This window comes from Phyllostomus discolor, chromosome 7 (assembly GCF_004126475.2).
Source record: "Phyllostomus discolor isolate MPI-MPIP mPhyDis1 chromosome 7, mPhyDis1.pri.v3, whole genome shotgun sequence".
Classification (NCBI taxonomy): Eukaryota; Metazoa; Chordata; class Mammalia; order Chiroptera; family Phyllostomidae; genus Phyllostomus; species Phyllostomus discolor.
In genome coordinates, this window is record NC_040909.2 from 5,948,130 (window position 1) to 6,052,460 (window position 104,331).

A 104,331-nucleotide genomic window follows, 5' to 3' on the forward strand; every position below is an offset into this window, starting at 1 on the left:
CGTATCCTAAGTGGACCCCACCGGTGGGCTTGACCGGAAACACCCTCTCCTCCTCCCCAGCTTCTGAGTCTTCTCCACCGGAACAGGGGCCCCACAGCCAAGGGCAGGCTGGGAGGTCAACAGACAGAACCCCAGAAGTGAGGGAGCCCAGGGCTATGCCGGCGGTTGGAAGAGCCCCTTCCAAGCTGCTGCTGGGGCTGCCCGTCCCAGCAGCTGGGACCCGAACCCCAGCCCGCTGGGGACTGCCCTGTCTGCAGGGAGCGGTGCCGCAGGGACAGTGCAGTGCTCCGGGGGGGGCGGGGCGCTGCCGTCACAGCTGTGAGGGGCTGTGCACCTCGGCTTGTCAGGCGTTAGGATGTATTTCAAAGTCAGGCATCCGGAGTTTTAAAGGTTGACGACCAATTTCTTTAAATGTGTGTAACAGGTAAGTAACCTGGCAGGTGTGGCTCAGTGGACTGAGTACTGGCCTGTGAACCAGAAGGTCGCTGGTTCAATTCCCGGCCAGGTCCCCAGTTGGACGTGTGGGAGAGGTAACCGGCAGAAGTTTCTCTCCCTCTCCCTCCCTCCCTTCTCCCCTCTCTGTTTCGAGTGGAGGTACCACCGTGGGTGCCCACCCGGACACAGGTCCCACCCAGATTGTGCACTCGGCGGAGGAACTGTTACCTACAGAACTCATATTCTGGAAGGTTTGGGATCCAACCAGAACAGCCAGCCAGAGACGGCACAGTGTCCAGGACTGTCAGAGCTGGAGGCGGTCCAGGTGGGGACACCGAGGCCCAGAGGGAAGATACCTGGCACCACACCGGCCTCCTGCCCCAGCAGCTCAGGACTCCCCCCTCACTCCTAGGCCCTGACCTGTTGCCCAAACCTGCTTGCTTTTTAGCCAATAGCATTTCGGAACATTGGCCAACAGGGTACGCCGCCGGGCAAAGGAAAGGAGAGGAAAGGAGAGGCCCCTCTCAGGAAGGCAGCAGCCCCATATGTCGCCAGAAGCCCTTGGGCAAGGCGGTCCGAGCAGCACCTAAAAGGGGCAGCAAGTGGCCGTGGGTCAGAGGAGGGACCATGGCAGGGGCCTGGAGGGCACTCCTGCTGCTGGCGGGTGGGACACTGATGGTCTGTGTGGCCCAGCGCCAGGGCTACGAGGAGGCTGTCGCCCAGGCCTTGCGGGTCTTCAACTACGGGCGACGAGGCAAACCCCTCTTCGGCTTGCTGGCAGTCAACCCGCAGCCTGACTCGGTGAGTGTCCCCCACCCCAGGCCGGGGAAGTGGGGAGCACCTGCCTGCAGCAGCCTGCGGGGCAGCGGGCGGGAGAGAATGCCGGGTGCAGCCCCAAGGGTTTGGGTGACTCCAGCTCTTGTTGTTGTTATTGTTGCAATGCTGCTCCCACCGGAAGGTAGGGAAAGAGCGTCATCTCAGGCCCAGCCGCTGGCTAGCCGGGAGACTGGGGGCTCCTCCCGGGTGTGAAGCGTGGAGTCGGGGCATCCGGCCTGCACGCAGACGCCGGGTTGAAGCCTCCGCAGGGGTTCCCGTGCCCCTTCCAGCCCAGTCACCTCTCTGGCAGCAAGCCGAGCGGGCAAGGCTGGCATTCTTGTGCTTGCTTCACGAAGCGGACACGGAGGGGCAAAGACAAGCAGTGGCGGCTCCTCCAGGTCGACAGAGATGAAGTGGCATCCCTTGGCTGGTTTCGAGCCCCTGGAGTCTCTGCTGAGGCCACTCGAGGGGGTCCCCACCCCCCACTCCCCCGGTTTTGGTGGAAAGCGCGGACCTCCGCTCAGCCCCTTCCAGCCTGTAACTGTGCCCTCTCGTCTGTAAAAGGGAGGTGACCGGTTTTCTCTCGCTCCTGTAGAACTCCACCACCTTGACGCTGCTCAGCTTCAGGGTTAAAGAGACGGTGTGCGTCTCGGGGAGGCGGAGACGGCGGCCGCCGCAGGAGTGTGCCTTCAGGGAAGGCGGGGTGAGTCCCGCAGCCTGGGGGCCGGGGGCCTCTGGTCTCCCGCACCTCAAGGGGGCTGCGTGTTGGCCTGCACGCACCTCACCTACCTGGCCGGGAGGGGTTTCACTCTAGCGGCCTTTTCCCAAAGCAGTCTTTCCCTTATGGCTGTCTCTTGCTATAAATTATTCTCAGTCCTGATTATAAAAAGCCACACCACACATGCTAAAAAGTACTAAATAGAAACAGAACAAAAGCGGGACAAAAAGCACGTGAGATAACTGCTTTTATAAAATGAGAAAAAAAAATAACATTGTATGGTAGCAAATGAACAAATCCAGGAGAAGCAAAATGAAACAAGGTAAACATCTCCCACCGCCCCACCACCCCAACTGCCCAGGGACGGTCCCCGGTCCCCATCCGTCACCATCCGTGGGTGTGTCAGGCCTCTTCTGTGTCCTTTGAGGTGCACACCCGTTTTAAACAAGCAGGGCTCCCTGGGGGCAGCAAAGTTAAGGATGGTTATTCCCACTGAGTAACTGACAAGAACTGTGCGCCTCCAGCCCTCCCCAGGCGGCGGTGCCTTTCCCTGGCCCCGGGGGTAACCTCAGCTTGCAGCTCTGGTTCGGGAAGGTGGGGGATGTGCCAGGGGGCTGGAGGGGGGCTAGGCGGGGTCAGCCGGACCTCTTCCCCCTCCTGTGCTCACTGCCCCGCAGGAGGAGAGGGACTGCAGTGGCTCCTTCTTCAGGCTGAGGCGTTTCCGAGTCCTCACGGTTGACTGCCCTCCGGGCGAAAGGCCCCCGGAGGAGGAGGTGAGCCATTGGCTTGGGCGTGTGGGGCCTCAGTTTCCTCATCGGAGGAATGGGGCCAATCAAGCCCTCCTCAGTACAGGTTGTCAGGAGGGATTCTGAGGAATGGCGGGTCGTTTGGCAGGAGGGGAGGTGGGGAAAGACTGGCAGTGGGGCTGGGGGGATGCTGGGAGGGGCCCTCTGCCGTCTCAGGCAGGACACTGGCTCTGCTCTGAGGCGCAAGACTCCTTGGCAACTGATCCTCCTCCCCATCCCACGTTTGGGAAAACGGAAACCAGAGGTGGAAGGAGGCCTCCTGGCCAGGGGGTGGAACAGCCAGGGGGGAAGTGAGTCCCAGAGCCCAGGCCTGTCGCAGCCTCTGGGCTCCGAGGGGGTGGGCCCGACGGGGGACCACCTCCAGCCCCATCGTCACTGCCCGGGCCTCAGTCTCTTCCTCACCCCGGCCTGGAGAGAGGGGCCACGGGCAGGACCGGGGAGGGGTGTGACGGATCAGTGAGGGTGACGGGAGTGACTGCCCGGCGTGACTTCTGCAGGTCTCCCGGAGGAAGCGGTCTGCCGAATCCCTGGGGCAGCCACCCCGGATTTTGACCGCTCCAAGCTGCCACCTGCGGTCAGGGACATGTATGATAAAGCCAAGTACGACATCATCACCAACATCCTGAGGAATTTCTAGGGCTGGCTGGAGAAGGAAGGGGCGGCCCTGCATCCCCACCACAACCTCCTCTTCCTCCCTGCGCACTTCCTCTGCCACCCGCAGCACCCCCTTTCCTGTGTAGGCTGAGCCCATCCACATTCTTCTGCTTTTGCACACCTGCTTCCCTCCACCTGGGCTTCTGGCCTATCCTGGGTCTGTAAATCCTACCCATCCTTCAAGGCACAGGTCCAAAGTCACCTCCTCCAGGAAGCCCCCCCCCCCCCCCCCCCCGCTCTCCCCTAGGCGAAAGTGTTTATCCCTTATCAGAGCATTCAGGATCCTCAAACCATGTGGCCAGATGGCACTGTGTGTTCTCCCAGCTGTGCCCTCCAGAGCCAGCTGCGGGTGGCAGTGGAAGGAGTTTATCAGTGAGGTGCTCCTGGGGGGGGACGTTCCTTGTGTGCAGGACCCTGAGTACCCCTGCTCCCTGCCCAGTCACTGCGACAATAAATGTCCCTTCACATGTGCAGGCACGTCCAAGGGGGTCAGCCCATCCTTGGGGAGAGGCTCAATAAAATATTTCTGAAATAAGTGATTATGTGAGCCCTGGTGGTGTGGCTCAGTGGATTGAGTGCCGGCCTGCCAACCAGAAGATTGCAGGTTCGATTCCCGGTCAGGGCACATGCCTGGGTTGCAGGCCAGGTCCCCAGTTGGGTGTGAATGAGAGGAAACCACACATTAATGTTTCTCTCCCTCTCTTTCCCCCCTTCCCCTCTGTCTAAAAACAAATAAATAAAATCTTAAAAAAAAAGAAAGAACCAAGGAGAGCTCTGCTTGGGAGAGAGGGGCTACCTGCCCCAGGCCCTCCATCACTGGGCACCACACATCTTACTCATCTCTTCGGGGAGCTGTGTCTGAAGTGCCCCCTAACCGCCACCCCCAACAGACTAGGGCCCGAGGCCCTGGGGAGCCTCTGGAAGGGGCCTGATTGACAGCCTTGCACTCTGGCGTCGGCTGACCCGCAGACCGTGGGCTGCAGGGTGTGCGCAGGCGGACGCGGGAGACCATCAGGAGGCCACAGGGGCCGGGGGTGGGGGTGGGGTGGGGGGGGGTGGGGGCAGTATCCAGGCGCGAAGGGATGCGCTGCGGTGTGCGCCGGTGCGGAAGCAGAGGACAGAACTGGACCGGAAGTAGAATCAACTCGAGCAGGTCATGGCTGGCCTGGCGAAGAAGAGGAGGATGAACGGCTGTCGTCCCTTCCCTCCTCCCAAACTCGCCCCTGGGGTCCTGAGTGAGCGACTGGGAAGACAGAATAGGTGCACTGGGAGGGTGGGCAAAGCTGGGGGGTGGCCGTGTTCGGGTTTCCATGCTGGACCTGGTCGTACTGGGTGGTACCCGGGTGGCCGTGTGCGTCTGTGCCGGAGCAGAGGTAAGACGGGGGTCCGGAGGCCCTCCCCACGTGCAGCGGAGGGAGCACTCGCTAGGGAGGGGCGTGGGATGCAGTCAGAGCTCAGCACTGGGCGCCAGGCCACTTGTAGTTGGAAGTTAGGAGGAGGAGCAGGGGGCATACGAGAGTGACGGAGATGAACTTTGAGACAAGGAGAGGTGAGCATGCCCAGACGAGACAGCAAGGGCAAATGAGGGCCCTGTAAGGAAGGAAACAGCTGTTTTTCTCTGGAAAATAAAAATAAAAATAAAAAGAGCTGTTTACTACTTTGTAGGCACCTGTCCTTCCTCCCACAGTTGAGCCCAAAGACGATCTGGCTGCCGATTTCGGCACAAAAGTGCCCACTTCTGTGACTGCACGTGGTGTCGTCTCTGCCCCATGCTGCCCGGGCTGCTTCTCCCGAGTCCGTCGCAGTGCCGGGCAGCAGACCTCCACACACGAGGCGTGCAGGCTGGATGATCAGCTGCATCCAAGGTCAAAGACACTGCTCCCCCCAGGTGAACTTGACAGCGTGGAGATCTGGTCTGGACAGCACTACCCTATAGTTGAGCCAGGTCAGTTAGTCCTCCCGAGGCGGTTTCTTCACGTTAACGTGAGCCGTGCTGCCTGCGCTGTGGGGACTCCTGTGAAGGGCAGGTGACAGTCATGTTTGTGTGTCAAGCATGTGCAGGTGGGGACGATGTAGGACTGTCATGCCCTTCCCAAAACTGATCAAAGAAAGTTGCCATCCAAGTGTAATCATTACCCAAACGGATGAACCTGACCATAAGCTAACTTTGGGAAAAGTGTGTTTTTTAAAAAAAATATTTTATTGATTATGCTATTACAGCTGTCCCATTACTCCCCTCCATCCCCCTCCACCCTGCACACTCTCCCCCACCCACATTCCCCCCTCTAGTTCATGTCCATGTGTCATAAGTTCTTTAGCTTCTACATTTCCCATACTATCCTTGCCCTCCTCCTGTCTATCTTCTACCGACCATCTATGCTACTTATTCTCTTTTACTATTCTCTCCTCCTCCCACTCCCCGGTTGCTAACCCTCCATGTGATCTCCATCTCTCTGGTTCTGTTCCTGTTCTAGTTGTTTGCTTAGTTTGTTTTTGTTTTTGTTTTAGGTGTGGTTGTTAATAATTGTGAATTTGCTGTCCTTTTACTATACATGTTTTTTATCTTCTTTTTCTTAGGTAAATCCCTTTAATATTTCATACAATAAGGGCTTTAACTTGACCTTATCTGAGAAGCACTTTATCTGCCCTTCCATTCTAAATGAAAGCTTTGCTGGATAGAGCGATCCTGGATGGAGGTCCTTGCCTTTCATGACTTGGAATACTTCTTTCCAGCCCCTTCTTGCCTGTAAGGTCTCTTTTGGGAAATCAGCTGACAGTCTGATGGGAACTCCTTTGTAGGTTACTGTCCCCTTATCTCTTGCTGCTTCTAGGATTCTCTCCTTCATTTTTACCTTGGCTAATGTAATTATGATGTGCCTTGGTGTGTTCCTCCTTGGGTCCAACTTCTTTGGGACTCTCTGAGCTTCCTGGACTTCCTGGAAGTCTATTTCCTTTGCCAGAATGGGGAAGTTCTCCTTTATTATTTGTTCAAATAACTTTTCCACTTGTTGCTCTTCCTCTTCCCCTTCTGGTACCCCTAGAATTCGGATGTTGGAATGTTTAAAGATGCCCCAGATGTTCCTAAGCCTCTCTCCATTTTTTTGAATTCTTTTTTTTTCCATTCTTTTCTGTGTGGTTTTTCTTTCTTCCTTCTGGTCCACTCCATTGATGTCAGACCCAGCTTTCTTTCCATCACTGTTGGTTGCCTGTGCATTTTCCTTCATTTCACTTATTGTAGCCTGTATTTTTTCATCTAATTTGCAACCAAAATCAACCAATTCTGTGAGCGTCCTGATCACCACTGCTCTGAACTGTGCATCTGATAGGCTGGCTATCTCTTGGTCACTTAAAAAGATGGGTTCTGAGGCTTTCATTTGTTCTGTTTGAGCCACCTTTTTTTTTTTTTTTTTGGTCTGGTCACACCTGTTACGTATGAGGGGTGGAGCCTTAGGTGTTCACCAGGGCGGGGCAACCCAGTCGCTGGGTTGTGACGCTGTATGTGGGGACGGGGGTCGAGAGGGAACAATGGCGCTTGCTCTGCTCTCTGCTGATTTCAGTCCCTTCTGCCGCTTCCCCCAAGCAAACTGGACCTTTCTGGTGCTGATTCCCGTGTGAGTGGGCTTGTGCACCCCGTGGGCCTTTCCAACGACCTCTCCTGTGAGGTTGGGAGTCTCCCGGCGCCTCAACCCCACAGGTGTTTTCAATCAGTGCCCCGAGGCTCTTATTTCCCGGCACTGGGATCCTGGGTTGCTCTGTGTCTTGCTTCACAATCGCCACCTCGCTGGGTCTGCTGGTTGCCACCCTTCAGCCAGGGTTTGCCAGCTGCCGCTTGTGCGCCCAGGGTCTACCCGCTGCGGTCTTACACACCCGGTCCCTACACTCTTTGTGCACTGCGACCCCTCTCCGCCCCTTCCTCTCGGTCTGGATGAACGTGTCTATTTTAACTCCTTGGCTGTCCGACTTCCATATAGTTCAATTTTCTGTCAGTTCTGATTGTTATTGTTTCTAAATTGTTGTTGTCCCTATCTTGGTTGTGTGAGGAGGCACAGTGTGTCTACCTATGCCTCCATCTTGGCCGGAAGTCCCCAAATGCAGCTCGAATGAAGCGTTTTGTGATACCCATTACCCAGTGACCAGGATGTGACCCCAGGAAGGCAGGTCTGGACTGCGGCCGTATTTGGAGAAGTGGAGACAAAACCCAGGAGCCTAGTTCTCACACGGATGCTTGGCCACACCAGTGTCCCCAGGGGATCGGCTCTGGGGAGGCATCTCCAACGAGTCGGTGGCTGAAGGGTTCCCCAGTGAGTCAGGGGAGGGTAAAGGGGGGACTCAGGGTGATGGAAGGAGGCTTGACTTCGGGTGGTGGACACACAATGTACAGACCATGTGTTACAGACCTGTACCCCTGACACCCATATAATTTCATTACCCAACATCACCCCAATAAATTCAATAAAAATTAAATTAAAAAAAAAAAGAAGTCCCAGTAACTCCTGTGCACCGAAGCTGAGCGCCTCTGGTCTGGAGCGAGAGGAGCTGGGCCAGGTTCTGCCTCCAGCAGGCGGCAGCCGCAGGGCACGGGGGCTGCGGCGTTTGACGGCAGAGTGAAGAAAGGGCACACCCAGGAGAAGCGGGGCCTGGACGGGAGCGAACGCCCCCACGCTGCTGAAGTCTCCCGCACGCTCCTCGCCAGGGCCTATTCCTGGAGCTCACACACGTGCCGCCGAGGACGGCTTCCGCTGTACCTGGCTCCCCCCTTGTTCTCACAGGCATGTTCTCGCCGCGTCCACTGTGTTTTCTTCACCAAATTACAATACAAATATGGTTTACTTCTAACAGGTACTTAAAAAATGAAACAGGAAAGGGCAAGGAGATAATTATAAGTGTTCTCTTTATTTCTCTTTGGTTTCTTAACACAAAAGACATGCGTTCTATAAATTAAAGGAAGGAAGATTTTCTGAGAAACAGACGGGGAAGGAGCGGAAGTTCTACCTACTCACATCTCTGCGGCCAAGGCAACAGGCTGGTCTTCAGCTCCACCTTGGCTCGAGCTCAGGTGAACCCACGTGTTACCTAAGGACAGAGGAGGTCACAGTCCTCTCAGAGCTGGGCTAGACCGAAGCCCACTGTAGCACTGTCCCGCCTCCTCGTCATATACCCTCACGGCATCCACGGGTGACGTGTTGCCTTCTCATGGCGCTACAGGAAAGCCTCCGACACCCAAGGGCCACACCGGCCTGAGCACTGACGGTGGCGAGTGTGCGAGTGCCGTCTGTGTGTGCAGTTGTGCTCAGAGCCCAGGCCCAGGCCCCGGCTTCATCTCCCTCGGAAACGCTCTCGGGTGCAGCGGCGTGACCTGCACACCTTGGGGTGGGAGTGGGCTTCGGAAGGCCGCTACAGGAGCGGCAGGTCACAGGACAGTGACCCACCGCCCCGCTGGCAGAATCTGGGCCTGCACCCCAGGGGCCCGGTAAGGCCCACTCACACCTCCCCAGTCAGGGCCAGTCCGTGCGGCTTCAGGTTCACGGAAGACGGGGAACTACAGTGAGAGGAGCCCCGGCGCACCGCCCTCTGCGGGGAACGCAGAGGCCAGCCTCTGCTGGGCCCACCTCTGCAGGCGGACTGAGGGGGGTGAGGCATGTCAGGGCCCCTCCGGGAGCTCAGGCTCAACTCTGTCCGAGTGTCCAGTCGTTAAAAACAGAAGACAGACGTCTTTTTCAAGTGCTTGCAGCAGAGGCCCAGTGCCCAAGTGGCGGGTGACAGAGGAGCTTCCCTCTGGGTACGTGGCAATGGCGCACCCTGTCACCCTCGCGGTCCTGGGGTGGAAGACATCTAGGCCCCACACCGGGCCTTTCCGAACAGGCCTCCCGCCTACTCCGGCAGGCGGCAACGGACAGACCACCCGGGGCAGACGGGGACCCTAAGACCCAGTCTTGCAATGAAACAACTGCACCCCGTCTCCCCTTCCTGGGAGCACTGGGGAACACCAGGTTTGGCAGCAGCGGTCACACGAGGCGTCCTCCCGTGCTGGTCCTGCTGTGCTGTGTGGAGGTCCCACCCAGGGAGAAGGAAGGAGCTCGGGGCGTCTTCAGAGGTCATTCGCTAGGATCAGAAGAAGAAACACGAAGTCTGTTCTTTGCAGCAGCGAGAGATTCCTCGGGCCTTCACTTCCATCTCGAAGCCCGCTGTGCTCGAGCGTGAAGGTCCAGCGTGCTGACCACCTGCCAGGGCTGCAGGGCGGCCCGGCTCCTGGAACTGACAGGTGGGCGGAGGAGCAGTGGACCGGCAGGTAGACAAGGTTGCTGGACACGCCTGCCTGTGGTGGGTGGGAGGACCAAGTCCCCGGCTGGGCTCCAGAGGTGCGAATGTGACGTGCCCGGAAGTGTCAGATGAGAACAGCTGACAAGGAATGACAGACGAGCAAGTGAGGGTCTGGCCAGACCAGCTGTTCCCTGCTGGTCGAGTGAGAAAGATGTGAAAGTGGGGGCGGGGAGCCTGAATGAAGCCTTGGTGGCAGTGGGAGGTGCCCCCGGGGCACCCGAAGCTCCCAGCAACCGACTGGGAGCCCCCCCCACCCCCGAACAGCGGCAGTAATCCAGCTGAGTCGCTAAGCCTACGATTAAAAACGTCCTCTGATGCTGGGTGTGAAGACAAGCCCGGGAGCACCTTGCTGCAGGACCAGTCGAGGGCACCGATTCCAGACGCACTGGGGCTCAGAGGGCACCCCGAGTGCTGTGCGAGGCCTCGGGACCCTGCGACCCGAATGTGGGAGTGGTCACCGCCCTTGTCGTGTTGGGTGGTCCTCTGTTTAAAACCCATTATTTCCCTTTAGTGTCTTTTTTTAAAATGTTTTCTTCTTGCAAAAAAAAATGTTCTTTAAAAAAAGTATTTTTCTTTCAAGTGTTTCTTCAAATCTCCTTCAGTTTCTTTCAAGTATCTCTTTTTCTTCTGTTTCTCCTGAATAAGATGAAGATCTCACTGGAATCCCGGCGTCAGACACGGGAGAAGCTTCTCCCTCTTCTCCCTGCTCACCCACCACCGAGGACAGCAGCGAGAGCACGTGGAGTGTGTCGTCCTCTCCCAGCCACGCCCGACTTCCAACGGTTCGGCTGCTGCAGCCGTCCCGTCACAAATTGGCCACCAAAGGCTGGAGAACAGCAGGGGAGGAGGCGTGTCAAATGGAAGGCCCTCTGCCTGGGCCGGCTCAGAGCTGTGGCAGGTGGGACCTGGGCTTGGATGGAGCCTGTGTGCCTGTGGACCATCAACGCAGTCACGTGCCACCAGCTGTGGGGCCCAGGCAGGCTTTTGTCCCATGCTGTGTGCACCCTGATGACCTAGACGTGAAGGTCACAGGGCAGCACAGTGAGGGCGGACTTAAGCACCTGGAAGAACTGTACCTCTGGCGAGCGCACATTTCACCCGGTCTTCTGGCCCGCGCCCCTCCCGAGAAGGACCGCCCTGGAAGGAAGTGCCTGCGTTTGTGCCAGATCCCTCCCCACCGCATGCCGGCCTCTGCCTTAGATGGTGAGGAGAGGAATGCAGCCCACACCGACCCCTCCCTCGTGGCACGCCATGGGGCCATGAATGTCCAGCGGTCCGTCTCTGGGTCATACATCTCCACCGAGCTGAGGTTCGACTGTCCGTCATAGCCCCCCACGGCGTACAGGCGCCCACAGCTGGCCACCAGGGAGACGCGGCTCCGGCGCGTGTGCATGGGGACGATCAGGCACCACTGGTCCGCCGCAGAGCTGTACATCTCGGCGATGCTGAGGAAGCCGGAGCCGTCGTAGCCCCCGCAGACAAACATCTTGCTGCCCAGAGAGGCGGCTCCGTGCCGGCAGCGCTTGTTGAGCATGCCGGCCGCGGGGTGCCAGGTGGCCGTGTGGTGGTTGTAGTGCTCCACCTGCAGCAGGGACAGACGCACAGGTCAGAGCCGAGGCTCAGTGCACAGGTGGCCCCGTGGGGCACAGCGGCCCACATGGTGTCGGAGCCCAGGGGCGACCCAGGGACGAGGAGCTCTGCCAGCACAGGCTGCGGCTGGGACGCCGGTTCCTCGGTTGCTCTTGGGCTTACGGGGACAGGCGAGAGAGTGCCTGCTCTGAGCCCGCCTGGTTACATCCCAGAAACCAAAGGAAGGACTAGCCCAAGGCTGCTCTGCTGTGCAGGGACAGAGCCAGGGGAAGGCGGGTCTCCCGGCACCTGTCCAGAGCGCATTCATTCCCCCGCAACGCTGAGGGACCCTCGGGAACCAACCACCAGCAAGTGGCTGTGGAGGTTTTCTTTCAAACCAATCATGCAGAAGGCTACACCTGTCTGCAGTCACACTCTGTGTATCACTGACCCTACTGTGGACAGAACTCTCAGCTCTCACGCAGCATGCGATGGAGAACTACACAGCGTGGGGTAGGGCGGAGCGGCCACACTGGTTCCCGTTCTCAGAATTCCTGAGCCGGTAGGTGATGGCCCAAACCTCACTAGACGGTGCCCGGCCCAGCAAAGGGCAGGCGGAAGCTCTCCCCAGAGAGCTGCCTTTCCAAGGAGCTCTCAGAGACGGGAGGAGGGGCCCTCGGCCCAGGGGCAGCCCCAACTCACGCTGTTGAAGATCTGCAGACCGTCGTGGCCGCCCGACACGTATATCCTGCCCTCAAAGACTGTGACGCCAGCGGCACTGCGGTTCGAGCTCATCGGGGTCACCACCGTCCACCTTCAGGAAAGAGCCACAGGAGGAGGGGAGCCATGAGACCCGGTGTCCCTGTCCCCCCGAGACAGCTCAGAAAGGCCCGGGAGCACTGTGCGGCCCTTCCTCCGGCCCCGGGCAGCCCCCCGGCCTCCTCGTCACCAGTCCCACCACCTGTCTGTGGCTTTCTCCAGCCGCTGCCTCGCGCCCACCTTTCAGACCTGCAACTGGTCTTCTCTGCTCATCTCTGAGGCGCCCTGAACAACGCCTCTTACAGAGCTGCTCCTCCCCCGTGCTCCCCAGTCTTGTTCCTTGGGCCCGCCAGCTGCCTACCTGCCATACTTGTGAACTCAGCATTTTTAGGACTTCTTCTCCGTCAACCTCGACATTCCTGTGGTCACCAGCTCCCCGCTGGTTTGCTTCCTAGCCAGTGCTCGTCCCCACCCCCTGGGGCTCTGGCCTCTCGTCTGGACCACTGCAGCAGCCCCCTTACACATGGCCTGGCATTCGGACAACTCTCCACTGGACCCTGAGCAGCACGTCCCCTGGGGGGCTCCTTACTGCGCCCTTTAAGGCGGGGTCCAAGTTCCCTAACGCAGTTCTTTACTGCTTGGTCCTGGTCGACTTGCCAGCCCCGCCCCCAACCACCTGCACCCGCTCTGTGGTCACACAGGCACTGTCTGATCTCCAAGGCTCTCTCCTCTTGCTGTCTCCCTGCCTGAATGAGCACCGCCTGCTACCCACGATGGGCCTAACCTCGCCTCCCCTCTCCCCGCGGGGAAGGTGACGGCCTTCATCAGGCTGCGCCCCCGAGCACCAGACACAGGCCCCCCAGGGGAGGACGACTGTGCCGCATCTGTGGCCCAGCAGACTGGTTGCTACTGAGCGCTCTTAGACACTCTGCTTGCTGCCTGGTATGTAAGAAATTGGTTAAACGAATGGAATATTGGCTTAAAAGCACTCTGACGGATTCATTCTACTAATGTGTGTATATGCTGTTACATAAAATGTGAAAATTCAAACACTGGAACTAAAAATTTGGGCTAACTTTGCCAGTGTTTTCCCAGAACGGTCTACAAAATCAGCCCGTAAGCTGATGCCAGGGTTACACGGGAGGAGGTCGAACAGGTCCCTCCCGCAGGACTTCCGGCTGTGCGTTACTGGAAAGACAAGGACTCTGGTGGCACGAACATCAGTGCTTCCAACTTACTGGACCGCGGAACTTTTTAAATTTTTTTTTTTCAAATCAGACCCTACCCACTTTAGAGAGTGCCGTTCATCTACTCCTTATCCTCTGTCGCCTGCACTTCCATTACACTGGGCTGATTCAGCTCAGAGGTACAGGGCATTACATCGATGTTTCCACGGTCTATACAGACCATGTGTTTCTAAAAGGTACTTAACCGCTCATTCACTTAACCAAAGGTAATAGCCTATTATGGTCATTACCCATTATTACCAAATGAACGCCTGTTACATGCAAGGTTCTACTGGGGCTAAGAAGGTAAGATTTGCTCTGTCCTCAGTTGGGAAGCCTCATTCAAAACCTGCAGTTCTGACTTGTTGTCCTCTGCTCAGCGAGCCCCAGGTGCCCGGGGGGGACGGGCCCTTACTTGTCCGTCTCGGGTGAGTAGGTCTCCACGGAGTTGAGGGAAGAGTTGCCGTCGTAGCCCCCACAGACGTAGATCTGCCCGTCCAGCACGACCGTCCCCATGGCGCTGAAACAGACAGAGCCGTCACCCCAGACGGGCCTCGGGCCTCCTGTGGCGCCGGCACGCTCCCTGAGAAGTGAACCTGCCCACCCCACTGCCTCTCTCTACAACAGACCTGAATCCCAGGTGTGTGGCTACTTACAGGTGTACAACAGAGGCCACAGGCGCTGCCCTGGACTCCCCTTGTCTCCCACCCACCCCGACTGGGGTCTCCCCCCTGCCACAGTCTTCTCAGTCCTTACTCTGTCTCACGTGCCTCTGCTCCGCCTTGCTGAGCTCACGGTCTAACTCACCTGTCAGGCCCTGGTCCAATTCCCCTCTCCTCAAAGAGCCACCCTGACCCCTCAGCATGAGCGACCCTCTGCCGACCCCACACCTCCTCAGGGTGATCCCGGGGGTGCTGTGTGACGCTCTGTACATACAGGCCCTCAACACATGCTGTCGTGTTACTGTGGCTTGCCCCTTCGATCCGCTACAAAGATCAAGTGTCTCGTTGTCATACACACGGCCCCACGTGGCCCAGCCTGCCGCAGTGGGTGACAGGACAGCTCTTCCTGCTGCGCGCGTACTGCACGTGTCGGGCACCCTATGCCTGCTACTGGCCACCAGCACCAACATGTGACGGGCGGCTCGGGGAGGCAGGGCTGCTCTCCCCGGCTGCCCCGAGACAGGCGCTCAGACTGCAACGAGAGCAGCCCCACTCCCGTGCCGTTCACCACGCCGAGCTCTCCTCATGCCGAAGACCCGGGGGTCTGGCGCAGCCTGTGATCTTCTGCTCCGAGGGGTCTCACACACGCCGTCCTCCCCCACACAGCCCCAGGGGAAGTTAAACATGAACCCCACGCTGCCTGATTCAGTTTTCAAACCTAATGCTGGAGAAGGAATTGTAAATCGATGTGGGTGTGTGACGACGGGAAAACGCACCGTGCCAGCCTTACTGCCACCTCTCAGGCGGATGTGGTGAGTCAACCTGATCCACACAACGTCCCTTTGAGGGACACGGTGACAGACCCCCTAAGGAGGAAGGACTCACCTTCAGCAAGGACGGTGGGAAGGCCACTGAGTCACTAGACCTGTGACTATCGTTTCAGAAGTGGACACAAGTAACAACATGGAAGTTCAACAAAAATATGAGAGAAAACTAAGAGGTGCCACAAAACCGTGGGCGATGAACTACCAACTAAGGCGTGAAGACGAATGTGAGGGGGGGAGGGGACATGCTGGCCGACGGGGACCAGGGTCACCCGCCAGAGGAAGCTCCCTGGAAGCCGCCTGGAGGACGGAGAGGGAAGGAATGGTGGCAGAGAGCAGCTCGTCACCAGCTGGCAGGACAGAGAGCTATGTGGGGTGTCGGGAGGGAAGCGACCGAGAACATTTTAGGGCAGCCTGTAATTTAAACGGGATGAGGTGCAGCTGGGCCCGAGCTGCTAATAACAGGGCGCTGACCGCAACGAGGGAAATGAGCGCCCGGAGGACGTGCTTCCCAGGGAACTCTCCAACCCTGTGACACGACAGCGTTGCTATCGTGACACTACAGCAGACTGACAAGGAAGGACCGACTGCAGTCAAAGCAAAAAAGGCAGCCGCCCGGAGCGGTGAGTCGGCTGAAGCCCCGGAAAGCTGCAGAGCTCTCCAAGGAGCGCAGCAGGGGAGCCCCGGGGTGGCGACGGAGGGGCCAGGAGCGTGAGAGCATCGGCTTGCGGCTGCGGGAGGAGCGTCTCACACACGCCGTCCTCCCCCACACCAGCCAGCTCGGCCCCCGTGGACCTGCTCTCAGGGCACAAGGGCAGCTTCCTCCCGGCTGGAGGCCGCGCGCCAGCACCCACGAAGGTGGGACACGTGTGTCACGGCTGTGACACTCTCACACGGCCAAGGCCTTCCACACCCACTCCTCCTCCTCACCACGCCCGCAGTCACGCCCCCTTTCTGTGTGGTCACATGACCTCACAAGTGGAGGACCCGCAGCACGGCCAAAGAGGTCGGCGAGGCAGACACTGAGCAGGGCCCTTAACGGGCGACTGGTCCGGTGGTTTTCAAACCGCCCCTTTGGGGAAAAAATTCACGGCACTTTCCCCCTACGGGTGGGCACAGGCCAGGGAGGCCCAGCACGTAAAAGCGGTCAGTGCAGAGCTGTTCTGGCCGATGGGGAGGGGCCTCGGGCTGCTTCCCTCTCCTCCGCCAGCCCTAGGAGAGAACCGCCGGGTTCCGCGTCAAACCACTGATCCGGTGCGGCCTCGAGAGGGCAGAGGCGGGAAGCACTGTCCACTCCCAGCCCCTGCTCCAAGCCTCCCCCTGCCCCATGGTGTAAAGACCCCACACAAGTCTGACAGCAAGAGAGACACTGCCTGGGGCGCCGGCACTGAAAAGCTTAAATGGGGCACCATTGGGATGTCTTGAAATCCTGACTGAGGACACGTGGGCAGGCAAGTTGTGATGGAGGGATGTGCTGAGAGACCTGTGACCGAGGGCCACCTCGCTGACACCCGTGTGCTCATGCAGGGGAACGCGGCGTGGGCCTGCCGTGAAGACCACAGCCATGGTGCTATGCGCCCAGGTAGTGAGAGCACGTACCTGGCAGGGATCCGGGGCGAAATGAAGTATAGAGAAAAACACCTCGGATTTCCTCTTACCACTGCTTACTCTTGAGTTTCAACATTAACTCCCCTCTTCTGTGCAGCCCCCCAGAGGGTCCAGCCTAGCTCCTCTCCCCCATCGAACCTTCCACATGCACACTTTCAGCTGTACTCGGGGCTTCCATAGCAACGCAACCCCCACCTACCCACAACCCGTCTCCCCGAGCTCCTCACGGGACAGGGCCGGAGTTTCACTGTGAGCAGGCGGGGGCTCGCTCCCAGCTGGGGGCCCGGCAGGGGCTGGCCCGGCTGCAGGGGGTTCCCGGGCAGAGCTCATGTGTTACTCTATTATGCGCCCCTGCCAGTCGGGGACGGCAACCCCAGATCCCAGGGTGCGCTCCCTGGACTGTGCAAAGGGCTCCCACAATACCTTCTCTTGCTGTTCATGCTCCCCACTCTGGTCCAGGTGTCCGTCTCCGGGTTGTAGACCTCCACGGTGCTCAGCCGCAGCTGGCCGTCGTAGCCCCCGATGGCGTAGAGCAGCCCGTTCACCACGGCCACGCCGACGCGGCTGCGGGCCGTCGTCATGGGCCGGCACTTCTCCCAGCGGTTGGCCACAGGGTCGAACACTTCCACCACGTTCAGGGAGTCACCTGCATAAAAATTTGCTACTCAAATTTAAACAAATGAGACCACTCGTTTAGATCACAGCGGCTGGGTACTGATTATATGGAAAGTTTAACTAGAGTCTACAGCTCTTCCCACAGGACCTCAAGCCGGAAGGGCCCACTAAGAAACTGCAGCCATAATAACCTCGAACCTAATTCCTTCCCCCACCCCTCACCTGAGGGCATTATTTTCATTGCTTTTTTTGCGAGGAAGGAAGGGAGAAAGGAAAACATCGATGTGAGAGAGAGTAGCATTGACTGGCTGCCTCCCCTGTGCAGCAGGAGTGGGAATCGCACCAGCCGGCACCCGGACTGGGGACTGAACCCACAAACAACCTTTCGGGTGTGGGATGACACTCCAACTAACTGAGCCACAAAGGCCAGGGCTCTAAACCTAAGTCTTTAAGTGAAATCACAATCAGATGGGTGACATTTACTTTCTAGAGAGGGCAATTTTAAGTTGCAATGAGGTTCTCCGTCTGCTTAAAGCCAAAGATCAAGGCAGGTAGATACACTATTTCCCCAACGCAGGAGGCATGCCCAGAGGGCAGGGTGTGCGTGCCAATGCCCACTTTCACTTGGTGGCCCTCAACCTCAGGGAAGTTGCTTTGTATCCCCAGCCTCTGCTCTTAGGGGTGAATTGAAGATAATCTCTATGCAGAGTTGCCATGAGGATTAAGTGATACATTATATAAATCACCTGGCACAGTCCTCGAATAGACTGAATGTTCAGTAAACAGTTGCCATAGCAGCAAGGAATGATAATTTCCACCCTACGTTTTCCTCAGGTTCTTGTGAGGACCAAAAACACTTCCCCTCCCTGTTCGATTCCACTCAGGGGCACTTAGTTAGCACCTGCCCCACTACAGGTTACTAGCTGAGGACTCAGGTCATTAGGTTAACGAGCAGCGGAGACTAGTACCCACCTCTCATTAGCTTTCGAGTAAAGATACAACTACCGCCCTGACCAGTGTGGCTCGGTTGGCTGGATGTTGTCCCACAGAGTGAAAAGTTGCCAGTTCAGTTCCCGGTCAGGGCACATGCCTGGGTTGTGGGTTCAGTCCCCAGTCAGGGTGTGTACGAGAGGCAACCCTTCAATGTTTCTGTCCCACATCAATGTTCTCACATTGATGTTTCTCTCTCTTTCCTTCTCCTCCCTTTCCCTCTTTCTAAAAATAAATTTTAGAAATCTTAAAAACAACAACAAAAGGACTGCCATGGCTACCCATCTATTCCCCACTGCCCACAACAGCTGAACTGACACTGTGGAAGGGCCTGGCCCCCACACTGGACATGATGTCTCCCGGAGTCACTGCACTGCTGGGACCCAGGCGTCCACACTGCCCTCTCTGCTAAGTCTCTGCTGGCCTGCAGTGGGGCCTGGCGAGGAGGGCGGCCAGGGCCCCGTGGAGCCTCCCCGAAAACTTGACCGTGTGATACAAGAGCTGCCAACAGTGCACAGACTGTAATGCGTGTGTGTATCGTGGGCGCTAAGAGGTAAAGAGTAACAAGTATTGCTGGCAGGGGCAGACACTGAGTATTTGGAGAATTATCCTTTTTTTTAAAAAAAAAAAGACTTTATTTATTTCACAGAGAAGGGAAGGGAGAAAGAGTGGGAGAGAATCATCAATGTGTGGCTGCCTCTCACACGCCCCCTACTGGGGACCTGGCCCTGCCTGCAGCCCAGGCATGTGCCCTGACAGGGAATGGAACTGGCAATCCTTTGCTTCCCAGTCCAGCGCTCAATCCACTGAGCCACACCAGCCAGCCAGGGCTGGGAATTATCCTTCTTACGGTGACATTCTCACAGTCGAACTCCCAAGGATCCTTAGGATCAAACGTGATCTGCCTGGTAACAGAACGGGGTCTCTGACTATATCCTATCCAGGGTGGAGCCCATCCGACAGTCAGTGTGATGTCAGGGAAACTGTGCTGGCCCTGGCTGCTGTGGCTCAGCGGACTGAGCACCGGCCTGTGAACCAAAAGGTCACTGGTTCGATTCCTAGTCAGGGCACATGCCTGGGTTGCAGGCCAGGTCCCCAGTTGGGGGCGTGTAAGAAGCAACTGATCGATGTATGTCTCTCACATAGCCATGTTTCGCTCTTTCTTTCTTCCTCCCTTCCCCTCTCTCTATAAAGTAAGTAAATAAACTCAAGAGTGCTGGCTCAGGAGTCCTTGCTCTGCCAAAACCAAAACCAACTCCACCCTGCTGAGCAGGGAGGAAGTTCTCTGGGCCCCGATTTCTGTAAGGGAAGGGGGCTAGACCACAAGCGTTTCTAAAGGCCCCTTTAGCTCCCACGCTGATTCAATGGTATTAACACTGACATGCTCTAACTGCAGGACAATGACATAAATGTGAGACGGGGAGGTGACACGCAAGGAGAGGACACGAAGGGCCAGGCTGGGGGTCCGGGGCTTCCTCCCCCACAGAGCCCAGGACAGCGCTCCGCAAGGGCAGAATGCAAGGTACCTGCGGAGTTGAGGCCTCCCACAGCGTAGATGAGCCCCGCGATGGACGTGCAGCAGCGTGGCCGAGTGCGGAAGGCCGGCAGGTGGGGCCGGCGCTCCGGCATGAGGTGATAGTCCTTCGCTTCGTCTACCAGGTCCCTGGAGTAGGGGACAAGATGCTAGGACAGGAGGTATCCTCCCCCTGTGGGCCACACTTACAGTTCCAAGCCTGCCCGCCCCCCCACCCCCCACCTCCAACTGCAGGGGGAACCTGGGAAGAGAAGCCTTCCAGAAGGGGTGGTCTCCAAGAACCCAGCTGAACCCAGGAGAAAGCGTACACAGCTCTTGAGACACACTCAAAACTAGGGGAGCAAGACGAGCTGAGCCCGCCCTGGCATGTGTAGTCACAATGGCTGCCTTCCAACAGGCACAGACGGGCAGGAGAAACACAGGGTGGAGGCTGAAACAGCAGGCTTGGGTAGGAGCCTGGATCCTTTCGCCCCTCTTCCTTCCCATCCCTGCAGCTCACACCCTGCCACGAACTACCTCTCACTGAACCACCTCTCACCGGGACGGTGGCGCCAGAAGCCAACTGCTGCTGGCGGATTTTCCTGCCCCCGGCCCCAGCCCCCCACTCCGCCTTCCGCACGACAGACAGTCCAGGCCCTGTTTCCAAGAGCCTTTGACGGCTACCCAGCGTCTACAGAAGGAAGTTCAAACTCCTCCACTGCACCCGTGAGGCTGTGTGCCACGGGTCCCGGCTAACTCGTCACACCTCGCCTGACCGGACACACGCCTTCATTCTGCTTGCACCGAGCCACTGACTGCCTCCGGAACCGGCTGTGCATGAGACAAGTCATTTGAAAGAGGATAAACACTTTTCTCTGTGGCTCTGCTTTTACAGTGATCCCTCTGTAGGGCTACCATCTTGGGAGCTGTCTGGCCACATCGTCACCGAGTGACTCGGGGTGTGAGTTTCACGTGCTGGTGCCCATGCCCCCCTGCCCGCCCATCACTGCCGTGGCCGGCCCACACCCGGCTGAGCACTGGGCACTGACCAGCGTTCACGGGGGAGGGCGAGGAGCCCCAGGAAGTCACCGCTAAGTCAGCGGCTGGCGTGGGCAGGGGCAGGGCAACCAGCACACACATCAGCGTGTTCATGAACAGCTTAATGGATGGAGATGCTAGAAAACCCTCAGATAACTTAGGGGAGAGAGCCCGTTCTGCCTTGGTACTCCCGTACTGCACATTTCTCTGCCCAAAGTCTGAGACCCGGCTCCTCCGGGCTCTAGATGGCAGGCAGACCGACCCGTGTGCTGTGAGTTAGGACGGACCCTCCACTCCTGCCCCTCCTGGGCAGCCAGGTTCTCTCCTTCGCCCAGACCCGCGGCAGCATCCCGCGCAGGCTCAGCCCTGCTCACCTGCATTTGTGGCAGCAGCGCACCAGGTCGTCCTGCTGCACGCGGTCCGACAGGAACTGGGGCCGGCAGAGGGGCAGACGGATGTTGGACAGCAGCTCGGGCAGGCAGGGCCCCCTCTGCTCCCGGTCGTACCTGACCCAGGCCAGCACGGCTTCGAAGACCTGCGCGGCAGAGAGTGGACGCGCTGGTGGCAACTCCCCCCAGTCAGAGGCCACGACCCCGACCCCTCCACCCAAAGCCCTCCCACCCCCTCTCTTGAGGCAGTCCCTGGGTCCCCCCATCCTTCTCTTTCGTCTCCTGAATCCATGCTTTTCTCTCCACTTCCCCAGCTACCCCGTTTGGTCCAACCTCGAAACACAAGCCCAGGCGACTGTAACAGTTCACTACGAAACCTGTTAATGGCACCTTATTCCTTTCTGCTTCACAACCAAAACCCTGTTGGCCTTCCTCCCTGCTGCTGCCGTGCCCTACTCCTAAACTCCCCCTGCTACCCTCCACCAGCCTGGCTCATTCCTCTGCTTACACTGTCCCCTTCACTTAAAATGTCCCCTCATCGCCTCTTCATCTAAACCCACCCCCTTTCTTTAAGATCTGGCTCGAGATCCATGTTCTCCAAGGAGCCTTCTTCAACGGCTCTCGTCACAGGAACATCTCTCCCCCAAACCCGCCAGCCCTTACAGATGTATCACTCCCATAGATGCGAGCTGCCTGGGCCCCATTCCTTGCGCTCAGGGAGAGCGAGCAAGGTGAAAGGGAGCCCACGCAGCGGAGCTCATGGCCTACTTTTCCACTGCCCGCTCTCGTCCAGGGGTGAGGGCTCTTTAGACACCAAGGCGAGGAGCTGAGTTGGGACTAACATGCCGACGGCTTGCCTCCTGGGGCTCCTCCCGCTGAGGCGCAGCTTCAGGACAGGCCGGGGTGACTGATCTCAAATGCCCCAAGCTGCTCTGGTCAGACTTCCCAGCCGACTGCCTGGGCACAGGCCTTGCCACGGGGGCGCTCCCGGTGCCCGCAGGGCCATGCCCGCATTTTCACCCTGCACTCGGGGCCCTTCCGTGCCCAGCCCTTGCCGCCCTCAGCTCAAAGGATTCGCCGCTCCCTTCAGACAACCGGCACGGCGTTTTTGTTGAAGAGAAAGGATCGCCCTCCGGGCCTCTCTGCTACACTCTCACTTACGCTTCTCCTAACCACCCAAGAAGATGTTCTCTCTGTCCTCAGCGGGCCCTGTGCTCGCTCCCATCTGGCTTTGCCAACAGCTTCTTCGCCTCCTCCATAATTCTAAGTGTACTAGCACCTGACCACCACCTCCAGTCCTTACAGCTCAGTGATGGATGCCAATCAGCCTTGGACATGGCTCTCCCTCCTCCAGCCTCCCTTCCAGGTTCTCCCACCCCCACCACAGCCTCTGCGCTCACCTGTCTCTCATCCATGGGCCACGTGGGGTATAAGGCAGGTGCCCTCAATTCCCACGCTATGCACTCATCTCCCTTCCTCACACCTACCAGTAAAAATAGTCCCTCTTCTGGTGAAGTCTTCCTCCCGTAACTTCACTTGTCCCTACTCTGCACCTGCCCCGCTAAGACCTGCCCACCGGCTTCAACTCTGCGAATGCTCCTCTCATCGGGCCCTGCTTCCTCTCCAGCGCACTCCGTTTCCCGGGCTTCAACTGTGTGCTCTCCCCGCCCCCGGAGGCCCAGTTCACACCTGGTCCTCTCTCCTCCATTCCTAACGCTCCTTCTCCCTCACCCTCAGCTGATGGGAATCAGACGAGAATGTGAATGGAATCCACCAGCATCTCCCTTCCCGCCCTGCTCCCTCCCCGCCCCCTGCGCGCCTATCAAATCGTTCCCCTGGCGCCGGAGATGGGCCCTTAGTCCTCCCCCAGGACATCTGTCCAGCGAGGCCGCTCCCTTTTCTCCTACGTTTGCAACTCTTCCCTCTCTTCTGGAAAATTCCCACCGGCAGCCACACTGCACTGTAATTTCTCTCATCTTAACAAAACAAGCCCCTCCTGACTTCACATTCCCCACCGGCAACTGCCCCATGGCTCTGCTCTCCTTTAGAAAAACACTCTTCCCAAAGCTATCTCTATTGATTTCTAGCTTAATGCAACGTAATTTCTAACGGTAAATGCTGGAAACAAGCCACACACCCAAGAATAAAGAAAGCAGGGTCGATAAAATCGATGGAATAATATTTAGACAATAAAACATATCGAGTTTCCATGAAAAACGCCCCTGCTATGATAAAACAAACCCGGAACAATAAACATCAACTACGTGCACATCATGCTCTTTGTTCTGTTAAAAAATAATGGAGAGCCCTGGCTGGCGTAGCTCAGTGGATTGAGCTCAGGCTGCGAACCAGTGTCGCAGGTTCGATTCCCAGTCAGGATACCTGCCTGGGTTGCAGGCCATGACCCCCAGCAACCGCACATTGACGTTTCTCTCTCTATCTCCCTCCCTTCCCTCTCTAGAAATAAATAAATAAAATCTTTAAAAAATTAAAATTATGGAGAGAAGAGAAAGCGAACACTGGAAAGAGCCGCGGCCCCCCGTGTCACCGGCGGCCCGGCCCGGCCCCGCGCCCCACAGACCTGCTCCTCGGACCTGACGTTCAGCTCGTCCCGGGACACCAGCTCCAGCACGTCCTCCGACGGCAGGGCCAGGAACTCCTCCGACACGGACACCTCCACGAAGTGCTGGTGGACGAAGCTGTTGGCCGCGTCGTACAGCACGGCGCACATCATGGTCTCCGCGAACTGCCGCACGCCCAGGCAGTTTTTGGGGTGGAGCCTTTTGCATAAGGAAGGAACGCAAAGAAAACTTCAGAGGAAGAAAAAAAGGTTATCTTCAAATCGTGGTCAGGCTGGCTCTGGGTGAAGCCACAGAACAACAACAAACCCCCCCCCCCCAACTTTGTCCTCAACTTTGGAGAAACTCCCAGTGTAAATAAGGTGCATCTCTCGGACCCCACTTGCAAGGGTAATATTTAAATGAAGACAGACGATCCTCAGAGGCTCCGCCTCCTGGGCTGGTGTCCTGGGCGGCTGGGTGGGGCAGCTCTCGGGAGGGAAGACAAGGAGGACACGCACTGAAAGCCGGTCTGCCGTCCCTTGGCTGCTGACGTTCCTGGCTGAGCGTCCACCTGCGGTCACCAGGAAGGTGCCGAAGCTGTGGAACGAGCACTCACTCCCCACAGGAGGAACGACTTCTCTAACACTGGGACCCTTACACGCGCTCTGTTCCCACACAGAGGGAGGCTCTCCAGGGGGCTGAGGCACCCAAACAACATCCAGGCAGCCACCACTTATTCTTTCCCGCAGTGCGTGGAGCGCGTCGCCAGCCTTTTACACACGTTCTCCAGAATCTCTGGAGCAACACTGTCAAGCAGCAACTGCTCTCATTTTCGGATGGAAAAGTGAGGCTCGGAGCAGCTAAGAAGGCTGTATGATCAGGGCATGACAAAACCGCACTGGTCCAAAGATCCTTTCCTAAGCACCTTTGAGGTGACACGACTTTGTAACAGAGCCTGGATCCAGCGTTGACAGTGACGACCTCCAGTGCCCCTAGGTGGCGCTATTGTCCCCTGTGAGAGTGGCCAACTTAATCCTTGCTCCATCATTCTTCAAACTCCTGGGAACACAGAGTGGAACAGCCCAGTCTGCGTCCCTAAGAAGCTCACAAATGAGTAGGTGAGGCCCTGTCCGCCCCACACTCCCAGGTGCATCCCTCCAGCTGCACCTGATGGCATCCCAGGGCAGGGTCAGGCCAGGTTGTGGGGCTATTCTATTTGCAGAATCTGGAACAGGACCACCTACCTCACGATGAAACCACTCAGCATGCACCAAGCAGAACCCGCCCCCACCCCGCACGCCAGGTGTCATTACCACAGCTACTAAGACTGGCTGCACACACAGAGGTGCCCAGTGATGCCCACGAGCTGCATACTGGCAGGACGTGGACAGCAGGCAGGGCTCAAAGAGCTGCTAAGTGAACTGGACTGGGGCAGTGAGAGGGGGAGAGGTCGGTGGCTCTAAGAGGGCACGAGGCTCAGGAGGGCAGATCTGAGGCGAGAGGAACGCCAGTCTTCCAGCGAGGGACCTGGTGGTCAGAGCACTCGGGTGGAGACCAGGACCAGGGGAGCACAGGTGCTGGCACGCTCGCTGTTCTGGTTCCTCCCTGCCTGTGCGCAGCGTGGCACTGACCCTCGTGTCTGTGTCCGAGCCTCTAGTGGTTATAAGGCAGGACTTTCCCTCAGGACTAAGAGCTCTGCTTGCCTCTTGAGGGGGAGGAAGATCCTTCTCATCTGCTTAGTTGTCAAACGTTCATTGTCAAGAGCTGGATATAGGTAGGGATAAACCCGTGGTCCCGACCCTAAAAGAGCATGCTCAGGGAGCTCAGGGGGACAGAGAATTCCAGGAGGTAAAATTTGGGTGGGCTCTTAAAGAGCTGAAGGGAAAACAAAGATCAAGAAATCCGAGGAGGGCGAAGGATCTAAACAAAGAAGAGACGTCCTCGGGGCGTTTAGGGAGCACCGACTAAATCAGCCCGGTGAGAACCGTCAGCTAAACCAGCAGCTGGTCAGCCTGGACGGAGGACCGGAGGAAGAGGGACGGGCGGGGCCGGCCAAAGGAGAGTGCGGGCAGGGCTTCGTAAGGCACGTTCCTCAGAGGTCCCACCCCAACGACTGAGTGTTGCCTGACTCTGATTTCAGGAAAGGTCATTTCTGAAACAGAGAACAGGCTGACAGTGACTGGAGAGGAGAGGGGAGGGAATTTCAGTGGAAAAGGGGAAGGGTTTGCAGGAACAAGTATGAAGGACACATGGACAAAAACAAGGAGGGGTGGAAACAGGAGGGAGGTGGGGAGGGCTGGGATGGGAGTAAAAGGCAGAAAACTGTACTTGAACAACAATTTAAAAAAAGAGAAGAAAAAGAAAGGTCATTTCTGCAGAGGACCTTCCCAGCTCCCACCCTCCATAAAACTCTGAGTGCTCTCAGGGCTCAGCAAGCTGGCGGGGACCCCGGAGATGAAATGCTCACGTCCCCCCCGGTCACAGGCCGGCCCCGCAGCTCCTCACCGCTCTCGGAGGAACGTGCAGCAGGCGTCTTTGATGCTCTGCAGCTGCAGGAAGCTCGCCCCCATCAGCAGCGACTGCACATTCTGCTGGTCGATGGCAAGGTGGCCGTTGTAGGCGAAGTTGATCAGAGCCTCCAGGGCACTGGATGGAAGAGGAAGACGCTCTTCAGAGGTGGGTGCTGGCCACGGAGGCTGGGTCAGCCTCCGTCAAAGGAGGCACCTGCAGTGTGCACAGGGACTAGCACAGCCCCCTCAGATGCAGGCCTTGGAGAGGACAGTGTGCACTGCCCTTGAGGCCCTTCCGTGTCTGTCCTTACAGCTTCCTGGCCCGGGACTTGGGCCTTGCAGCGGGTTCTGCACATCCCCTCCACGTACTGGGGCGCTCACCTTCCCAGGGGTTTTCACCACCGTGAGATTAGGCAACAAATGAGGTTACTGGCCAGTGTTTTACAGTCACTGGTTTGTTTACTGTCTCTCCACTGACGAGAATGTCACTGCCCTACGTCACCTTGTGTCATGTTTGCTGCTGCATTCCCAGACCCCAGAACAATGTCAGGCACATAGTAGGTGTGCAGGGAACTCCTGATACAGACTAGATTATAAACATAGAGCCTAATTCATAGATTTGCAGCAAAATCTTTTTTTTAAAAAATGATTTAACTTATTTTTAGACACAGGGGAAGGGAGGAAGAAAGAGAGGGAGAGAAACATCAATGTGTGGTTGCCTTTCGCTTGCCCCCTACTGGGGACCTGGCCTGCAACCCAGGTGTGTGCCCTGACTGGGAATCGAACCAGCGACCCTTTGTCCGGCACTCAGTCCACTGAGCCACACCATCCAGGGCTGTAGCAAAATCTTTTAAGTGACTGACATAAACATGCCTTTTTCCTCTCAAGACCCAAAAAGGCATACTATGGAATATGTTTCTATGAAGTCTTTAGATAGGAATCAGGAAGGTATTTTCACAGAGTGTCTAGGACTAAGTGACTCTAGATATAAGAACAACTTCAAATAGGCGCCTAAATGATGCGATTTCAGGGGTTATGGTACTGCCTCCTGCCCTGAAAATTACTCTAGGAAGGAACCCCTCAACCTTGGCATTATCGACATGTAGGCCAATGCTGTTCTTCACTATGGAGGGCTGTCTTGGTTGAAAGACAGTTAGATGGGATAGTCTTTGAGCCTGACCTCCCTGGGCTCCAGTATTCTTTTTTATTTTTATTTTTTAAATTTTATTTTTAGAGCGAAGGGAAGGGAAGGAAAAAGAAAGGGAGGGAAACATCAATGTTTGGTTGCCTCTCATGTGCCCATGGGGTCCTGGCCTGCAACCCAGGTGTGTGCCCTGACTGGGAATTGAACCAGCAACCCCTTGTTTGCAGGCCCGCACTCAATTCACTGAGCTACACCAGCCAGGGCAAGGGCTCCAGTATTCTTTTTTTTTTTTAAGATTTTTATTCATTTATTTTTAGAGAGGGAAGGGAGGGAGACAGAGAGAGAGAGAGAGAGAGAGAGAGAGAGAGAGAAACACCAATGTGCGGCCGCTGGGGGCTATAGCCTGCAACCCAGGCATGTACCCTGGCTGGGAATCGAACCTGCGACACTTTGGTTCGCAGCCCGTGCTCAATCCACTGAGCTACGCCAGCTAGGGCTGGCTCCAGTATTCTTATTCATCAAATAAGCATGGTTTTTGCTCCCTTCTAGACCCATGTCACCCCATACAACAGCCATTAGCTATTTAAAATAACATTTAAATGAACTGAACTTAAATGCAATTTAGAATTCAGTTCCTCAGCCCCACCGGTCACATCTCAAGCGTTCACGGCGACATGCAGACAGACTAGTGGCCGCCATTCTGGGGAGCAGAAAGAGACCATTTTTGTCACTACACAGCATTCTAATGGACGACTCTGCTCTGGACTGACGAGAAGATGCTTATTTGAAACGACACTTTTCCCTGGCCAAGTGGCTCAGTTGGTTGAAGCATCTTCCCATGCACCAAAAGGCTGGGGGTTTGATCCCTGGTCAGGGCACATACCTAGGTTGTGGGTTTGATCCCTGGTCAGGGGGCAGATGGGGAACAACCGATCAATGTCTCTCTCTCTCTCTCTCAAATCAATAAATATATCCCTGGACGAGGATTAAAAGAAAAAAAAAAAGTAAAAAGATTTTGCCAGCTAAAACGGCCAGCATGGAAAACTGCAGAGATTGACACGCCATCACCCTTGTACCTGTCTTAGCTAAGAATCACATCCTGAACTTCAGGTCTGACTAACGTGCACTCTAACAGAGTAAAAAAACATAACCAAACTCTCCTCATTTCATTTCAACCCTGACTCGGGCCGCCAGCCGAGGCTCTGCTGGTTCACCCATCACCACGTGCGTGGGGCTGTGCTACAGACGCCGAGTCCTGCCTCGGGCCCCGAGGGGCAGCAGACACCGGGCTGAGCGCGGGCCTAGAAGCAGCCAGTAAGCCTAATGGAGGAGTCTGTACCTGGGGTCCATTCCTTGCATTACGATCTCATCCTGCTTGCACTCCATCATGTCATTGGTAAACATGGCGTGGAAGTACGGGATGGAGGCTGCTAAGACGATCCGGTGAGCACTGAACTTGTGGTCGCCGATCTGTGGGCAAAGTAAAAGACGAAGAGAGATACTGAGAAATGCAAACACGAAGGTCCACCCTGCCCCTCCCACAGTGGGACCCATCCCCCCCTGGAGTGGTGCCCAAGACATCCCACTGTGTGACAGCTGAGGTTTCTCATGAGGTCCCTCGAGTCTGTTTGATTCCATGTACTCAGCTACAGTAGAAGGTAAACAACACGTTTTCAAGTGGTTAAAAAACGTAAGCCTGAATGTTGCGAGTGGCAGTTTTTACTTACATGGTGGTCTCCACTGCACCCCTCCCGACTCCCCCGCCAGCTCCAGGACCTGATTTCTCTAACACTGAACCCCGACCCCAGTTCCACTAGAAAGCAGATGGAACAGACAAACTGGCTGGGAACCTTGAGGCCCCTGACAGCAGGCTTCTCAAGAAGAGTAAATACACAGTGACTGAAAAAGATGAGGAGAAACGAGACCAAACTTGAAGAGGGGGCACACGTGGGGATCAAGCACAGGGCAGGCATGGTGGGCACAGAAGTTGGGGGGCCCCTGGGTACCAACCGGGCTGTGGCAGACCCCAAGGAGCCCAGAGTTCCTCTTAGGAAGATGACGGCAGTGGCAGACGGCTGGTGCCGGGGCCGGCTGTGGTCTGCACGGCCCACGGGGCACAGGCCCATGGGGCACAGGTCCATGGGTCACAGGTCCACGGGGCGCAGGCCCACGGCTCTCTCAGGGACGGGGGCAAACTCTCCAACCCGCGCCACACCCTCACCGACGCGTCCTTAGCCCAGGGAGGTCTACAAAGTCCTTTCCAACCGTCAAAAGGATATTCCCTTTATAAGCTTTGCCATTGATAGCTCCAAGCTGCATAAACATTTTCACTTAAGAACTGTCTATTCTTCAGAAAAAGCAAAACTGTCTTTTTCCCTCCTTTCACCAAATATCACCGTTTCACTGCCTGATGCTCGTCTCAAGGTCACACACGCAATCTTCCAACACCGACGGACCCGCCCCAGACTCAGACTACACGAGCACCTCGAACCACCCGCCATCCGCGTGCCCCTCGACTACTGCTGCTGGGGACATTAACCGACTGGGTGCTTGGGGGGTTCTTCACAATGAACAAAATCACAGTAACACATACGAGTGCTTCTTAAAGTTGTTCCATGAGGCTTATTATAATGAAAACCAGCGGTTTCTGGTTCCGTTTCCTGCTCCCGGGGCAACCTCTTCTGGTATTTATTTCTGTCTTTCCAAGCGATGTGCCTGTAGTATCACTTCTCAAATTTTCACTTCTAGCTGTTACTTGTGGTAGTGGGTCTCCAAACAGCCCCCAGTGACCCAGCGGCCTCCTGGTGTTCACACCCTTATGCAGTCCCCTCCCACAAGGTCTCAGGGTGGGTCTGTGCCACTGCTGGGACATAGCACTGGTGACGGTATGTCACATTCAAGGCCAGGTCTTGGAAGGCACCGTGCATTCCTCTGATGGTCTCTCCTGGATCACCTGCTCCCGGGAAAGCCAGGCACCAGCACCTTCCTGCAGCGAGGCCCATGAGAAGGGGGACTAAGGCCTCCTCCTGCAGCCACCTGGGTCAGGGGGACAGAGCTCCGCACCGCTGGCCATCAGATGACCTCGGCCTGAGGCCTGCATGCTGGACCACAACCAGCTGCGACCTCTACACTGCTTCTGATTTCCTGACCCACAGAAACTGAGGTAAGAATACATATTTGTCATTTTAAGTCACTAAGTTTTGGGGTAATTTGTTACGAAGCAAAAGATAAAATAACTATTACATTACCTATTTAATTCTTATAATGGAAGGTCAGAATTTTTTTCTCTTCCACTTTATCTTTCAATATAATTATGTCAAATTTTGGTTAAATTAATATTGAGTTACATTCTTAGGGTTACGTAAATATTATTTGTAGCCAAGCCATCATGTATGGTGACATTTCATTTCTTGTGTAGTATTTCTTTTCCCTGGAGATAATAAAACAGTTTACAACTCCCTGTATTTTTTTAACATTTTAAAAAGTATACTTTAAAGTGCACATTTTAAAGTGCACTTTAAAGTATAATAAAGTGCGCATTTTATACTTATTCTCCACAACGAGGTAAGCCTGTGGAGAAGCTGACCACGATACATAAATTACGAGATCTAAGTGTCCATCTAAATTTTCTATACGGTTCTCTTGTTTACAGACTGTTTGTTAAAGTGGTTCAGCGCACACTTTCTCGTTTGTCGTTCCGGGGGTCCTTCACTGTAAGGACTGTCCTCCTGTCTGATGACGGCCGGCAGCCAGCGCCAGTGATTCCCGCGGACCTCCGCGTTGGACACACGCGATTTCTTCTCGAGACGCAGGTTTCCTTCTGTATTTCCGAGGTCGCGTGTTCACTATTCCTGCAGCGTCTGGTGGCACCGGCGACCCACGTTCCTTAAACTGCCGTGACACGGAAGACGACTCCGAGGCGGCGGCCCTGCTCTCTCAGAGCTTCGGACACGCGGGGTTTCGGGCGGTCTCCTCGGTCAGGGAGGCTCCTCCGGGCAGTGTGTGGCTCGAGCGCCCGAACGGCCTGCTGGCAGACGCCGTCTGGCTGCCCACTGGGACCCCCGACAAGGGGCAGCTTCCTGTAACCCCCTCTAACGTGTTTAATCAGGCACCCTCTTTGTTCTCGAGAAGTTCCCCCACTGGAAATCTGTCCTTCTGGGGGTTCCTTCGCCTCCCCTACCCTGGAACCCACTTCTTGGACCCCATTTGTCCTCCTCCTCCTCGGTTATCCCGGTGGGTCTCCTGGCAGAGGGTCCTCAGGAAAAGCGTACTATAAGGTGTTTTTACTCGCACCATTTCTGGACCCGAATGTGTGGGGGTTTTTTTCCCCCCTCACACACACTAACTCTCAGTCTGCAGACACTAACCGGCATCCTACAATTTAATTCAAACCCGACGCTGACTGCCCAGTCTAGCGGAGACCCCGCAGGGTAAGGGCTCTGTCCCGCAACAATGCCCCTGCTCCAGACGCCAACTGCAAGTCTGGGCCATTCACACTTCTTCCGACCGATCGGCTATAAAGTTGGTGGCGGGGTTGCCCACAACCCACTCCTCAGGTTTAACCATTTGCTAGATGGCTCACAGAACTCGGGGAAAACAGTTTACTCGTTGTTACCGGTTTCTTGTAAAGGAGACGAAAGAACAGCCAGATGAAGAGGTAGACAGGGCGGGGTCTGGAAGGTCCCGAGCACAGGGGCCTCTGGCCCCGGGGGACCTGGGGTGCGCTGCTTCCTTGCGTGTCCACCAACCTGGAAGCCCTGTGAACCCCACTGTTTAGAAGGTTTGTGGAGGTTCCATTACTTAGGCATGACTGATTAAGTCACTGGTCACTAGTGATTAGCTCAATCTCTCTTACCCTCAAAAGGCAGAGGGGTTGCTGGGCTGCAAGTTTCAACCCTCTAAGCCCTCGGTTGGTTTCCCTGGCAACCAGCCCCCACCCATCCTGAAACTGTGCAGCTGCCCACAGTGAGCTCATTAGCACAAACTCAGCTCTGGTGGACTGTTCCCCTCACCCCGTCACTCAGAACGAAGACCAGACGTAACAAAAGATGCCCTGATTATCCCTGCCACTCAGGAGGTTACAAGAGTTTTAGGAGCTCTGGACTGGTAACGAGAGACAAAGACCAAATACTTATTTCTTATGTCACAATATCAAAGGACACATGCACAGTATGTCTGAAAATGCCTATTATCCTTCAGCTCGGGTGATAGTTTAGCTGTCTATAAAATTCTAAGTTGGGAATAAATATTTTTTATTTTGAGGGTATTGTTCCATTGTCTTCTTGTTGTGCCCCTTTGAATTCTAAATGTGTGACTGTTCTTTCTAGGAGCTTTTAGGACTTTCTCTTTATTCTTGGAGTTCTGAAATCTCACAAGGGCTGTATCTTGGTATTGGTTTCCTTCCACTGATTGTACTACATCAGTCTATAATCATTATTTTAGTTCTGGGAATGTCTTTTCATACCATTTCTTCAATAATTTCTTCCTCTCTATTGTCTGGGTTTTTTTCTGTTCCTAAATTTTCATTAGTCAGGTGCTAGACCTCTTGAGATGATCCTCTAATTTTTTTTGTTTTTTAATCAGTTCTTCCCTCTTTTTCTTTCTCATTGGGTCCGTGAATGTTCTATGTTCCGTGAATGTTCTTCCAATTTACTTTCCAGTATTTTGTGTTGTAGCTTTTTATACTGGCTATCACATTTTTAATTTTTAAGAGATCTTCTTATTTTCTGAAGGTTCCCTTCTTTAAAAAAAAAAAAAAAAGCCCTGGCTGGTGTAGCTCAGTGGATTGAGCTCGGGCTGCGAACCAAAGTGTTACAGGTTTGATTCCCAGTCAGGGTACATGCCTGGGTTGCAGGCCATGACCCCCAGCAACCGCACATTGATATTTCGCTCTCTCTCTCTCTCTTTCTACCTCCCTTCCCTCTCTAAAAATAAATGAATAAAATCTTTTAAAAAGTTGCCCTAATTTCTTAAAACAAAAAACAAAAAAACATTTACTTAAAAAAAAAAAAAGGCAAGCCTGTTCAGCTCTGACAGGTGTGGCTCGGTTGGGCATTCCGGTTGGGGCACATGCCTGGGTTACGGGGTCAGTTCCCCTAAGTTTCTCTTGCATCAGTGTTTCTCTCCCACTCTTTCTCCCTCCCTTCCCCTCTCTAAAAATAAAATCTAAAAAAATTTCTTTCTCCTCCTCCTTGCTTTTACTGTTTCCTCAGTTCTTATCTCCTTTTGTTTTGGTCTCTGTCTTTCATGTTAGAGGCTTTCTTGAAATGTCTTGTGGTCACACTTGAAGTGCTCATGTGAAATGAAGTGTGCTCACACTTCTAGGCTGCTGAAAGCTCTCCGTGCGGGGCTAGGCTTGTCACCGTGTGCACTTCACGTCAGGGTGGCCAGGCAAGAATCTGCCGCTTTCACTGAGGAGCCCTAGAAGTAGTTGGTATCTTTAGAATGTACTTTCTGGGGCTAATTTTATCAAAAGGATCTTCCAGTCTCTGGCAAGGGAGTGACTGCATGGAGATATTCTGGAAACGGAGTAGGAGAGGGAGATGGTCCTACCCTCCACTATTTAGAACTTGTGTCTAAAGGTTCATTCTCAGTTTGGCTCCACATGCCACCCTTTCTTCTAATGCTCCGAGTGCCTCTGGTTCGGTAACACTGAGACTAAAACTCCTGCCTCCTGAGAGAGTGGGGGAGGGACTGTAGGCTTCTAATTGCTTTTCACACAGACTTTCAACTAATCTTCCTGTTTTCGGTACTTGGTCTTCAGTTCTGGAGCCGTTCCAGGGTTCCGAATTACACATTCTCTTTCTTCTCAGTTTCCGCCCCGGCAGACGCTTTCAGTTCCTCCGCCTGCCGCACCGCCACACGTGGCTTTCGACAGGCCACTGATGGCTCATTTGCTGGTATCTGTTCTCCCCTTACTATCGCTGCAATGGCATTACAGGAAGAAATGGATGCTAAAACGTGTTCAATTTGCTGTGTTCAACAGCTGTGCATTTATTTTTCATCCAGAAAGTAAGAAAAAAAACACACACAAAAGAACAAGCTGTATGTGCACAAACTGGGTGACCTGGTTTCCAAAAACAGCTCAGCTATAAAGAAGACAGACCTAACTTGGGATATGCCAGCCAGATTACATCTGAATCCTGCATTCGGTTAAGGGCAACGGCAAATCTGTCTTTATCCAGAAGAGGGAGCGACCAAGGTAAGGAAGGGAAAACTATTCATCTTGTGAGGAGCAGCTCAGAGTAATTAATTTGGGAAAGATAATTCAGGGGGCGCATGACAGTTGTCTCAAATCCTAGAAGGCCTATCATGTGGATGAGGGCAGGTCTAGAAGTTACAGGGAAGCTGATTTTTAAAAAAAGATTGTTATTTATTTTTAGAGAGAGGCGAGGGAGTTTGAGAAAGAGAGGGAGAGAAACATCAATGTGCCAGAGATACATTGACCGGTTGCCTTTGCCTGCCCCCAACCAGCAACCCGGCCTGCAACCCAGGCACGCGCCCTGACCAGGCATCACACCAGTGACCCTTCCGTTTGCAGTCTGATGCTCAGTTCACTGAGCCACACCAGCCAGGGCACAGATTTTATTTTTAAAAATGAGAGTGCTTAGAGGAGTCGTTTACTGGTTCTAAAACTTTTAAGGGATCCTCCATTGTATCATCCTGGGGTCCTATACTTTTGTGAAAAGCTTAAAAAAACCCCCAGATACTCTCATTTGTAATCTCAGTTTTTAAAAAGTCACTTAAAAAATGAGATGATTTATTGAGTTCCTTTTGCTAAGTACCCATTATACATATTTTCTCATTTTGGTCCTCTGCAGTAAATAGCTACTGTGACTTCTGTTCTGTAGATGAGTAAACCAAGATTTACAAGGTAGGCAACTTGTCCCAAAGTGAAACAGCGACCCTGGCTGGGTAGCTCAGCTGGTCAGAGTGCCATCCTGACACGCCAAAGGAGCAGGTCTATCCCTGGTCCAGGCGCATACAAGCAGCAGCCAATGAAGGCATAAATGAGTGCCACAACAAACTGGTGTCTGTCATTCTCTCTCTCTATAAATATGTATATACACATATGAGGCCTGTCCAGAAAAACTCCAGCCATTGTTAACATAATGAGAACAGTTTGCATGACATCGATGTAACCTGTCAGCCAGGGAGAGTGGACTGGAATGCACATGTGTGAACAGTGACAACCTCACTGTACTAGTTAGTCAGTGGGGGTGGTAGGCTCTGTTGATTGGGCATGTGTACTGTGAGGTTGTCGTATTCAGAATGACTGAGCGAGTAAAGCAATGAATCTGCATCAAATTTTGCATTAAGCTGGAACATCCCTCCATGGAAACTATTGGGATGATTCAAAAAGCCACAGCTACGGGTAACTGGTGATTGTCAGCTTCAGCATGACAATGCACCTGCTCATGCATCATGTCTCATGGAGAGTAATTTTGGCGAAACATCAAATCATGTGACTCAGCACCCTCTTCCCCCAATCCAGATTCAGCACCCTGGGACTTCTGGCTTTTCCCTAATCTAAAATCACTTTTGAAAGGGAAGAGATCTCAGACCGTCGATGAAATTCAGAAAAACACGATGGGGCAGCTGATGGCAACAGAGAGTACTGTGTGAGGTCCTCACTGGGTGAGGTACCTATGTTGAAGGGGACTGAAGGGTCACTGTCCTATGTACAATGTTTCTTGTATCCTGTATCATTTTCAATAAATTTCTCTACTTTTCATAATGCATGGCTTGATACTTTCTGGACAGAGTATACTTTTTTAAAAATTAAATACTATTATGTGGGGGTGGGGGAGAAATTATGTTTAGGTTGCTTACTGCTGGAGTGTGAGAGGGACCCAGTAAATAACACCCCTCCTCCCGGCTCACGTTCTCAGCCAACAGACATTTTTCAAATTAAAGATAAGAATCTTACATACATGATCAAATTATAGAGAATAAACACACAAATACATGAGAGAATAAAAGTGAAACTGGGGGTAAAAAGTAAAACAGCTTTGTCCGGGAAAAATAGCTAAGGCAGTAACTGAAGGGGAGGAAGATCAGGTCCTAAAAATCAAGGGCACCTTATTTGCACATGTGTTGCAACTTCACGATCCTGTACTTATTTATTTATTTTTAAAAGATTTTATTTATTTATTTTTAGAGAGGGGAAGGGAGGAAGAGAGAGACAGAAATAGCAACGTGTGGTTTCCTCTTACGTGGCCCCACTTGGGACCTGGCTCCCAACCCAGGCCTGTGCCCTGCCTGACTGGGAATCGAACCAGCAACCCTTTGGGTTGCAGCCCGCACTCAATCCACTGAGCTATGGCCAGCCAGGGCTATCCTGCACTTTTAAAAATCGTGAACACAGCAGTCCTTTGACAACTGTCAAAAATCAAAGTGGCCCCATTAATTGAAGCACAGATACAAAAAGGAAAGTAACGCGATGAAGCTGGAAGAGCAGACGGGGCACCGAAGAATTCTGCGTTTTCCTTTAAGAGCGCCAGGAAACCAGAGGCCAGCGCCGAAGAAGGGTCTTGGAGTTCATCGGGCCACTCTGCAGGTAGAGCAGGAACGGCAGGTGCCAGTCCCCTGGATCAGGAATGACAGGGAAGGGCCAGGTTGCGAGTGGAAGATCAAGTCAAGCTTTGGACGAGGTGACACAGAGCACCTGGGAGACATCCAGACACAGACTCTGCGTGAGAAGCGGACCAGTAAGTCTGGGACACGGAGATGAGTCATCAGTGTGGGGACAAGGAAGAGGTAGGGGTCACTACGGGGCAGCTCGGAGTACAAAGAAGGTGTAGTGCAGCTTCGAGGAAGCCCAACATTTAAAGATCACCCAGCAGAGGATGCATCTGCAAAGGAGACAGAGAGGGAAAGGACAGAAAGGAGGAGAGGAAACGAGAAGCAGGTGACAGGCGCCTGGAGGTGGAGAAGGGGGCAGCGCTGCTGACACGTGCCACCGGGCGGGCGGGGGGCGTGGCCACCGAAGAGTCAGGCGGCCCGCATGGCTGTGTTCCTCAGACTTACACAGCGAGATCATTCCCGTTCATCCGACTTCTCAAGAGTTCTGAACATCAAACATCAAGGTGTACAAGAATGGCTGAAAGGAACGTCATGTGACCAAAGCACCAGGGTCACTCCAAATTCCTGAAGTTTCAGTTGGGAAAAAAAGGGCTGTCCGGTGCAGCTCCAGGTGACGCTGCTGCCACTCGTGGATCTTGTTGGGAGGGATGGATCTGTGCTGGCCTGTCCCCGCCCGGCCACCAACGGGACCACACGCAAGCGCACATCCGTACACCTGGCAGAGACGCTCGGTAATGGGGATTAGAGGAATATAAGTGACTGTGCGGATGGGGTTTGGAACAGGCTGGAATACTTAGCTTTTTCTGAGAGAGGCCTCAGAATGGCCTCGTTGGCCTCGTTAAATTAAGTGATATATAACACAAGTGAACGCGCCTAGCACAGCATCGGGCATTTGGCAGAGATTTAACAAAGTTTTTTTTGCACCCAACTGAGAGCAGCAGCCGTAAAAGACTACATTATAAATAACTGAAATCCTCACAAGTTCAGTCTGATTAGCAGAACCCTGGTCCAGAGATGAAAACTCAGAGTTTCAGGGCCAGTTATAATACAGATACAAGCAAGGTGCCCAATTTTATCACGCTTCAGGTTCCCAGGTTAGAACACAGGATTTTACTTATGGGGGCCGGGCAAGGACTATAATAAACTAACTAACCAACTAAATAAATAACTGAGATTCTCAAGAGAAGTGTTACAAATACTGGTAAATGTCACCGTAGCAAATCACTCTACTAGACAGTATTAGAAGGCACAGCACAGCATTACAGGTCAAACACACGCCAGTCTCTTCCCCTGCGCCCACCCCAGGGAGACACAGCACGAGCGACATGGCACATACGAACTGGGCCGGCTTCCGGGCCAGCCGTTCCCCCTTACCTGACCCAGGCAAACCTCTTGCCCTTCACCCCGAGTCTCAGTTTTTTTCATCTGTAAATAAGGGGCTTGACCTGGATGTGGTTACTCAGCAGGTGGTAGTTGGGTTAACAATGGCAGCCTAACACAAATTCAGCAGAGCCTTCCCTTTTGATCATTGTAACATCTACACACATTCGAAAAGTAGCGGTACCCACACGTAAGGGTATCCTTTATCTGGCCGACAGACTGGTGCGCACGTGGACCTGAGGGCCCCTCACAGTAACTGTGCAGAGTCCCTGTGGCACGCAAATCCCCGCACCAGAGGCTCTCTGGTGAGGGCAGTCTAAGACTGTGAGTAAGCAAAAGGAACCGGGCACCCTGAGCGCCGTGTCATCTGAGTTCTGGCTTGTTTTTACACACACACACACACACACACACACACACCCTTCCCATTCTTCCTTGGAAAGACTGGGAAACGTTCCATTCCTAGCCCTGCCCTGGTGGTATCTTTGGATCACCAGGGACGGTGTAGCATGACACCACAAATTCTGTTCCCTCTCACAGGCAGGTGGGGCTCAAGATTTAACCAGCTGCTCATTCAAGCAGGAAAAGCAGCAGGGCAAATCTGAGCTGGGAGTAATCCGAGACAGGCGTTCCCAAGGAAAGCAAGAGATGCCCAGAATAGATTTCTTTTTGATGGAAAACACTTTGATACTATTGCTCCTGCCTTCAAGCTCACAATGAACATAAATAAAACAGTGAGTGAACAGTTAAGTGCCCAGCCTGTGCAGAAGATTACCCTTGGGATCAGCGGGGTTTAAGACTAAGCTTTTAGGCAGTCACAAGAGATGCTGAAAGTGCATAATAAGTAGTAATCCATAATTTTACTGAGCACAACTTTGAATCATAAAGGCTATGAAGCTGGTGTGTAAAAATGAGCCTATAATGGAGATGTATTAGGGATGAGTTAATCTCTAAAATTCCTTTAGGCTAGAAAGTCAATAATTATAATTTTTAAAGAGCGTTTCATGGGTAGTAGGAACAGGTACTGTGGAACTAAATTACCTGGGCTCAGACCCAGCTTCTGCCAGTCACTAGCTGTGACCCTGGGCTAGTCACTTACCCTCTGTGTGCCTCAATTTACACCTTCGCAAAATTAGGTAAAATAGTACCTCCCTCGTGCGGTTATTCTGAGGATGCAATTAGCTAACATTGTTTAAGGCATTCGAAACAGTGCACCACACATATTAAGTGTTATACAATTGCTTGTTAAATAAAATGTGCTCAAACTTAGAACTTACAATAGCAAAGGGGAGTAGTGGGACATTGACCAAGAACCCACAAAGACAAAAACATTTCCCATCTGCCCCTTGATAGAAACATTTGCTGATATCTGCTCTAGGGTCACAGGGAACGAGTGTTGTGAAGAGTGGCATGAACGCATTTTCTAGAAAGGAGAAGATGCTGATCCCTTATTTAAGGCCCCCACCCCACCCCACCGCACCCGCGCCCACCCCATACCTGATTGTCTGCTGGTGTTCACAGACTCCCTCTGCGGGACCGGTCTGAACGGCCAGCCCTTGTGGGACTCAACGCTGAGATAAACAGTGTTTTTACAAAGTGCTCGCTCCTTTTGAAGAGAAAATGAGCTACAGCGGCAACAGGGCATTCACGGCGGAGCCTTTAATGGCCTGTATGGGCCTGCCACCACCAATGTGCCTTTTTTTCAAACTTCACTTTCTTAATCATAGTTACACACCTACTCTCTTTCTCCACCCCCCATGGAGTTCAAATGCCATGATCAGCCTCAGCAAATGACGCAGCCTTGTCTGTCAGAAATGCAGGAGGCGGGCTGCATGGAGATGCGCCGAAGCGTCCACCTCCCTACCCCAGGGACCTGCCGACCCTCCACACCGTACTCGGCAACCTCCACGCACAAGGCCACATCGGCCCAGCTCTCTGCCCCCAACTGGAATCTTTCTCAGACGTCAGAGGGCGAGGCTGTTCTGTGTCTGAGACGTGCAGCCTCAGTCTCGGGGATGGTGATGTCCTGTGTTTACCTGCTCCAGTGGACTTCACGCTCCTTGAGGGCAGCAGGATCTTGGTATGACCCTCAAATACCCTTTAAATAGCTCAGCAGATATTCATTGAAATAAAAATATCAACTCTATCCTTAATAGCAGCCCAGAAAAGCAACAATTTCCTGTGGAATAAATTAACATCATAGAAAAAAGTGGCAGTTTCACTAAAGATTGTAGTCAAAATGAACTGTAGGTCCTCTTGGTTAAATTTAGAAAAGAAAACAAATAAATTTAGAAAAGAATATCGGAAACTGAGCAGGAGGCATTTTGATTTTCTACTTCCTTCCTTCAAATTTTTCTTACATATATAAATAGGTACAGTTCAAACACACATAACAGTTGAGGGCTAGTACAACAATAACGTATTATTATTTACTAATTAGTAACCATATATAGCTATATAATATATAGATATTAACTATATATTAATATTATATTAACTATCAATGATCTATAATGTTATAATGATGCTATATAAGAAGCTATTTTAGGTTACCTGTATTCTGCTGTGTATAATGTGCACCCACATTTTTGGCCCAAACTTTTAGGGAAAAATATTTTGTTTTAATTTTTAAATTCAATGATATGTTTATTCATTTATATTTAGAAACAGGACTGATCATCGTATCTCAGGGTGTTATTTTGCATATGAATATCATTATTGCTTCCTAGAGTTACATTTTTAACACACAAGCATAAATAAAAGAATTAAAAACATTTATATAGCTATGGAATTATTACTACCCATGTATAACGCACATCCTTATTTTTCCCTCAAAAATTTAGGCAAAAAAAGTGCGCATCATACATGGCAAAATACGCTACTTGAAGGTAGCAGAAAAACACTTGTGGCTTCCACACATGCCACTAGAAACCTTCCAAAAACATATGACCAGCTGCAGACTCGGTCTCACGGCAGTTCTGTCCAGGGTTCCCGACCTTCTGCCGGGTACTTCTCACTTCGCTGCAACCACAGGACCCAACATGTGACCTATGCACTCCTAGTCAGATGCTTCCGCAGGGCGTTTCACCAGAAGGATTTGAAAGAGGGTGGACCCTCCAGGGCAGCAGGGAGCTCTCAGATGCACCACCCCCTCCATGGTCTGCAGGGGAGGAGGGTGCCCAGCACGGACAGAGAGTCCTGGCAGGGCTCCAGGCGCCCAGGCCCACCACCGACCCTGTCTTTTCCCCAGTTTGACTCCATGAGCCGGTGAGTGACTGGTCTCACCGAGGCAGGGCTGCCATCTCAGCCAGAGGTCTGAGCACTGCCCTGCAGACAAACCCCTGGGGGGATCCAGAAAAGGGGAATCCTCCTTCTTGGCCTTAATCAATCGGTTAAAACTAAGGGTGGCTTCTTTCAGCTCTGATGGGGTCCTTGTGGTGCCTCCAGGCCCCCATTCTCACCAGTCACAGGTGTTACAGGACCACACTGATGAACGCTTTGGTGACAGCACCCATTACCGGTGTCAAAGGCATTTGGCAAGAACGGTGTTTTATCGACTGGGAACGCTGAGCTACACAGAGATGGTCAACAGATATCCCCTGCATGGACGATTCACATGTTGAATTCCACAGTTTACTTTCTTGGAAAAGTTACTATTTTGGATAGAGATAACCACGCCCATCATCCGAATCCCCGTAATTCTGAGGTGTGGGACCTGCCCGAGGTCAGAGAAACAGGAAAAAGGGCCCCTTGGCCCCTCCTCCGTGCGTGCGGACAGCAGAGATGCTGCGCCTTCCTTTTCTGCCACCACAACGACACCCCGATGATGTTAGTACCAGTGCTGAACAGTCTCTTGCAGAAAAGAGAAGAGGAGGAGACAATCAGTTCGCTTTATGAGGCCAGTATTAGCCGAATAGCAAAACTAGACAAAGACAGCACAAAGAAAACCGCAGAGCAATACTCCTCATGAATATAGATGCAGAAATCCTTAACAAAGTACCAGCAAATAAAATTCAGCAACATATAAAAAGGGCTATATATGGTGACCACGTATCGTTTATTCTGGGGATCCAAGGCAGACTCAATATTTAAAAAAAATCAATCAATATAATCTGCATTATTAACAAGCTAAACAAAGAAAAGAGCCCTGGCTGGCGTAACTCAGTGGATTGAGCGTGGACCAGGAACCAAAGTGTCCCAGGTTCGATTCCCAGCCAGGGTACATTCCTGGGTTGCAGGCCATAACCCCCAGCAACCGCACATTGATGTTTCTCTCTCTCTCTCTCTCTCCCTCTCTCTCTCTCTCTCTCTCCCCCTTCCCTCTCTAAAAATAAATAAAATCTTAAAAAAAAAAAAAAAGAAAAACCACACAATCTTTCCAATTGATGTAGAAATAGCATTTGACAAAATTCAACAGTGATCCATCATAAACACTCTCAAAACACTAGGAACAGCCCTGACTGGTGTGGCTCAGTGAGCTGGATGTCATTCTGCAAACCAAAGGGTTGCGGGTTTGACTCCTGGTCAGGCTACATGCCTGGGTTGTGGGCCAGGTTCCTGGCTGGGGGCGCACAAGAGGAAACAGATCGAGGTTTCTCTCCTGTATCAATGCTTCTCTCCCTCTCTTTCTCTCTCCCTGCCCCTCTGAGAACAAATAAACAAAATATTTTAAAAATTAAAAAAGCATAAACAAATGGGACTACATCAAACTACAAGCCTCTGCATGGTTAAAGAAAACACCAGCAGAATGGAAAGGGAACGAACCGCATGGGGAAACATGTTTGCCAATGACACCTTGGACGAGGGTTTGACCTCCAATATACATCAAGAACTCAGCCCTGGCTGGTGTGGCTCAGCGGACTGAGCGCTGGCCTGCGAACTGAAGGTTGCCTGTTCGATTCCCAGTCGGGGCATGTGCCTCTGGGTTGCAGGCCGGGTCCCCAGTTGGGAGTGTGCAAGAGGGAACCAATTGATGCATATCTCTCGCACACTGATGTTTCTCTCCCTCTCTTTCCCCCTCCTTTCATCCCTCTTTAAAAAAAGTAAGTAAATAAATAAAATATAGAGAGGGTTACTCTCTAACCTTATCCGAAATAGCTGAAATAAAAAGCTCAAGAAAAACATGGTAAGGCTTAGGGCGGTTAGTGGAGGGCTGGACTTCCAGGCTAACGTAACACTGCACTCCCACCCCTAGAAGAAGTAAGTCACCCACAGCTGCCTTATTCGGGTATGTTTCTAACAAGGTAGAAGGTAAGGAAATGGAGGAAGAGGTTTGTCCTTTATCTTGAATGCTGGATGGACGCTTGTGCGTCCTGCCATAAGCAGAAATCACCAGTCCTCACAAACTTGTGGAGTTTGAAGACAGACAGACGACAAGCATAGTAAAGCATACTGGGTTCCGTTTGGGGCTTTGATGGCATTTTAAAGCACACCGTCTGAAACCCTTTAGTGATGCATCTTGGGTCTTTCTGATTTAGGGCGCCCCATTGGGTAAAGTGACTCCAAAAGTGGGTGAGGAAGTGGGTGACCACCTAGCACTAAAAAAAAAAAAAAAAAAAAAAAAAAAAGACAAGACCTGGGGCTGTGGTCCCATATAAAGAGCCAGCTCCAATATTCAGGCCTGTCCCACCTCTTCTGAACCCTCCCCTGCCTCCCACCCACGTCCAGCAAAGTAGAATGGGAGAGGGCGGGGAGACAGGAGGGCAGAGCCCACAGACACCACCAAACACCTAACTGCAGCAATAGCACGTGATCTGCAGATGCTTCTTACTAGTGCAGACTCTCCTCCACGAGAACTGAAGTCCAGCCTGCCCCACCCCACCTCCCCAGTACACCCTTGCCCCCTTGCTCCTCCAGCGCCGCTTGCTCAAGAAACACCCAGTACGTGAACTTTCGTGCCCGGGCCCCAGAACAGGCTCCTCTGGCCTGGGGTACCTCTTCCCACAGCGTCTGTCTGTCCAAGTCCTATTCACCTTTATGAGGATGAAACCACCCCAGGTCCTCTGAGTGAGAAATAACCGCCATGTCTTCGGTGTTCCTGCGGGCCTCTGGGGATACCTGTGCAGGCACAGAACTGGGCACGCTCTGCTTTGTCTCCTACCGAGCTGATGGGCATGTCTCCCCCACCGATCCGTAAACGCCAAGGACGGGGCTGCCTCTCCCGATCATGCCACTCCCTCGTGCACCCGGCGAAGCGGCAGGTCAACGCACGTCAGTCACACGCTGACCGAAGGAGCACCTCAAACGTGACGCCAGGGGCCCGTAGGGCAACTCAGCAAACACTCCTCAGCCCTCGACACATGACAGGAACTGCGCCCGATAGGTATTTCTCATGCTTCAGGAACTCAACACGGAGGGGGACAGACACTCAGGCACCTCCACGCTCTGCCCAGTACGGCAGGGGCAGCAGGGGCACAGTGTCACCGCAGTGCTTCTCAGACTTCCTGCGCACCGGTGGACGCATCGCCCGACTGCAGGCCCGCGGGTCTGGGGGGCGCGGAGAGTCCGCGTCCCTCACAGGCTCTCAGGCGACGCTGACGCTGTAGGTACGACCCCAGTGCTCCAAGTGATGAGGGGCAAAGGTGCAGCAGAAAGGGGGAGAGCGGCTGCACCGGAGGGGCGTGAGAAGACGGTCTTCAGAGGGACGGGGGTTCACCCAAGAGAACCCCAGGGCGGCAGGGCAGGGCAAAAGAAGAAAGCTGGCCCAGGCCTCTGCCCATCAGAACCACACGGGCTGGCAGGGGGACGGCGCTGCACGGACACAAAAGCAGAGTGCCCTAGGAGAAGGGGGGAAGGAGTGTCTGGCCGCTTCTCTCCCCGAGAAAAGCAAGTATGCAGGGAGTCCAGAGGCCTGGGTAGGACTCTGCTGGCAGACGTGGGCGGGGACACCGAGCCAAAGGAATACCAGGGCAAAGGCCCCGAAGTTGGAGAACACAGGTCACGAGGGGACAGCCAGCAGGGGGAGACCGTGGGCAACCCGGGGGGAGAGGCCGAGAGGGGGCCGGGCCTGGAGGACCTCGAACATCCACAACACAGCTGGCAGCCCTAGACAAGTCGACTGGGAGTGGCGGTCAGCACCAACAGGACATCCTTAAGCTTCTGCCTCTTCCGTCTCACGGAGGGCAGTGACGAATCTCTGTGAGCAGCTTAGAATAATCTCAGTTAAATCAGCAGTCCTCCCCTTAATCCTACTGAAAACCAGGCACCACCTGCCGCTCCTGCATCCCCACTCCTCCCGGGCTCTCTGCAGACATCTTGCTGGCTCAGAGTGACAGCCTACGGTGTGGACGTGGGGACAGAAGGCGAGCTTTACCCACCACGGGCAGGAGCACCTGTCAGAACCACCGAGAGCTCAGGACCTCTGCTCCACGTCCCGCTCCGCTGACAAGCTCCCAGCCTCTATTGTTCCCTGTGATGCACAGGAATCGAAGCTCCTTCAAGAACGAGCCAAAATCAGTCTCTCCGGCTCTGCCTGTTAGCGTCATCTCTCCCAAAAGGGAGGAGCAGGGGAAGGTGCAGGTGAAACCCTGTGCTCTCTTCATGAACTCTGGAAAATGCATCCGACCTCTCTTAGGCACACCCCTAACACCCTGCCTTGACCTACATCCGCAAATAAATACAGGAACGATTACTGTCTACCTTCATTCATGTCCTCACTCTTCCAACAAGCACTTACCGAGTCATACCAGGAACTGTGCTGCGCTCGGGGGGCTCCCTCTCCCACCCCAGAGGTCCTTTCCCTTTCCTCCTAGGTCACTCCACTCTGAGTACCCCAGCAGCTTGCCGTTTCCCCAAAATACCAAATGCACTCCTGCCTCAGCACTCCAGAATGCTCTTCCTCCGGTATGCGCGTGCACCACGCCCTGGCTTCACTCTGATTTACTCACGGGAGCTGGCTCCGGTCCCTCCAACAAAAAGGCATTCTCAGGCCCCTTACTGTTCTTCTCGGCACTTACCACCACTGGGCACTTAACATCAATTTATTTTTATTGTGCGCCGACCGCCCCCACTAGAATGTAAGCTCATGCTCCTTAAGAGAGGCCTCGCCTCCTCTGCCCACTGCTGTGTCCCCACACGCTGAACAGCATCTGGCACTGACACAGCTGCTGAGCACGCCGAATGAGAATGAAATGGGAAGCCACTCGGAGCAGGACGACACAATCAGAGCTGAGATGGAAGGAAAACAATCCCTTAGCTGAACAAGGGTCATCCACTCCCCAAAGGGGAGGAAATCTCGCAGCATGTCACTAAAGTTTAAAAAGCAAATCAAAACCAAACCAAACCCTGGCACAGGTGAAAGGCGAAGAGTGTCTAAATTAGGATGGGGGTTTACTGAGCACCTATTATGCAAATACCTCAGTAAAAATGTAGTCACTCCCTGGCTGGCGTAGCTCAGTGGATTGAGCGCAGACTGGGAACCAAAGTGTCCCAGGTTTGATTCCCAGCCAGGGTACATGCCTGGGTTGCAGGCCATGACCCCCAGCAACTGCACATTGATGTTTCTCTCTCTATCTCCCTCCCTTCCCCTCTAAAAATAAAAACAAAACAAAAAAAAATGTAGTCACAGCCCCTGCTCTCACGGAGCTACAATACTGTACGTGATTATATAATTGCTGTTGTGATAAATGCCACAAAATACACATGCAGGAGAGAGGACGAGCCAAGGCGAAGGCCAGAATTTCGGTCTTACGTAACTAGAGGGATGGCGTGCCATCCACACACAAAGGGAACAAAAGGGAAAGGAGTCTCGTTGCAGACACAGTGAGTGTGAGGGTCAATGGGACAAATGGAAGGGTAGGTCTAGTATTTAGGAGCAAAACAAGGACAGAAATACGGATCTGAAAGCCATTTGTAATTTGTTGACTGTGCCAACAAGCCTTTACTTGGAAGACACGTGAGCCCAGTGTTACTTGCTGATCCTCAGGATAGTTCTGGGAAGGTTATATGACGTTGAGGTTTTACAAACTGACACAGGAAAAATAAGCTTACGACTTGTGTGCATCACTTACATATGCATCTCCTGTACGTCAATTCCTTCCAGGAGACCATCTGAAGTGCAGCTACTGGGCTGAGCTAATAACAATAATAAAACCTGCTCCTCACAGCTGCGGCGGCACACTACAAAAACTAGAGAGTGGGAAAGATTACTCACTGGCACCAAATGTTTCTATCAGAGGGTTTGGATACAGAAACAGATCGTTTTCAGCGTCCTGTCCCCACAGTCAAAAAGCACTGCAAGCGATCTCACTTGCAACCTGGCGACAACTCTTCCGGAGTGTATCAGCTCTCTCTCTTTTTAACTGCGGTAAAAGACGCATAACAGAATTCACCGTTTTAACCATACTTAAGGGTACAGTTCAGTGGCACTGAGTACACTCACACGGCTGTGCACCAGCGCCACCACCCAGCTCCAGGACTTCTCCATCTTCCCCAGCTGAAACTCTGTCCCCGCCGAACACTCATTTTTCCATCCCCAGCACCCCCATCCCCTGGGCAGTGACCAGGATACTTTCTTTCTAAATACCCGACTACTCCAGTTACTCCTCTCAAGTGGAGTCATACGGGAGTTGTCATTTGTAACTGGCATATTTCACTTAGCATAATGTCTTTTAGGTTCTTCCACGTTGTAGCGTGTGTCGGAATTTCCTTCCTTTTTAAAGCTGAATGATATGCCATTGTGCGTATGGAACAAAATGTGCCACGTTTTGTTTATGCTTTCAGCCATCGATGCATGCCTGGGTTGCTTCCACCTTTTGGCTACCGTGAATAATGCTGCTATGACCACGGCGGACAAATATCTGTTCCTGGGCTTAATTTTTAAAAGCATTTTTTGTATTCTGATCAGATATGCAGCACTCTCTGCACAGATATATTGGGCCATATTTGTTTTGTTTTTTATTTATTTTATTTTTAAAGACTTTATTTTTAGAGAGTGGAGAAGGGAGGGAGAAAGAGAGGGAGAGAAACATTGATGTGTGAGAGATACATTGACCAATTGCCTCTCCACACCCCTAGCCAGGGACCTGGCCTGCAACCTAGGCATATGCCCTGACTGGGAATCGAACCGGTGACCTTTTGATTCACAGGCCTGCACTCAGTCCACTGAGCCACAGCAGCCAGGACTGTTTTTGTTTTTTTAAGCTTTTATTTATTTATTTTTAGAGAGACGGGAAAGGAGGGAGAAAGGGAGATAATCATTGATGTGTAAGCTGCTTTTCACACACCCCAACTGGGAACCCAGCCTGAAACCCAGGCATGTGCCCTGACCAGGAACTGAACTGGTGACCTTTCAACTCCCGGGACAGAGCCTAACCCACTGAGCCACACCAGTCATGGATTGGGCCACATCTGAACTGGTCTACTTTGCCGGCCAAAAGCCCAAACTCTGGCTCTTAGCTTAACGGCCTTGAACACAGTCAGTCAGATCCACCAGAACACAGGGGCTATCGTGGCCTCCTATGGCCTGCTGTTCTGCAAACAGCTAAGTATCCTCAGCTTCACTGAGGAGGGGAGCATGTCTTTACTTAATGCTTTGGGGATAGTCTGCCTCAAGCTCTAGCAGAGCTGCGAGACTTTAAAGATCAGAATATTTTAACAGTAACTTTTCTTCCATCCGTTATTCAGTCATCAACCAGGACAGTCCCAGGATCACCTACAGTGACCTGGAAAAACAAAAAATTCCTCACTTCTGGTTCATTTGTACTCTTGTCTTAACAAGAGATGTTTCCAATCTCTAGATACTGTGTTGAAACTGAAGAAGTATACGCTGGGACAATAATGCAAGTGTTCCCTCCTCCAAAGGCCTTAAACTTACAAAGGCCATCTTAGTATATGACAGGGGTCAGGTAACTACAACCAGTGGATCTGGCCCATGCCTGTTTTATACATAAAGTGTTACCGGAACACAGCCAAACCCATTTGTGTATGTGTTATGTACAGCTGCTTTGGTGCTACAACACCAGAGTTGAGTAACTGCAACCGAAACTGTATGACCAACAAATCCTAAAATATTTACTATCTGGCTCTTTACGGAAAATGCCTGCCAACTCCTGGGTCACACATATTGGTTCATTCTCCCCAACTGGAAACAAGTGGTGATGTGATCAGCTGTTTGGGTGGAAAAGGCCTTACTAAACCGTCGGGAAGCTGGCTGGAACCACACAAAGGGGTGGCAACACTAACAAATCAAAAGTAGGAAAGTAGATGCCACACCTGTATTTTAGGAGGGGCTCAGAACACACCTTTAGAAAAACACCGTGGTCTCATTTTCCATCAGCCAGCCCACACGATGACCCAGGAGTGGCCATGGGGCAAACATTAGGGTCGCATACAAAATAATAAAGGAACCTCCTGCATCCAGTAAGAAGTGTCTCCAGACACGGCTTCTTAAGTTACCCAGCCAGCCAGCTAGTCGGCCGGCTGGCCGGCCAAACTCCACAAGTCTCAGGGTGAACCCCACAAAGGTTGCTTTTTTGATAACTGATTTTCCAAGATTCCTTCAGCTCCCTCTCCCCACCCACATGCCAAGCAGCATCAAACTCTCTCATCCATCTAATCGATGTCCAAATTCAACAGCGTTACCCACAACATAACCTGAAGAGGAAAGAGGGCAAAATTGATTTCTTGATGAGTATGAATTCATATCACAAGTGCACATGTCCTCTCAAAAAGCACGTTCTTCCTCTCAGTTCTAACTGCTCATTGAGAGGTAAGGCTGAAAATGAACACCACGATCTGAAAAAAGTCAGCAGAAAATCCAGGGAATGAACAGTACTCAGAAGCACAAGTTTCCCCACACAGTGTCATTTCAAAATCAAGAGAATCAAGAATCCCTGCGTCCGGATGACTAGCAGAAAAAGCCTGCCTCTCTCTTCCCTCCTGAGACGAGAGCGGTGATGCACCTGGACACACACCCCTGCCCTCCGTGCTCAAGGGTGACACTGCAGATGGCGTGCGCTCCCTGCTCTGCGTCATGCCATCGGCAGGGCAGGTGAGTAATCCCACAGGGGCCGCAACGGCATTACTTCCACCAACAAACAGCTGGGCTGGCGCTCAGATAATAGAGCTTTTCGCCTTGGGTAACCCCTTAATATCACCATGCCTCAGGGTCTGTTCCTCTGTAAAATGAATGGCTTTGACACAGGAACTCGAGGGCCCCTTTTAATACCTGTATTCTAGCTCTCCGTAATTACACCTGGGTAGCTCACTGCACGACACATGGCATGCCAATGGCATGCATCAACAAGTCCTACTTCGCTCTGTGAAATCCTTCTCCACCTACTCTTTCATCACAAAATCAGTGTGACAAACTAGACAAGATTCCAGGAACACACGTGTGACTCTTGAAGCCAGTTTCAGTGAAAACTGTGTACCTGGGTTTAGTGGGTCAAAAGGCAGTATTCTAAAATATTTTTAAAAATTGATTTGAGAGAGAGAGAGAGAGAGACCGACCTGTCGCTCCACTTGTCCACGCACCCCTGAATTGCCTCCCGTATGCGCCCTGGTCGGAGAACGAACTACAATCCCAGCACGTGAGCATGATGCTCTGGCCACCTGAGCTGCTACCTGGCCAGAGCCACAAGGCAATATGCTAACACTGGGCCTTTCACCCATGAAATAGACATTTCCTTCTGGGGTTTAAATTCTCAGATCTGGGATCAAAACCTCAGCAGGGGCCTTGGGAAAACGCTGGGAAGACCAATAGCAGCAGATCTTTGAGGAGCTACTTATTAGTGGTTGCAAAACAAGAGTGTGTGTGTGTGTGTGTGTGTGTAGGCGGCTCCTCTCTCTTAAGCTTATGGGCCAGCAAACAGTATGCAGGCTTGGTGACCCCATTTTGCTCTCACAAATAAAGAAAAAGAAAGAAGCGAGTGAGGGGAGGGGAGACTAGAAAGAATAAATTTGGTGGGTCTAGGCCTCGTGAGCAAGAAGCTGTGGAGAACACTCACTGACTGGGGAGCCTGTCCCTCTTGCTCATCCGAGACGCACCAGAGAGGCGTGGCCTGAGCCCTGGGCTCCCAGGGGCCCAGAGGAAAGGAGCCGAACCCCACTGCCAGGAGGGGGAGATGGCAGCCTCTGTGGGTGCTCAGCCCAAGCCTATGCTGTAGGTTGCCAGGAAGCTATGCACTACTATCCTCCTGACCTTTAAGATAAAATGAATTGCCAGGGAGAAGGACCGTGGGCTTTATCTCATAGAACCCGACTCAGTTGGATTCATAACTCAAGATCCAAAGATGGGCCTCGGGGGAACAGTTCTCAAGACTGACTGCAAAATTTTGCACATACGTAAGTATGTGTATTTTGGGGGGTTCATTGCTTTCCTTTTCAAAGAGGTTCAAGGTATCATAGACACAGAATATGATTTTTAAAAAATCTAATATATTACTCTTTTTTATTACACCTCTACTTAATTATCCAACAGACACCTAAGGAATTTAAATTTCAAATATTTCCAAAGAGAAAACTGAGCAAGGTTCAAAGTTGGTGGTGAATTTTGAGAATGTGGCATGCCTGCTAATGCTGACTCTCCTTAATGTTCAGCAAGACAACAAAAATGACATATTAAGATTGATTCCAGCCCTGTCTGGTGTGGCTTAGTGGGCTGAGAGCTGGACTGTGAACCAAAGGTTTGCTGGTTCGATTCCCAGCCCAGGTTACATGCCTGGGTTGCGGACCACATCCCCCCGTGGTGGGCGTGCGAGAGGAAGCGAATTTGTTTCTTTCCCTACTTCTCCCTCCCTTCCCTTCTCTCTAAAAAATCCATAAATAAAATCTTAATTAAAAAATTAAAAAATATATATTTTTAAAAAGAATGATTACAAATGACCTGAGGGGTAGACTGCTTCCCATGGGAGCAGCTGGAACCAGCTGGGTCACCGTCAGCCACGGGCGACGCAGCGGGAGAGCAGGAACGAACACCGGACCCGGCGTGGGGAGACGAGGAGTCGGGTCTCCAGCCCTGGCTCCGCCTGCTGCTGCTCTGTGATGCTGGACAAGTCCCTTCTCCTGCTGTGCCTGGGTCCTCAGCTGTAAAAGGCAGGCCACTGACACACAGGCGTGGTTTGCAAACTCTCTTAAGGCAGCAAAATTCTATTTAGACAAAATCGTCTAGAATTCACCAGAAGTTAAGACACACTCAAAGTGGCAGGCTGAACACTCGCATTTATCTCCACTGCTCTAGAAACCCAAGTTATTCTTAAACATCTGCGCTCACTGAGCCTTCCTTTTCCACACAATTGTCTTAACTGTACTGACTAGTGGAAACCTGAACACTTCTGTCAGGCAGGAAATGATCCCCACTTCACAGATGAAGGACCCGAATCGCCAGCATCTAAGGAACCTGCCCAAGCTCTCACAGCTGGGAAGGGGCGCAGTGGGATTCAAGCCCAGGCAGGCTTGAGTCTGGGCCCTGCGCACGGCCTCTCAGACCGACAGTCAAGGAACAGCAGAGCTCCCAGAGAAAAAAGCTGAAAGAGAGAGAGGGATTAGAAATGTCACCAAACTTCGGAAGATGCGAAGCAGACAGCTGAGCAGCAACGGACTCAGATGGAGAGCACTGGGCACTGCAGATGGCCAGCCCCTGCAGACCCGTCCCAAACGCAGCCGCTGGGGACGCGCAGGTCTCCTCTCTGGGGGTGAGCGTGAGGGAAGGCTGAAAACAGGCAGGACTAGTCCCCATCCCAGGCAGGTCCCTGCTCCATCACTGCCCCAGCGGCAAAGTGGAGTTTATTCTCTGAACAGGACAAATGAGAGCCTCCGGACTCAGGTGACCAGGGCACCACTGAGGATGAGGAGGCGGCACCGCTCGGGGGAGTGAGCGCAAGTCGGCACGCAGAAGCGAGAGCTCCCCATTCTCTCCCACCACAAGGTTCCTGGAATAGCAGCCAGGCTGATGCCACCTCGTCCGGAGCCTGAAGAAGCCCCATGGATTCTGCGCAATTTCACTGAAAGGGACAGGCCCGTCACCCCGCAGCGGACGCTCTCAGAATGCGGCCTCAGACCAGGAGTACCATCACTGAAGAATTTGTCAGACGTGCAAATTCTCAAGCCCACGTCAGACCTACTGAATAAGAAATTCAGAAGTGAGGCCCAACAACTAGTGAACAAGGCCACCAGGAGAGTCTAATGCCCACTGAAGTTTGAGAACCACTGCCCTATGGGGTGGCCCCAACTGTCAGCAACCCCATCCCACCCCCAAAAGCTTCCATCTGGCTTATTTGAAAGACAGTCTGGAGTCACCAGAAGTCTCAGAAAAGATGCTATCCTGAAAGAGAGAGACCAAAACAGATCTCACAGGGCCACGCTAGCGAATGGGAGGGAAGCAAGACAGGGCCTGGTTTGCTCGGCTGCCCCCGGGCCCCCACCATCACACTGCCACTGAGCTCCGTCTCGGGCTCTTCGGAAGAGCTAGAAAACCAGTGAAGCAGATGCTTCCTTCGGTCCGGACCAGCTCTCGCCTATGCCTCTATACTGGTCTCTATGTCCCAGATCCTTGAAACGAATGCGGCAGTTCAAACTGACACTCTTGGTGGGAACTACCTCTGATAATTCCCTTGCTTGGAAGTAACTCTTGTCTCTTTGAATGAACAAAAAGCATTTGAATGAAAAAAAAAATCATAAAAGCATTTTTATGCTAAAGGGTTGCTACATGCTGCATCTGCATTAGACGCAGAAGTGAAATGCGCTGCTTTAACTCGATCACGCCTTTTTTGCTTCGCTGTATCGTACAGGCTCTCCCTGGCTCACCCTTTCAGGCTAAATCTTAATCCAAAAAAAAAAAATTCCCCTATTACTGCTTTTCACTAGTCTCTAACTCACCCCAAGTGTGACTGCCACAACCAGATCATTCCTCTGCTTACAAATCCCTCAACAACCTCGCTATCAAAAATACCTCATTTCTATTTCCTTCTTCTGCCTCCTTTAGTCCAGCTCATTTTCCCAGCCCCCTTGGCTCCCACTAAAGACCCTTCCCTCTCTCAGGCCACCTCGCTCCTCCACTGGAATACAAATCTCCTTCGGGAGGGGTTTATGAAACCAAGGGCCCTTAGGACTTTGATGAAATAATTTATTTCTAAATCCTGGCTCTGGAAATCATTCATTCTCTCCCTCTCTCTCCCCCTCCCCCCCCAACAACCAGAAGACAGTACCCCCAGCTTGACCAATCGCCACAGGCCAGACCTCTGGCAGGCTAGAGAAAACATCATGAGCTAAATCATGGTTCAGTTCCTGAGCCCTAAGATGGAAGGACCCCCCCCACACCTTCCCATGAAACCAGACAGAGGGGCATGGGAACAGACCCTGAAGAAACGATTCATTCCCCTTATGTCACCTCTGACCAATCAGCTCCCAGCACGACACCAACCCCTAACCCGTGGTGCCTTGTGAGTCTGCCGTGTATAATCTGTAACCTATATGCTATGGATGAGTCCAGGCTTTTGAGCATTAGCTTCCAGTTCTCCTGGATGGTGCTATTCATTAATAAAATAGCTAATATGTCTCCACTGTAATTCTCGGTGTTTAGTGTTCCGCTCTGCTAGAGCCAGTGAATGAACTCTCTGTTCTGTAACATTTCAGAGTGATGAAAAACTTATGCCAGTAAAGATTAAACTAAAAAACAAAACAAAACAAAAAAACCCTTATGCCAGGCATTATCAAAAAATGCCACAAATGTTCTCATTTAATCCTCACACCAATACTGAGAATTAGGAATCATCTCTATTTTTGCATTTGGAAAACGGATGCTTAGAGAAATTAACTTGCCCAAGGTTACAACTTGGTTTTTAATCCAAATCCTTAAATCTCCAAAGACACGCTTAGCCATTCTGCTCGACCATCTCTAGAGGTTTGACTCAAACACCTGGAAGAAAAAGTTGCCTTATGCTTGGAGAAAATAAGAGCAAAAAGAGCTCTGTCTAGTATTACTTCCTTTTTAAACGGGGTCCTCCAGACGCTGAGGTCTGTGCAGCCAAAGCCCAGCAGGGAACAGGCTTCCAGCATCATCTCCCCACCCGGGGGGCTCCGCACGACTCAGCAGCTGGCCCAGCAGCCTCCCCAGCAGGAACAGAGGCAGAGCGCAGGAGGACGGCTGGCCCTGGCGCCCAGAATACCGGCAGGGAACAAGTGGTTACGACATCCCGCTCCACGCAGCCCATCCGTCCACTTTCCGTGGACTGGGTGGTGGTGCTGGGAGGTATCCCAGGGTGGGGCACAGTGGCTGCCCACACCAAAAGATTTCCAGATCCTCTTTTAAGGAGACAAGGTGTTAATCTAATAATCAGGGGCAAGCAATGACTTCTAAGGAAAAGCCTGTGTTTCTACAACACAGCTAACTTCGAGGGCACAAAGAATGTCCACAGCGACAAGAGAAGGTGCTTCGGGGCTGCCTATTAGAATGTAGAGATGGCCACCACCCCTTCCTCGACGGGGGGGGCTTCAAGTCAATTTTCTCTTGTCCGTGACAGAAAAGGAAGGCGGGCACCCCAATGTCTCCCACTCCGAGGGCCTCAGAGGCGCGCCTCTCAGCCCTTCCTTCTCAGAGCTGAGACGCCGTGTCAGTCCATCAGCCCACGCAGCCCCAAGCCTCCTCTCCCTCTCTCCCCTACAGTCTCCCTCATCCTCCTTTCCCCACCCGTCTGCCCGCTAAACCTCGCTTCCCCTACCGGCCCCGCCCCTCTTTCCTCCCCACACGGTCCCTTTCCCCTCAGCTACCAGCCGCCCAGCCATCGGTACCTTGAGCGTCACATCGCACAGCTTGCCCTGCCGCCGGATCTCCTCCATGACGCCGTAGCCGCGACTAGGCAACTCGGACACGGAGAAGTGCACCAAATCTTCCAGCTCCTCCGCGCCGTCCTCCACCATCTTCCCCGGCCGCCGCGACTGCGCAGGCCTGGCCGGCCGGCTCTCAACTAATCAGGGCGGGGCGCGGACACGCGCCGACGACAGCTCCGGCGCTGCCCCGGGATTAGACTGGCCTGCGCGGCCGCCGTAGTTAGAGGTGGCTCCGCGCCGGAAGCCCTGCGGCCCCGCTTCCTGGTTCCTGAGCAGCCTCCGTGCCCTTCTCCCGACCCTCGTCTCGCGTCTGCAGCTGCCGCATTCTTCCTAAAATCAACGGTCCCATCTCCCGTTTTTCCGATTCTGCCCGGACCTTACTCGTATCTCAACAGAGGACCACAGACTTCATTTCCGCCACCACTCCACTACTTCCGGAACCTCCGGAAGCGGCCCGTTGCCATGGCGGCCGTGTACACAGCTGGGCTGTCGCGCTCACTGGTTTTAGCTCGCAGCGGTTGTAGCGGTCGTGCTGCAGCAAGGCTGCTACCTCCGTCGCGGTGAGCAGGGCCCACGCGCTGTCGGAGTGGGAAAAAGGGGGGTCCGAGAGGGGGTGTGCTCCCGGGCGGCGGACAGCGGCTGGGATCCAAACACCGCTCCACCCAGGAGTCCACCAGCTTGGCTCGCTGATTTGAAAACCCGGCGGTGCAGGAAGCTGCTTCGCAGGGGCCCTTTCTGCCTTGCTGAAAGCTTGGGGTCTCCGGACCTAAGGTTCCCTGGCCGCACGAGGGTCCTATGTCGTGCCTGAGGTTCAGAGGGAGTGAGGCAGGGGGCCAGAGGTTTTCTGGGCTTTCGTGCACTTAACGGTTTTCAAACTGCAGGGGCTTTTAGGATCGACAGTCTGAGCCCTTTGCTTTACAGATGGAACTGCTCTAGAGGAGGACAGGAATGGTCCTACGGCCCAGTGCCTCTCAGACTCGACAAGAGGGGTCTGGCATGTTGGGTGAGAAAAAGGAGAAAGGCCAGTTTTGCCTGGATCGGAGTCTTTAGTCCAAGGCTGGGTGCGTTTGGCTCCTGTTTTGGAGCTGTTCAGATGCTGCTGCAGCTCTGGTGGCTATGAGAGTTTCCCATGAGAGCCTCTGGTCTGGACATGAGTGCTGGAAGATGGGGACCCACCTGGTGCCTACTGTCCCAGCATATACTCCCTCTCCTCTGATCGAGTCTTCACGTGCTCGGTGGCAATTCTGTGCATTCCCACCCCTAAAACAAACGAGAAAAGTGTGAGCCTCTACAACAGAGAGTTTTTCTGGTGGCCAGAAGTTTACTTATTTATACCAGAAATATCTAAGTATAGTACCTGTGAGAGCGGCATTCCCCACCAGGTCCCCAGGTCCCTACTAAAAAGAAGGGTGTGGTGGGGGCGCTGAACATGGCTTCTTGAAAGTGGTGCTTGGAAACCAAGTGTCCTCCTAGAAGGGTTGTGGGCTTATGGGTTGATGTGGGAGGGGACTGACATTATACACCCCTTGGGACTCTCTCAGTAGTGACCGAAGATGGACCCACATATGGAGATTCAGCCACTCTCTGACTTCCAACCATGACCATCACCACCAACCACCATTTTATGAGCTTCTGCTCTGTGCTGGGCACTGTTCTGGACATTGAGGGGGGATTCAAAAGAAATAAAAGGCACAGTCCTATCCCTCAAGCGGTTTGTAACTTAATTTGGGAGCTGAAACCCACTCAAATGATGCGGCGTAAGAACAGTAACAAGAATTATTTCAGTAAGTGCAAGATGGCATGGGGTCCCCAGATGTCTGGGTGTGGAGGGGCTGCTGAGTAGCAGACACACAGGAGGGGTGTAGTTAATAAACAAGGCTTGCCTCTGGGGGCGTGGCTCCTGGCATACCTGGAGCCATGGGTGTGAGCATGGGGAGGGCCTTGGGAAGCATGGATAGGTTGACTGCATGTGCATGTGCATGTTCGCAGGTAGCAGGGCTGTGGAGGGGCGGGCTCTGAGGGAGGGTGATGCTTGGAGCTGACCTGTGCTGCCCTCGTGCTGTCAGTGGGTGGGGACTGCCAGGAGGGAGGCCTGGGCACCTGCCCCCACAGGCTGTCCTACTGCATGGTACTTTTCAGAGGGTCCCCTGAGTAGGAGGATGGGCCCTCAGATTGGCATGGGGAATGGTTCCCAGAGCTTTAGAGATTGAGGGTGTTCGCCTGAGTCGGAACACACCTCCCTCCACTCTCAACTTCCCAGTGGTCTAGGGCAGTGACTTGCAGCCAGTGCGCCTCGAGAGTTCTTAAAACGTGGAACACCTGTTTGGTCAGGGGTGCTGACCTCTTTTCCCTTAGATTGTCAAATTAAAAAATGACAACAGCCAACACAACAATAGCCGTCTGGTGTGAATGAAATAAAAGTATACCCATTTTTTTGGTCAGATCAGCAAAAAATATGTTTTTAGTCTGATGCAGCATTTTAATAATTAGTTTATATGCCACGAGGTGAAAAAGATTGAAAACTGGGGGCCTCGATGAAAGGGAACTTGGAGATGAGACGTGCTCCTCCGTTTCCTCAATCTGGGATTCATGTTAGAGCTATTTGTGGCTTTTTGTTTCTAAAGATCAATTTTGCAGACAAAGATTTCAGGACTAAAATTGGACAAGCCATTATCTTTGCTCACCTGAATACCTTTCATATTCATTTTCTAAAAATCAAAAGGTCTGAGTGATCCCAAGGTGGGAAAGACTTCCGTGAAATCACTTGAGGAATGTAGGAGGTGGACACATGCTCTATGGTGGGCAGATGTGAAAGTAACATGCTTGCTTGTTTGATTTGACATCGGAGGGGCTTGTAATAGGGTTAGAGTTCTACATCCACATCACTGACACTAAAAGGAAGGGGTGGGGCCTGTCTCTATTCAACTTGCTTCTGTAGATAGGCAGTGCCCCTTGATGAAAGTTAACATAATTGCTAGAGGAAACCAAGTGGTCACCACAGGTTGTGTCTAGAAATGTGAAGGAATAATCATATTTTTAAAACATGAAGTCATTTTTATTCACTAACACAGACTGAACTTAGATAATACATGTGAAATGTTAACATTCTTTTTAAAATTAAAAAATATAATTTTTTTAGAGATGGGGAAAGGAGGGAGAAAGAGAGAAAAACATCCAAGTGTGAGAGAGACATCAACAGGTTGTCTCCTGCACGCCCCCAACCTGGGACCTGGCCCGAAACCCAGGCCTGTGCCCTGACTGGAGATCTAACCAGTGACCATTGGCTTTGTGGGACGATGCTCAGGTATCTGAGCCACACAGGTCAGGGCTCAAATAATTTTTTAAAAGATTTTATTTATTTATTTTTAGAGCTAGGAGAAGGGAAAAAGAGGGAGAGAAACATCAATGTGTAGTTGCCTCTCGCGTGTCCCCTACTGGGGACCTGGCCTGCAATCCAGGCATGTGCCTTGACTGGGAATCAAACCAGTGACCCTTTGATTCACAGACCCGCGCTCAATCCACTGACTTACACCATCCAGGGCTCAAATAATTTTTAAAAAGAAAAAAGGAAAGAAAAAGCATTAGATCGGTCTTAGAAAAATGTGTACATAAAATTAGAAATTTTAGAACATTTTCTAAAATTTTGGAATAATTTAAAATTACATTCTGTTAGTTTTCCCAATAATTTTGAACGATGAGATTATTTTGTGTATTTTCCTAGACCTGTATATTTTCTAGTATGACTTAACCAGATTTAATACAATTGATAATTACAGATCTTTTTTTTAAATATAATCTTTATTATATTTTTTCCATTACAATTTAGTCCCCTTCAGATCGGTTTTTACTTAGCTTTCCATAGAGCTCTCAATAGTTAATCCTTTGTCATCCATGTATAAGAGGCACCTAAAAAGCCTATTGTTTCAAGTTCCCCTTAAAGCAATTAAAATCATGCAATTATTCTACTTAGTAAGTGTCTCGCTTCTCCACTCTGTCAAGGCTAGGACCACAACTTACTGTCTGGTCAGCATTAAATACTTTTCACAGACACTGCCAGGAGAGGGCCCAGTGTAGTCTGACAGTGAGATGAGGATGAGATTTCTCAGTTACTGTTGCGGGTGGTACAGTTCAGCTTTTTTTTTTCTTGATTTGGTTTGTAATATCTTCTTTTTAAAGATTTTATTTATTTATTTTTAGACAGGGAAGGGAAGGGGGGAGAGAGAGAGAGAGAAACATCAATGTGTGGTTGCTGGGGGCTGTGGCCTGCAACCTAGGCCTGTGCCCTGACTGGGAACTGAACCTGCGATGCCTGGTTCGAAGCCTGCGCTCAATCCACTGAGCTACGCCAGTCAGGGCTCAGTTCATCTTTTTTAAATGGTAACACTTTATGTGGATAAGGTCTTCGAGATCGTTCAAGGTTAACATTCCCCTTTTGTACTATCTCCTGAGTTTATTTTACTGTTTATGGTGTTTATGGTCCTTACCTTGAAAAAGTCTTTTCCGTTATAAGACAACTCTACATAATGGAAGGTCATTTGCCTAAATCGCCTCCCTGTCACTTGAATAAGCATTCATTCATCCTTTTCCGTGAAGCTACATCAAATGTTTATTTTAGCCATTTTATTACCCATGGTAATTATTTGTGATTGTATAAATGAAAAAAATACATATATATATATATATATATATATATATATATGTTTCTGCCTGAAATAAAATGATGAGAACATAGTTAGGTTTTAGGAGAAGAAGAGGAAGGAGGGGACTGTCAGTGATTTTTCTTTCAATGGAGGGTCAGAGAGGAAAGAATATTTGATGATGGGCTAGATTAAATACACTTGTAGGAAATCTGTTTTCTCACCAAAGTTTATCTGATGGAGGTAGAGTAGGAGGTGCTACATGGGAAGTAAGGTATGTTAATGAAGAAAAGAATTAGTTGGTTTTTGTTTTCTAAGACTTTATTTTTAGAGAGAGGGGAAGGTGGGGAGAAAGAGGAAGAGAAATAGCAATGTGTGGTTGCCTCTCATGTGACCCCCACTGGGGACCTGTCCCACAGCCCAGGCATGTGCCCTGACTGGGAATTGAACCAGCGACCCCTTCGTTTGCAGCCCGCACTCAATCCACTGAGCCACACCAGCCAGGATGGAAGAAGCACTAGTTTTAAGGCTCCTCAACATAAGTATTGTATTTTCAAGGAACATGTAATGAATGAGGCAAAGCATACGTGGACTCGATTACAGAACATTTCTCGAAACCCCGGCTAGGATTAGGCCACAAAAGGGAGCGCTCTTTGCCCTGTATTTCAGTCTCGTGGATGGGGGGCTCACTGGTGGAAGGCAGTGAGGCGGGCTGTAACGTAGGAAGCACACGTACTCGCTGGGCGGCGTCCTGTGGGCAGAGCACAGGCCGGACAGAGCACCGGCCGGAATGCCGAGCGGTGCAGAGGAAGACCGGCTCCCAGTGGGACAGGAAGTCAGGGACTGTGCCTCACTCCTTTCCCATCTGCTTAATGGACGATGCCTCCCCTCTCGCTGTGGTTTGATGATGACTGCTGAAAGTTTTCTGATTTTCTTCTTTTTAGCTAGAATGAATACAAAAAAAAAAGTGCACGCGTTTGTCCGCGTCAAACCCACTGATGACTTCGCTCATGAAATGATCAGATACGGAGATGACAACAAAGTAAGTGCAGTGTGTTTGGCTTCCCCCGCCCGGGCCGCTCTCCCCTACCTCATTAAAGTGTGACCATCTCCAGACACCTTTTTTTTTAAAGGGTTTATTTAGTTGCCCTGACTGGATGGGCCTGTGAACCAAAGGGTTGTTGGTTCAATTCCTGATCTAAAGCACATGCCTGGGTTGCAGGCCAGGTCCCCAGTAGGGGGCGCATGAGAGGCAACCACACATTGATCTTTCTTTCCCTCTCTCTCCCTTCCCCTCTCTAATAAATAAATAAATAAATAAATAAATATTTTCTTTGTTTTCAGAGAGAGGCAAAGGGAGGGAGAAAGAGAGGGAAACATCCATCAGTTGCCTCCCACACACCCCCAGCCAGAGAGAGCCCGCAACCCAGGCATGTGCCCTGACTGGGAATTGAATCCATGACCTGTCAGTTCGCAGGCCGGAGCTCAATCCACTGAGCCACACCAGCCAGGGCCCACACAATCTTTTAAGGACCAAGGCAGCATTGGTAAAAAGTCCAGGTGGACTCTGGAGTCCATCAACTCCAAACCATTCCCCCGCAGTGCTGTTGATGAGGAAACTCCTGAAATCCCTGTTTTTGGTTGTCTTTTGATGAATAAGTTTATTCTTGTGTCTGACACAGAAAAACTGACATTTGTGATCAGACCTTCTGTTACATCAGCTCCCGGAGAGGGCTCCATAAGAATGTCTCAGGGTGATGACCGTTGAACTTACCAAAGCAGCAGGAGAAACTCGTATCGAGAGAACCGGAAAGGTTTATTCTTATCCATCCTCATTCCCTCACCACTGTCCTGGGATCCTTTCTGAAGACTGTGACAGGCTCAGGACAGGGCAAGCGTGTTGGCTGTTTTCATCCAGCAAACATTTGTGGATCTACTGCGGGCGACATCAAGACAGTCTTTAAGGGGAGGATTCAGGGGCAGATGGCCCACCCTTCAAAAGTCCTAACAGACGGAAGAAAGTTCACGTGCAGCCTGTGAGCTGCACCCCGCTGGGTGTAGTTTCAGTGAACACAGAGGCACAGGGCAGTCTCGTGCGCGAATGGACCGAGCCTCTCTGGCTCTTAGTTTTTCTGTGTGTGGCCACGTCGCGGCTCCTGGGTGAGGGCAGCCAGTGTGAGATTCCGACGGGAGTCTGTTTGCATCGGCAGTCTGCATTGCAAAGACAGGAGTCTACCACTGACCTAACCCGAGGTGTCCTTAACCCAGCTGCTGCCACAGCGGCTTGCTATGGAGGGGTCTAAAAATCTAAAAAAAAAATTTGTTTTAAGAAATCTTTTCATCTAAAAGTCAGCTGATTACAAGTAGGTAGCCACCCTGGTTTACTCTGGTACCGGTGAGTAACTCCGTCTGACCAGACCAGAGCCTGCCGTGTTGCTGGTACTCCATCGTTACTCAGACGGGCCACGGCATGTCAGTGGGAGAAGGCAGGGAGAGAGACGGAGTGCGAGCCCGGACTCCGTCACAAGCCCGCTGTTCTCTCTGGCCTGATCCGAGGCCTCCCTGTGCTGACTGAATGTATCCAAGGCTGATTCAATGAAAACGTGGCAAGTGTGCCTGACCCCACGTCATCGGTGGGGGAACCAAGACGTCGTCCGTGAACTTGGGGGAGGTGTACCAAAACTGAAGTGCTCCCGACTCCCGACCCTCCCAGCTTAAGGGTTGCGTGGCCTCCCCGCAGGGGCTTCCATCTCCCGTCGCAGAGAAATCACCGGGGATGCCAGCCCATCCCTGTTCTCCCTAAAGCTCACCGCCTCCGTCTCCCCCAGACCAGGCCTCAGCCAGCGGTGGCTTTTTTATGCATTTCCTAACAAACAGTAACTTATCTCCCTCTCTTTTCCTCTATAGACCATTGATATTCACTTTAAAAAAGACACTCGGAGAGGCGTTGTCAATAACCAGCAGACAGACTGGTCGTTCAGGCTGGACGGAGTTCTGCACGACGCCTCCCAGGACTTGGTTTACGAGACGGTCGCGAAGGATGTGGTTTCTCAGGCCCTCGACGGCTATAACGGTAATTTAGTCAGTCAACTATTTTTCTTAAGAACCTGCGGTAGCCCTCGTGGAGGAAGAGATAACAAGTATTACACAGCAAATAAAATAAAGTGTAACCGCACTGACTAACTTCTGTTTGCTTATTTGTCTGTCTCCCCGTTCTTGATCATTTGCTTGGGGACATTGTGGGCATGGCCTGACCCGGTGTCCTGGACCCTGCCTTCGTGGGAATGACCCTGGCTCTCCAGCAGTCACGGGGATTCTTCTGTTACCCTGTGTCAAATGTCTCAAACGTTTGGGTCGAAGATGATGCCCTTACGATGAATCTGATGGAGTCCAAACATTTTCCTCTAGGCTACCAGCTTGGAGTCATTTCCATCCACCCTACCGGCACGATCTGCTGTTCCTGTTCTAGTGTAGGGTTCTGCGTAAACAATACCAGTGGAAACGTGAATAGAGTTTGATTTCTTAGTAAATTAAAAGCAGCTTTATTAGGGAATTTTTGCAGACTTGTTCAGTGTAAGATTGTTTTATAAAATCTTTTTCTCTTTACCCTTGACTCTCTTCTACCTCCTGCCCTGCTCCTTTCCCTCTATTGTGTTTTTAAAGATTTTAAAATCCTCAGAATGTATCACAGTTTGTTGACTTTGCCCTCATGGTGGCTGCTGACTAGAATGTTACTGTTTGCTACTTTTAGGTCTCTTTAAAAGTCCCTTGAGAGGAGATGCTCAGTGTTGTGCTTGCTCCCTGCGATAACAGAGGTGTGGTCCTCATTGACCCTGACGGGCTGTCGGCCTGAGGAGGAGCCGAGACAGAGGAGCTGAGAGCCCACGGAGGTTAAAAGCCTTGGGCCCTGGATGCTGGGGAACCACACATGGGTTCTGAGTCCCAGCTGAAGTGACTCACTCCTTTCTGTACTTTTTTTGTTGGGTTAGTGGATACTCCTGATTTCCAGCTCAAACTCTGAATTAAAGCCCCTACCAGTCCCAGGAGCTAGAGTGGCCATGTGGCGAGGGAGAACACTGATTTCCATGGCGCAGCATTGCCTGGCAGGTCTGCTGTGTCAGTGACGGGGAGCAGCCTGTGGGATGGGGTCAGCTTGGGCTGCCCACACCACCAGGAGGAAGAGCGGATGGGACCCGAAGCCCAGGGTGGCTGCATGGTTCGTGCACTGGAGCCTGGTGGTGATGGTAGACCGAGCGGACCTGAGAGGCGCCAGTGCGTGGCATCTTCCCAGAGAGGGCGGCGGCACCAGATCAGGACCTGGCCACGGTGGTGTGTTTCTGCAAGTGGCATGGGACCTACAGGCAAGCCTGTCCGGTCCTGTGGGGACTCGCAGTCTACAGAGAATTCTCACCATGCACAGGAAATGCCCTTCCCGCTCCCATCTCTCCAGGGGGATTTTAAAAGCCTTTCTTTTCTTTTTTTTTTTAAACGTATTTATTTTTAGAGAGAGAAGGGAGAGAGAGAGAGGGAGAGAAACACCAGTGTGCGGTTGCTGGGGGTCATGGCCTGCAACCCAGGCATGTGCCCTGACTGGGAATTGAACCTGCGACACTTTGGTTCGCAGCCCGCATTGAAAGCCCTTCTTGCCTCCTGCCTGGCCAGCCCCGCAGGAAGGCCTAGCCCTGAGCCCTGGCAGTTCATGACCTTACTAAAGAAGGGCTGGAGTTTGGTGCTCTTACCTCTTTCCTCACCTTCCTAGGAAAGCTCCCCAGTCCTCCCTCTGTTCCCTGGGATTCCCTGCTCTCCTCAGAAGTGCTGGGGTCAGATCTGCTCCTTCTTGACAGAGGGAACAGGGGAGCAGTGTATGGACCATGGATTCAGAGCCGCTGTCTGTGTTTTGACTGTTTATGTCCCTGTTTCCCTGCCCACCCACCTTCCGCAGCAGGAATTCCTGTTATCTTTGGCTGCCCCCGATGGTTCCCTTCACGCCAGGATCCTGGCTGGCACTGGGCGTGCCAGGGGATGAGAGAGCTGTCCGTGCAGCTCTTTTCCTGGACGTCACCAAGTCACATTCTGAAATGTTCGCAGGCACCATCATGTGTTACGGGCAGACGGGAGCCGGCAAGACCTACACCATGACGGGGGCGACGGAGAACTACCAGCACCGGGGGATCCTCCCTCGTGCCCTGCAGCAGGTAGAGAGGGGCCCGTGGGTGGCATGCCGTACAAGTCCCCTCTGTCCAGGTACGGCTAACCACATGCCAGCCACTGGAGACAGTGGGGTCAAGCTGGAAAGCCATTGCAGCCTTCAAGGTCGACAGGATGCACACGGTGGGGGGGTTGTGTGGGGGTCAGCGTGTCAGAGGCCTCAGGAAACCGGGAGTTCAGGTTTCAGACTCTGGCCCACACGCACACGGAGCCTGTTTCCTCATCTGTGAGAGGGCGTGGGGCAAGCTGACTGGCTTCTTGCTTCTCCCATGGTCTGTGACCCCCTCGCTGAGGATTTGGAGGTCTGAATCGTGGTCCTTCCTGGTTTTAATGAGGGATATGGACCTTGCCCAGCTTCCTCCCTGGCCGGCTCTGGCATCCTCCACCACAGCCCCCGAAAGAGCCAAGAGAGGCAACAGAGCAGGACGTGAGCTCTCTGGACTGAGTCTGCCCCGGGGTTCTGGGAAGTGTGACTAAAGACAGGACGGAAGGGTCTTCCTATGGGGTTTGCTAGCCTGGGTTCTGTGAGGACCCCCTGAGGATAGGAGGCAAAGGACTTCTCCCCAAAAGCATCTTGAGCTTTTAAATCCCTGTCCTGTAAGAAGTGTAGATGTCCCTCTAGTATATAAGCCATCCATGCTCCGAATTTCGAAGCAGTGTCCTTAATAATCCACTGTCGGAGCTTCAGTGTCTCAGGATCTTCGATGTCAGTAGTCCAGCCCAGTGCTGCCCGACGGAAATGTAATGTGAGCCACACATGCAACTTTGAGTTTTCCAGTAGCCACATTTTAAAAAGGTAAAACAGGTGAAATTAACTTTAATAATGTATTTTATTTAACTCGGGATATCCAAAATATCATTTCTACATGTAACCAATATGAAAGTTATTGAGATTACTTTACATTCTTTTTCTCATACCGAGTCTTTGAAATCTGGTGTGTATTTTACACTCACAGCACATTTCAATTTTAGACACTAAATATTCATCAGAAATACTTGATCTGTATTTAGAGTTCATAAAATTCACAAGTGAAAACGTAGATTTACAAACCCAAGTTGTCCCCAACCTACTTAAAGGTTTACCAATAACTGACGTTAACATCAGTTTTTAAGTTTCAATGTCAGTTTGTTGAAATTAAATGTGAAATTCACCTCCTCATCTGCACTGGCCGCATTGCGAGGGCTCGGCAGCCACTGCTGGCTGGTGTCTGCCCTGTTGGATGGCACAGACCGCGGCTGTTAGGGGAGAACCAGCCTTCAGGGATCAACGAACCCAACTCCCCACTGGACAGAAGAAAATTAAGGTCCAGAGAGGGGAAAGGACCAGTTCAAAGTCACCTGCTGATGAGTACTAGGGAGAGAATCAGGAGTCGAGAAAGCTGAGTTCTGGCTTTGCTTCTCGAACCCTTACCAGCTGAGTGACCATAGACAAATCATGTCATTGCATGGAGCTTCCCACAGACGGGCATTGCCCTGCCCCGCTTCAGCCACAGGGGACTAAGAGGACAGAATGAAGTCCCGCGTGTGAGCCCTCACTGGTGTGGACCCGTGGGCTGACCGCCGGCCTGTGAACGGAAAGATCACTGGTCAGGGCACATGCCTGGGTCGTAGGCCACGTCCCCAGCTGGGGGCTAGCAAGAGGCAACTGATCCATGGATCTCTCTCACACTGATGTTTCTCTCTCTGTCTTCCTCCCTCCCTTCCCCTCTCTCTAAAAACAATAAATAAATAAAGCCTTGAAAAATGAAGGATGTGAAAGAGGCTTATACCTGGGGAGACCCCATAAAACAAGAGGTCATCACTCCAGAGTTTTTTCTATTCATCACGCCTCTGCTTCTTAGAATTGTACACGTGTGAGCCAGCCTGTAAGTCAGGCCTCACAGAATCAAAATGATGATGCACGTCACCCAACGGACTAAGTATTTTAATAACTGTCGCCGATGACCATCACACCAGCTGGACTGTACATTCTTTTAGGACAAGGGGCGTACCTCTCCGTGCCCCCTCCCGCGGTCGGAACTCCCCTAACACTGGCTGGGCATCGCAGGTCTGCGCTCGGTGACCGCTGTCCCCTACCTCTCCCCTAGGTTTTCAGGATGATCGAGGAGCGCCCCACACATGCCGTCACGGTGCGGGTCTCTTACCTGGAAATCTACAACGAGAGCCTGTTTGATCTCCTGTCCACCCTGCCCTACGTGGGACCCTCAGTCACGCCAGTGACCATCGTGGAAAACCCGCAAGGGGTCTTCATTAAAGGCCTGTCGGTGCACCTCACGAATCAGGAGGAGGACGCTTTCAGCCTCCTCTTCGAGGTGAGATGAGCAAGCCGGAGGGCTTTCTCTTTCCTGCCGCCTCTCCTCCCTCCTTTCCGTCCTCTCTCCCTTTCCCTCGTGTTCCTCCTCCCTTCTTAGTTTTTTTACTTTGATAATCAGAATGAAAATTAATATATACTCATTTAGCAATTTTAGCTAGTACTGAGAAAAAGGAATAAAAATTCATTTATTTGCTTTCTGTATATGGCAACAATAATGTGTATTTTGGTTTATTTCCTTCCAGTCCTTTTCCCTGTGAAGTTTTTTTCTTTACAGAGTCGAAATTGCCCTCCCCACCCATTTAACATTAAATCATGGGCCTTTGTGGGAGAGAAAATAAGGATTAATGTTCTCAGTACATAAAAGCTTTTGCAAATTAATTGAAAGATTCCACAGTGTACGTTACTCTTTTTTAAAAGTTGTATTGGTTGGAACTTTCACACATTGCTGGTGAAGTGTAAAATGGTGCGGCCACTTTGGCAGTTTGCTGGAAAGTTAAACGTTAATTTTCTCTATAGGACCTAGTGATTCTACTCCTAGAAGTCCATCCACCAAAAATGAAAGCGTATCTTCCTGCCTCTCCAGTTGTGATTTCCTACGACCTCACTTCCCTTACAGGTTTGAGGAAGGCTGTGGATCGTTCAGTGTGCTCAGCTTTTCACTTGGTGTTAAGATGAAGTGGTGACTCCCACGCTTCTTACATGTGGAACCAGAAACTGGGACAATAATATCTTTAGATTTATTTTCTACTTTCCTAATTCTTTCTTCTGCAGATTAGTATCTAATCATCTCTTTTAATTTCTTTTTTTTAAAGATTTTATTTGCCCTGGCTGGTGTAGCTCAGTGGATTGAGTGTGGGGTGCGAACCAGGCATTGCAGGTTCGATTCCCAGTCAGGGCACATGCCTGGGTTGCAGGCCATGGCCCCCAGCAACCACACATTGATGTGTCTGTCTGTCTGTCTCTTCCCTCTCTAAAAATAAATAAATAAAAGATTTTATTTCCCTTTCTCCCCCCTTCCCCTCTCTCTAAAAATAAATAAATAAAATCTTTAAAAAAAAGAAATTAAAAGAGATGATTAGATACTAATCTGCAGAAGAAAGAATTAGGAAAGTAGAAAATAAATCTGAAGATATAAATAAAATAAAATCTTTTATTTATTTATTTTTAGAGAGAGGGAAAGGGGGGGAGAAAGGGAGAGAAACATTAATGTCTGGTTGCCTCTCACATGCCCCCAACTGGGGACCCGGCCCACAACCCAGACATGTGCTGTGACTGGGAATCAAACCAGCGACCCTTTGGTTCGCAGGCTGGCGCTCAATCCACTGAGCCACACCAGCCAGGGCCGTCTCTTTCATTTCAAGTATTTTCTATTTCCAAAAGTTCTATTTTGCCCTCTTTTAATCTTAGTTATTTTTATAGAATTTTATTCATTCTTCATGTTTTTCATTCCTGTTCATTTCTTTAAAACTTTTAAGCACACTTGTTTTCTGTTCTTTACTTAACAATTCCACTGTTTTACCATCTCCAGGGGCAGTTTTGCGGTTCTGCAGGTAGTTGTTCTACTGGCTCTTGCTGATGGCACCTTGTTCCTCTGTGTGTTTTGTGATTTGATTGTGAGCTCCGCTTCCTTGGAGCTTTATTGGCGGGTCTGCTTTGTGGCTTGGGCTGAGAATGTTTTACTTCCGAGAAGCCTTTTTTTTCCTTTCAGGAGCCTAAGGATCATTACCAATCCAGGGCCTGTTTGTTTGTTTGTTTGTTTATACTTTATTTTTGGTTTTATTTTTCTTTCCCCACCCAGGGCCTTTTTAAGTCGAATGTTTATTTTGAGGCTGTCGGAACCTATGAGGAGTGCACACTTAGGCCCAATCTCACTCTCAGCAGAGGCTGAGTGTGACCGTGAGTGCGTGGAGACGTGATTGCGCCCCTTCCGTTCCTCGGCAGTGCCCGTGCCGACGCAGTCCCCTTGCTCCCCACTCTCTGCAGCAGGCTCCCTCCGTGTCCCTGCGGTCAAAGGGCACAGACTCAGGGGCGGAGGTTAATGGACACCTCCCTGGGTAGACCCAGAGCTTTTTCTGACTTCACCGGCTTGCTCACCGGACTACAAGGTGCTGCTGAGTCCTAAACCATGAAGGGTCTCTCCCACAAGTATGTGTGTGTACACACACACACACACACACACACACAGAAACACCAGGCCTGTGCATCGGAAATCAGGGCTGCGGTCCTCAGAGCCTCACAGGGGGAATAGTGGCTTCGGCAATGTAGCACAGCTCCCTACACCCCAGTCTGTCGCAGAGCGACACAGTGAGGGCACACGTCACGTGTGTTTACAGAGGGGGCGAGATGGGGAGGGTGTCTGCATTACTGGGAAGGAATTCCAGAGTTATGAATCTCAGAGCTCATACAGGAGCTGGTACTTAAGTCCTCTGCCCCCCGGGGTGCCTAGAGAGACACTTGGGGGTGGGGTGGGAGTGCGGTGGGCAGGTAGGGAGAATGAGAGCAGCATTGCTTTTGTTTTGAAACGTAAGCAGATCCTCTCCTGGGAAAGGTCTCTACCCTGGAATGTAAGCATTTGGCTCTGCAGGAGGAAGAGAGATTTCTATCACCCTTTGAAAGGGAACAGATGGCTTGTGGTGGGGGGATGGGGGGTGGAAGGAGTCAGCGGAGGACACAGTGGCTCCGGGTCTACCACCCCTGGAATGGGAAGAGCAGATTACTCTGCTAGGAAAAGGAGATGTTCTCTTGCTCTGTTACCTTTATAACTTAATTTCATTGCTCGGAGGAACACCAAGACATCCAGCACGGACCGCCGCCCCACGGCAGTCTGCAGGTGTCCTCAGTGCGGCTAGAGCTTTGGTTCTTGCTTACAGTTTGTGGATTCTGCCTCCTGCTTTGTGGCTGGCCGCTGGGTACTTCCCCTGCTTTCTCGTAGTCTCAGCCGTGCCTTCAGAGTTGGCTGGGCATCACCCCACAAAGTGAACGGTCGCTGGTTCAATTCCCAGTTGGGACACGTGCTTATTAAGTTGCGGGTTCGGGACGTGGCTGAGGCATGTATGAGAGGCAACCAGTCTAGGTTTCTCTCTCACATCGATGCTTCTCCCCTCTTTCCCTCTCTCCCTCCCTTTCCCTCTCTCTCTCTCTAAAAAAAAAAGGAAATTTTAAATATTCTATCTGTAGGTGTTTTGCTACAGCAGGATTTCTGGATACTTAGCCCACTGTATTGTTGCTGAGATACAGCACAAAAGGTGTGGGATGTGGAACAGGATTTTTTTCAAACACTGAAGACTTCCTCTTGAGCAAGTCATTAACCTCGTCACACCCCCACTTGCTCTTCTATTCTTCTATAAAAGTGGAGACACGGATAGTACCTTTCCCCAGAAGGTTGTTACGAGACCCGGATGGGATCAGGCATTGTTTCTTTTCTTTTTTTGACATTGACGTACAATGGGCACATAACATTATATGGTTTAGGTGTGCAGCGTAAGAGTCTGATGTTTGTACATACAGCACAATGACAACCACAGTAAGTCTAGTTAACATCTGTCTCCACACATAGTTGCAGCTTCTTTTCCTGTGATGAGAACTTTTAAAATCGGCTCTCTTAGCAACTTGCAAATGTGCAATACGTTATTACTGACTGTAGTCACCATTGCTGTACCGTATGTCTCGTGGCTTTTTTATGTTATAAATACCCGGAGGTGGAATTGCTGGGTCACGTGATGGTTCTAGCTTTCACTTTCGGGGGAGCCTCCGTACTGGTTTCCGTGGCGGCCGTGCTGGTCCGAGGCCAAGCATCTCGAGCTTCCACCGCAGGGCCCTGCGCGCGCAGCCAGCGCTCAGTGGATGTCGTTCAGCAGCGTGGTTTTTGGTGTTTCTCTAGCGCTCGTGTTTAGAACTGAACCAGGCATTTTGTCAGCAGCAGTAATTCCTCAAGCCTTGATGCCATCTAGGGCTGAATCTTTGCTGAGCTCTGATGGTAGAAGGACAATTTGGAGGCCTGAAGAAGCTGACTATGATCCCTGGCTGGGGTGGCTCAGTGGACTGAGTGTCAGCCCGCGAAGCAAAGAGTCGCTGGTTTGATTCCCAGTCAGGGCATGTGCCTGGGTTGCAGCCCAGGTCCCCAGTAGCGGGCACGTGAGAGGCAACCACACACTGATGTTTCTCTCCCTTTCTTTCTCCCTCCCTTCCCCTCTCTAAAAATAAATAAAACTGAAAACAAATACTAAAAAAAAGAAGCTCACTATGGGGTGGAGACGGGAGAGGGAGAACCTGTGGTGACCAGGACACACAGTGCGATCTGGGCTCCTGGATGGACGGGGCAGGGCGGGGGCGGTCGGCAAAGGACTCTTCATGGAGGAAAGGGCGCTTCTCAGGCTTTTAGAGGTTGTGCAGTAGATACCAGAAGGACTGGGAGGGGACAGTCCAGAGAGAGGGGACCAAACGATGAAGGGGAAGTGACACCTTACACACTCTGCGAATGTCACTGTATTTGTGGGACAGGTTTACAGAGAGCAAGCATCCTGTAGAGATACAGCCCCGGGGGCCAGCCAGGCCTGCTCCGCAGCCTGGGGCCTGGGACTTCCCCTCCTCCTTGGGTGCCCGCGCTCTCCGGGGTGGGGGTGGCGGGGCATGGCATCACCGCTTCGGGCTTATCCATAGCCTTTCTGAGGGGCCTTTTTTCCCCTCTAAGAACAGCCGTTTCCCCCACACCTCCTTTTAAATGTATTCTGGTCATAGGGCCCAATCCTGTGAATTAGAGGCAAGGACCTGCTGTCCCTTTAAAATGCAAATTACTGATTTTTTCCCCAAAGTTTTAAAAGTAGTGTATGTTCACTGTAAAAAAATAAAATGGAAGCACAGACCTGTGTAAAAAAGAAAAAATGACCTACAAACCTCAGCCAAGTGGCTGTCAGGAACATCTCGGTGGCAGAATCTGTTTATTCTTCCCCCACGAGTGCTTTTGCCGTCCTCCCACTGTGCTGTCATCGGGTGTTGTCCTAGGATGTGGTGTGTCCCTTGATCAACGTGCTGATGTTAACCCGTCCTTGCGTCCTAGGGGTAAGTCCCACTGGGTCATGGTATGTGACCCTTTTAATGTGGTGTCCGTGTCAGTTTGCTCTGTGATTTTGGATTCCGCCTCTCGGTGACTAAAAACCATCTGCCAACATTTTCCTGCCTGCGTAGCGCTCCACCGTGCAGATAGGTCATCCCTGCTGGTTGGATGTGCAGGTTGGTTACGATTCAGTGTGTGTGAACGTTTTGAAGCCACTTAATTTTTCTTGCCGTTTCGCTTTTCAGGAAGCCATACAAATTCACACATCCCTAGCAGTGGGTGTAAGTACGGGTCTGGACTCCAGTTTGTCTCCTACTGGTTTACAGACGAGATTTTCCTGGAAGGCCCAGCTGACCGAAAGGATAACTCGATCACTCGTGTAGTTGTCAGTATAGTTAAAATGACCCAACTGCCTAACTGTTATTTCAATTTTTCAAAATGCTGTCCCCATCTTTCCTCCTCTTCAGGGAGAAACCAACAGGATTATAGCGTCCCACACGATGAACAAGAACTCGTCCAGGTCACACTGCATCTTCACCATCTACGTGGAGGTCAGTGCGAGTTCTCTGAACGGCCCGGGCACGGCGGTCTGCTCCGGGGGGCCGGCTCGGTCAGAGCTTCTTCCCGTGAAGCTTCAGTGTGACCTCCGTTTGCGTGTTTCACAGGCCCACTCGCGGACCTTGTCAGAGGAGAAGTACGTCACTTCCAAAATTAACTTGGTGGACCTAGCAGGCTCGGAGAGGCTGGGGAAGTCTGGGGTAAGTGGTGTATGTGTGAGGGGGGGGGTTGGACGGAGCAAGGGGTTCCTTCTCAACAAGCCACGGCCCTGCCTCTCGCATCGTGGCCCAGGCACGTGGGCCTGTGCCTCCCTAGGGCTGTCTGCTTTGTGAGCGCCGTCCTGAGCTAGGCACAGTGCAGCTTGTGGGCTTGACCCTGAGGAGCCAGGCGGACGGAATTAGCAGAGGCCACGACTTTTGTACAAAAGTATAAATGAGATCGTGGCCCCTAAATTCTTAGCAAGGTGCCTGGCACTCAGGAAGTGCTCAGTAAATGCTCCATGCTGGTGATCAGTACTTCTCTGTATATGAGTATGAGTGTGAGTGTTCGCAGGAGTATTTGTGTGAGTATTTCATCTCAAGTAAATACTCATGTGAGTGTATTAGTATAGGTATTTCTAAGAGTATCTACCTGAAGCTAGTATATAATAATATTGGATATCAACTGTAATTGACAAGTTAAAAAAAAGAGTTCCTTAGACTAAGGGCAGGAAGGTATGGTTTCTGATTTTAGCCCTATTATAAGTTAGAATCAATCTTTTAACCTCCCTGGTTGTTGTTTGGATAATAAGTTATCCCCCTATTTAAAACTTAGAATTATGGTAATTAACAAGGTAATGTATATTAAAGTCTTTTTGACTTTTATGTATGAAGCAGTATTATGATTGGACTCATTAAAATTCCAGTTTCAAACATTGTAAATTAACATATGCAACTTTGAAAGATAAGTGAAAATACCCAAGTGCAAAACACATGGGCACTCTTTGTGCATTCGTGTGTGTTTATATTTGCGTAAATACTCACAGGATTATCTGCCTAAGCATCTGCAAAAACATTCATATTAGCGTGAATCTTAAGTGAGTATTATATGAATATTCACGTGGTATTCACATTCACACGAGCATCCGTGAGTGGGTGTATGAGGGTCCCTGTGAGCATTATTAGCCGCAGACGGATTACAACCCCGTGGCACTGCGAGAAGACCCTGGGGTCCTGGGAAGGGGGCTCGGCAGTGTTCTGAGGGGGGCAGCCGCTCCACTCAGTCCGAAGCCGAACTGACCTTTGGTTTGCAGTCTGAGGGCCGAGTCCTGAAGGAAGCTACCTACATCAACAAGTCGCTGTCATTCCTGGAGCAGGCCATCATTGCCCTTGGGACCAGAAGCGGGAGCACATCCCCTTCCGGCAGTGCAAGCTCACCCACGCCCTGAAGGACTCGTTAGGTGAGGGGTGATCGGTGCGCAAGGAGGGGGGACAGGCCTGGGCATATCTGCTGCCGCTGCCGCTGCTGCTGGTGGTGGGCTTGCTCCTTCCTGGTGGCGCGGACTTAACGTGCGGCCTTTGCACCTACAACCTGCCCTGCTGTTCACTCCTCAGCACCTTTGTCTAAGCTCTTGCCCCTGCCGGGAATGCCTTCCGGTTTCCTCTCATCCCTAAACCAGCGGAGGGAACCCTTCGTCACCCTGAAGACCCAGGTGGAAGGCCTCCCCATGACATGTTTCCTTCCCCTGCAGCCTCCCTGCCAGAGGGGTGGAGGCTGTGTCTTGTCATCCTCGTGTCCCCGGGTCTTTGTGTTGGGCCTGATGACACTGTCCTTGGAGTCTGGTTATTAATCGAGTGCTGCCGTCCGCAGAACTGGGCCCCACCCTTCCCGGTCTCAGGCTGCGCCTCCTCTGCCGTTCCCCTGCTTCCTCTTTGGGGTTCCTCTGGCAGCCTCTCCCTCTTTCCTCCCTCTTCCTCCCGCCTCCCAGCTCCGACATGCAGGTGTGTCCTCTCTGACTCTGCCTTAGTCAGCTGGGGCTGCTACAACAAAACCCCGCAGACGGGGCGGCTGCAATAACATTTATTTCTCACCCTTCTGGAGTCCAGAAGGCCCGGAGCAGGTCTGGCAGGGATGACTTCTCGCTAGGACTCTCTTCCTGACTTATGAGTGGCTGCTTTCTTGCTGTGCTTTCACGTGGCAGAGAGAGAAAGAAAAGAGAAAGAGGCTAGAAAGAGAGACAGCGCCCTGGTCTCTGTCCTCTTGTAAGGGCACGAATCCCACCTGGGCAGCCCATCCTGGTGGCCGCATCTAAACCTAACCACCTTCCGAAGGCCCCGCCTCCAAACACCATCGCATTGGCAGTTAGGACTCTGACATGTGGATTTGGGAGGCACACGAACATTCGGTTCACAACAGACCCCTGCCAGCCTCAGAAGGATCTCTTGGCAGAAAACCTACGTGGTTCACGGCCCTTCTGTGTCCTGCCTTCTGCAGGGGGAAATTGCAATATGGTCCTTGTGACAAATATCTACGGAGAAGCTGCCCAGTTAGAAGAGACGGTACGTAAAGACAGCCAACGCCACCAGGTTGGAGTCCCTCCTCGGGGGTGCCTGGGTGGGGTAGGGCTGGCTCCACGCCGGCCCAGCTGACATGCTAGCCACGCACGTTGTCAGGAGTGGAGGGATCCAGGAAGTGAGTCTCAGCCAAAACTGCTGAGGGAGGCTCAGCCAGGACCCAAACACCAAGTACCAAGGGGCAGAAGCTGTGTCAGAGAAGAGGCAAAGCGGGAGGCAGGCGGGGCATGGCGGCCTAGGCGAGGAGAGGAGGCCGAGAGCCAGCTCAGAGGGCGCTGCTCCTGTGAGCTGCCATCAAGGACAGCTGATGCCTTGCTCTTCACAGTCACATGTGTTTAAACGTCTTGAAAGTAACCCCGAGTTCCAGGCCACGGTTATGAGGCCGGTATGAGCTGATAAGTCTGAAGCACCTGCCTCGTGCAAAGTGGCTGGCGGGGAGCAGCTGGGTAGAGATGCGTCATACGTGGCCTTGGGCCTGGGTTTCCAACCATGGCCCTGAGGAGTGTGAGGCCCAGATGCAGGAGTCCTCCAGAGGTGGTGTGTGTGTGGGGGGGTGGGGCATGAAGGGGGACTTTTTCCTGAAGCTGGGGTGAGGAAGATGGGTGCCGAGCTGGCTCGGTGGTCAGGAAAGCAGTGATGTTTCCTGACAGAGGAGTCGGTGGGCCTGAAGGTGTGGTCCATGCCAGGAACGTCCAGCCACTGCAGGGTGGGGCTCAGGAAGGTGAGGAAGAGGACACTGCAGGCGCTGGGTGGGGCCCTGGTAGTCCGGCGGAGGCCTTGGCTGCTCTGCAGGTGGCTGGGCTGTCGCGGGGTTTGAGTCGGAAAGGGCTGTGGCTAGAGTTATAACTCAGGGAGATTCCCCCGGCAGCAGGACATGAGTGACGTGGGAAGGGGACAAGTGTATGAGAACCAGAGGCCTTAATACAGGCTGAGACAGTGACACAGGTGAGCCCACACAGCTGGGTACACAGCCTGGGGCTCCCTCTTTCCTCTGAAGGGCCGCCCGTCGTAATGAGGTTTGGAAAGCTCTCCTTAGACATTGTGCTTTTCAAGTGCGGATGTTTAGGGCAAGCTTCAGTCGCCTGGATCATCCACTGAGGTCATCCCAGGGACACCGCAGAGCAGTGCGCTCCTGCGGGGCCTCCCAGCTCCCAGGGGAAGCTTTCCTGCTGAGTGTCCTGGGACCAGGGAGGCCAGGGAAGGGAGCTCCCTCTGCCGTGCAAGCAGCACCCCCGGAGGGAGCTTTCAGGAACCTGCTGTGTCATGGCATCGCCAAGCCTGGCTGCATCCCAAGAGGAGCCACGTGAACACGGGGCCTCCTGGCTGCCTGGTTGAGGAAGATGCCCCTCGAGACAGTGGAAGGTCTCTGCCCCTGTATCCCCACCCCAGAGACAGTGGCTGCCCAGGGAGCAACCCTCCTGGTACCTGCTACACCCAGAAGCTTGCGCCCACACTGCTCAAGGTCTGCGCCCAGAACTGAGCCCGCAGAGTCCCGAGGAGCAGTGGGGGGAGGGGGGTAGTTTCAGGGCTTGGGACAAAGACATACTGAGGGTGTGAGAGCTAGTGATTCTCTTCTCCGACTGTTTTAAAACTTTAAAACGGTTCCTCATGGGTCATGTTGCCTTATGTGTCCACACTCCGTCTGTGTGAGGGGCAGGAACCCCAGTGAGAGAGAGAGCAGCAGCCACACTCGCTGCTGTGCTTGGAGCGGGAGCCCGACTCCACCCCACACAGAAGCAGCTCCGACTGTGATGGCGCGGGGTCCTCCTGTGGGCTCCATGGGCCAGTGCTGCCCGGAGCACAGCACGCGCCTGGGCACTTCGTCTGCTGTGACCTTGTGAGGCAGGTCTCCCCGACCCCGTGGAGAAGTTGCAAGACCTGTCCGAGGTTGCATGGTTGGTCAGTGCCAGAGCTCTGACCCAGCCGGACTGCCAAGGGAAGAGCCCTTTCCGTCCTTCCTTTGGGCCACTTCTGGGTCATCTGACCCGCTCCCCCCCTCCAAGTCCGCTTCCCTATTTCAGGGCTCTGAGTCAGCCCAGCATGGTATGAGGCCGAGATCTCAGGCCGGCCTTGTGCCACCCCTGGCTGCTCCCACTGCCGGGGCGGCAGCCTTCCACCCCTCAGGTGACATCAGGGCAGGGGGGCAGTGCCGGCGCTCTTTCCCTAGCACCTGCTTGTGTGGCTGCCTCGTGGGCCCCCGCCACAATTAACCCTGGCTCGCTGCCCCTGCAGAGGGACCTGGGCAAGACCTCCCCGACATCATTTCATGGGCCCAGGGGACACTGCAGTCCAGTTTGGAGTGTGTCTCTAAGCAGGGATTTGTTATTGCTAGTGGGCTCCTTTCACCTGTCTTGCAAACGTCTCTACTCATCAGTAACTGCCCACAAACACAGAGGTCTGTCTGATCTATTTTCAGCTGTCCTCACTGCGGTTCGCAAGCAGGATGAAGCTGGTCACCACTGAGCCTGTCGTCAACGAGAAGTATGATGCTGAGGTACTAAGGGGGACTTGTGGGCAAGCTGTGCAGGAGGTGTGTGGGTTTGCTGCCTGGGTCACACGAGCCTGGCTTCGCTTTCTGCCTCGACCAAAGATGCAGTCCTGGGTCAGTCCCTTTCCATTCTGGGGCAGGCCAGAGTCTTCCGAGTCCCTGGACACCTCCTTGGGAGCTGCCACCAAGGTGAAAGAAAGGGCTAGGTCAGGGCCTCCATTCAGGCACATGTAGGGCGTCGGGGCCCCTGAGTACCCTGGGCTTCTGTGTGAAAGTTCCTTAAAGCTGTCTCAGAGGTGAACCAGTGTGGACCCTCTCTCAGACTCCTCTGGGGGTGTCACTACGGAACCTCTTTGCTCCCAGCCTGAGGATCCCTCAGGATCTGACCAGAGGGAATGTTCAGCACTCGCACTGATTGGGGAAACACAGATTAAAACCTCAGTGGAATTTCACCCTCAGACTAGCAAAAAACAGAGGTTTTCTGATAGTGCAAAATGATGATGAGACATCCCGAAACGGGAACGCCTCTCTGTTTCTAGTCGGCTGCAACCCCTTCGGAGAACATTTCTGGCAGCTTTTAGTGAAGTAAGAATGGCATTTACTGATCATTTGACTTTCCTTGAAAACTCTTATGGCATCATATTTCCTGCAAATAGGAGCCTCTGCGTGCCTTAAGCCAATGACAGACCAGTTGAGCTCCCCAGATTCTGAATCCTGAAGGGAAAGGGCAGTGCCGGTGGCCTGAGGGACTGATGCCCAGTCTGGCGGTGGAGGAGGGAGCAGAGAGAGCTTGGAGCTAGCTCTCTGACTGGAGCAGGCGTGGGAGTCACTCACCCTGTGGGCTTGTCCAGCCACAGGTCCCTGGGCCCGTCCCCATGGTTCCTGCTTGCGTCAGTCTGGGGCAGAGCCTGGGGATTCTCATTTCTAGCAGTCCCCGAGTGCTGCTGCTGCTGCTGCTGCTGGGGCTGGGGCTGTTCCGAGGCCACGCTGGGAGAACCACTGGCTCCGTCGTGAAGAGCCTTGGCCTCTTCATCAGCAAGATGCTCTTTCTAAGCCTCAGTTTCTTCCTTTGTGAACTTGGGCAGTGACGGAACACACTCTCAAAAGATGTTAGGAAGAATAAGATAATGGGGTGGAAACCTCTCAGCACCGTGCTGTCAGGTTGTAAATGCTCAGTAAATGTTACCTAGCACCCTCCTCACTTCTACAGATCTGCCTGCCAGTTCTGCTTATATAATCTAGAGACATTCCCAGGTATGTGTGGAAAGGGATTTACAGCGGGCAGTGCTCACACAGCTTATTGTAACGGTGAAAAGTTAGGAACATGACCACCAGCCTTTGATGGGAGAGGAGTTCAAGGGGTTGTGCAGAGAGGGAGCTAGAGCGAGGGCGGTGAGCTTGGAGGATCTCGAGTGGGGCCTGAAGGGGCCTGAACAGTAGCATCTCACATCTACACCAAACATAAACACATGCAAGCAACACTGATGATTATTTATGGACACAGATGCTCCTCGATTGACGATGGGGTTGTGCCTGATAAACCCATGCTGAGCTGAAAATACTGTAAGTTGAAATGCATGTAACCTAGCAAATATCATTTAGCCTAGCTGGTTTCTACTGAACACAAATCACTTTTGTGCCATTATAAAGTCAAAGAGTCTTAAGTCGAACATCTGTATACGAGTATGAGTGGGGGAAAGCACACAGTGGTGGAAACACGGAAATGAGGCTGGAGGCTCCCTCTGGGAGGTCTGGGGAAATGGACTTGGACTGGGGTACACAGGAACTTCATATCTATCTGCAGTGTTTTATTTCTTTTTGTAAGAAGGATTTTATTTATTTTTAGAGGGAAGGGAAGGGAGGGAGAGAAACATCAATGTGAGAGAGAAACATCGATCGGTTGCCTCTCATATGTTCCCCGACCAAAGACTGAACCCACAGCCCAGGCAGGTGCCCTGACTGGGGATCGAGCTGGCAAACTTCTGCTTCACTGAACGATGCCCAACCCACTGAGCCACACCAGCCAGGGCTGAAATATTTTATTTCTTTAAAAAAAAAAAAGCCAATTGGCAGCATGCCATTAAATTCAGATTTTGGGGTGGTCTAATTTTCATGGTATTGTTTTCTGTCCTTTTCTGTAGCTTGAAGTCGATTTGTTTATTTTTATTTTCTCATTTGGTGTTCTCTTAGCTCAGGATGCTCGTACTACTACCTGTGAGCCTGGCTGGGTGGGTGCTGTGCCTGCCAGCGAGGGCTTGCCCGCTCTTTAATGCGATCTCTGCTCTGAAAACCTGCACTCTTGGTCCTGGACAGCCCCACTTTCCTGTCCTCAAATGTGAATGTGCTTACAATCCTTATGATGAGCGTTTTCCTCTATATGCATGAGTCCTTGAGAGAGACATGGAAAACTATTTGAGTTGCTGCCTTCCCTGGACTGGAGCAGCGGTACTCCCCGGTTGTTCCCAGGACCGTCTTCAGTACTGGCACCTGTTTTCAAGAGGGTGCAATAGCTTCTGCAGAATTTCCTTGGCCGGTGGGCCTGGCCGTAAGGCAGGGGACCGGGTTCCTGATTCGCCTCTGTTACCAGCTCCATGGGGTGAGCTGCTCAGCTTCTGAGCATCAGAGTATTCATCTGTGAACTAGGGAGGTTGGGCTGACGACCTCCGATGAGCCTGCCACTCCATGGGCTGTGATTCTATGAGGATAAAGGCTGTGAATCTGTGGTATAAAGGCTGTGAGTCTCGGCATGAGCAGACAGCAGAGGGAGACTCGGGGGATGTGCTCCTGCAGGCTGCAGTGGGGCTGCAGCGGGGTTGCAGCAGGGAAACTTTGCAGGCTGCGGTGAGCTGCTTCTAGCCTGGTGCTGCACTTAAGCAGAACTCTGAATTTTCCATTACGTTTATGATGAAAGCACCTGTCCATCGGGGAACTTGTATGAGTCTGTGTTGTTTCCGAGGCATTAATTCCACCCAGAAAATGCTCCTAATTTTTGTAAGGGAGCCCCCTTATAAAACCCTCATGGTCAGCCAGGAGGTGCTGCCGGACCATGTCCCGTGGGGTCTGCTGCTGCAGCCCTGTGTTTCCGAGCACTTTTTCTCTGATCAGTAGAAGAAGGCACGAGGCCACTGAACATGCCAGGCATCAGGGGAAGTAGCTTGCATGCTCTCGGGATGTGACATGGAGGCTGGTGACCCATGGGAGCAGATGGCCCATTGCCCCACATCACCCAATTGGCCCAGAGGGCTAAGCCTCGCTCCCTGCACCACACTGGACAGAGTCATCCAGCTGGAGACCCCCGACAGTTCAGCCACACTTTGCCTAGCTATGGCATGAGGCATTTTCTAGAGCTGAGACCCCTCAGCCTGGAGGGGCGATGGGGAGGAGCAGGGCCTGGCTGACAAGCCTCTCCTGTTCACCTCGTAGGAAGCCCACCCGAAGGAGACAATCTTGGTGCTGCCCAGAGGGGCAGAGCCAGGGTGGACACCAGTCCTGTGCCTCAACTACCAGGCTTTGTGCCCTGAATTGCCACAGAGCCACCGGGACTCCAGGGTTTTGCCACCCCTAGCTGTGGACTGGTCACAGCTTTGGTCCCAGGATCCGCTGTCAGGGACTCCCTCCAGTGGCCATTTTTTGACAACTAAAGGGAGCCCCGTTTTTTATAGTGAAGGTTCTCAGCGTAAGGTCCCTTTCGTCCCTTACATGAAAGGCACTCAGACAGTATCTGTCAAATGTCAAATGACTTAGAAACTGTTTCTGGAACTGTGTCATTTACCTACTCACCTAGAGTTTATGGAGTGTTTACTCTGTGCCCAGCACTTTTTAAAGCACTTGGGATACATTAGTGTACAAATAAAAGCACAAATCTCTGTCCTTGAAGAACTGACAGTCTGCTGGCGCTGGCAGAGACAGATACAATAAACATAAGAAACAGGTCAATTCTAGATCCTGCTGTCTGCGACAACATGGATGAACCTGGAGGACATTATGCTAAGTGAAATAAACCAGACACAGTAAGAAAAATACTGCATGATCCAACATGTAGGTAGGACCTAGAAAAAGTCAAATTCATAGAGGAGAAAGCAGAGGGGTGGTTACCAGGAGTGCTGGCTGAGGTGGAGGGATGGGGGATGTTGGTCCCAGGGTACAATTTCTCAGTTACAGGTTTTGAGGATCTAATGTCCAGCATAGTGATTACAGTTAATAATACTGTGGCATATACTAGAAACTTGCTAAGAAAGTGAATCTCAGATACTCTTTTTTTAAAAATTTTTTTTTTAGATTTTTATTTATTTATTTTTAGAGAGGGAAGGGAGGGAGAAAGAGAGAGAGAAACATCAATGTGCAGCTGCTGGGGGCCGTGGCCTACCACCCAGGCATGTGCCCCGACTGGGAATCGAACCTGCGATGCTTTGGTTCGCAGCCCACGCTCAATCTACCGAGTTACGCCAGCCAGGGCTCAGATACTCTTAACACACACAGAAATGGTGACTAGGTAAGGAGATGGTTATACTAATTAGCTTGGCTGTAGTCATAATTTCATTATGTATATACTGTACTTTGCCGTGTATAATGCGCACCCACGTTTTTGTGCGCATTAAACATGGGATTAGAATACCCATGGAATGTAATCATTATACCCATGTATAATGTGCATTCTTATTTTTCTCTCAAAAATTCGGACAAAAAAGTGCGCATTATACATGGCAAAATGTGGTATATCAAAACATGTTGCACACCTGAAATACATACAATTTATTTTTTTAAAAGATTTTATGGCCCTGGCTGGTGTAGCTCAGTGGATTGAGCGCGGCTGGGAACCGAAGTGTCACAGGTTCGATTCCCAGTCAGGGCACATGCCTGGGTTGCAGGCCATGACCCCCAGCAACCACACATTGATGTTTCTCTCTGTCTCTTTCTCCCTCCCTTCCCTCTCTAAAAATAAATAAATAAAATATTTTTTAAAAAGATTTTATGTATTTATTTTCAGAGAGAGGGGAAGGGAGGGAGAAAGAGAGAGAGAGAAACATGGAGCAGCTGCCTTTCACGCGGCCCCAACCGGGTACCTGGCCCGCAACCCAGGCGTGTGCCCTGACAGGGAATCGAGCCGGTGACCTTTCAGTTCGCAAACATTTAAAAACCAAATAGGGTAAATTTAATGCTTCACTTGTTCAATACGGTAGCCAGTACACACGCCTGGCTTAAAGTAGTTAAAATTTTAAAAATATTAAAATTTACTTCCTTAGTCACATTCATCACAGTCCATGTATTTAACTGCTATAAGTGGCTCGTGGCGCGGATACGGACCATTTCCATCATTGTAGAAAGTTCTGTTAAGCAGCATGCTCTAGGGTGTGTTGCTGGTAGGCATGTGCCTTGAGAAAATTAGAGCAAGAGTTTTAAAAAAGAGTGGTGTGGGCTTTGGGGGCAGTTAGGGTAATCGAGGTGTGCCTAATTTGGAAGCTTTTGAAGAAAACCTTGAAGGAGGTGAAGAAGTGAGCCGTGGAATGCCTGGGAGAAGGGCGTCCCAGGCAGAGCGGACTGGCAGGGCAGAGGCGGTCGTGTGCCCACTCAGTGGGAGTGGGGAGGGCAGCACGAACGCTGCAATGGGGGCTGGTCATGCAGAGCCCTAGAGATCGCCATTACCCTGCAGACACCTATCCGGACCCAGAGATAAGAGTACAAACAGGTTCGTACGGCACTGTTTGTAGCAGGAAAAGTTGGAGGTGACACGATCGTCAGTGGGAATGGGGCTGCCTTTGTGCAGTGATCGGGCAGGATGAAGGTGAAAGGTAGGGCGTGCACGGAAGGCATGCTGGAGGCATGGGCTGCCCTGCGAGGGCCATCACCCACCCCCGTACGCTGGGAATATCCTGGGAGCTGGGTTTTGACATGGCCCCGGGGGTGGCTGTGCTCACTGTTCTCAGTCTCCTCCACTGTGACAGGCAGAGGCCAGGGGCTGCTGAGGCCTTCAGACCCTAAACTTCCCACCCTAGTTGGGAACGGTCACCAGCGGGGAGGGAGTTGTCCAGGTGCTGAGATCACAACCCATGGACCACCGGGAAGGGCTAGAGAATCCGAGCAGAGGGTAGGGAACCGTGGGCTTGAAGTGGAAGACGCAGGGTGGCCGCTCTGACTGTCTTCCCCGCTCTCACCAACTATGCTTCCCTGGCAGCGAATGGTCAAGAACCTGGAGAAGGAGCTGGCACTGCTCAAGCAGGAGTTAGCCATCCATGACAGCCTGGTAAGGGGCTGCAGGTGGGGCTGGGGTGACTACGATGTTCGAGGGACTGAGTGAGGTCGGGGGGCAGAAGTGCTAGGTGGGGAGGGGGCGAGAGGGTCAGGGCAGGGATGCTGGATGGGCAGAAGGTCTGGGTGGACTGGGGGCCAGATGGGTAAGGGGGCCATGTAGCCAGGGAGACTGGAGGGACAAAGACTGTGGAGGAGAGGCTGGCGGACCAGTGCTGCCTGGTGGACAGAGGCGTTGGGTGGCCAGGGAACAGAGGCAGGCAGTGGGCAGGAGGAAAAGGGGAAGGGGGCTAGAGGCCTGTCGGGTTAGGGTACAGGACAGACAACATGATGGGTCAGGATCAGGGGAGGCGGGGCAGGCTGGGGGTGTGGCAGGGTGGCAGCAAGGAGTGTGAGTGCAGGGGCTGGGGTTGGAGTCCTCCAGCAGCCTGCCTGGGTTGCTGCTCCCGGCCCAGAGGGGCCTCAAGGCAGGTGCAGCCACCTCTCTCCCATGGCCCTCGTCTCAGAATCCGCCAGCGGCACCCCCTTGGCTGGGAGGAGCAGGCCCACGCTGGGCAGCCTTTGCTTCCCTCACCGACTCCGCCGTCCCTTGCTGACTGGCGCACCTGGCCCTCTGTGAGTCAGGCCCTCTCCACCAGGACCTGGTGGTGAAGGGAGTGGAGCCGGCTCGGTGGCCAGGGCCTGTGCCCATCCTCCCCACCACGGTTCTCAGAATGTCCCCCGCTGCCCCTACGTGGGCTTAGGTGCTTCGAGTTCACGGACATGTATTTCATCCCCCTCCAAGGCCAACCGCTCCCTGGTGAACTACGACGCCCTGGATGAAATTCAGATTGCCGAGATCAACTCCCAGGTGCGGAGGTACCTGGAGGGGACGCTGGACGAGATTGACGTAAGGAGCCCCTCCTCGGGACCCCCATGTCCCACCAACCAGGGCATCTCTGACCTGGGCACACCCCAACATGTGCTGTGCTGGCCATGGAACCTCACGCTGAGTGGGTGCAATGGGTGTAGGGTGGGTGGCGGTGGACCCCTGGCCTCAGAGCCCCTTCAGCCCACCAAGGTCTCAGCATCCATGCATAGGGTTACGAGGCTGTGGGTACCCCACGGAGTGGCTAGCAGCCTGAACAGCTGTACACACAGGAGGCAGTCCACCCCAGTGGGCCCCGGCGCCGGGCTGCCCTGGATCGAGTACCAGCTAAGCTGTCTCCTTGCTGAGTGACTTCAGTGAAGTGCTCCACCCTGTGTACTTTGGGAGCCACACCTATAGAGTGGGGAATGGAACCGAGCTGGGATGAGGCGAGCTGTAGCACCTCCGGTGCTGGCTGTAGCAGGTGGAATAGGCCACTACAGGATGATGATCACACTGGTTGTCTGTAAGACAGACCCCTAAGACCCACGTTGGAGGGGGCCAAGGAGGGAGACAGCCGCATAGGAGAGGGCCCTGAGGGGGAAAGATGCATTGTGTTTTTACAGTGCAGACCAGCAAACTCTTCATCGGGGAGCTGCACGGGCAGACCCCCCATCCTGTTACTGTGGGCAGCTGGGACAACCGAGGGGTGGGCTCTTCTTGCCTGCCCTGCAAGAGCTGCCCCAGACTGACCCTGGGTCAAGGGTAATGCTTGTGGGTTATGGGGCCAAGAGGGAGACGGACGGCCTTCCTCCAGCCACAAGCGTGTATGTGTCTGTACCCACATAGAAAGGTTTGTAAGGGAACCTCGTGAAAGCCAGCGAGAGCTGGGGACAGCACATTTTTTTTTAATTTTCCTTGGTATTTTCAAGAACTAGAATCGTTTTGACTTTACAGAGATCTTCACTTAGAAAAGGTGGTTTTTGTAGCCCTAGTGGATACTTAGGTTGAAAACTGCTAATCAGGTGTTCCCCCGTTCTTGAGAAGGCTTGTGCTGCCACTTTTGTCGAAAGGCTGTTTGCAGATGTCCTGTTCTTGAGACAGATGGTCAATGCCTAGCCCTGGGCTCCTGGCTTCTCCACAAACGGAGACACGGCCTTGGCCCCGGTGCCAGGATCTAACGTCTTCTCCGCAGATCATTAACCTCAGACAGATCCGGGAGGTGTTCAACCAGTTCCGGGTGGTTCTGAGGTAAGGGACCCTCCCGACCCACCCAGCCCCTCCATCGGACTGCCGTCTTCATTTCCTGTGGTTTGGATGTGTCTCCAAGCACACCGCCTCTCTCTCAGGCGTAAGGAGCCAGATCAGAGTCCTCAGGATGTGCCCAGGCCCCTGTGCCCCGAAAGGCTCTGCCTCTGCGCGCTCAGATCCTCCCACCCTTCCCTTCCCTGGGGGAAGCCTGGACGACAGCCCTCCACTCAAGGGCTACTCGGAGAGGAGGCAGTCCCTAGTGGATGTTTCCTGAGTTCATCAACTGCACAGGACGCCCTGAGCGTGGCCAGAGCAGGGCATCGTGATTACTCCCTGCTCCCCAAGCCCCCCCTCAGGAGGCACTTGTGGTTTCTTTGGGTACATATATCCCTGTGGCCTGAGTGGCTTATGTTGGGTAGTATCACGGACGCTGATCACGTGGTTCCAAAGGACTGCTAGAGACAACCCAGGTGGGGAAGTGTGGTCCCAGTGCCAGCTTACAGTCCTGTTCAAGTCGTCTTGGAGCAGTTGAGCCTGGCACATAGGGTGGGCGCTGCAGATTTACGGGCTTGACGGTGGGTATTGTGTGCAGTGGGGACTCAGGGGCATAGAGTGAGCTGCTTTTGCCTGTCCTGGTTCGTAGTAGAGGCCTGGCTCCTTTGCAAGGGGCCAAGCCCAAATGACTTCTAACTCTAGTACATGGCTCAGCATGGCCCCCAGTGTGAAGTTTTCTTTCACTCTCTCCCCCAAGCCAACAAGAACAGGAAGTAGAGTCCAGTTTGCGCCGGAAGTACACGCTCATAGACAAGAATGACTTTGCAGCCATTTCTGCTGTCCAGAAGGTAAGCACAGTTGCCTTTTGCTGACAGCATTCGTGTCAGGTTTTCCTATGCCCAGTCCTTCCCAGAGGCCGCAAGTGTCCTGCATTAGAGCCAGGCTAGGAACAGAGGAAGGGGACACCAGGGTGAGTGTGGGGTGGCCTGTGCAAGAGTAAACCACATAGGGTTCAAAATGATCTCCAGAACTGGAGACAAGGCTAGTAACAAGCAGGGCCAATTCCTGAAGTTGGGTGGGAGCAGCCCTTAGGATCCTCAGGGTGTGGAGGCAAACACCAGATCAGGGAGAGGAGTTAATGTGGAAAGTGGACCTTTGATGGGGTGGTCAGAGACGGATTTGTGGGGACAGCCTGAAGCTAACAGCAGCAGCAGCCACCACATCTTGGCGTGGGCTACACATGCCCATCTCAGCCTTGGGCCCGTACACACGTGGGTGCCCGGGGGGCCCCTGCTCTTCCTCTAACCCTGGGCCCTGTGGCTGGCCTCTCTCCAGGCAGGGCTTATAGATGCGGATGGTCACCTGGTCGGTGAGCCTGACGGACAAGGCTTCGGAGTTGGGGTTGCCCCTTTTTCCGCCAAATCCGGGAAGAAGGCCAAGTCCAAGAAGACATTGAAAGAGCAGCTCGGGTAAGTGACCTCCCTGCTGCTCTGCCTGGTCGGTACCTGGCCCTCCTTGGCTGCTGAAAGGGAGGACAAACGATCGTCCTTTTCCCCCTGATGTCTTAGCAACTATGTGGTCACAGTGCATGTCACTGCTGCCAATACCAGTAACATCTGCGGGGCCCAGGCGGGTCTGGTCACTTGTCCTCTGCACAGCAACCCCATGAGCTGGGAGTTCATTTGACTGATGAGGAAATCGAGGCTCAGAAAGGGGAAGTCACTTCCAAGGTCACACTGCTGCTGGCAGTCGAGCCGAAGTGAGAAAGCCTCGCCAGCATCTGTTCTCCAGTATCTCACGTGGAAACCCCACCTCCCAACAGGGTCCTTCGGGGGCCCTCACACCACCCTAAAGCTCCAGCTGACCTCTCAGGCGGGACCCTTTGTGTGTGCAAGGTGGGAAGAGGGTCAGGGTTCACTCAGTGAGCCGCTCTTATTAAGCCACGTTTGCGCTGTGCAGTGATGGACAGGCTCTGGAGCACAGGTTCTGGAGGCGATGCCTGTGTTCACCTCCTTACTCTGCGTTCTCATCCATGGGGTCACCTTGTTTAAGGCGTGAGAGCCTCTCTGTGCCTTGATTTCTCATCTCTAAAATGGGAATAATAAGCCTGGTGGGGTAGCTCAGTTGGTCAGAGCATTGTCCTGATACCCCAAGATTTCAGGTTCGATCCCCAGTTAGGGCACACACAAGAATCAACCAGTAAATGCCTAAATAAATGGAACGACAAATTTATGTTTCTTTCTCTCTTCCTTCCTTCCTCTCTCTCTCTCCCTCTCTCTGAAATCAATAAATTAAAATTTAAAACATAAAGTGGGAATAATAATAGCATCAGTGTCACTGGGGTTGTTGTGAGGATAAGTGAGCAAATGCACTCCCTGTACCTGGAAAGGAAATGGGAGTCTGTCGTTACTGTTGTTATCACTTGTGAAAGAGTGCGGGCCACAGCTGGGTGCAGAGTTGGGTAGCAGGGACTGCTGACGCCCCTGGCTGCCTCCTGCTCTCCAGGAAGGGCAGTCACACCCTAGCACTCTCTGTTCGGCGGCCAGGTAATCAGTGCAATAATAGGTGGATCGATGCTTGCCCCCTCCCCCAGCAAAGCACATCTGTTGCAAGAAAATGAAAAGAGGAGGAAACAGCAGAAAGAACTGTGGGCACCCGTCCTCCTGTCAGCTCAGGCCTACTCAGATGTGCCTCTCTTGGGGGGGACCTGTGTGCCATCAATTGGAGAGGGCAGGTGGCCACTTTCCTGGGGGCGGGGGTGGTCACTGATGTAGGCCGGGAGGGAGTGCAGGTCCTGGACTGTCAGAGCAGACCTGTCCTGCTTTCCCACGGGCCCACAGGCAGACCCAGCCTGGAGGGAGGCTCTGCAGCTCTTTCCCAGACACTCCTGTGTGACTAGTACCTCAGCAGCCAGATGCTCCTGTGAGCAGCCTGCAGCCACCCTCCAGGTTCCTGTGCTTTCACACCTGGGGATGGATGTCCTACTCTTCCCAGCTGTCTCCTGCTGAGACTGCTGAAGGGACAGTTCCTTATCCTCATAAAAAGGAGAAGGCTCTCCTCTTTCTCTTCAGCTGTGTGGCTCAGGGTCATACTCTTTGTCCTCTGGCCTAGGCATGTGGTCAACACAGGGGCTGAGCAGGATGGCACTTCTGGGGTGTAAGCGCTGAGAAAGGTCACTCCGTCAGCGGGCGCCTGACTGAGCCCTGGGGTCTTCCTGCCTTCCCCTTCCAGCTCTGCAGCGAGAAAGGATGGGGCCGGCAGCCCCGTGAGCAGCAAGGATGTGGACATTTCCACCTCCAAGACCCAGCTGACCGCGTCCTCCAAAGATGGAGATGTGAAAGACATGCTTTCGCGGGACCGGGAGACCTCCAACTTCGAGACCCTTCCCTCCGAGTCCCCCAAGGAGGAACAGCGCCCACCCAGGTGACCATCTGACACTAGCTCCTGCACCAGGTCATCCAAAACCAGAGCGTGATCCACAACACGTAAAGAGCGCCTGCAGATAAAACAGGCAAAGACTAGGAGCATGGTTCAAAAGCAAGAAACATGGTGGCTGTACACATGCAAGATGGTCCCACATCAGGAGTCATCCAGGATATACAATTATTAATTGATTAATTAACTTTAGAGAGGGGCGAAGGGAGGGAGGAAGAGGAGAGAAACATTGGCATGAGAAGTGTCGATCTGCTTGTTGCCTCTCGCATGCACCCTGACTGAGGACCGGACTGGCCACCTTTTCCTTGCAGGTTGACTCCCAACCAGCCGAGCCACACCGGTCAGGGGAGGGCACACAATTACACATGGAATCATTTAGACCCTCCAGACAGCCATTATTTTAATAATTGAATTTACATATTTTTGGAATAAGTAATGTACTTAAAATTTTTTCAAGATATTAGACCCTTTTCCTCCAGCTACAATTACTCTAGTGAGTGAGTAATTACGTGTTTAGGAATCTATCCTGAGGAAATAATTAAGAGAGATGTGGAAAAAGATTTATGCAAAAAAAAATTCATTGCCTCATTAATTTCAAAAGCAAACAAGCCATTTTGTAAAAACACCTTAATAGCCAACATTAGGGGAAGGGCTCTGAGTGAATTATTATCTCCTCCCTTGAAATGTACATGGATGAACATGAAGAATTTTTTTCCTGTAGCCTGTGAACATTGCCAAACAGTTAGAGAAACTGAAAGAACTATACAGCGAACAGCCCCGTGATTTTGCAGCTCACGTGTTACCATACTTATTTCATCACGTGTCCATCTTTCTCCCCTTTCCTCCACCCATGCGCTTCACAGTAGGGTGCAGGCAAGGCCCTTCCCCGGCCCCAGCGCTCCGTCTTACATCTCACGACCTACAGTGCTCAAAGGAATTGTCATAGCATGAAAGAGTGCTTCTGAGGAGAAAGATGTAAAGTTTTATATACCACACGATCCCAAACATTTAAAAACCTATCAGAGAAATCCCTGGAGGAGGTACACCAAAGTGTGGCTGTCAATAGGTAGTGAGTGAGTGGTCGTTTTGCTTTCTGTGTGTCACACACTGGTTCCCTCGCTGTCCTCACTTTCTGCAGGGCTCATGTGCCCTTGTGTGCTGAGTGACACAGAGACGGGGGAGTGATTCCTGCAGTCCAGCTCCTGTCTAGGCTGGCGGGGTGGTGCCCAGGAATGCTGGCCCCCTGCTCACAAAGCCCCAGGGCAGAAAGGTGAAGTGCCCCGTGGCTCTAACATAGCTGTCCCCTCCCCCCCACAACCCCACTGCATCTTCAGGCCTAGCACCCCACCCTCCAAGCCTGTGGCCTTTGAGGATTTTAAGAACGAGCGAGGGAGTGAGATCAACCGCATCTTCAAAGAAAACAAGTCCATCTTGAACGAGCGGAGGAAAAGGGCCAGCGAGATCACACAGCGCATCAATGCCATCAAGCAGGAGATTGACGTGACCAAGGCAGCGTTAGATTTCCAGAAGTCACTGCGGGAAAAGCAAGGTAAATGTGATGGGATGGGGCGGCTGTGGCCTGGGGGATCCTGCTTAGAATGCGACCACCTGGGCACTGGAGGACAGGGATGGGAGGGCCCGCCTGGGGTATGAGGGTGCAGCCTTCATCCCTGCGCCATCACTGGGTTGTAGTCAGCCCTGGGGAGCCACAGGGTCCTTCCTTGCCAACCCGCCCCTTCCTGTGGGTCCCCCATTATTGCTTTATCTCAGATGCAGGGGCTAGTCCTTCCGCCTACATGTGCTGCTGCCTCCCTACGGAGAAACAGGCTTTTGGTCTTACGGGGGCTTCTCCAGGGAGAGTGTTGGCTGGGGACCCCCACAAGGTCCCTGGGTCCTGGTGTGGTCTCTTCACTGCTCACAGTGGTCTGGCTGGGGTGGGAATGCTGGTCAAGACATGAGAACCCAGGAGAGCAATGAGAATGTACATGCCAGAGGGCCAAGGGACTCACTGTCACTAGGACCACTCCTCAGGCTAACCCCCCAGCACCCATGCTGGCTTGGCAAAGACTCATCTCCTAAGGCAGGTGGTGTGGGAGCCATCAGGCTGAGGGAGCCAGGACCCACACATGGGGAGGGCGCTCACCTGGTGACCCTGACCTGGTGCTCTTGTCCCAGTGGCAGACACTGCCCACACCTGTACTGTGGGCCAAGGACCCTCAAGCTTGAATGTGCAGAGGACTCACCTGGAAGGGCTGGTCAAGTGCAGATTCCCAGGCCTCAACCAGTGGTTCTGACTCAGTAGATCTGGAGCAGGGCCCAGAACCTGCGTTTTAATGAGGGCCCATTCCAACTCTGAGGCTGGCGGTCTAGAGGCCCCACTCTTACTCTTCACATCCCTGGCTTGTTCCGCTGGTCTTTTTCCAGACAGGGCACGCCACAGGTCGCTGGGCTCTCTCCTGCCACATCGCAGTGGCATCCCAGACTGGTCTTTATGAACGATCTCACTGATGACCTGGGACGTCCCCAGATGTCACCTGGTTTATTTGTCAACGTCAGGTGGATCATCTGACTCACAGGGGGTTACATTTGATTCCTTTACTTCTCAGCAACTTTATTTCCAAGTTCTTGGTGCCACTGTGCTCACACCCTACTGACCAACCGTGACATACTATTGCAGAGGGCACAGACCTTCCTGGGCCTGGGAAACGGGAAGGTGGGTGATGGTGGCACCAGACATGCCCCCACCCAGAACATTCAGGGTGAAGTTCTTACAGAACCAGCAATCACTTCTTTGTCCCTCTGCACACATCTTCTTTGAATACGCCACCTTTTTACATGTTTACTTGTTTTAAGTAATGTATACGAATGGTATGCTGACATAGCTTTCATGCCTAAACATACCTGAAAATGGATATTTAACAGTTTTTACTTATTATTGGGACAGTGCTTTAACCAACTGAGCCACCTGGCCAGGGCTGAAAATGGATATTTTTAAAGGATGACATGAAGAAGAAATAATATTTTATTTATTTTTAAAAGGTTTTATTTATTTATTTTTAGAGAGGGGAAGGGAGGGAGAAATAGAGGCGATCACCATCAATGTGTGGTTGTCTCCTGAGCACCACCCCACTGGGGACGTGGCCCGCAACCCAGGCATGTGCCCTGACCAGGTATGGAACCAGGGACCCTTTGGTTGGCAGTGTGGTGTTCAACCCATTGAGCCATAGCAGCCAGGGCTGAAGAAGAAATACTATTTTAAAATACTTGAAATTTTATCTGTCAGCATCGAAAAACATGTTTGCTCTTTTCCCTCCAAAGTAGCTATTTTCCCAATGGTTGTTTTTTTGCTTTTTTTTTTAATTTAATTTTATTTATTTTTAGAGAGAGGGGGAAGGAGGGAGAAAAAGAGAGAAACATCATTGTGCAAGAGAAGCATCAATTTGTTGCCTCTTGCACGTCCCCAACTGGGGGCCCAGCCCACAACCCAGGCCTGTGCCCTGACTGGGAATCAAACCGGCCACCTTTTAGTATGCAGGCGGCGCTCAACCCACTGAGCCACGCCAGCCAGGGCTCCCATTGGTTGTTAAACTATCAAATAAAATACCTTTATCTTGAAAGAACAGATCAAGTAAATTCATTTTAAAAACTCCCTGCTGGGCACCTTGATTGGCAGCTACTTATCAGCCCAGAAAGGTCAGGAATTTAGAACATTTATAATTAGTCTTTTGTGAAAGAAAAATGGAAAATCATCTTAAGTTCAAGTCTTTGAAGTTTTTTCCTTGATGATACCCAGAGAACCCTGGGCGGTAACAGTGGCCAGAGACATCCCCACCTCACAGAGTCCTGTAAAGACTCTGTGAGGGATTTGTGTCTGTCAAAGTGACCTGGTCGGGACATCCCACAGCGCACAGCTGCTCTGCCCCGAAAGCAGGGGACCTGGTGAGGTGACTCTGGACTACTGCCCCACTCCAGGTACCCTGAACGGGGACCTTTGCCTCTTCATTAATAGTGTCAGTGACACTTAACACGTCCTACTTCTCCTTCGCAAACTTCACTCGAAGTGCCAGTATCTTCCTCCGACATCTGGGGACTGCCGCATGCACCCCAGCCACACGTGCCAGCCTCGCTTTCCAGGGGTCCTGGGGTGGAAGTCCCGCACCCTGGGGTGGTTGACGTGACACGTTTGCTGAGCTTTCAAGGTGCTGTGGGCAGCAGGTAGCTGGGTGAATGGCTGCACAGACGACGTTACTTTGTCCTAACCCAACAGTCCTCACTGAAGTGACCTTAGAAAAGGCCCAGGCAAAGAGGCCCTGAGTGCAGCATAGGACGGATAGCGCGATCAACTCCCCTCCTCCCGGAGCCTCTGACAGCTGCTCAGTATGACTCAGACGTCCGATTGTCCCAAGCAGGAGGGTAGCTGATGGACATTCCAGTCATCAGGAAGACAGTCTGGCCCTGGCTAGGTAGCCCAGTTGGCTACAGCATCATCCCCACGCACTAAGGTTGCAGGTTCGATCCCAGTCAGGGCACATACAAGAATCAACCAAGGAATGCATAAATAAGTGGAACAACAAAACTGATGTTTTTTTCTCTCTCTCTCTCTCTCTCATATCAATACATTTTTTAAAAAGACAACCTGAAATGTGGGTTTACATGTACTGTTAATAATAAGGAACCTGCACTGGCTGGTGTGACTCGGTGGATTGAGTGCCAACCTGTGAACCAAAGGGCTGCCAGTTCGATTCCCTGTCAGGACATACCCATGGGTTGCGGGGTGCATGAGAGGCAACCACACATTGATGTTTCTGTCCCTCTATTTCTCCCTCCTTTACACTCTAAAAATAAATTAAAATCTTAAAAATAAAAATAAAAAATAATACTAAGGAACCTTGCCCAAGTGCCTTGTGGAACTAGCCAGTGGTGGCAGTTCATGTATATAATTTACAAAGGAGGTAAACATCCGTATAATAGAGGACCTACTGAATATATTTGGCTGATGGGGTTTAAGACCAAAATACATGTGAAGCATGGGCCATCTCTATCCTTGCCCCTGCCCACCCCTCCTCTTGGTCCTAGAAATGGCAGCGTGGCCCTCTGACCTGAGCTCCCTCCCCCCGTGAGGCACGTCCTGGTAGCCTGGCCTCCCTCGGCTTTGCCCAGCCCATGCGGTGCCCTAGCCTTTCCTCTCGCCTCCTGTGCTGCGCGTTGCCAGCACGCTCCTCTCTTTCTGGACTGCCTTCCTCCCCTCGCCGCAGGTGGGCACTTCATTCCCTGATCGCCATCCTCCTCCCACAGGTGAGTATGAAAACAAGGGGCTGATTATCATCGACGAGGAGGAGTTCCTGCTGATCCTGAAGCTCAAAGACCTCAAGAAGCAGTACCGTTCCGAGTACCAGGACCTGCGTGACCTCAGGGCTGAGATCCAGTACTGCGAGCACCTTGTGGATCAGTGTCGCCACCGCCTGCTCACAGGTGCACCATTTGGGAAGGCTGGCTGACCGTCGGAGGTTCCGGGGTGCACAGGGCAGGGCCCCCTCGTGGGGTCTAGAAGCAGCTTCAAAGCTTCTCTCTGGCAGGGGCAGGGGCAGGGGCTGGGCAGGAGCTTCAGATGTTTGTTTCGGGACTTTTTGGGCAGGAGACAGAGATGGGAAAGGGTGAGACCCTACAGCACAAAGTGACAGAGGGTGAACCTGGGACAAGCACACAGAGCCTTTACCTGCTTCCTCAGGCACTCCCCCACACCTCACAGAGCTGTCTCCCCTCCTCCTTGCAGAATTTGATATCTGGTACAACGAGTCCTTCTTCATCCCCGAGGACGTGCAGGCGGCACTGAAGCCGGGCAGCAGCATCCGGCCAGGCATGGTGCCTGTCAACAGGATTGTGTCTCTGGTGAGCGCCACGGGGTCGGGGTGGGATGACGGGTGAGCAGGGGGCAGTGGGCAGTGCCCCTTGTCCTCTGCTCTCCCCACAAACATGGCAGTGCGTGGGCTGCTCCTAGCCTCTCCCACGGCTGTCCAGGCAGGTGGGAAGCTACAGGTCCCTACCTAGTTATCAAGGATGGGGTCACAGATAACACCAGTTACGGTTGCCACCCTTTTGGGTGGCTCATCCTGTCCAGGTGCCAGTGATGACGCTGGCAAACATGGGCCTGAGAGACTGTGAGCTGCCATGGGCGGGGATTGCAAACCCAGCGAGGGGCTGCCCTGATGCCCACCGCAGGCCTCGTCAGGGTGAATCCTCAGCGATGCCAGGTGTAAGGGACTGTCCTGAGTTGGGCCTCTCCTAGGGAGAAGATGACCAGGACAAGTTCAGCCAGCTGCAGCAGATGATGCTGCCCGATGGCCCCGATTCCATCTCCTTCTACAATGCCAAAGTCAAGACAGAACAAAAGGTAACTCGGGAGGTTCACATCTCCGGGAAGGAGGGCCCCAGGGACCTCATTACTAGGACGCCCAGGACCACACTCCTCACTTTGGAGAGGTAGAGGAGGAATGTGCCAACTCAGGGAGATCCAGGCACCTAGAGTCAGTGGGTACCTTCCGCCAGCCCGAGTCCAGGGGCTGGACTGAGCCCCTTAGGGGTCCCATAGACCGTGCCAGGCCCAGACATGGCTGACGAGTGCCAAGGTGGCCCATGTGAATCATCCCTTTGTCCAGCATGTCCGCACTGCAGAGGCTACCCACCCATTAGTCACTTAGTAGCCATCCCGGTATCACATCAGCTGTCAATGGTGTTGCCGTGCTCGTGTGCACGTCACCCTCATTTTACTTAATGATGGCCCCAAAGAATAAGGGTTGCGATGTTAGCAATACGGATATGCCAAAGAAAAGGCGTAAATGTGTGTGTGTGTGTGTGTGTTTATATTTACAAGATGAAGAGTTATGGGGATGGACGGTGGAGATGGTTGTGCAACACTATGAATGCATTTCACACCACTGAACTGTATACTCAAAGATTGTGAAGATGGTGTATTTTACTACAATGAAAAATTGTGGCGGGGAGAGAATTCCAGTTAGTGTGAGAGCTTCGGCTTCAGTTCCCCAACCTTGTGGGGAGTCTAGGACTCATCCACATGTTCCAGATTGGTTTTAGCGTTTGCCTGCTCGCGGCCCACTGTCCCTGTTTCAGCTCACGTTCCCACCCGCCTTCTGGGAGCCTGGCAGTGCGCTCAGAGGGCCGGATTCGTGAGCACCTGGCCGCTCTGCCGAGGAAGGGCCCTTCCGAGTACACGGACCCCCACCTCTTTTCTTCCTGAACTTAATTCTTGCCAGAAACTTGCAAGTGGGCCCTTGAAACGTGCATGTCTCCTTCGAAACATGCCGGACACACCATTTAAAAAGTTTTACATACCTTCTTTAGGATTAAAACCTGAATTTTATTTCTCACAGGATTGGGGCTAGTGAGAGGGAATCCTTGCCCCCAGACCAGTATTTGCAGGACGAACGAGGGGGTGGGGGCGGGTGTTAAGTGGCATGGCCTCCGAGCCCTTGTTGAGTCTGCGCCTCCTCATCAACCTCTGTTCTCTCCCCTTCTCTGTGTCCAGCACAACTACTTGAAAACCATGATGGGCCTCCAGCAGGCACACAGAAAATAGGGACTCACCGCCAGCTCCTTGAAGGACAAGAACCCGGCTGGAACCCTAGCAACTCCCGCCCGCCCTGGTGGGACTGCCGAACCACCTGCCCCGAGTTCCAGCCGGTCTGCTCCAAGGCTGGGGCCCAGCTCAGAGAGGACACAGTGGCCGGCCGGCCGGCCTGCTAGGAGGAACGTCCTTCCTGGGGCACCGTTGCCTGTGTTCACAGAACACTTGGGGTTTGAACTCACTGTCTTGTATGCAGGGACAAGATAAAAGAACTTTGTAGTCTGGACTTTAAGTGCTTGTCCAAGTCCTTATTTTATTCTCTGTCTGGGAGGATGTCTTTCCTATGTGCAGGTGGGGTCAAAACGGGATCTTCAGTGAGAAAGGGGAAACGTAGCTCAGCCAGGCTCCTCCCAGCAAGCCTTTGTCCCACTGGTCAGCCTCTCCCCTTCCCTGCATGGACCTCCTGGGGGCGAGTGGGGCCTCGGGAGCCCTGGTTCTCACCGCCCCCTCAGACTAGGTGTTCAGTGCATCCTCGGTGTACTCCTGAGCCAGTGAAGGCGGGAGACCCTCCTTCACCATCATTCAGATAGGACTGGGTCTAGGAAAAATGGCTAAAGGCAGATTTTTATCTCAAAACAAGAGGAGCCTTAAAATGAGCGTAGTCCCACCATGAAGTTAGCAGCCAGAGCCCCACCCTGGGAGGCTGCCTGGTGAGGAGCATGTGGCACCTGTACCAGATGAAAGTTTGAACTATATGGCGTCTGTCCAACAAAGACCCCAGGATTCTGTTCTTCAAGCCAGCAACGAGCAGGCGGATGGGAGTTTTGTTGAAAAGAGGAAGCAGAGAGGCTTTCCTTGAGGTCTCTCCCCTCGCTCCTTCCTATCCAGCTCTTTTCTCTTTTAAAACATTTTTTATTTGTCAATTACATTTTACAGTCAATATTGTTTTTAAAAGATTTTATTCATTTATTTTTAGAGGGGAAGGGAGGGAGAAAGAGAGGGAGACAAACACTGATTGGTTACCTGTCATATGCACCCCGACCAGGGACTGAACCCGCAACCCAGACATGTGCTCTGACAGGGAATCGAACCTGCAGCCCCTCATTCTGTGGGATGATGCCCAACCAACTGAGCCGCATTGGTCAGGGCAATATTATTTTGTATTAGTTTCAGATGTACTGGCCTCTTTCTCTTTAGCTGACTGATACATAATGGTCTTGAAACAACTTTTAGAGACTCCTTCTATCCCGAGGCTTCCCCTGGGCGATACACAGGTCGCTGACCAACACTGACGGTGTGCACACAGCCCTATTGGTCAGTTCTTATGTTTCTTTTGATTGTAGCCAAAGAGGCAGGTCTGCCCACCCTCCCAGCTATTGGAGGCCTTGGGCAGAGAGTTCTGATTCTTGCCCTTCCTGACTGCTCAGGCCCTTACCAGGCCTTGTTTGGGGTTCCCAGGTCTGTGGGAGCATATCAGGAAACAGGACGCAGCAAACAGGATTCGTTATCTTTTTTAAAAAAAATTTTATTTACCTTTAGAGGGGAAGGGAAGGAGAGGGGGAGAGAAATATCAATGTATGGTTGCCTCTCGTGCATCCCCCACTGGGAACTGGCCTGCAACCCCAGGCATGTGCCCTGACTGGGAATCGAACCTCGATCCTTTGGTTCACAGGCCTGTGCTCAATCCACTGAGCTACACCAGTCAGGGCAGGATTCATCATCTTGTTGGGGCCACAGGAAGCAGCCATTTGTGGTTTTACTAATACCTCTTCCCTTGGTTCCCTGACCCTGGATGGAACGACACCTGGCATGCTGGACATCCCTCCACGGAATTCCTGGACAGCCAGTCCCGAGGCCTGCTGGCAGTGGCTGTTGGTCACATTTGACTCTAGCTCATTTGTCACCACACAGGCCTCTTTGGTCAGTTCTGGCACAAACTGAAACAAGTAATCACCTGTGTGGGCGCTGCCACGGGAATAAGCCAGAATGGTGCTCGGGAGATCATGCTCTACACAAACTCTTCTGGGGAGTAGATGCTTCCAGCATTCCAGGGATCCAGGGGGCATGTGTCCACTCAAAGGGGCCAGCTGTTCGAGATGCTGGTTAAAGCATAACACTCTTTTAGATGCAAAGCGAACTTTGCAGGAAAGAAAGGGAACTGACAGCAGCTGGAGAGCTGAGACCTGGCGTGGCCTGCATATGAACCTGCTGTGGCAGCCAGGGGTGGGAAGGTGAGTGAGTGGAGCGTTGCTCTTAAGCCTTGATGTGCACACAAGTACAAGAAATCTTAAGACTCTGACTCACGCCCCAGAGGAAGTTGGAAATGGGATCCCCCGCCTGCAGAGAGCTGGCACCCTGAAGCCTCCATCCTTGACAAAGAGATGAATTAGAACGTTTCCCCGCTGGCATGGACAAGTAACAAGGAGCCTTTCCCCAGGCGTGAGGGAGCACAGATCCTGTGAGAATTTGTAACCACGCACAGGTTTGTGATTCAAATTTACACTGTGTGGTCCAGGAACCACAGGCTGAGGAATCAGCAGAAAAATTAGCCCAAAGCTGAGACACCTAGTAAAAACTAAAAATAAATCTGTACGTGCCTTTTACCCAGCAACACAGCATCCCCACAAAGCCCTAGTAAACATGAGCTCTGAAGATTAAACATACATGCAGGCACACATGTGTGCAGAAACAACTTCTGGAGGCACAGTGTAAGTAGGATCAGACATGACCTTCAGATAAGTTACTGAATAAAGACTATACAATATGTGTATTTTAAAGAAAAAAGGAATAAAAGTATGATAAAGGGTATCAATAGGTATTGCCTAGACTGCCCTCCTGAGCTCTAATCCTGTATAGCCAGCGGTTCACTCGGCATCTCCACTTGAATGATCTCTTACGACAGATGCAAGTCAACATGTTTGGAACTAAGTGCCTAATTGCCCTCCTTCCCAAACATATTCCACCCGCAGCCTCCTTTATCTCAGTGCAATTGCTCAGGCTAAAATCTGATTTTTAAAAAATTGATTTTAGAGAGAGAGGGAGGGAAAAAGAAAGAGAGAAAGATCAATTTGTTGTTCCACATATTTATGCAATCATTGGTTGATTCTTGTATGTGCCCCAACCAGGAATCAAACCTGTACTATAGGTACATACCTTGACCAGGAATTGAACCTGCGACCTTTTGGTGTATGGAATGATGCTCCAATCTGCTCCAAATGAACCAGCCGGCCAGGGCTGGAGTCGGTGTTTTACGTGGACAAATTCCCCAGGAGAGTGTGACTGGCAGCATCACAAGAGGCTCTGAAAACTCAGTCAAGGAATAATCAGAGTAACTAGGGACATTCAATCTGAAAAGTAGAATATAAAGGGGGCATAGTTGCTGTCATTTGGGAAGAAAAAATGGGACAAGTGTTTTCTGCCCTGTAATGGATGGTCTTGATGCAAACCGGCCTCCAGATCCCTGGAGGACGCAAGCATTGCCTGGGCAGCCCCAGTCAAGGTCCACGTGAGAGAAACCTTCAGACCAGGAAGAAAGGTCTCGGAGGCCTCTAGGTTCCTTTTAAATCTAAATCTAAATCCTGTGATTCTATAAAAGCAGTTATGGGAAAGTCACTTAACATATCAGCTGAAAATTACAACATATATATAGATATTCACACATTATTTTTTCCTTCATATGAATTGCTTTTTGCCCTGGCTGGTGTGGCTCAGTGGATTGAGCTCTGGTCTGTGAACTAAAAGGTCATCGATTCAATTCACAGTCAGGGCACATGCCTGGGCTGTGGGTCATGTCCCAGGTTGGGGGCATGCGAAAGGCAACTGAACGATGTTTCTCTCCCACTCTCTCTACAAATAAAATCTAAAAAAAAGAATTGCTTTTATTAGCAAAAATAATATTTAATTTAGAAAGAATACATGTATTAAGCAAAACAACCTATCTATCAGCAGATGACACTTCTACCAGCTCTGGTTTCCAACCACAAAAGGAGAGGCACCTCGCTGTCAGAAAGTATCCCTGGAGGCCGGAAGGAAAAAGAGGGTGTCTTGCATGTAGGGAAGGGGCTCACCTCAAGAGCCAGCGATGTTTTGTGTTTCAATAACTGGCTTGTCAGAAACCAATTCCTGAACCTTGTTACAATTCCCTGGATGGGTAATCTGCTCTGTTCAGAAAAAAAGCTGTAAAGAGTGCTAGGAAGCTGAAGTTGAATCATGTGGAACAGACAATACTCTGTTCTGAAACTGGGGAATGATGGCAAGGGCAGAAGAAACCCTCTTTGCCATAGGGCTGCGTCCCCACCTTCTCCTGTAGAAGCCGAGAGGGGCTGGAGCAGGGTCCTGTAAGGCTCCCAAAAAGGCCAAGAGCATGGAGAATGTGGCCAGTGTATGTCGCTGGCTACATGAAAAAGGAATACAGGACATGGGAACCCCATACAAGTCCGAGTGCCACCATTCAGAGTCATGACCTTGGGCGCCCTTACTTCTCTGAGACTCAATCTCTGCATGGGTAGGACGGGGCAGAAACTGTTATTTCCTACCCCATGACAGGATGCTAAAAAGATAATGCAAGATAATGCCTATGGAAATGCAAGATAGTGTCTATGGAAACTCTGCAATGTCTAAAGGCTTCTGTAAGTATCCATTATTATTCCTGTTCCCTCAGGATGGCAGAAAAAATCGTATTAGGTAAGAATCTCCTCTGTTTGAGTTAGAGCCAGGGAAAAGAAAGAATTTGAGAGTTTTGACACTTGGTCAAGTGTTAAAAAGTTCCAGAGCTACTGCTCTGGCATGTGAAGAGAAAAATAGTAATTTGAAAAAAAGAACAAAAATATTTTAAATTCTTTTACTGAAGTTATTTTTACTAGTACATTTTACTTAGAAAATACTTGAATCTTTGAATTTTTTTTTTGTACCAAACATACCTGATTATAGCTTTTATTAATGTGAATTTTATTTTGTGGCCTTTATTAAAGTCAGTTTTCGAATTACATTTTTCTATCTTAATGTTGTGACGAAGATTTGGTTCTTTTGTCGATTTCCAGTCAGTAACAGTTTACCATGTACTGTCTCAGCCATCAACAGTTTTATTTTATGTCAGTTATTTACCAGCTCTACTTTTTCCTAGGTCAGACTTTAGAATTCAGTTTTACTTTTGGAGGTTGATATCAATGTCTGAAATTTCAAACTCAGCCCTTTTCTATCCTTCCAACTGCTTCATATGTCAGGTATTTGTAGAAAAAAGGTATCCAGTGTGGTGTGCCCACAGTGTGGGGAAAAACTGTGAATGTCTTTGAATGAACCAAAAGATTACTGAGTGTATTCAGGGACCAGCGCTGTCTAGCTGACTGACCCTTCCTGGTAATGGGTTCTGACCTTCCATTGTCTTTGGTCTATTTTACTGCCCTGTAGATGATAGATAATGATAGAAATGCAAATGAATTGTCCATAGACATGCAAATGATGTTCTCCCCTAACAATTCCCTCTGAATGAAAAGCCAGTTTTATACCTATTTGTAAATTAATTTCAGCATGCCTGATCTATATCTGTTTAAATTTGGTTGAACTGGTTGCCCTCACTAATGCCCTCATTAATTGAGTTAAATACAATCTTTGACACATTAATTTTATGGCTGTATATCCATCATAGTTATAATTTCTTTGAAAAAAATCTTTAACAACAGATAAATGGATATTCTTCTTTAGTACTGGAGAATCAACTGACTCATGTTTTCTGGAGAATTAGGCAATGTATCTCTAGAGCCTTGAAAAGATATATATTGAGCCATGGCTGGCGTAGCTCAGTGGATTGAGCTCGGGCTGCGAACCAAAGCATCGCAGGTTCGATTCCCAGTCAGGGCACATGCCTGGGTTGCAGGCCACGGCCCCCAGCAACAGTACGTTGATGTTTCTCTCTCTTTCTCCCTCCCTCCCCTCTCTAAAAGTAAATAAAATAAAATCTTTAAAAAAAAGATATATATTGATATATACTTTATACATTAGTACATACTTTTTGGATAAAAATGTGGCAATACCTTTTAAAATTGTAATTGTGTATACAAGTAGACCATAAACACATTTTGTTCAAATGCAAATTTTAATTACTATTATTTTAAGATTATTATATACATACCTAGTTTTATTGCACCTTGCTTTATTGTGCTTTGCAGATATACTGTTTTTTTACAAACTGAACGTTTATGGCAACTGTGCACCAAGCAGGTCCACTGGCGCCATTTTCCAGCATTTGCTCACTTGGTGTCTCTGTTACACGAAGTATATCTGT

The 104,331-nt window shown here is 52.0% G+C and overlaps 3 protein-coding genes and 1 long non-coding RNA gene across 4 annotated transcripts; 2 read left to right on the top strand and 2 right to left on the bottom strand.

Annotated features, from left to right (window-relative positions):
* Nucleotides 1-937: 937 nt before the first annotated feature.
* On the top strand, nt 938-3,964 carry LOC114501436 (15 kDa protein B-like). The gene is given in 5 exon segments (XM_028517945.2): nt 938-1,236; nt 1,847-1,954; nt 2,647-2,742; nt 3,273-3,297; nt 3,300-3,964. Coding segments are annotated over 5 exon segments (516 nt in total). The 5' UTR covers nt 938-1,062; the 3' UTR covers nt 3,413-3,964.
* A 6,838-nt stretch (nt 3,965-10,802) lies between these two features.
* Nucleotides 10,803-56,006, bottom strand: KLHL18 (kelch like family member 18). The gene is given in 11 exon segments (XM_028518205.2): nt 10,803-11,008; nt 11,011-11,332; nt 12,022-12,133; nt 13,720-13,824; nt 16,822-17,044; nt 19,530-19,666; nt 20,929-21,089; nt 23,525-23,723; nt 26,010-26,150; nt 28,498-28,628; nt 55,848-56,006. Coding segments are annotated over 11 exon segments (1,722 nt in total). The 5' UTR covers nt 55,977-56,006; the 3' UTR covers nt 10,803-10,946.
* Nucleotides 36,294-48,205, bottom strand: LOC118501549. Its single transcript, XR_004904169.1, has 2 exons — nt 48,143-48,205; nt 36,294-36,390 (listed from the first exon to the last, which is right to left on the bottom strand). It is a non-coding gene; the product is annotated as an uncharacterized LOC118501549 (long non-coding RNA).
* A 316-nt stretch (nt 56,007-56,322) lies between the features above and the next one.
* Nucleotides 56,323-98,942, top strand: KIF9 (kinesin family member 9). Its single transcript, XM_028518926.2, is given in 23 exon segments — nt 56,323-56,446; nt 57,428-57,670; nt 61,468-61,565; nt 63,431-63,596; nt 65,612-65,718; nt 67,819-68,043; nt 73,566-73,649; nt 73,764-73,856; nt 74,948-75,023; nt 75,026-75,094; nt 76,129-76,193; nt 78,625-78,702; nt 84,869-84,937; nt 85,727-85,831; nt 86,985-87,040; nt 87,792-87,882; nt 88,370-88,503; nt 90,266-90,457; nt 91,804-92,018; nt 95,765-95,941; nt 96,243-96,358; nt 96,756-96,860; nt 98,013-98,942. Coding segments are annotated over 22 exon segments (2,559 nt in total). The 5' UTR covers nt 56,323-56,446; nt 57,428-57,483; the 3' UTR covers nt 98,064-98,942.
* Nucleotides 98,943-104,331: the final 5,389 nt, after the last annotated feature.